Raw genomic sequence first — 143,239 nt, 5'->3', positions numbered from 1 at the left:
GCTGGAGTAGCTATACTCATATCAGATAAAATAGACTTTAAAATAAAGAATGTTACAAGAGACAAGGAAGGACACTACATAATGATCCAGGGATCAATCCAAGAAGAAGATATAACAATTATAAATATATATGCACCCAACATAGGAGCACCTCAATACATAAGGCAACTGCTAACAGCTATAAAAGAGGAAATCGACAGTAACACAATAATAGTGGGGGACTTTAACACTTCACTTACACCAATGGACAGATCATCCAAAATGAAAATAAATAAGGAAACAGAAGCTTTAAATGACACAATAGACCAGATAGATTTAATTGATATATATCGGACATTCAATCCAAAAACAGCAGATTACACGTTCTTCTCAAGTGCACACGGAACATTCTCCAAGATAGATCACATCTTGGGTCACAAATCAAGCCTCAGTAAATTTAAGAAAATTGAAATCATATCAAGCATCTTTTCTGACCACAACGCTATGAGATTAGAAATGAATTACAGGGAAAAAAACGTAAAAAGGACAAACACATGGAGGCTAAACAATACGTTACTAAATAACCAAGAGATCACTGAAGAAATCAAAGAGGAAATCAAAAAATACCTAGAGACAAATGACAATGAAAACACGACGACCCAAAACCTATGGGATGCAGCAAAAGCAGTTCTAAGAGGGAAGTTTATAGCTATACAAGCCTACCTAAAGAAACAAGAAAAAGCTCAAGTAAACAATCTAACCTTACACTTAAAGAAGCTAGAGAAAGAAGAACAAACAAAACCCAAAGTTAGCAGAAGGAAAGAAATCATAAAGATCAGAGCAGAAATAAATGAAATAGAAACAAAGAAAACAATAGCAAAGATCAATAAAACTAAAAGTTGGTTCTTTGAGAAGATAAACAAAATTGATAAGCCATTAGCCAGACTCATCAAGAAAAAGAGGGAGAGGACTCAAATCAATAAAATCAGAAATGAAAAAGGAGAAGTTACAACAGACACTGCAGAAATACAAAGCATCCTAAGAGACTACTACAAGCAACTTTACGCCAATAAAATGGACAACCTGGAAGAAATGGACAAATTCTTAGAAAGGTATAACCTTCCAAGACTGAACCAGGAAGAAATAGAAAATATGAACAGACCAATCACAAGTAATGAAATTGAAACTGTGATTAAAAATCTTCCAACAAACAAAAGTCCAGGACCAGACGGTTTCACAGGTGAATTCTATCAAACATTTAGAGAAGAGCTAACACCCATCCTTCTCAAACTCTTCCAAAAAATTGCAGAGGAAGGAACACTCCCAAACTCATTCTATGAGGCCACCATCACCCTGATACCAAAACCAGACAAAGACACTACAAAAAAAGAAAATTACAGACCAATATCACTGATGAATATAGATGCAAAAATCCTCAACAAAATACTAGCAAACAGAATCCAACAACACATTAAAAGGATCATACACCACGATCAAGTGGGATTTATCCCAGGGATGCAAGGATTCTTCAATATACGCAAATCAATCAATGTGATACACCATATTAACAAATTGAAGAATAAAAACCATATGATCATCTCAATAGATGCAGAAAAAGCTTTTGACAAAATTCAACACCCATTTCTGATAAAAACTCTCCAGAAAGTGGGCATAGAGGGAACCTACCTCAACATAATAAAGGCCATATATGACAAACCCACAGCAAACATCATTCTCAATGGTGAAAAACTGAAAGCATTTCCTCTAAGATCAGGAACGAGACAAGGATGTCCACTCTCACCACTATTATTCAACATAGTTCTGGAAGTCCTAGCCACGGCAATCAGAGAAGAAAAAGAAATAAAAGGAATCCAAATTGGAAAAGAAGAAGTAAAACTGTCACTGTTTGCGGATGACATGATACTATACATAGAGAATCCTAAAACTGCCACCAGAAAACTGCTAGAGCTAATTAATGAATATGGTAAAGTTGCAGGATACAAAATTAATGCACAGAAATCTCTTGCATTCCTATACACTAATGATGAAAAATCTGAAAGAGAAATTATGGAAACACTCCCATTTACCATTGCAACAAAAAGAATAAAATACCTAGGAATAAACCTACCTAGGGAGACAAAAGACCTGTATGCAGAAAACTATAAGACACTGATGAAAGAAATTAAAGATGATACCAACAGATGGAGAGATATACCATGTTCTTGGATTGGAAGAATCAACATTGTGAAAATGAGTATACTACCCAAAGCAATCTACAGATTCAATGCAATCCCTATCAAATTACCAATGGCATTTTTTACTGAGCTAGAACAAATCATCTTAAAATTTGTATGGAGACACAAAAGACCCCGAATAGGCAAAGCAGTCTTGAGGCAAAAAAATGGAGCTGGAGGAATCAGACTCCCTGACTTCAGACTATACTACAAAGCTACAGTAATCAAGACAATATGGTACTGGCACAAAAACAGAAACATAGATCAATGGAACAAGATAGAAAGCCCAGACATTAACCCACGCACCTATGGTCAACTAATCTATGACAAAGGAGGCAAAGATATACAATGGAGAAAAGACAGTCTCTTCAATAAGTGGTGCTGGGAAAACTGGACAGCTACATGTAAAAGAATGAAATTAGAATACTCCCTAACACCATACACAAAAATAAACTCAAAATGGATTAGAGACCTAAATATAAGACTGGACACTATAAAACTCTTAGAGGAAAACATAGGAAGAACACTCTTTGACATAAATCACAGCAAGATCTTTTTTGATCCACCTCCTAGAGTAATGGAAATAAAAACAAAAATAAACAAGTGGGACCTAATGAAACTTCAAAGCTTTTGCACAGCAAAGGAAACCATAAACAAGACGAAAAGACAACCCTCAGAATGGGAGAAAATATTTGCAAATGAATCAACGGACAAAGGATTAATCTCCAAAATATATAAACAGCTCATTCAGCTCAATATCAAAGAAACAAACACCCCAATCCAAAAATGGGCAGAAGACCTAAATAGACATTTCTCCAAAGAAGACATACAGATGGCCACGAAGCACATGAAAAGATGCTCAACATCACTAATTATTAGAGAAATGCAAATCAAAACTACAATGAGGTATCACCTCACTCCTGTTAGAATGGGCATCATCAGAAAATCTACAAACAACAAATGCTGGAGAGGGTGTGGTGAAAAGGGAACCCTCTTGCACTGTTGGTGGGAATGTAAATTGATACAGCCACTATGGAGAACAATATGGAGGTTCCTTAAAAAACTAAAAATAGAATTACCATATGACCCAGCAATCCCACTACTGGGCATATACCCAGAGAAAACCGTAATTCAAAAAGACACATGCACCCGAATGTTCATTGCAGCACTATTTACAATAGCCAGGTCATGGAAGCAACCTAAATGCCCATCAACAGACGAATGGATAAAGAAGATGTGGTACATATATACAATGGAATATTACTCAGCCATAAAAAGGAACGAAATTGAGTCATTTGTTGAGACGTGGATGGATCTAGAGACTGTCATACAGAGTGAAGTAAGTCAGAAAGAGAAAAACAAATATCGTATATTAATGCATGTATGCGGAACCTAGAAAAATGGTACAGATGAGCCAGTTTGCAGGGCAGAAGTTGAGACACAGATGTAGAGAATGGACATATGGACACCAAGGGGGGAAAACTGCGGTGGGGTGGGGATGGTGGTGTGCTGAATTGGGCGAATGGGATTGACATGTATACACTGATGTGTATAAAACTGATGCCTAATAAGAACCTGCAGTATAAAAAAACAAATAAAACAACTAATACTAAAAAAAAAAAAAAAAAAAAAAAAAAAAAAAAAAAAAAGACACTGATGAAAGAAATTCAAGATGATACCAACAGATGGAGAGATATACCATGTTCTTGGATTGGAAGAATCAATATTGCGAAAATGACTATACTACCCAAAGCAATCTACAGATTCAATGCAATCCCTATCAAATTACCAATGGCACTTTTTACAGAAGTAGAACAAAAAATCTTAAAATTTGTATGGGGACACAAAAGACCCTGAATAGCCAAAGCAGTCTTGAGGGAAAAAAACGGAGCTGGAGGAATCAAACTCCCTGACTTCAGACTATACTACAAAGCTACAGTAATCAAGACAATATGGTACTGGCACAAAAACAGAAATATAGATCATGGAACAGGATAGAAAGCCCAGAGATAAACCCACGCACCTATGGTCAACTAATCTATGACAAAGGAGGCAAGGATATACAATGGAGAAAAGACAGTCTCTTCAGTAAGTGGTGCTGCGAAAACTGGATAGCTAGCTACATGTAAAAGAATGAGATTAGAATACTCCTTAACACCATACACAAAAATAAACTCAAAATGGATTAGAGACCTAGATGTAAGACCGGACAGTATAAAACTCTAAGAGGAAAACATAGGAAGAACACTCTTTGACATAAATCACAGCAGGATCTTTTTTGATCCACCTCCTAGAGTAATAGAAATAAAAACAAAAATAAACAAATGGGATCTAATGATACTTAAAAGCTTTTGCAAAGGAAACGAAACTACAAACAAGACGAAAAGACAACCCTCAGAATGGGAGGAAATATTTGCCAACGAATCAACGGACAAAGGATTAATCTCCAAAATATATAAACAGCTCATGCAGCTCAATATTAAAAAAAACAAACAACCCAATCAAAAAATGGGCAGAAGACCTAAATAGACATTTCTCCAAAGAAGACATACAGGTGGCCAAGAAGCACATGAAAAGCTGCTCAACATCACTAATTATTAGAGAAATGCAAATCAAAACTACAATGAGGTATCACCTCACACCAGTTAGAATGGGCATCATAAGAACATCTACAAACAACAAATGCTGGAGAGGGTGTGGAGAAATGGAAACCCTCTTGCCCTGTTGGTGGGAATGTAAATTGATACAGCCACTACGGAGAACAGTATGGAGGTTCCTTAAAAAACTAAAAATAGAATTACCATATGATCCAGCAATCCCACTACTGGGCATATACCCAGAGAAAATCATAATTCAAAAAGACACATGCACCCCAATGTTCATTGCAGCACTATTTACAATAGCCAGGTCATGGAAGCAACCTAAATGCCCATCGACAGACGAATGGATAAAGAAGATGTGGTACATATATACAACGGAGTATTACTCAGCCATAAAAAGGAACTAAAGTGGGTCATTTGCAGAGACATGGATGGATCTAGAGACTGTCATACAAAGTGAAGTAAGTCAGAAAGAGAAAAACAAATATCGTATATTAACGCATGCATGTGGAGCCTAGAAAAATGGTACAGATGAACCTGTTTGCAGGGCAGAAATACAGACGCAGATGTAGAGAACAAATGTATGGACACCAAGGGGGGAAAGTCGTGGTGGGGTGTGGTGTGAGGAATTGGGAGATTGGGATTGACATATATACACTAATATGTATAAAATGGATAACTCATAAGAACCTGCTGCATAAAAAAATACAAAAAAAAAGACATCATAGGAAGTGTTGACAAAAAGGAGGAAAAACTGGAAACTTCATTCATTCTTGGTGCGAATATAAAATGTGCAGCTACTTTGGAAAACAGTTTGGCAGTTCCTCAAAGTGTCAAGCATAGAGTTACCACATACCCCAGCAATTTCACTCTTAGGTTTCAACGCAAGAGGAATGAAAATCTATGTCCACACAAAAACTTGTACAAAAATGTTCACAGCAGGACTATTCCTAACAGCTAAATGCAGAAATGACTCAGTGATCATCAACTGATGAATGGATAAATAAAATGTGGCAATTCACACAATGGAATATTATTCAGCAATAAAAAGGAATGAAATACTAATAAATGGTACAACGTGGATGAACCTTGAAGACATGCAGAGTGAAAGAAGCCAATCCCAAAAGATCACAGATGGTGCAGAGATCAATGAAGAGGTGAATGGAACCTTACCCTTATCAGGTTGAGAACTTGGTGGAGAAATTTGATCATATTCACCCATTAACTGCTTCAGTTTTTTAGCAACTTTCCCCAAATAGTGAGACTGTGCAACAACTGAGGAGCTAAAAACCATGATGCAGAGATTAAAAAATCTATTTTTGTCCAATACTCCACTCTCCCATTCTCCTGAAACCAAGCACAAGCTTGTTATAACAATTAAATAATTCAAAGTTTAGAATTACATCAACATAGATCAATCATCTGAAAACTCATAAAATGCATCTTCAATTTCTTATTTTGCTTCCTGTAAATCTGAAAGTAAAGCTAACTTTTTGAGTATGTGTTTTACCCTTGAAAAATAAATAATATTGTTTATTTTAGAGAAAGTGATCCAAAATTTACACCTCTGAATTTGAAGATAGCACTCATGAGTTTTAATATATTTAGTCTGAACTAACACTTTTAGAGTTTTGCTTGCTTTCAAGTCAAAGTATCAGCTTCAATATAAAAAATACTAACAATTTAGAAGCGCTTTATTTTCAACCTACCTCATAACGTGAAACCCACTGCAATTCAAATTATGGCACTATTCCTTATAAGCCTTTTACAAAAGGTATCTGTAAAAAGTTCAGTCTTTGCTCATTCAACGTGGTATCTATGAATAAAATAAAGGGAGGTAAGACATTTAGGGTAATATTTTCAATCTTCACCTGGATATCATTTTTTATACCATGTCAAATTTTAATTTCTTAAGTGCTTGCAAGGCTAAAGTACTGGCTTTTTGCTTATTAGAATGACAATTTTAGTATAAAAACATTTAGTAAGCCTCTGATATTTACTGTGGTAATATATTTTTTAGTCCAGAAAATACCATTCTGAAGGAGAAGTTATTAGGGCACCTGTAGAACTCTGGACTTTGTGGAGATGATCTGGGGCATCCAGCCTTAGTACTTCGTGTCTTATAGCAGACATGTTACTGACTTCTACTGACCTTTGTAATTGCTAAAATCCCAGAGGTAGCATCTCTCTCCCCACATTGGCTGTCTTCTCACATCTGGTACTTAATGTAAGTACCAGAGCGAGCGGGGGCTACTCTACCTTGCAGTGCACAGGCTTCTCTTGTTGCAGAGCATGGGCTCTAGGCACGCTGGTCCAGTAGTTGTGGCACGCGGGCTCTCTAGTTGTGGCTCGTGAGCTCTAGAGTGCAGGCTCAGTAGTTGTGGCGCAGGGGCTTAGTTGCTCCGCGGCATGTGGGATCTTCCCGGACCAGGGATCAAACCCGTGTCCCCGGCATTGGCAGGCGGATTCTTAACCACTGCGCCACCAGGGAAGCCCTTTGGCTTGTTTCTTGTCCGCAGAGGTCCATACTTTACGTTCCCGGAGGAGCCAGCTAAGTCACTGAGTGCACCTGCATCCATCGCTGGGGGGGGCGCCGGGATGGGGTGGCGGGCGGTGATAGTGGCAGGGAATAGCCTAGAGTGCACTCCCCCCCATCCCCAATGGCTAGTGCTGTGGCCTGGGGCATGCACCTGGTAGCTTGGCCTCTGCTGCCCCATCCTTCCAGTGCTTTCACAGCCTCCCTCTGGCATTCTAGATTTGAGGACTGCTTTCAAAGCACTAAAACTGTGTACCCCAGCCTGAGGACGGCCACCATTCCAGCCTGCAGAGGTTGGTTCTTTTTATTATTGAGTATTTATGCTGTGCCAGGAACTTCACATATATTTCCTCATTTAATCCTCAAAAGAGCCCTCCAAGGGTAATTGTTTTATCTCCACATCACAGGTGAAAAAACTGAGACTCAGATTAAGAAACTCACCTAAAGTCACGCAGTATATAGTTTTTGCTGCATTATAAACCACCACAAAACTTATGATTTAAAACAGCAAACATTTATTTCTCACAAGTTTGTGAGTTGGCTGGGCTGGCTCAGTGCGGGCTGGGTGGCCAAGGTGCCTTGTATCTGGTGAGGAGGAAGAGAGTTCAATGGCAGCTGGGTGGTGCAGACATAGCCACAAGTCTCTCATTATTCAGTAGGGCTTGTACGAGGTGGCTGGGTTCCAAAAGCGGCATGAGGGCAAACACAGGCACTTTCTAAATCCAGCTCGCATCTCATTTGCTGTTCTCCCATTGGCCAAAGCAGGTCACATGGCCAAGCCCAGCCTTATTGGATGGGAAACAAGGGGTGGCTACAGGGAGGGGAAATTATCGCTGACATTTTCCCCGACAAAGAATCTACCACGCACAGCTTGTGAGTGCACAACTGAAATTCAAAGCCAAAGTTGTCAGAGTTGAAAGTTCAACTGTCTTGGAGTCTGAGAATTCCGAACACCCCATGCATCGCCCAAAGTCAGCAGCCTATTGCCTGTGCACATGCAACTGTTTTGCAAATGTGTATACATATTGTTGTCATTAATAAACACAAATTATAGAGTTTTAAATGTTTGTGCTGCTTCATTGATTCTTCTTCTTTAGAGACTCCCAGTATATTTGGATCTCCTTTGCTCATCTTTTATCTTTACCACCTTCTTGCAAGGTGTAAATTTACTTTTGTTGGATTATCTTCATTACTCTTTCTTACCGTTTATTTCCCTGTTCTTTCTATGGTGTCTATACTCTCTTGTATTCCTTTTATTTCTGAAATGATTTTTTTTCTTTTACTAATTTTTTCCTGTGTCTGTCAAGGTCATTGTTTAGTAACCAAGTCTGGCTCAAATTTGATGCTCAATGAATATTTTTGACTAAAAAATACAATTACTTTTTCTTTACTGCATTATATTTTATTTTTCTTGGAATTATTTGTTGTCTTTTTCAGCTGCATAGTTGTCTGGCCATTTTCTTTCAGAGTTCTTTTTCCACTTTATGCGCTTTTCTTAAAGCTTTAATTGCTTTCTTGATCTCTTGCAGCCTTGTTTGAAGAGTCAGATTAGAGTTTTCATCTGTTTTGTGTCTGCATTTTTCTGGTGTCTTGTCCAAGTATTTTAGTCCAATTTTCTTTTGTAACACTTTGTGTGGCTAGATCATATTCTCCTCCTCCTTTCCAAAGTTTAAATGAAATGTGGTGACCTGAACTACTGTGAACGCATTTTTGTGGAGAGGGAATGGCCTAGGGTACCTTTCCCAGCATCATGGCTTGAGGGCTCCCTCTTGGTACAGTGAAGGGCTCAAAATATGGCTACTTCTCTGCCTTTCAGAGCTAAGCTCAGTTCAGAGAAGTGTTTCTGCTCTATTTCCTACAGGCCTACGGGTCTTGCTTGGCAAGGTGGTATTCTCACCTCAGATGTATTTTGCTGTTGCAGAATTTTCTGGGTTCTTCACCTGTGACCTTCCCCTGCTCTCTACTATTGGTACCTTCCCTTTCCCTTAGCCCTGGTGTTACTTCCCTGATCTATTAGGTTTCTTAGCCTAGCAGTTTTCTTTTCAGGTAAGGCTTTGTCTTTCTGGAAGGAAATATTTGCTGGATATTTCTGAAATCCTCAGTGCTAGATGACCATGATACTATTTGATCTCTCAGTACTCCTGTTGCTGGCTTTGCGCTCACCAGCTCAGAGCCTCTGATGACTTCTCCCAGTTTTCAGATTTTCTCAGACCTATTAGTCCTGTTTGGTACAAATAAAAGCAAAATAATACCAGAGATAAATGATGGTTTGGGTCAGGGTGGTGGCAATGAAGATGGGGAGAATTGGACAATAGGAGAGAGAATTTGGTGATATAACCAGGAGGAATCACTGATGGCTCTGATGTAGGAGAGAGTCAAGTGTGAGTTTAGTGATTTTTGGCTGGAACAATCAAGATGGTGTTGTTATTTGCAGAGACGAGGAAGACTGAGGGAAGAATGACTGGTGATGAGGGATGTAAGTGCCCTTTTGGTGTTCTAGGTGGAAATAACAACAAATGCAGTTGGTTATGAGTCTAGAACTCGGGGGGAAATTCTAGTCTAGAAATAGAAATTTAGAGGTCATCAACTGTCTTAGTCAGTTTGGGCTGCTGTAACACGTTACCATAGACTGGGTGGCTCAGCTAGCTCTCTGACCTCTTCTTATAAGGGCACTAAGCCCATTCATGAGGGCTCCACCCTCATGACCTAATTACTTCCCAAAGGTAGGGAGGTACCTGCTCCATATACCATTACACTGGGGGTTAGATGTCAACATATGAATCTGGGGGATGACACATTCAGTCCACAAATCAACATACAGGTAAATTTAAAGCCATGAGCCTGGATGAGATCACTTAGGATGTGCGATTAGAAAGAGTGGTGGTCTAGGATTGGCTCCTGATGCAATATACCTGATGCATTCAGAGGCGGGTGGAAGAGGAACCAGTACATGAGACCATAAGGAGCAGCAGCTATGGAGGTAGGGAAAATCAGGAGAATGTGGTGCTATGGAAGCTGAGAGAGGAATGTTTCAAGGAAGAGGGACTGATTAACCAAATGGAAGCTGCTGAGAGGCTGGATTTGACCACATGGAAGTCATTGGAGACTTTGATCAGAGCAGCCTCAGAGGAATGGTAGGAACAGAAACTAGAATAGGTGGAGGGGAGAATGAGAGGTGTGAGTATAGACAGCTGTTGTAGACAAGTTTGATGTGAAAGAGAAAGGAGATAGCTGAAAGAGGATGTGGGGTGTCAAGGGAGTTTTGCTTTTTTGTTTGTTTGCTTTGTTTTTTGAAGAGGGGAAACAGAAGCTTGTTTGCATATAAAGGAATAATCCAGTAGAGGAGAGATTCAAGGAGCAGGAGAGAGATGAAGTCCTTGAAAAGGTAAAAGGGTGTAGGATTCAGTGCATGAGGGGAGGGATTTGTCTTTATTAAGAGCAGGGACACTATTATTGTAGAGAAGACAGAGAACAGAATACTTGAGGGAAGCTTATAGATCCAGTGGTAGGACAATGAATAAGTCCCCCTCTGAAGGCTTCTGTTTTTCTCACTGGAGTGTGAGGTGAGGTCATCAGCTGAGAGAAAGGGGGCCCTGTATGGCAGGTACCAGGGAGGGGAAGGTTTGAGGAGAGAGGGGAGACTATAAGACATCTCTGAGGGTGGGAAATTTACTAGGGAAACCTGATGGGTTGGAGGTTTGTGGTCATTAGTTTAAAATAAAATGGGTCACCTACCCTCTCTCCCTCCTCCCCTTCCTTCCTTTTTTTTTAAAATGTATTTTATTTATTTATTTATTTATATTTATTTATTTATTGGCTGCATTGGGTCTTTGTTTTTGCGTGCAGGCTTTCTCTAATTGTGGCGAGAAGGGGCTACTCTTCGTTGTGGTGCGCGGGCTTCTCATTGCGGTGGCTTCTCTTGTTGCAGAGCACGGGCTCTAGGCGCACAGCCTTCAGTAGTTGTGGCTCATGGGCGTTAGAGCACAGGCTCAGTAGTTGCGGCGCACGGGTTTAGTTGCTCCATGGCATGTGGGATCTTCCCGGACCAGGGCTTGAATCCGTGTCCCCTGCATTGCCAGGCGGATTCTTAAGCACTGTGCCACCGGGGAAGCCCTCCTTCCTTTCTTCTTTGCTATTTGGGACCCACTGAGGTAGGAGGCGAGGCACGGTGGGGACCCAGAGAGGGGTCAGAGCTGAGTAAGGCAGCAGCTTAGCAAGGGTGGGGAGACTGGTTACATGCAGAGGGTTGAGTAGGGGAAGGGAATATATATAATTAACAGTAAATTAAGCAAAATAATTTTAAAGTTAATATTACAATAAACATGTAAGCATAACATTGTAGGATGCAAAGAGAGTTTTCATATCCCAGCATCTTTTTGTTATCCAAGGCATTTTAGAGGCCAGTCCTTCTAGGTATATTTGATAATGAGGAAAATAAAGTGAATTCCCCAAAGTCACATAACAACTTGATGGCATAGTTGAGTCTAGAATCCTGGGATTCAGATTCCCAGGTCACCACTCTTTCTACAACAAAATAGCAGTGCTCAAACACTTGATATGCTTGTCGTAAAAAAGGGGATTATCAGAATGAAAACACTGGTCAGGAAAGAATATTCCAATGGCTTTTATTTTTTTTTTTGCCACATCACGCACCATGGGGGATCTTAGTTCCCTGACCAGGGATGGAACCTGTGCCCCCTGCAGTGGAAGCTCGGATTCTTAACCATGAGACTGCCAGGGAAGTCCCTCTAATGGCATTTTCTTATAAATTCCCCAATTTCAACTATTTGGAAAAATTGTGGTCGTTCAGATTTCTGCCCTAAAAAGTGGGTTGATATATGCTCAGTTATTGCTCTTCCAGAAGAAAATCTTCATTGAATAGGAACACATCACTGTGTGTTCAGAAATGTAGAAATCAGAAAACAAGAAAAATTGTAGAAATTAGAACTTTATTATATTATAAACATTTCCAAAATGTAAACTGATTTTGTATCAAGACTTCTTGAAACGTTTAAAACTGTATGTAACTTAAGCTTATTATAATGTATGTCATTTTCCACTTTCCAATCTATAAAATATACTGCAAGTTAGATCTAACGAAGGAAAAAAATAATCAATCAAAACTGCTTCACAGAGAAAACTAATATAAAAACACCCACCCCAAACTAAAACCCAATCAAGAAATAGATTTTGTAAAGCCTATTAATCCTCCAATTTAAAATAAATGACCTCCCAAGGGAAAAATACTTCCACCATCATAGCAATTTGATGAATAAAAGCAAAGCCACCCTCATTAAGGGAAATTACATTATGTATAAGAAAAATGTAGTAATGATTTTAGAAGAGAGGAAAAGTAATTCCCATGTTGGAGAGCAAGTACACTAAATGTTTTCTGTGCACTTAACCTTTGTACCTGTTCACATGAAAAAAGCGATATGAACTTGGACATTGTAAAACCAAGCTCCTCAACTACTTTTTCAGTTTAACCTCAGGAGAACCAATGCAAGAGCTTCAAAATCCAAGGATAGACTGGTCCCAAAGCATCTCCTCTTCTGTCCTTTCTTTCCCTTGTTCCTTTTTCTCTTTTCTATGCTTACGTTCCTCTTTCTTAGAGGCTGTATCTCGGCTTTTCTTGCCCTTTCGGTTCTTAAGCTTTTCTGTACTGACTCTGACTGTTTCCACCTCTGTTTTGTTTCTTTGGATGCTCTTGTGTTTGTCTAAATCTATCTCCTCATAAGCTTTCTTCCTCTTATGCTTGGGCCGCTCCTCTTCTGGTTTTTCCCGGCCTTCCTCTGGGTGTCTTTTTCTCTTCTGGTGTATCTGTTTATAACTAGCTTGATGGGCACTGGTACTGTTTTCTAAGGAGAGGTGCCTGTAAACTCCAGATTCTACACTGTATGAGCTACAGCTATACTCTTGTTGACTAAAGTTCAGGGCTACTGGTTTTCCTGAGAAACAGTCCCTGGTGAATTGACAGTAGCTCAGGGAGTCTAGTCTCAGCCTGCTGTCATGAGTTGGTAGCCACTGAGGTAACCGCTTCTCCACTGCTTGTGAAATATTGCATGGTCTTCCGTAGGTCTGGATGGGCTTATAAGGGAGCCTTTGATCAAACATTCTACACCTGGGTCTAAAATTAACCTCTTCTTTGTATCCACAGGTTTCCAAATAATCCTCTCTCCTCTTTCTGAAACAAGTCTTTGGCTCTAAGCCTCTGGCTTTCTGCACTTTGATATAATCTTCAAGTTCATCTTGAAAAGAGTCAGATGTCTTCTTTGAATGCTTCATTAGGTTGACAAGGGATTCTCTGTAGAGAAGATGGGAGAAAATTCTTCTTACTACATTATTTTATGCTGAATATTTCCTTTACTCTTGAAAAGAGTCTCAAAAAACAAAATAAAGAAGCCCAAACAAATTAAAACCTATGTTGGCATGAAAGTTAAACATCATGACATTAAATGCCAAAAAGGAGCATCAGAAAGGTCAAATATTGCCTAGGCCACTCACAAATAATTTTATCTTTCTCAGAAGTGGGATGAAGAGGGTAGAAAGGAGCTGACATATAGAATTCTTTTGTAGGGCTAAAAACGTAAGGAATGTAGGGATACAATGACTTACACATCCATGGTGACTGGCGTGATCTGAATGTTCAAACAATTTCTAAAGTTCAGATTAGTCAATTTTTTTGTATACTGTTGTCTAAGAAAAGTAATAAACCATAGAGAAGTAATTTGATCTTTAAAATCTTCTGTTTACTCAAACAAAATAAAATGAACACATATACTCACCTGACTAGAGTATTGTAAGACTTAATAATAAAAGGATGTTTGTAAAATGGTTTGGGAATGCTGGAAATTAGAAATTCAGCTATGAGACAAAACTAATGGTAGGTATAGGGCATGAGGAAAGATGAGGGAAAAGAGTTGCGTATCTTCTGAACAGGGTCTTGGATTTCATTCCGTTACTTCTGATTAGTGAAAAAAGCATTCTAGAATGCCTTCTGGTTTGTTCTATATTAAAGCAATGGTGGGAGGGTTAAGGAAGGAAATGGAGGTGACAGCTGAGAGTGGCTAGGATTTATGTAGAGAAAAGTTTCAAAAGAAATTTAAAGCAGATAATGTTAGTCTTTTTTTGCTTGTTTAAATTTCTTTTGGGGGGTGGGGGCAGTACAACTACTATTCCTCTTTCACTCCCCCCACCTCAAATCCTGCGTTACAAATCTAGCAGAAAAGTTACTCACTATGAGATGATAATGTGCTAGATATTTTTGTGTTATACTTTATTTTAAAAAATTAGCAGGAAGCGTAACCCATGTAGAATCAAACATTTCTTTCCATTAACAGAACAAGTCTGAGAGCAATCTAGAGTCACTAATGATCACCTAGCTTTACTGGCAATTTGAGATTAAAAAGAAAGTCTAAATGAAGCCTAATTTGGTGAGTCAGAAAATTTAGCTTTTATTCAACTCAAACAGTACAAAAATTCTGACTAGAGCAAAATAATGTAACAAATAATTGATTAAATATGGGTAAAAAGATTTGAACAGACACTTCAGAAAAGAATATATACAAATGGACAATAAACAAATGAAAGATGCTCAATGTCATTTGTCATCAAGTAAATGTCAATTAAAACCACAAAAAGGTACTATCTCACCCTCAGTAGAATGACTGAAGTTAAAGAGACTGATGAGGATGTGGAACAATTGGAATTCTCATACATTGCTTGTAGGGATGTAAAATGATACAACTACTTGGAACAGTCTGGTAGTTTCTGAGGAAGTTAAACATACACCTAACATACGATCCAGTTATTCCACTCCTAGATATTTATCCAAAAGAAAAGGAAGTATATGTCCACATAAAGACTTATACATGAATGTTCACAGCAGTGTTATTTGTAATAGCCCTGGAAAGGAAAAAAAAAAAAACCCAAATATTGATCAACAGGTGAATGCATAAATCAAATAGTGGTATATCTATAGAATGGAATCAATGATAAAAAGGAATAGATTATTGATACGCTTGAAATAGATGAATCTCAAAATAATCATGTTGAATGAAAGAAGCCTGACAAAAGAGTACATATGACTCCATATATATAAAACTCTTGAAAATGCAAACTAAGCTGTAGTAACACAGTGGTTGCTTGGGGATGAGGCAGGAAAAAGTAGGAGGGAGCGATTATAAATGGCACTTTTGTGGGTATGGATATGTTTACTATCTTAATTGTGGTGATCATTTCATGGGTATATACACCCTTCCAGACCTATCAAATTGTATACCTGGAATACATACAATTTACTGTATGTCAACTATACCTCAATAAAACTGTAAAAAGTCACTAATAAGATTAAAAAGATGTTGATAATTGTTAAAACTGGATGGTGGGTACATGAGCGTTCATAATACTGTTTTCTCTCCTTATATGTTTAAATATGTTTTATAATAAAATGATTTCACTTCATAGCCACTAGGATGGCTATAATCAAAAAGACAGATAGGTGCCACTTGTTGAGACACAGATCAAGAAAAAGCCCCTGTAGCAATCATCTATCCTATAAGCTTATAGCCTCATCCACCATAGGGCAGACAGCAGAAGCAAGACAAACTACGATTCTGCAGCCTGTGGAAGGAAAACCACATTCACAGAAAGATAGACAAAATGAAAAGGCAGAGGACATTGTACCAGATGAAGGAACAAGGTAAAACCGCAGAAAAACAACTAAATGAAGTGGAGATAGGCAACCTTCCAGAAAAAGAATTCGGAATAATGATAGTGAAGATGATCCAGGACGTCAGAAAAAAATGGAGGCAAAGATCGAGGAGATGCAAGAAATGTTTAACAAAGACCTAGAAGAACTAAAGAACAAACATCTAGAAAAATTAAAGAACAAACAAACAGAGATGAAGAATACAATAACTGAAATGAAAAATACACTAGAAGGAATCAATATCAGAATAACTGAGGCAAAAGAACGGATAAGTGACCTGGAAGACAAAATGGTGGAATTCACTGCCACCAAACAGAATAAGGAAAATAGAATGTAAAGAAATGAAGACAGCCTAAGAGACCTCTGGGACAACATTAAATGCAACAACATTTGCATTCCAGGGGTCCCAGAAGGAGAAGAGAGGGAGAAAGGACCCGAGAAAATATTTGAAGAGATGGTAGTCAAAAACTTCCCTAACATGGGAAAGGAAATAGCCACCCAAGTCCAGGAAGCACAGAGAGTCCCAGGCAGGATAAAGCCAAGGAGAAACATGCTGAGACACACAGTAATCAAACTGACAAAAATTAAAGACAAAGAAAAATTATTGAAAGCAACAAGGGAAAAATGACAAATAACATACAAGGGAACTCCCATAAGGTTAACAGCTGATTTCTCAGCAGAAACTCTGCAATCCAGAAGGAAGTGGCATGATATACTGAAAGTGATGAAAGGGAAGAACTTACAACCAAGATTACTCTATCCAGCAAGGATCTCATTCAGATTTGATGGAGAAATCAAAAGCTTTACAGACAAACTAAAGCTAAGAGTATTCAGCACCACCAAACCAGCTCTACAACAAATGCTAGAGGAACTTCTCTAAGTGGGAAACACAAGAGAAGAAAAAGACCTACAAAAACCAACCCATAACAATTAAGAAAATGGTAATAGGAACACACATATCGATAATTACCTTAAATGTGAATGGATTAAATGCTCCAACAAAAAGACACAGGCTTGCTGAATGGATACAGAAACAAGACTCATATGTATGCTGTCTACAAGAGACCCACTTCAGACCTAGGGACACATACAGACTGAAAAGTGAGGGGATGGAAAAAGATATTCCATGCAAATGGAAATCAAAAGAAAGCTGGAGTAGCAATACTCATATCAGATAAAATATACTTTAAAATAAAGAATGTTACAAGAGACAAGGAAGGACACTACATAATGATCAAGGCATCAATCCAAGAAGAAGATATAACAATTATAAATATATATGCACCCAACATAGGAGCACCTCAATATATAAGGCAACTGCTAACAGCTATAAAAGAGGAAATCGACAGTAAAACAATAATAGTGGGGGACTTTAACACCTCACTTACACCAATGGACAGATCATCGAAACAGAAAATTAGTAAGGAAACAGAAGCTTTAAATGACACAATAGACCTGATAGATTTAATTGATATTTATAGGACATTCCAACCAAAAACAGCAGATTACACTTTCTTCTTAAGTGCGCACGGCTCATTCTCCAGGATAGATCACATCTTGGGTCACAAATCAAGCCTCAGTAAATTTAAGAAAATTGAAATCATATCAAGCATCTTTTCTGACCACAACACTATGAGATTAGAAATCAATGACAGGGGAAAAAAACGTAAAAAACACAAACACATGGAGGCTAAACAATACGTTACTAAATAACCAAGAGATCACTGAAGAAATCAAAGAGGAAATCAAAAACTACCTAGAGACAAATGACAATGAAAACATGACGATCCAAAACCTATGGGAGGCAGCAAAAGCAGTTCTAAGAGGGAAGTTTATAGCAATACAAGCCTACCTCAAGAAACAATAAAAATCTCAAATAAACAATCTAAACTTACACCTAAAGGAACTAGAGAAAGAAGAACAAACAAAACCCGAAGTTAGTAGAAGGAAAGAAATCATAAAGATCAGAGCAGAAATGAATGAAATAGAAACAAAGAAAACAATAGCAAAGATCAATAAAACGAAAAGCTGGTTCTTTCAGAAGATAAACAAAATTGATAAACCATTAGCCAGACTCATCAAGAAAAAGAGGGAGAGGACTCAAATCAATGAAATTAGAAATGAAAAAGGAGAAGGTACAACAGACACCACAGAAATACAAAGCATCCTAAGAGACTACTACAAACAACTCTATGCCAATAAAATGGACAATCTGGAAGAAATGGACACATTCTTAGAAAGGTATAACCTTCCAAAACTGAACCAGGAAGAAATAGAAAATATGAACAGACCAATCACAAGCACTGAAATTGAAACTGTGATTAAAAATCTTCCAACAAACAAAAGTCCAGGACCAGATGGCTTCACAGGTGAATTCTATCAAACATTTAGAGAAGAGCTAACACCCATCCTTCTCAAACTCTTCCAAAAAATTGCAGAGGAAGGAAAACTCCCAAATTCATTCTATGAGGCCACCATCACCCTGATACCAAAACCAGACAAAGATACTACAAAAAAAGAAAATTACAAACTAATATCACTGATGAATATAGGTGCAAAAATCCTCAACAAAATACTAGCAAACGGAATCCAACAACACATTAAAAGGATCATACACCATGATCAAGTGGGATTTATCCCAGGGATGCAAGGATTCTTCAATATACGCAAATCAATCAATGTGATACATCATATTAACAAATTGAAGAAGAAAAACCGTATGATCATGTCAATAGATCAGAAGAAGCTTTTAACAAAATTCAACACCCATTTATGATAAAAACTCTCCAGAGAGTGAGCATAGAGGGAACCTACCTCAACATAATAAAGGCCATATATGACAAACCCACAGCAACATCATTCTCAATGGTGAAAAACTAAAAGCATTTCCTCTAAGATCAGGAACAAGACAAGGATGTCCACTCTCGCCACTATTATTCAACATAGCTTTGCAAGTCCTAGCCACGGCAATCAGAGAAGAAAAAGAAATAAAAGGAATACAAATTGCAAAAGAGGAAATAAAACTGTCACTGCCTGCAGATGACATGACACTATACATAGAGCATCCTAAAGATGCCACCAAAAAACTACTAGAGCTAATCAATGAATTTGGTCAAGTTGCAGGACACAAAATGAATACACAGAAATCTCTTGCATTCCCATACACTAACAATGAAAGATCAGAAAGAGAAATTAAGGAAACACCCCCATTTACCACTGCAACAAAAAGAATAAAATATCTAGGAATAAACCTACCTAGGGAGACAAAAGACCTGTATGCAGAAAAGTATAAGACACTGATGAAAGAAATTCAAGATGATACCAACAGATGGAGAGATATACCATGTTCTTGGATTGGAAGAATCAATATTGCGAAAATGACTATACTACCCAAAGCAATCTACAGATTCAATGCAATCCCTATCAAATTACCAATGGCACTTTTTACAGAAGTAGAACAAAAAATCTTAAAATTTGTATGGGGACACAAAAGACCCTGAATAGCCAAAGCAGTCTTGAGGGAAAAAAACGGAGCTGGAGGAATCAAACTCCCTGACTTCAGACTATACTACAAAGCTACAGTAATCAAGACAATATGGTACTGGCACAAAAACAGAAATATAGATCATGGAACAGGATAGAAAGCCCAGAGATAAACCCACGCACCTATGGTCAACTAATCTATGACAAAGGAGGCAAGGATATACAATGGAGAAAAGACAGTCTCTTCAGTAAGTGGTGCTGCGAAAACTGGATAGCTAGCTACATGTAAAAGAATGAGATTAGAACACTCCCTAACACCATACACAAAAATAAACTCAAAATGGATTAGAGACCTAAATGTAAGAGCAGACAGTATAAAACTCTAAGAGGAAAACATAGGAAGAACACTCTTTGACATAAATCACAGCAGGATCTTTTTTGATCCACCTCCTAGAGTAATAGAAATAAAAACAATAATAAACAAATGGGACCTAATGAAACTTAAAAGCTTTTGCAAAGCAAACGAAACTACAAACAAGACGAAAAGACAACCCTCAGAATGGGAGGAAATATTTGCCAACGAATCAACGGACAAAGGATTAATCTCCAAAATATATAAACAGCTCATGCAGCTCAATATTAAAAAAAACAAACAACCCAATCAAAAAATGGGCAGAAGACCTAAATAGACATTTCTCCAAAGAAGACATACATGTGGCCAAGAAGCACATGAAAAGCTGCTCAACATCACTAATTATTAGAGAAATGCAAATCAAAACTACAATGAGGTATCACCTCACACCAGTTAGAATGGGCATCATAAGAACATCTACAAACAACAAATGCTGGAGAGGGTGTGGAGAAACGGAAACCCTCTTGCCCTGTTGGTGGGAATGTAAATTGATACAGCCACTATGGAGAACAGTATGGAGGTTCCTTAAAAAACTAAAAATAGAATTACCATATGATCCAGCAATCCCACTACTGGGCACATACCCAGAGAAAACCATAATTCAAAAAGACACATGCACCCCAATGTTCATTGCAGCACTATTTACAATAGCCAGGTCATGGAAGCAACCTAAATGCCCATCGACAGACGAATGGATAAAGAAGATGTGGTACATATATACAATGGAGCATTACTCAGCCATAATAAGGAACTAAATTGGGTCATTTGCAGAGACATGGATGGATCTAGAGACTGTCATACAGAGTGAAGTAAGTCAGAAAGAGAAAAACAAATATCATATATTAACGCATATATGTAGAACATAGAAAAATGGTACAGATGAACCTGTTTGCAGGGCAGAAATACAGACGCAGATGTAGAGAACAAACGTATGGACACCAAGGGGGGAAAGTGGTGGTGGGGTGTGGTGTGAGGAATTGGGAGATTGGGATTGACTTATATACACTAATATGTATAAAATGGATAACTCACAAGAACCTGCTGTATAAAAAAACACACACAAAAAAGACATAATAGTAAGTGTTGACAAAAAGGAGGAAAAACTGGAAACTTCATTCATTCTTGGTGCGAATATAAAATGTGCAGCTACTTTGGAAAACAGTTTGGCAGTTCCTCAAAGTGTCAAACGTAGAGTTACCACATACCCCAGCAATTTCACTCTTAGGTTTCAACGCAAGAGGAATGAAAATCTATGTCCACACAAAAACTTGTACAAAAATGTTCACAGCAGCACTATTCCTAACAGCTAAATGCAGAAATGACTCAGTGATCATCAACTGATGAATGGATAAATAAAATGTGGTAATTCACACAATGGAATATTATTCAGCAATAAAAAGGAATGAAATACTAATAAATGGTACAACGTGGATGAACCTTGAAGACATGCAGAGTGAAAGAAGCCAATCACAAAAGATCACAGATGGTGCAGAGATCAATGAAGAGGTGAATGGAACCTTACCCTTATCTGGTTGAGAACTTGGTGGAGAAATTTGATCATATTCACCCATTAATTGCTTCAGATTTTTAGCATGAACTTTCCCCAAATAGTGAGACTGTGCAACAACTGAGGAGCTAAAAACCATGATGCAGAGATTAAAAAATCTATTTTTGTCCAATACTCCACTCCCATTCACCTGAAACCAAGCACAAGCTTGTTATAACAATTAAATAATTCAAAGTTTAGAATTACATCAACATAGATCAATCATCTGAAAACTCATAAAATGCATCTTCAATTTCTTATTTTGCTTCCTGTAAATCTGAAAGTAAAGCTAACTTTTTGAGTATGTGTTTTACCCTTGAAAAATAAATAATATTGTTTATTTTAGAGAAAGTGATCCAAAATTTACACCTCTGAATTTGAAGATAGCACTCATGAGTTTTAATATATTTAGTCTGAACTAACACTTTTAGAGTTTTGCTTGCTTTCAAGTCAAAGTATCAGCTTCAATATAAAAAATACTAACAATTTAGAAGCCCTTTATTTTCAACCTACCTCATAACGTGAAATCCACTGCGATTCAAATTATGGCACTATTCCTTATAAGCCTTTTACAAAAGGTATCTGTAAAAAGTTCAGTCTTTGCTCATTCAACGTGGTATCTATGAATAAAATAAAGGGAGGTAAGACATTTAGGGTAATATTTTCAATCTTCACCTGGATATCATTTCATATACCATCTCAAATTTTAATTTCCTAAGTGCTTGCAAGGCTAAAGTACTGGCTTTTTGCTTATTAGAATGACAATTTTAGTATAAAAACATTTAGCAAGCCTCTGATATTTACTATGGTAATATATTTTTTAGTCCAGAAAATACCATTCTGAAGGAGAAGTTATTAGGGCACCAGTAGAACTCTGGACTTTGTGGAGATGATCTGGGGCATCCAGCCTTAGTACTTCGTGTCTTACAGCAGACATGTTACTGACTTCTACTGACCTTTGTAATTGCTAAAATCCCAGAGGTAGCATCTCTCTCCCCACATTGGCTGTCTTCTCCCATCTGGTACTTAATGTAATTGACTAATTTCTGTAAATGCAGGACTTTACACTTCATCTTGTAATGGGTTTAGGCCACCATTCCTACCTCTGACGATCTTTAAAATTCAAATTGTTTTAATCTTGACATTTGCTACTTTTCCCACACATAGTTTTTATATGCATTCAGTCTATGTGTTCATCCATGTTACTGGTGAAAACTTTAAGTAGGAAGACAGTAAGATAATACCTATGGCATGCTACAAAGAATTCACCCTTTTCCTTCATCTAGGATTGATCTATTCCTTCCCAATAAGAAAGACATTAAGAATTTCATAGAATCTGTGTTTATTCCAAAATTAAATTCAGCATCTTTATGTGAACACTCTATGCTTCTCCACTCTGCTCCCCACCATCTTCCTTCTTATGAGCCTGATTATTCAAATCTATTTGTACTATATAAATGTCTCATTTTTCCATTTTATTAATATTTGAAAAATAGATGACATGTCTTCCTAAACTGTAACTATTCTTTCTACAGCAATCGTTCTCAATCTCTATCATTTTGACCAAAGCATTCTATACAGTCAGACAAGTGAACTCTTATTGCCTGGAGGTCTAGGGAGTATACAGCCTAGAGATCAATCACAGAAAGATGTATTTCAAGTTTCATGATTAACCTTAAAAACTCGTGAACTTCTTGAATTCTAGCCTTAAAACATCCATTTTATGTAAAAGTTTTAATTTAATCTTTAAATAAAATGTGCCATTTAAACAAGTACGTCCTGGCACACTGCTGGATACCCCAAAATCTCACGGAAAACTGAGTGTCCTCACTGAAGAATATGATCCCACAACATTCCTCTGATCTACCAGATGGTTCACAAAAGAAAATAAGGCATGGCATCACTTGTACTTTTAGTAAACCTGAAATTGCCTTTTATGGTCACTTCAAAGTATTACATTTACAAGTCACCTATTAATAATTTGTTCTGTAACACTTACCCAGCATTGCCCTTACCATGTACCAGGTACTATTTCAGCACTTAAGAATAGTAACTAATTTTATCCTCCTAAGAAGCCTATGGGCTAAGTACTATTATTATTCATAGTTAATAGATGAGGAAACTGAGGCATAGAAAAGTTAAGGAACATGTCTGTGATTGCAGTTAATAAATGACAGGAGCAGTCTGGCTCCAGAATCTGTTATTAACTGATATGCTTGGCTGCCTTTTCAACTGATGTAAAACTTCTCCACGTTCTAGAATCCACTTCTCCGCTTTTACAAAACCTGAAATATTTTCTGATCTCCAGGGCTTTACACAGCTCTCCATTAAAAAAAATGAAAAGTTAGCCACAAAATGGTGGAACGCATTCTTATTTCATACATCAGACAAAGGACTTATATCTAGAATAAATAAAGAACTCTATGACTCAATAGTAAGACAAACTCAGTTAATAATGGGCAAACGATTTGAACAGACATTTCAGAAAAAAAATATAAACAGCCAAGTAAATGCGAATTAAAACCACGAGATAATACTACACCATCATCAGAATGACTAAATTAAAAGGACTGAAAATACCAAGTGTTGGTAAGGACGCTGAACAACTGGAACTCCCATACACTACTAGTTAGAATTTAAAATGGTACAACTTTACAATCTGACAATTTCTTTAAAAGTTAAATACCTACTATATGATCCAGTCATTTCACTCATATGTATTTGCCCAAGAGAACTGAAAACATATATCCATGCAAAGACCTGTACATGAATATTCACAGCAGCTTTATTTGTAATAGCCAAAAACTGAAACAACCCTAATGTCTATCAACAAGGGAATGGGTAAACAAAATGTGGTATATCCATACAACAGAATTATTCAGCTGTAAAAATGAACAAAATAGCAAGACATACAACATGGATGAATCACAAAATCATCATGTTGACACAAAGGAGTACCTACTATGAGTCCACTTATAAAAAGTTCTAGAAATGCAAACTAATCTATAGTGATAGAAAGCAGATTAGTGGTTGCCAGGGACAGGGGTGGAGGGAGGGATGGACTGTAAAGGGGCAGGAGGAAACTGTTGGGGTTGGTGGAAACATTTGGCATTTTGTTTATGAAGGTGGGAGTATACACCTGTCAAAAACTCATTGAACTGTACACTTTAAATAAGTGCCGTTTATTGTAAGTATACCTCAGTAAGGTGTACGAGAGGAGCTTAAAGATCTGTAATGAATGTTTTGAAAAAAAAATTCTACCTTAATTTGTTAAACTGGATTTTTAAGTGTTGGCTTTGTTTCTAGAAAGATCACCCACCTAACAAAGCTCAAGTCACCTATGCAGAACTACTGGTTGTCATACTATGTTAATTATCTCACTGCTTCTACGAGCCAGACATAGGGACTCTGGAGTCAGTTCTGGGATTTATTAGTTATATGAGCTTGGTCAAGTTTCTCAACCTCTAACATAGGCTATAACATACACCTCAGAGTCGTTGTGTGTCTTAAGGAATTAATAAATGTAAAGTGCTTAGAAAAGTGCATGGCACATACTGAGTGCTGTACAACTGAGCTGTTTTTATTGTTATTCAGAATTTCATCTACTTAACTGATAGAATGAAATGTTTTTCCAACCAATTATTCTAGTAACTACAGAAAGTAGAAAAGGTTATGGGTAAACAGGTCAGGAGTGCCTGACAGGAGTACCTATTCTTTGTATTTCAAGCTAACTCATGTTTCAGAAGGACTTTTTTTTTTTTTAATGAAAGCTGAAAGTTCAACTTGATCCTTATTATCTTTTCTGATTGCTCTGATTTTAAACCAACTCTTTGTAAAGATTTCAGTTTATGTCCTGTGTTAACGTCTGCTACATATAATGTCTAAAATAATATGGAATGTCAAGCAGAAACACGCAGGCTATTTACAAGCTGGTATTAGGTCTCAAGCAAGAAATAGTTTGTCTCTTCTGAAACTAATCTGGAGTATTTTTTCAGTTGTACCTTCTAAAATTTTTGGAAAAAATCTAGCAAAATTCTGAAAACTTGACATTCCTATTTGTACACCACAAGCCTAGTTATAGACCAACATTCACAATGCCATTTACTTCCAGGAAAGATATCATAGTGGAAACAGAAAGAAAATGGAATCTTTTATTTTGGAGAAATGAAACTATGCACGTTGTTATTCAATAGCTGTACAAGGTTTGGTCTTTTTTATTTCAGTATTAGTAGCTAAAGCCATTGCAAAAGCTAAAGTAATAAAAACACTGCACGTGAACTACTGAGTTAAATATGAAACACATGAATAGTATGAATTACTTGTAATTCAAAACTGTCTAAAAAATGCTTCATATCCTAATAAAATACTAAGAACCACTCCACTTTTCCTAATTCTAGACCTGTCAGAGAGAATTTGTTACATTCCAACCACCCTTTTAGAAACAGCAAAACCTGAACTTAACTTTTGCATTGTATGAAATATGTTTTTAATATGCCTCAATAGGTTTAATAGGTTGAACGAGTAAATCAACTCAATTTGAGTGAAAAATTTACTAAAATTTTTCACACCCACAGCACATTATTTGATTTGTGTTGTGACATGGTATTAAAACATAATACAGCATAAAGGTTTTAAAAATATTTATTAAATATCCTTAATCACTGAAGAAAAAAATGTTTGAGCAAAATTAGGAATGTTAATTTGCTAAGTTTTAGGTATAATTAGCTTCCCTTTAATAAATTCTTCCTCTTTAATAAATATACCAAATTAATGGCATGGTCCTATACTTTTAAATTTAGTTCACTAAGAAGCATTAAAAGACAATTTTCCCCACTATTTGCATCTTCTTTCTCTCAGCAATGTTATGTAGCATTCACTGTACTTTGTTAAAGTTATCCAAAAGTATTTTGTTTGATGCAATAGTAAATAGTATTTTTTTAAAAATCTCGATGTCTAATTGCTTGTTGCTAACATTTAGAAATACTATTGGATTTGTATATTGACCTTGTATTTCGTGTCCTTGATAAACTCACTTCTTATTCTAGTAGCATTTCCCAAAATTCCTTGGGGTTTTCTACATAGATGATCATAGCATCTGCAAATAAAGACAGTGTGATTTCTTCCTCTCCTATCTGTAAACCTTTTTTTTTTTTCTTCTTGTCTGACTATACTGGTTAGGGCCTCTAGTACAATACTGAAAAGAAGTGGTGAGGATGGATATCCTTCCCTTGTTCCTGGCTCTTGAGAACTACAATCTTTTAATACCATTATAATCTTAGAAAAGACTAAGTAGAACACAGCACTAAGTTTTAGGAGACTAGGTAACTGATTCTGTTATCTTGACCAAAGTATGCTGGGACTTCCCTGGTGGTCCAGTGGTTAGGACTCCGTGCTTCCACTGCAGGGGCCACAGGTTCGATCCCTGGTTGGGGAACTAATAAGATTCTGCACGCCGAGTGGTGCGGCCAAAAAAAAAAAAAAACACCCCAAAGAAACCATTAACCAAAGTATGCTGTTTTATTTCTTTTTGTTTTGACCTTGAAGGTCAAATCCCATTTAAGAAGTTTTGAGAGATGCAGTGTGTACCTGTTAGCATCATGAATATTCTTAACTGTGTTAGTTTTTTTTTTTTTTAAACTTTGGGTTTATTTATTTATTTATTTATGGCTGTGTTGGGTCTTCGTTTCTGGGCGAGGGCCCTCTCCAGTTGCGGCAAGTGGGGGCCACTCTTCATCGCGGTGCGCGGGCCTCTCACCATCACGGCCTCTCTCGTTGCGGAGCACAGGCTCCAGACGTGGGCTCAGTAATTGTGGCTCACGGGCCCAGTTGCTCCGAGGCATGTGGGATCCTCCCAGACCAGGGCTCGAACCCGTGTCCCCTGCATTGGCAGGCAGATTCTCAACCACTGCGCCACCAGGGAAGCCCTGTGTTAGTTATTAACCTTGCCTTTTCAGGAAATGAGATTAGTATGTGACCTATGAGCTTGCCAAGCTCTAGCTATTTTACACTAATACTACAACCATAAAAGTAACTGAGGATTTACTATGGCATATTTCCAATGACAAAATACAAAGAAATTAACAAAATCATTAATTGCGAGCACTAGTTACATACTAAACATAAAATATATGTCTTAACTTAAACTAAACCTTTGAACATCAATAATTATAAGTAATCTATGGCTAGCTAGCTCAAGGTTCTTGCTTGTGAAATTAGTTTTACTTGGACCCATGGCAGACATCCTATCTCAGAATGCCATCAAATACATGCCAGTCCTTCTAAAAGATCAGTAAACGTGAATGGGTCTGTGAATGCTCTTGTCCTAACACACAGTACCTGGTCCATAGTAGGAGTTGTTTTCTGAATAACTGTAGGAAGGGCTGTTAGCTAGATTTTCTGTCATTTGACTCGAATCTCTGCTTACCGTCAAGAAAACAAAGGAACATTTTTGGCAATTGCTATGTAAATGGATTTATGATTAAATAAGAATTCAGAAATGTTCTTCATTCTTAAAGTGAGTCTAATTTTTTTTCCTAAAAAGCAGACAAGCAAGAACTGTTTGCTGTGGTTTTGTTTTTACTGATTTCTTAGGAATATTATTACCCAGTAGACAAAAATATCTGAGAAACTTCATTGAATGAATTACAAAGTGTCCTGGAAAATCTTTCCCTTGACCATAAATGCAATGCATATTTCTTTTCATATAAGTCTGGTCATGTGGTATTTCTTTGGGTTTTTGTGATTGAGTTTAATTTCTCAATTTCCTATTTATAATCTTACACCGTCTATATATTCCCTGCTTGCTAATTTTTAATCCTTACTGACCTTTACTATCAAGCCCAATATAGAGGAGCTCCTTATAAGTGTTACAGCTATAGGTGAAAATGCATCAGCAGTTTTAATAGTATCAGGGTCTTGAAAGTGAGAGTGGAATTTTAATAACTGGAAGCATGACAACTCTTTGATACCTTTTGGAGGAATCTCCTAATAAAGTCTTTTAAGAAAAAAAAAAGATACTGGCCAAGTACTAAGCAAATTCTTTTTTTCTCTTCTTGTTCATGTACTATTATATTGGCAATTACGTTAGGCTTTTATAAATATCTAAACTAAAAATACATTGGGTCCTACTCCTACTAGTGTTTTAAATAGCATATCAAATATTTAGCATGTGTTAAGTAGCAGTTAACTGAAAAGTTAATTAAGGATATTTACTTAAAGAGACAAGAGGTAATTTTTAGGTAACAAGTTGTATTTTGTTTTTCAAATCCTAGTGAAGTCTCAACCGTAACTCAAAAGACTTCATTACTCTTTGAATGTCATTTGATGGCCATTAGAGGTCAAAGTTTCATGTTTTATGAATTGCTGTTCTAGTATACAGCCAAGCCATGGAAAGAATATCAGTATGGAACAGCAAAATCAGTTCACAATTTTAGAGCTGTCAAGGAGCTCAGTTTGGTTAGTGCAGACTTCCTCAACTTCGACACTACTGACGTTTTCAGTAGGATAATCCTTTGTTGTTTGTGTTGGTGGCCTGTGCATTTTAGGTTGTTTGTGGCATCTCTGGCCTATACCAACTAGATGCCAGTAGCACCTATAATCACCAAGCCCCTTCTTGTCCAGTGGCAAAAACCAAGGGAAAAAAAAAAAAAGGCTCCAAACACTGTTAAATGTCCTCTGAGGAGGGGGTGGGGCAAAAGCACCCCTGATTGAGAACCACTCAGTTGGGCTAGTCCAACTCCCCTCCCCACAGATGACAAAACTCAAGTCCAGGAAGTTTGGGACTTAGGGTCATACAGCTAGTTAAGAAATTAGCATTAGAACTTAACAGTCAAGACTCCTAGTCCAGTGTTCTCATACCACCTTGAAGCAGTACAGAAAGGTAACTGCTAGCATCGTGTGAACTGATTTAAAGTGTTTAGTAATTGCACATATTCAAAGTCATTGCAAAAAACCAAGTCTGGCAGAAAGCTGTTTTTTTTTTTTTTTTTTTTTTTTACCGTAAGAAGCTGTTTCCAAATCTTCCTGTGATGTGGCCATGGGAGCTAAAATGAATTGTAGTCTTGACACCTATAAACTGTTCAGGCTTGTTAGTGAAAGGCAGGAAATCTGGTACGAAAGCAGAAAATTCAAGAGATTTTATTTTTTAATATCCTAACAATCAGACTAACCCAGGTTGATTGAAGACACTAAATCTAGTCTTCCAAAGGTTGTCTTCACTAAGGGACTTAATGGAACATCATTTGGTTGCAATGAAATTCTAATTTCCATTTTTAGTGAATGGAATTTATATAAAGTTCTTACAAAATGTTTTAAGAAATTTATAATACTTTACTGTTTGCCATTCCTCCAAGTGAAAGGTATAAAACTTTATTGAATACCACACAAAAATAGAGTATACTGTGGAAGAGGGTGAAAATAAAAATTATTTTAATTAAGTTACTATATTTACTGCTGTCCCTCAGGAAAAAGGAAATTAAATTATCCAACAATGTTCTGGCTTCCACCATCCTTCTCTCTGGAGACAAAAAGCAACATAAGGCAACACTGCAAATACTAAAAATTAATTATGAAAATGAAGATGGCGGAATGTTTTACTAGATCTTCTGCAGTGGGATCAAGCTCCACCGTCTAAAATCCTTTCCAAAACTTCCTTAAAGCCTAAACTCAGGGTTTGGAACCAGCAGTTTGTTTGCAGGTATACAGTAATTGTAGAAACTCAAACATCTCTTAGATTGAGATGATCAAGAAATAGCTTTTTGTGTTAGGGAAAATGTGCTGGTGAAAACTCTAGGCAGATATACTCCTTCCAAACTTCTGCACAAAGACTTGACCAAACTTTAACTTGGCCTCCAGCAGCCTGTGGCTACGACCCGCGGATGAACCAGCCCCATTTTGAGCTCAGATCTGGAAAAACTTGGGGCTGTCAAAAGACATTTACTGTTTGTTCTAGCCAACACCTGATGACAGGTCCCTGGCCGCTCTTTAGTACTTACTAAAAAGGGTTTACTATTGTGAGCCCTTGCTCTGTCCCTCTGAGATGTATGTGTGTACCTCCTACAACCTAGGAGTGTCTTTGTCAAGGATCTGGAAGCCATTCCTTTGCAGTGTAATCATCAGGAAGGACAGGGCCCCTGTCTCCCAGTCCCTGTGGGAAAACAGAATCCTCACTTCCGTAACTGCCGGCAAACTGACACAGCTCGCCTACTGCAAGGACACTACCCAACCCTTTGTAATTCTGCACGTCCCTGCCTCTACTTGAGCTCCACCTTGCCCCATTTCTACATTTTCCCTTTAAAACCCCCAGACACCTCTGCGCAAATCGGAATAGAGCTCAGCTCTTTTCCTACTGTCAGTAGTTGCTGAATGAAAGCTGTTTTCGCCGCCCCATGTCCTGCTTTATTAGCTTTGACGCTGGCAGGTACATATAAAAACTCAGACCACTGTCAAGATAGGGCTGTAAATCTTGGAGGCTTGTTTTACACGGCGTTATCCTCAAAAACCCGGGCAAGCTCTACAAAGTGATCCCTCAAAAGCCTCACCCCCTTCTCTCCTCTAGGGCCCCGGCACCTTTAAGCTCGCGTGTTTACTTCCTACTCTCCCCGAACTCTGAACTCCACTTCTCCCCACGTGTGAGTGAGGGCGCTACTTTCCAGGATGTTGATTTCACCCTGCGCAGGTCTACGCCCTTCCACGTCTGGGGCCTTTTCTCTCCTCGTCTCTGTCCCCTCGATCTCCGAGTGTCCTCATCACCCCCCTTCCCTCTCCCTGACGCTTCAGATCCACGGCCTCGGCCTGGTCGCCTCGCTCCCGCTCCAACCTCAGCTTCCCCGGCAGCGGAGGTGTCCCTTCTCCCTCCACGATCCGCGTGGGGGCCCCGGCGCCCGTTTCCGGGGGTGGCGGGTGGAGAGGGGAGCGTACTCTCCAGGCCCGCCCGGCCTCTCCCGGGCCGCGGGGTCGAGGGGCTGAACGCCTGGGCCGCCCCCGCTGCCGGGGCGGGAACTCACCTTCTCTGAGGCAGGGGCGGCCGTCTACAACTACTGTCCCCCTCCCCGCCAACGCCGCCGGCCAGTGGGTAGGCCGAGGTGGAGGAGGCGGAGAGGAAGGGACAACCGCTGCCGCCACCGCTGCCTCCGCCGCCGAGCAAGCGGGGTGAGAGCAGGAGGCGGAGACCGGACTTCCTGAGGGGAAGTCGCCGGCGGCTGACTGGACAGCTCCGCCGCCATAGCGGCGAGGCGCGCTACTGCGCTTGCCCAGCAGCCCCGCTCCCAAAAAGCCCCGTTTAGCCCCGCCTCCCTGTTTACCCCGCCCCCTTCGTCCGCTACTTCCGGGGCTCTGTTCTAACCTGGCTCGCGGCCGCCGTTCTTCGGTTGCCCCTGGTCTCTCCGTTGGAAGGAAGGAAAAGCTCGTGGGGCCGCTCACCTTGGGAGAATGAATCTCAAACCACTAAGAAAAAAAGTCCGGAAATCTACGGATTCTACCTCCAAAATATCTGAAAAATACATGCTTTCCTGCCTTATCTGTTTTTCTTTTCTTTTCTTTGTTAGAACCTTTAATACACAGAGTAGACTGAGCAAAATCCTTGGTTATGATACGTTATCATCATTGCTCCGTAAGTGACGTTTTTCTCTCTCCTGGCTCCCTCAGTATATGCGTTTTTATTATATACACACACATTCATCCTTTCGTTCCCTGTCTCCCAAAGAAATCATTACCATAGTTTGTAGTCATCATTTCCTTTCATATGTATATACGTATCTTTAAAATATACATATTTATTTATTTTGGCTGCACCGGGTCTTAGTTGCAGCACGCGGGATCTTTTGTTGCGTCATGCATGCGGGCTCTAGTTCCTCCACCAGAAATCGAACCCGGGTCCCCTGCATTGGGAGCATGGAGTCTTACCCACTGGACCACCAGGGGAATCCGCATATGTATTTATCTTTATCATATATATGTGTGATGAAAAAAAAGTTTAGATTGTTTCTGAATCTCATAAGATTTATGTCTTTCCCTAGAAGTATTCTGGGACTTGTTTCACTAGACACTTTGAGGTTCATCCAAGCTGTTGCATATAGGTGTCATTTATTCATTTCATTACTGTACCAAATTCCACCCATTTTCCTGTTGATGGGCATGTCCCTGGGTGCACTATGCAAACGTTTCTCTTGGGTATGCTCTCCTTTCCTGTCACACTACTGTTGACCAATTTCAGGTTCTTATGATCTTTTGTTAGTGCCATGGCAATAGCTGCCTAACTTATCCTTCCTCTCATTTCACCCCTCCAATCTACTCTCCATACTGCCAAAGGGTTCCATCTGGAAGTCATACTGGCTCCCCGTATTCTGGTGGAGAAAGTCAAACATGACTGCTACTCCTGGGCCTCTGTGCACCTGCCTGATATCATTATCTTCCTGCTGTTCTTACCTCCCCACCCTGCATTCACTTGATGATTCAGCAACATTAAACCTTTATTGATTCCCCTAAATACCAAGCTACTGCATAACTCAGTTTATTGTATCTGCTACTTCTTCCTGAAACACCCTCTCCCTACTTCCTAAAGAACTCTTCCTCCCCTTAGGAGTAAATACTATCATGAATTCAGTATTTCTCATTCTCATGCCTTTTAAAAAAAATTTTTATTTATTTTTATTTATTTATTATTTTTGGCTGCGTTGGGTCTTCGTTGCTGCGCGCAGGCTTTCTCTAGTTGCGGTGAGCAGGGGCTACTCTTCGTTGCGGTGCGCGGGCTTCTCTTGCTGCGGAGCACGGGCTCTAGAGCACTGGGGCTTCAGTAGATGTGGTGCGTGGGCTCAGTAGTTGTGGCTTGTGGGCTCTAGAGCGCAGCCTCAGTAGTTGTGGCGCATGGGCTTAGTTGCTCCGCGGCATGTGGGATCTTCCCTGAGCAGGGCTTGAACCCGTGTCCCCTGCATTGGCAGGCAGATTCTTAACCACTGCGCCACCAGGGAAGCCCATGCCTTTCTTTATATGTATATTTTTGCTACATATGTATGTATCCCTAACTAACATGAAGTATTGCTTTACATGATTTAAAACTTTATATAAATGTTATTATGCCTGCTGTTTATTCCCCTACAGTTTGCTTTTTTCACTCACCATTATTTTTTGATGTTAACCTCTGCTGAAATGTGAGGTTCTAATTCATTTCCTTTTACACCTCTATAACATCCATTGAATGAATGCACATGAGCTATCCGTTCTCCTATCATAAGACTATGAGCTTATTTCCCATTTTTGCTTTTACAGACAGTGTTGCTTTAACCTTCTTGGGCAGTCTCCTTGTGCACACACCTGAGAGTTTCTCTGGGGTTTAGACTTAGGAGATGCTGCTGCTTTTTAACTAGGAGGGCTCAGTAATACCCACCTCAAAGGGTGCTGTGAAAACCTATGAGGTAGTGCAAATAAAGCACAATTTCAAGCATTCAAACATTAATTCTTGCTGTTAGACTATCTCTCAAATGTATATGAAAAGCTGGGACATAAAGGGTGATAGTCTGGTGCCAGAATGATAAAGAAGTATAATACATGTGCTTCTGTAGCTCCCAGAATACCTAGCCGATTGTAAGTTTCTGCCCATGTCATGCTGTTTCTTCACCTGCAAATCTCTGCTCATGCTGCTGTGTCCTTGGGCTTGAAATGGTCTCCTCCAGTTCTGGTTCTCCCCCTCCGCACTTATCCCTGTCTGCTACTTCTCTGAAGCCTTCCCTGATTCCTCAGGCTGCCTTGAGTACCCTTTCCCCTTTCCCTCCTACATCTCTCTCACCATCTTTATATGCTTTTCCATAATCCTCTCTAAATGGTCAATGTCTTAGATATAGGGCCTACATTTTAATCATCTTTGTATCGAGGCACTGAGTATAGTACCTGGTACATGTGCTGATAAATGCATGTGGAATGAGTGAATTTAGGAATTCTTGGGAGGAAAGCAATTAGCAGCTAAGGATTTCTAAGAGCCAAAGGAAGAACGATGGAAGCAACTGTGCTGCTTGAGTAAGAACACAGGGACCAGAGAGAGTGTAAAGTTTTGTCAGTGATGTAATTATACAGGATATAATGGACTGTTCAGGAGGGAACCTGCTCCTGTCATTCTGGAATGTGAGTGCTAGGTGTGCACAAGAACTTCTTTGATCCTGTGATTATGCAATGAATGACTAAATCAGCCAGTGAATACACTTGAAAGCAGTGAGCAAACCCTGGCTTATTTAACACTGCTAGGCATTAGCTGTTATTGGTCTAAAGCAGGATTGGCAAACATCTTCTGTAAAAGGCCAGACAGTAGATATTTTTGGCTTTGTGGGCCATATGGTCTTTGTTGCAAATATTCAACTCTGCTGTTGTAGTGTGAAAGCAGCCATAGAAAATATGTAAACAAGTGAGTATGGCTGTTTTCTTATACAATTTAATTTGTCATCATTGAAATTTGAACTTCATATAATTTTCATGTGTCACAAAATATTCTTTTGACTTTTCCCCCCAACCATTAAAGAAGGTACAAACCGTTCTTAGTTCACAGGCCCAAAGGAAACTTGTTGACCCCTGGCCTAAATGAATCTTAGCTCTGGGTACGAAGGAAGGTCGAATCCAATGATAAAGGGCTGTTCTTTTACTGAAAAAGGCCTTAGAAAAAGATTTAAAATCTTGCAGCTCCCTTGATTTGCCACCAGATGGTGGTCCCTGCAGATGTGTGACTCAGACAGTGAGTCTTTGAACAGAAGGGATGATTGGAGTTTTTCCAGGTTGTGGTAGATCAGCCAGTGTGGTATTAACACAGGCACACAAACTGTCTCAGTGATTCAAAATGGTTACTCTAGGTTTCATTTCTCCACCTTCACACTTATTTGTACATATTCCCTGAACTGCAGCATATCCAACTGAAGGGAACACAATCATTCTCTTAAGACCTCTGAGATTATTTGCTTGAAGATCCACGACAATAATACAAATACAGAATATGGTTAAAGATTTTAGGGCTGCAATGTGAAATCCGGGAACAGAGTCTACCCAAGATGAAAGTTAACCAATGGAGCTTATAGTAAGGGCTACTTGAAACCCATGTCTAGTCTTGTGATGTTACGCTAATAACTCTCTCCAAAACAGCCCCTAGTCCTGGCCTCTTCACAGCACCTCTTTCTACCCTTTTTTTTTTTTTTTTTTTGGCTGCACAGCGTGGCATGTGGGATCTTAGTTCCCCGACCAGGGATCGAACCTGTGCCCCTACAGTGGAAGCACAGATTCTTAACCACTGGACTGCCAGGGAAGTCTAACCTTCTACCCTTAAGGTGCACGACTGGGGATCCAGCATTACCCTTGCTTAGCACATGCTGCCAACAGTTGCCCCACACCTTCTTTAGGGTATGGAAGTACTCAGTAGCCATAGTAATGTCCTTGGCATGTGTGTGTGGCCTGAGTGGGGAGGGAAATTCAGCTAAAATAGAGGTAAATGGGACCATAGTGGTCATTCTCGTCACCCCTTGTCTGGAATCTCCCAGCTCAGACCACTCTCTTGGACCAGGGGTCCTTTGACTTGAACGGTCTCATTTTTCTTCTTTTCTCACCACCCTTCTTTATCCAGATACACCAAAGAAAGAGACTGGATGGTTGTTAAAATCATTAACAACGGAAAAAGTTTCCATCTCTTTGGAGCAGAAAAGGCTCAACAGAAACATGATTGTGAGGGTCTGTGAAGCTCAAGTTTACGATCTTAACTGCTAAACCACATTGCCATAGGGTTATGTCCACTCTGGCCTCCTAGTTTGCTCTCTCAGGAAATACAGAATGAATCTACTGCTTCTTCCATACTGTGATGAATGACGTTGAAGAAAGGTCTCATGTCCTTCCTGAATCTTTTCTTCTCTGGCTAAACAGCCCCAGTAGAGCAATAAGAAAGCCTTTCAAAACTCTAGATGTGCTTTTCCTGATGACGAAGACCAGCAATTCTTGATGGAGGCAGTTCCGCTAGTTAGGGGGCATCTGAGAAACGTGGGGGTAACTTTTGGTTGTCACGATGATTGAGGGGTGCTACTCACGTATTGTGGGCAGGGCTAGGGCCAGCAAGAAAGGTTTGGATCCCAGTGGGGGAAAAAAAGAACTGGAGGGGGGCAGATGAGCAAAAAACGTTTACATAGGATTTGTGTTGATACGTAATATAGCAGGGCCCTGTGCTCCCTTCCCTATCACCAGCCTGATAACTAGAGCCGACATCCCCTGTCTCACTGGTCCTGGCCAGAGGTGCTGGATGTCCTGGGAAGCAAGGGACAGCCCTGTATGTTAAAGTTTCTCTGCCCATCCTATACAACTTCAAATATCCAGATGTGTATTTCACTTATGTAAAATTGTTACCAAACTCAGGTTTGGTAAAAGCTAATAATTTGAGAGGCAAGTGTCAGTAGAAAGGAAGGATACTTTAATCAGAAAAGATGGCAATCTGGGGAGAAGCTGGACTCACGTCCAGAGGCCAACTTTAAAGATTCTGCTCAGCTGTGACAGTTTTTAAAGGGGAAAAAGGGGAAGAATCTCAGTGAATCATCGGGGCAGGAGGTTGGGTTCTGCATCATTCTCCATTAGGTAGACTGGCTGACTCTTTCTTCAGATGTGATGTTGCCTGCGTGATCTACCTGCAGGATTGCTTAAGCGGGCTGTTGGGGGTAGAGAGATAGTCATTTGTTAACTGTTTAATTCTTCATTTTTATATCTTTTTATCTAGGAAAAGAATCAACAGATTAGACAAAGCATGGTGTGCATTCAGGAGAACATAAGTCAGGAGTTACGTTAAATTGCCTAGTGATCTCATTCCTATAATTAGGTTCTTTCAAGGTTAGAGGGGAACAGAAATGGGCAAACAGGAAAGGGGCAAAAGAGCTGCTTTCAAAATCTTGTTTATAATTATCTGAGTCTAGAATTCTGTTTTATGTAATCTTAGAGCAGTTTTTGTAAAGTTTTACTCTACACTAAATTTTCCAGGAATGCAACTTCTTGTTAACTGAAGAAAGATTATACTTTCTTTCATTCAGAACTTGACTAGGAGCCATTCACCATTTCAGAAAATCATGTCACAGACAACAATGCCTTGTGTGGTATTTGTGTTCCCCAAATCAATCTACATCTTTTGCTCTCACTATCATAGTGATTCTACTTAGAGGTGCAAACATCTGACTACTTTATCATGTTTTCTAGTGTGGTTGTACTCAAGCATGTGTCTTGTGAGCACATTGACATATTTAATTTACAATGAATATATATAGTTTTATTATAATTTAACTTTCATTTTTATTTCTCCCTTATTAGTTTAGACCAGTGTCTTAGTCCATTTGAGCTGCAATAACAAAATAGCAAGACTGGGTAGTTTGTAAACAACAGAAATTTATTTCTCATGTTCCTGGAAGCTTGAAGTCTTAGATCAGGGTGGCAGCATGTTTGGCTGAAGGTTCCCTTCCAGGTCACAGGATTCTTCTTGTGGCCTCACATGGCAGAAGAGAAGGGCCTAGGGAATCTCTCTGGAGACTCTTCTATAAGGCACTACGTAATCTCATTCATGAGGGTTCCACCTTCATGATTTAAGTACCCCCCAAATGTTCCACCTATTAATACCATCACCTTTGGGGGTAAGGATTTCTACATATGAATTTGGTGGGGGACACAAACGTTCAGACTATATGAGTTAGTAATTTATGTTTTTTAAGTTTAAGAACTGATAAATTCTGTATGAATTTTATTTCAGATCAGCAAAAGGGATTTTATATAACACTATAATGAGAAACTAAGTATAATACTTTATGTGTTAGTTTCCTATTGCTGCTGTAACAAATTACTTAGTGGCATAAAATAACAAATTTACTATCTTAAAGTTTGCTGGTCAGAAGCCAGAAATGGGATTCACTGGACTTAAATCAAGGTGTCGTCAGGGCCATGCTTCCTTTGAGGGCTCTTGGGAGAGCAGCTGTACCCCTGCCTTTTCTAGTTTCTAGAGGGTGCCAGCATTTCTCTGCTCATAGCCCCTTCCTCCAATTTCAAAGCCAAGAGTATAGCATCTTCAACTGTCTCTCTGACTCTGACCCTCTTGCTTCCACTGTTACATCTCCACCTGACTCTGACCCCCCCTAACCTCCTCTTATAAGGATTCCTGTGATTCCATTGGGTCCTCTTGGACAATCCAGGGATAATCTCCCTCTCTCGAGATACTTAGTTTAATCACATTTGCAAAGTCCCTTTTGCTATGTAAAGTAACATATTCACAGGTCTAGGGAGTAGGACCTGGACCTCTTTGGGGAACCATTATTCTGTCTACCACACTTTAATAATATAATTCTTGTTGTTCTGATAATGTTGAGACTCAGTTGAAGCTAAAGCACTGGGTTTGATGCTCCCTCTCTCTTTCTGACTTGGGGCAGGTAGATTTCTTCCTTGACCTTGGCTTGGGCTGAACCTGTTCCAGGGGTATAAGTGTCTAGAAGAAGAACAACACCATCCCTACCAGGCTGAGCTGCTGGCTCCCAAGGGTGGACTCTGGCTGTTGCCAGGCAATGTGGATGCAGGCATTCATTTGAAACTAACCTGAAGAACTCCTTTTTTTTTTTTTTTTAAATAAATTTATTTATTTATTTATTTTGGCTGCATTGGGTCTTCGTTGCCGTGCGCGGGCTTTCTCTAGTTGTGGCGAGCAGGGGCTACTCTTCGTCGTGGTGCGTGGGCTTCTCATTGCTGTGGCTTCTCTTGTTGTGGAGCACGGGCTCTAGGCCCGCGGGCTCAGTAGTTGTGGCCCATGGGCTTAGTTGCTCCATGGCATGTGAGATCTTCCCGGACCAGGGCTTGAACCCGTGTCCCCTGCATTGGCAGGAGGGTTCTTAACTGCTGCGCCACCAGGGAAGCCCAGAACTCCTTTTTTTTTTTTTAATATTTATTTTATTTATTTATGGCTGTGTTGGGTCTTCGTTTCTGTGCGAGGGCTTTCTCTAGTTGCGGCAAGTGGGGGCCACTCTTCATCGCGGTGCGCGGGCCTCTCACTATCGCGGCCTCTCTTGTTGCGGAGCACAGGCTCCAGACGCGCAGGCTCAGTAGCTGTGGCTCACGGGCCTAGTTGCTCCGCGGCATGTGGGATCCTCCCAGACCAGGGCTCGAACCCGTGTCCCCTGCATTGGCAGGCAGACTCTCAACCACGGCGCCACCAGAGAAGCCCAGAACTCCTTTTTAATCATTTTTTTTCCCTGAGAGCATGTGATGTTTACTTTTGGGGGCACCCCGTTTTAAAGGTCTTAACGTGTTTTGCTCTTTCGGATACATCAGAAGTCACTGAGTTATTCTCTGGTTCCAGGGGCTATGTGTTATGACCTAAAAATTGGGATACATGGTCTGACAGAGGATTCTGCTCCTGTTTCCAAGAGTCAAAGAAGTTTCAGGAGATGCAATTTGGTTAAAGACACATTAGAATTTCTAGCATATCTTGATGTTTGGGGAAGATAACGTGACAGAATAAATAAAATCAATTTGCTATAATTTAATAAGTTCTGTACTAAGTACCAAGTGCTGTGCTATGTCCTTTGTATATATTATCTCGTTTACCAGTGAGGTAGAAATTATCACTCTTGTTTTACAGGTACTATCTCAAAGTTGTCCTAGTAGGCTCAGAAGTCAAACACAGATCTATCTGACTCAGAAGCCAGTGCTTGTAAACGACTACACTCACAGAAACCCGGAGCACAGAAATCTGTAAACAGATGCATCCCTGAAACTAAAAATATTACCTTGAAGATAAGCCATAGCTCCAGATCTGCAAATGTCTTTCTTTTCAACATCAGTGAGAGCTGCCTGGAGATCAAGATGAGTAGCATTTAGTTCAATAGAGATTTCAGAATAATCCTTCCAATGTCCTCATTCCTGGGAAAGAAGAAGGTATTGGTATTTTTCTGGCAGCAGACACCCATTTAAGAGAGATTTGATAGAATGATAGACACGAGGGTTTTCATGTTCAAGGCCTACCTCCTCTCATAATACAGCCTGAGTAATACATCATCAGGGAACGCTCAGACCTCCATGCCCCAGGTGGGGATGTTGTGGGAGCCCCAGGTAATACTGGAGAAGAGGGATGTCCCTTGGAGCCTAAATAGTACTGTTATATACATGGCAAAGGGGTCAGTTTAGCATCTGTTGCTTTCTGCCAACAATCTACCCGTGGGGGAGGGAGTAGGGAAACAAGGCGCCCATCTCACTTGAGAAAGTCCAAGCCTGACAGCTGAAGGGTCCCAGAGCAGCAAACATCACCTCGCCTCTTCTCTTGGACCATTTCAGCTGTCTGCTTTGGATTGACAGAGGCATCTGGCTGCTAAAAATACCCTACTGACCAAGTGCTGCCTATTCCAAATACAGCTGAGCATGACTGCAATCCAGGACTTAACTACTCCTTGCAAAGGAACTTTTCAAAAGTTTTCAGGCCCAATTTGAGAAGCACACCAGCCCATGGTCATTTTCTACTTTGTCAGCTTTGCTGGGCGGTGAATGGGACCCTTCCCAGGTCACCGTCCTCTGGCCTGGCCCATCCCCGTCTCCAGGAAAAGAGGCAGAGGGGGAGTGAGGGCCCAGTGGCTGAGAGGGGGTAGGGAAGGGGAGGTACCTGTCCATTTATAGTCTTGCTGTTGGGATGCTGAAGGTGCTGAAATAGCAGCGAGGACAAGGGACTTGGCTCAGTGTTAAATATCTGCTGAGCTGCCCGAAGGTTCTGAGATGACAATAGAGGGAATGGAGAACGTGGAGGTCTTCACTTCTGAGGGCAAAGGCAGGGGTCTGAAGGCCACTAAGGAGTTCTGGGCTGCTGACATCATCTTTGCCGAGCGGGCTTATTCCGCAGTGGTCTTTGACAGGTACGGAATGTGGGTTGTTGCCTTCTTTTCTCCCATTGGTTTGGCCGGTGCCACATTCTCGAATACTTTGCTCTCAAAATCAGCAGGGAAAGGGATACAATCCATGTGACCATTGATAACGCAGGGCACTCGGACAGCTAAGTGTTTGCTGGCATGACTGTTTCTGCAAGAGTCATGGCCAATGGGATTTGCTCTGGTGCCCAGGAGGGTTGCAAAGGTGAGCAAAGGCTTTGGGGCACGCTCTCAGAACACCAGTGAACTTGGCTGAGTGGGAGTGCCGTGTGTGGAGAGGGTGGAGGGACAGGGAGTGGAGAGGTGGGTGTGTTGCCCTAGGAAATGTTCTCGTATGGAAGGCTCCATGTTTTTAGCTTCTGAGGTGTAATAAATATATTAGAGGATTAAGTAATTGCTGAGACTTTAAAAAAAGTAATTGTAAATACACAAGTAACTCTGGAATCCACTTACCTTTAAAAACTAGAATATCTCCAATGAACTGGAATCCCCTTTCACCTTTCCCACCCCATGTCCCAGCCCCCTCTGTCTTTCCTCAGAGGTAACCCTTGTTATGATTTTAATGTGTTTCCTTCTAGAATGTTCTTGTACTATTACATATATCTCTCTATATCTATCTATCTATCTATCTATCTATCTATCTATGTACCTGCCTGCCTATGTATATCCGTACTTATCAAGAAGTATAGCTGTAGTTTGTCTGTTTTTTCTTTTTAACAGAAATGGTGTCATACTTCTTTTTTTTTTTCTTTTTCTGGCTGCGCCATGTAGCTTGGGGGACCTCAGGTCCCCGACCTGGGGTTGAACCCGGGCCATGGCAGTGAAAGCCTGGAATGTTAACCACTAGGCCATCAGAGAACTCCCAATGGTATCATACTTCAGATGTCATTCTGGAACTTTCTCTTTTCACTCAACAACATGTTTTGATATATATCCTTATGGGAATTATAAGTCTATAGCCACTTCTTTTAAATCCTCAAAGATCTGTGTCTTTCCTGCCCACATGTGGATCTATCCATGTTGACACATATGCTATACGGACTGCTGTGGATTTTAACTGCTGTGGATTTTCTACCCTATGAATATATGAACTTTTGAAAATCTATTCCCCTATTGAGAGACATTTGGTGGTTTCCAGTTTTTCATAAAAACAAACATTTCTGTGATCAAAATCCTTGACCATGTCCACTTGTATACATGTGTGATTATTCTCTAGGATAAATGGCTAGAAGAGGAATCACTGTGCCATAGGGTGTGCTGTTTTCCATTTTAATAGGATCTCCAAAGTGGCTCTATTAAATTACATCCCCATTTCCCCACAATCCTGTCCATACTTGACCACTAAACTTTTAAAGTAGTACTAAATCTTTCTTTATTAACAAAACAAAACAAAACCCTGCACTGTGATAAAATTATGACAGTATTCTCTGAGCCCCAGAACTTGGGTGACCTGCCTGACGTTGAAGTGGTCTGAATTAAGACGGCCTCTGATAATCTAGGCTTTGTGGTTGGCTCACTGTATGACCATCCTGAGACTAGGCACGGCTTTTCAGAGATAATTTGAGTAGCATTCAAATTCTCATTTCTTCCAGCTTACCAAGACCTTCAGGGAAAAGGCAGTGAACAGAGTATACAGCTAGCTACAGCTGAAGAATTTAGGGGGGCTGAGATGACAGTAATACCTCTTCAAGGAGCGTGTGTCTTTATTTACTTGTGTGTGTGTGTAGGGGGCAGTTGAGGAGTCAGTTGGATTCAGAATTCAGACATAAAAAGCTAGAAACACAGGAACTCTGAACAATGATCTTGTTACTATTGCTGAGTTGCCACCTTACCTTTTATGGAACACCTCTGTGGGTGTCTCCAATTCCCTAAAAGCCAATATAGCCAATCACGTTTCGTTTTCAAGAGCGTTTGGAATTGAGCAGGTTTTCCTTCCATTACAAGAGTAAAACTTAGGAAGAAAAAAAATGTATCTTCACATGAAGCTAACATTAACATTGTTGTCTATTTCCTTCCAGCTTATTTTAAAACATAGGTTTCATTTTTACTATTAGCTGGGATCTTATAAACTACCATGGCTTTTCATTTAATGATTTAAGTACCTTCTGTGTTACTATACTCTCTTCATAAACATAGTATTTAACGGCTGCATGCTTTTTGACCACTCCTTTATAACTGGACATTTAGGTTGTTTACCTGTTTTTCTTACTATAAAGAATTCATCATTCATTTGAAGTAATAACTATAAAAAACTTTAGTGTATGTTGTGGATAAAATGCTAATAAAATCTTATATTATTGTTACAACAGTAATAAAAATTAGGATGATTGGAGTAAGCAATCTTTAAAGTGATTAAAAACAATTTAAAAGACTATTTTAAAAAGTGATTTACCCAGCACACCTGAAATTAACACAACATTGTTAATCAACTATATTTCAATAAAAAAGAAAGAAATATAGAAATTCAAATTACTGTTTCACAATTTTAAAAGAAGGGATATACTCAAACTCATCACTGCACAGATGAGGGAACTGCTTGGGTGCACCTGAGACAGCCCAGAGGTGCATCAGAAGAAAGCTTTGCTCATCCTGTCTTCACTCCAATTTTGGGCTCCTGTTGAGCCTCAGCCACTGTAGAGGAGAAACCTGACTGAAGAGGTAGGACCAGGTGACCCACAAAAGTCGCTCTATAAAAGAGGCACCTTCTAATCCATGTTATTGCAAGCCAGGCTTTCTGCCTTACCCTCCAAACACAAACATGAAGAAAGATTTTATCTTTAGTTGAGTACTGCATTAAATGAAAATCTCTTCTTGCAAACGATACATGACATGTACATGTATGTATATATGTATGTTATGAAACATTACAACAAATGAACCCCTGTGAAACCACCATCCTACTTAACTAGAACATTCTAATACATGCATCTTTCCTATCTTTCCCTATCCTGTCTCATACTCGTTGCAAAGGTAACTACAGCAGTATCCTGAATTTTGTGTTATTTATTCCCCTGCCTTTTGAATGACAGTTTTATCACATATGTACATAGTCCTAAACAATATATACTTTAGTTTTTATAATTTATTTTTCATCTTTTCTATATAGCTTTTTTTTTTTTAAGATTTAATTTTATTGATTTTTGGCTGCGTTGGGTCTTCGTTGCTGCGTGCAGCCTTTCTCTAGTTGTGGCGAGCGGGGGCTACTCTTCGTTGCGGTGCGCGGGCTTCTCCTTGGAGTGGCTTCTCTTGTTGCGGAGCACGGGATCTAGGCACGCAGGCTTCAGTAGTTTGCATGCGGGCTCAGTAGTTGTGGCTTGCAGGCTCTAGAGCGCAGGCTCAGTAGTCATGGCGCACGGGTTTAGTTGCTCCGCGGCATGTGGGATCTTCCCTGACCAGGGACTGAACCCGTGTCCCCTGCATTGGCAGGCGGATTCCTATCCACTGTGCCACCAGGGAAGTCCCTATTTATCATCTTTTAAAACATGGTATAATGTTATATGTGGTTTTATGCCTCTTGCTTCTTTCACTCGAATGTAGTTCTATTATTCATCCATATGGTTTTGTGTTACTAATACAATGAATAAGCTCTGTGTGTGTAGGTACCACAATTTATTTTTCCATTCTCCTGCAAGTGGTTGCTATGGACATTTTTGTTTGTATCTTTTGGTGAACAGGTACATGAGGTGAGTATCCTAGGAGTGGAATTACTGGTTCATAGTATATGCGATATTCAGCTTTAAAATATAATGCTGCACTGTGTCACGCTGACTTGCAAGTTGAATTGCCTCTTTGCTAGAATCGACTGGGCTTAGCATTAAGAGCAACAATCCAGGCCTTTATAATATAGTTCTTAGTCTGGTTAGGATCTCTTTAATTTTGCTTGTTGGAAAAACAGCTGATCTGCTTAAACATAAAGGAGCAAGAATAAAACAGAGATAATCCTTTCAGACCTGGCAAATGTGTAGCACTTGGGCTACCATGATTCCTGGCAGACATGGCTAATCAATCAGGCAACTCCTTTCCCCTGAACTCCAACTTGGCCACAGAGTTCTTCCTAGCAGGGTACTCCAGGGAGCCACTGCTAATCAACCAAAACTGGTGTTTAAAAGGACGCCTATTTGCCATCCCTTTTAGGTATTTTGGGTTGGGTGCTGGAAAGGGATGAAGGCGAAGTAGGCGGGTAAGGTCGATTTACCAAGGAGTTGTTTTTCATGGATTTGGTCTTTCAAAATGGATGAGACCCCAGGGGTGGTGAAGGAGCTGTTCAAGGTTTCTCTCTGCCCTTCTAGCTCTGTACTTTGAGGGTTTCCAGTTCTAGGGAGGACAGAGAATAGGAGCTCCATGATTCCTTAGCCTGAGTGATCCTGCTTATTTCTGCATGAGGCGGGGCTAATCTGGAAATTCATTATGCTCTCTTGTATAGATTTTTTAAAAACTTATTTTAGAAAATATAGGAAAACCAAAGTAAGAAAATAAAAATTCTCTGCAACCTTAGCATTTACAGAAAACTACTGTTAACCTTCTGGTATATATCATTACAACTTTTTTTTTCTTTAAAAATTGAGGTATAATTGGCTTCTTACAATTCTTTTATGCAAATATGATACATATAAAATATTTTCTCGATCCCAGAGATTTGTAGGTGGATCGTGGTGGTGGGAGAAACACTGTATTAAATGTATACCTTGATCATAAAATGCTTCCCTAAATTCAAGATACTAAAATATTTGGGGGAGGTTATTTTACAATGAAAGGAATGTGACACAATATAGTATTTTATCAATTCTAGAATACATGTTTCATTTTAACATCTCTGAAATCATGATGTATCCTACAATCTATGGCTCATTATGATTTTATTGGGAACATTTTGATGCTGTTGTTTCTTAATGGTAAAAAAAGTAGCGCATTTAATAATTGACGATATCTTAGATTCAATGTAATTAACATATACAGTTTTTCTTTACACGAAAGTGGAAGTATTGTGCAACTTGTCTTCTTTACTTCACGATATATTGTGAGCAACTTTCCAAACCTTGATTATCCTTCCAAAGCATTTTTAGTGACTGTATAATATTCCTTTTGTTGACTGTTGTCCATCAATTTGACAAGTGTTATATTTTCGATATCAAGGTTGTTTCTTACTTTTCCTAGTAGATCTTTCCTTATGTCTCTAATTATTTATTAAAGATGAACTAGAAATATATATTTTGGATTCAAAAGACATTTTTAAGGCTCTTAATATAGATCTCCAAATCACCCCACCAAAGGGGATCAAACCAGTTTTCTCCATGAGCAGTAGAACATTTGCCTCCCCTTCTCACCCCTGGCCAACACAGAAAGCTATCTTTTACTTTTGTATTTTCCAACTTAACCTTTAAAACTTATTTTAGCATTATTTTGTTTTGAAATTTTTTATTATTATTAGGGAGATGAAAGGGCCTTAAAAATATGTTTATTGGGGAATTCCCTGGAGCCCCAGTGGTTAGGACTCCGAGTTTCCACTCCTGGGGGCCCAGGTTCAATCCCTGGTTGGGGAACTAAGATCCCGTAAGCTGCACAGTGTGGAAAAAAAAAAAAATTTATTGGTCGTTACATTTCTTCTTTTGTGATTTGTCTATTTTATATTGATGCCCTCATTTTAAAATTATGTGTAGCTCATTTGTTTATTACTTCTTAATGTTCAAGACTTCTAAATTTTCTGAATTCTTTTGCATCATTTTGGTTTCTTAGCTCATTGGATTTCTTTTTTTTTTTTTAATATTTATTTATTTGTTTGGCAGCACTGGGTCTTAGTAGCGGCAGGCGGTGTCTTTAGTTGCGACATTCAAACTCTTAGTTGTGTCATGTGGGATCTAGTTCCCTGACCAGGGATTGATCCCAGGCCCCCTGCATTGAGAGTGTGCAATCTTAGCCACTGCACCACCAGGGAAGTCCCCAGCTCATTGGATTTCAATTCTTTTATAGCTCTCAATTAGTTTTGACTTTCTTTAATTTTTCATGTCTTTTATATTTAAAACTATCCATTTTTCTCATTTTACATGTATCTTTTAAAATGATGTCTAAGCTTTAAGTTTCTTTTTCTTCTTTTACTTTACTTTTATTCTAGTTACTTATTGTCATTGCATCATTCATTTTCCTTTTTTAGCTTATTTAGTTCATTTCACATCAAATGGAATGAGAAGATAAATGGTTTTAGTCTTAAGTGTGACTCAGGCCTCAGCAAGGAGATTGGATCCTTATCTTTTCTCTGCTTGGTCTTGGAAGGACCCTTCCAACCCTCTGAAGTACAACCTCCATCTTTTCCAAACTGTAAAATCAATCAGTTGGTTAACCCAGTTGACCCACAGACTAAGGTCCATGGGGCACAATTTATTACAATATGAATAAAATCATATCATCACCATCACCTTCAAACAATACCCACAACCAAAAGATACATGGTCAACCTGGAATAGATTCCAAAGAATTCACCAGGGGCATGAATTTGAAGCATGTTTTACAGTAACATTGAAAAACTTCTAATAGCCATCTACCAATAACAAACTGTCATTTGCAAGAAAGAGGGTTCTGAACTTTTTCTTTTTTAATTGACAGAAGAGTAAGAAATGGGCACCTTGAGCAGAAGATACAGAGTCATATTTCAGGTCAAAATGCGAGAGATAAAAAGTCCTAGCCAGAGCTCAAGCTATTTAAGAAGGTCTTAGATATCCTTACCTTTAGAGACACCAACTCACAACATGTCAAAGTGTAGTTTTGCTTACCACTTCTGAATGGACTTTTATAACGCTGCTTTTGAAACTGTTATTAAATTCCAGTTTGCATTTTTGTTTTTGTTTTAAAAAAATTTGGAACTGTTAAAATTTGTTATCAGTCCCAATCCTTTTCCTGGGGTACCTGCAAGCTTTTAGGCCTTTGACACTGAGCTTCTATTGCCTGATAGGTAGAACAGGGCTGTTGGCACACTCTGGAGATGGAAAGGGCTATTTCCAAGGTTGTATATTTCCTGGTGACAACCTGGCAGAGATGATGTACACGAAGAGTCGGGCCATAGAGGGGAATTGAGTCATATGAGCCTGAGGATCTCTTCCAGCCTGAGATTTCTGGGTTGCACCATTTCTTCAGTACATGCAAAGGACTCCAGTGCAGGAAGAGAAGGGTGCTAAGCTAATATAGGAATAAAGCTTGTTCTGATTATTATTTTATTTTAGCATCAAATACAAGATATGGCATAGGAAATGTGCTTGTGGGCATCTCTAGAAGCCAAAAATACTATTTGATTATTCTTTTTTGAACAGTCCCAGATGTCTTGAATTTAGAGTATATCTAGCCTACTGGTCCCTAACCTGAGTCCACGGATCCTTAGCTAAGGAAACACCTATAATTGGGGGATCAAAGTTTATGTGGATGTGCATGCATGCTTTTTATTTCTGGGGAGAAAGTTATCTCTTACAAAATGATCCTCAACCCAGAAGAAGGTCGAGACCCATTGAATTCATACGATCCTCTCTTACAGATGAGGAAACTGAGGCTTAGTGAAGCTTTCCCCAGGTCACAGGAGTGAGTCATAGGGCAGGTATGAATCTCCCAGGATCTTGTCCGTCATCATTTCTCACTGCCCCCCATCCCCTGACACACAACTGGGCCCAGCACTGCCTAATTAATTTTCTTTTGTTCTTGTCAGTCCAATTAATATTATTTAGCCTTAATAAAAGAAAGAATACACACCCATAAATTTCAGAAGAATAAACATCTGGTTCTGGGGCTTGAGAATGGTTAGATCCAAAAACTCATAGGTAAGAAATAGAAATATATATGTGATTATACAGGGAAAAAAGTGCTTATAATAACAAACCAATGTATTAGTTTCCTACTGTTGGTGTAAAAATTACTACAAATTTAGTGGCTTAAACAACACAAACTTATTATTGTACAATTCTGGAGGTCAGAGATCTGAAATGGGTCCACAGGACTACGTTTCCTAGACTTTTCTAGCTTCTACAGAATGCCTGCACCCCTGGGTTTTATCTTCAAAGCAGCTACGTAGCATCTTCTCCTCCTCTGATCTCCTGCCTCCTTCTTATTAGGACCCGTGTGATTACGTTAGGCCACCCAGATGATTCAGGATTATCTCCCCATCTCAAGTTCCTTAGTCTTAATTATATCTGCAAAGTCCCTTTTGCCATGTAAGGTAATTCACAGTTTCCAGGATTAGGACATTGCCATTTTTGGGGGGCTATTTTTCAGCCTACCACAACCAATAATATGAATTTCCTATTAATCCAATTTATCACAAAAGATGTTAAGAAGTGGCAAGGATAGTGGATTTTTTTTTTTAAGTTCTTGACCAGCTCCTAAATGATTCTGTTTAAAGAGTTGAAAGTGCCCAAGAGAATATGCGAATATCTATCTATCTATCTATCTATCTATCCGAGTAGGGAAAAATAAAGATGAGAACATGAGAAAAAGAAAGGTATTTTTAAAAAAATTACTGTCAGCTGGGCTTTTTTGAAAATCAAACCAACTATGAGCTTCTTCGGGTCCCGTGGAGAGAGTTGGGCTTTCAGCCCATGTAATTCTATGTGGGCCCATGGGAACACCAGAATTAACCATGGCATATGCACAAACAGAAGTGTAGCCTTTAATCTGGTAACAGCTGGTGGGTAGGTGGTGAGGGATAAATGATGCTATAAATGGAAATAATTTAATAAAGGGATTAGAGAAATTCCTGAACAGATAGTTCAGAAAATGAGTAACTGTGAAAGTATTCAGGTTACAGACTTAAACATTGGCACTTGATTTTAAGGATAACCACAGTAGATTTAGAAATATGCTTTTAATTTGGTGCTTTAATTTAGCTGTGCAGGTCAGACGTGTTGAAATGTCATATGACCCGTTGTGAGCCGTGTTGCTAAATTTTGTTAACTAATCCTTAAATGCAGAAGTTTGGGGATAATAGCCTTTTAAGCATAGATTAGGTCAAATGCCATGTTGTCCCCGTAACAATGTCACCTTCACTCATTTGTCTCTGAAGATGTGTTCTGAGCCTGGGAAGAGGGGTTTGGTCTCAGGTAGAGTGTGGGAGGTGCATCCGGGTCTGAGTGGGGCGTGTGAGCCCTGTCCTGGGAGTCGGGGCAGAGAAAACCTTGAGAATTGCTATTTTAATGAAAGAGATGTTGAAAATAAATAGGTAATCCCTAGGTCTGACCTAGGGATGCAGTACCACCTAACTTCTTCTGCTAAGGTAAATAATCATGCAAATGTGAATCCAGTGATGCCCCTTAAGTGTTGACGTGGGCCATTTAAAAAGGACATTAGATAGATGCCATAGGGAAAAGCAAGTGAGTGTACCAACTCTGGCCGTGTTTCTCCTCTCTGCAGAAGCCTCCAGTGGCTCCCCTCTGCTGCAGAATAAGGACTTGCTACTGCGAGTTGCATTCCAGGTCCCTCACAGTCCGGTCATTTTTCCAACATCTTTTCCCCATACGGTGCATCCTATGATCTGGTCAAACAGCTCTTCCTCTCTCCTATATGTGTCTGCCCCGACTCCTCCCACCATGGAAGCCTTTGATTTGTGCCAGCGCCTCTCCATGGTGGAAGAACTTGACCTTCTGAGTACAACTCAACTCATCTTTAGAGGGTCAGAACAGTGCCTCCCCCCCTTCTCGGTGATCACCTTCCCAGATTCCTGCCTCCCTCACCTTGAACCCTGCAGCAGGTTCCCAGCACTCCTGGATGGCATGCCTCACCTTGCTTATATGTGTTTATGCCCCAGCCCAGCCTTGGGACTGCTTGAAGGCAAAGTTTGTATCTTCTTTATCTTTAAGGCCCTCTGTCACCTAGCTCAATGTACAGTACATAATAGAAGCTCAATAAATATTTTTTAATACACTTAAAATTTTTTAACTTACTTTTTAAAATTGAAGTATAGTTAAAAAAGAATATAAATAAAAACAAAAATTAAAAAAATTGAAGTATAGTTGATTTACTATATTAGTTTCAGGTGTACAACATATTGATTCAATATTTTTATAGATTATACTCCATTTAAAGTTATTACAAAATAATTTATATTTCCCTGTATTGTACCCTTATGGCTTATTTCTTTATAGCTTATTTATTTTATGCATAGTAGTTTGTACCTCTTAATCCCATACCCCTATCCTGCCCCTCCTACTTTCCCTCTCCCCACTGGTAACCACTAGCTTGTTCTCTATATCTGTGAATCTGTTTCTGTATTGTTATACTCATCCATCTATTTTATTTTATTTTATTTTATTTTATTTTTTATTTATTTATTTTTATAAATTTATTTATTTATTTATTTATTTATTTTTGGCTGTGTTGGGTCTTCGTTTCTGTGCGAGGGCTTTCTCTAGTTGTGGCAAGCGGGGGTCACTCTTCATTGCGGTGCGCGGGCCTCTCACTATCGCGGCCTCTCTTGTTGCGGAGCACAGGCTCCAGACGCGCAGGCTCAGTAGTTGTGGCTCACGGGCCTAGTTGCTCCGCGGCATGTGGGATCCTCCCAGACCAGGGCTCGAACCCGTGTCCCCCGCATTGGCAGGCGGACTCTCAACCACTGCACCACCAGGGAAGCCCCCATCTATTTTATTTTTTAGATTCCACATATAAGTGATAACAAACAGTATTTGTCTTTCTCTCTCTGACTTACTTCACTAAGCATAACACCCTCTAGGTCCATCCACATTGTCGCAAATGATGCCCAATAAATACTTGTGAAAGAAGAAAGAGGGGAAGGAACAAGGAAGAAACACGGAATTTTAAATATTGTAAAGTTCTCTGGGTACTTGAGGGATGTGATGTTCTTTAAGACATGTGCCCTCCACCTCGATTTTTGAGGGGAGACCACCTTGCAGGATGAGAGTTTTTAAGCAGCCCAGGAAGCCAGCACTGCTGGTCCAGTTCTCTCTGGTTGTGTTCTTGGAGGACTCATCCACCTTGCAGGCACCTTCTATTTGCATTTATCTGTCCAGTAACTGGTTATTTCCATACAAGGAGCTGAGCAGCAGCTGCCTTTCCATCCCACTTGACTCTGACAGATGACATAGCCCAGGGCTGCAGAGCAAAAAGTGAGCGGGGACCCGCTGGCTGGGGCAGGGCACACTCAGGGCTGCAGGCAAAGCAGGTAGGCTTGGTGGCTTCCTCTGCCTTCTGTGCTGGGAGCAGTGTCAGCCATCAGGGACCCCTATGAGAATAATATCCCTGTGAGGATAGTGATGACCTGTACTCTAAAGGGTTGCTGTGAAGGTTTAACACAAGAGAATTGCTACAAAAAACATCTCTTTCAATTGCAAAGCATTGTGTGAATGAGACTCTTATGGGGACTGGAAAAATGAGACTAAGTAGGAGAAATGAGGCTTGGTGAAGATCACCAGCTAAGCTGGCTGGAAGAAGCACTCTTTCTCCTGTAATCTAAAAAGTGGTTTTAAGTGAGGGAGGGATAAATTGGGAATTTAGGATTAACAGACACACACTACTATATATAAAACAGATGAACAACAAGGACCTACTATATAGCACAGGGAACTACATTCAATATCTTGTAATAACCTATAATGGTAAGGAATCTGAAAAAGAATATATATTATATATATGTATGTATAACTGAATCACTTTGCTGTATACGTGAAACGTTGTAAATCAACTATACTTCGATAAAATAAATAAATTAAAAAGTGGTCTTAGAACTTTATTTAATTGAGGTATAGTTGATGTATGATATTATATAAGTTACAGGTGTACAATATAATGAGTCACAATTTTTTAAGTTTATACTCCATTTTTAGTTATGATAAAATATTGGCTCTATTCCCTGGGTTGTACAATATATCCTTGTAGCTTATTTTATACCTAATAACTTGTATCTCTTACTCCCCCACCCTTATATTGCCCCTGCCCCCTTCCCTCTCCACATTGGCAACCACTAGTTTGTCCTCTATATCTGTGAATCTGCTTCCTTTTTATTATATTCACGAGTTGGTTGTGTTTTTTTAGATTCCACACATAAGTGATATCATATAGTATTTGCCTTTCTCTGTCTTATTTCACTTGTCACTTGCCCTCTAAGGCATCGCGTCTTTTAGATGCTCTCATGGCGGGGAAGTAAGGAAGGGGTGGTATTTCTACCACGGAAGTACCCTTGGCCCCCTACCTATAGGTTCTCTTCCAGTTGGGAGGTCCTCTTCTTTGGCGGCTGCCTGGGAATTAGTGGGTGCTGGGGGAGAGGAGGTGCTCAGAGATCACCTGGCCCAACCTCTGACACCTACTGAGGACTCGTTCTGTGCCAGGCTCTTAGCTGCTACTTTACACGTTGTTTGATTTAATCCTCAAATCACTCTGAGAGTGGGAGAATTTTGGAACTTCTTTGTAATTTTTTCTTCTTGCTTGAGTTTTTTAAGATACCAAGTACGTTTCATTAAAAAGTAATAGTGGGACTTCCCTGGTGGTGTAGTGGTTAAGAGTCCGCTGGCTAGTGCAGGGGACGCGGGTTCGATCCCTGGTCCGGGAAGATCCCACATGCGGCAGAGCAACTAAGCCCGTGAGCCACAACTACTGAGCCCGCGAGCCACAACTACTGAAGCCCACGTGCTTAGAGCCCGTGCTCTGCAACAAGAGAAGCCACCGCAGCGAGAAGCCCACACACCGCAACAAAGAGTAGCCCCCGCTCACCGCAACGAGAGAAAGCCCGGGTGCAGCGATGAAGACCCAACGCAGCCAAAAATAAATAAATAATTTTAAAAAATATTTTTTAAAAAGTATCAAGATCTAAGTGTTGCTATTCTCATTTTCACATAAGGAAATGAAGACTCAGAGAGGTTAGGGTACTTGCCTGAGGTCACACAGTCAGTAGATACTGGAATCAGGTGATGAACTCAACTCTGACCTACTCCAGGTCTGACTTTCTGTAATACCCATCCCACCACCAACAAAAAGAGGTGGAGACCAAAAAAACAAGCTTTTTTTTTTTTTAAACTTCCCCTTCCAGCTTACCTGACACTTCCATACATACCGCTCCCCTCCCGCCCCCCAAGAAAGGGTAGAATTTAGGTTTTCTCTCATATCTACATTCGTGCTACTTAAAGTTGCAACATCAGTATCACCTGGGAGCTTGTTAGAAATGCAGAATCTCAGGCCCCACCCCAGACCTGCTGAATTAGAACCACATGATCTCTGATGATGTGCACGTGCACTAAAATTTGAGGAACCCTTCTCTGCATCAGACCCACCCTCTTCCTTCTTCCTAGTTCCAGCCTCGTGGCTAAGCCTTAATGGCAGGTGGGGTGATGGAGAGAAAGGTCAGCCTCATCTCAAGGAGATCTAAATTAGGAGATAGCTCACAATACTTCCTGGATTTCACCAGCTTCTAAAAATTGACTCTAAGTCCTAGAAAAATTGTGGAATGAGATTTAAACAGGTGTGTGAGCCTGTAGAAAATAATTTGGTGGTTAACATTTGGAACCCACTATGTGTTCACTAGGAGAAAAATCATTTCAGATTGATCACGTTTTCTTTTCATGAAAGGTAATTAAACGTTTATTATAGCAAAGTGATTGTAAAGACTCTCATGAGACAATATGAAGGTGAGATATTATTGAACTGATAGTTGCATTGAGTCAAGGCCTGCTAAGGGATTATATGCATGATTGTAAAGGGCTCTCCATCACCCAGTCTGGGGTGAGGTCTATATTGTAGCATCTTGGGGCTCTGTCCCCAGCCTTCTCCTGGTCAAAGTAGCAGTAGTGGCATAGTTATGATGCGCTGCGGATTCTGTGCAACTGTAAGTATGCCAGCATAATTCTCTTCCTCTCTCGTTGGGAAAACTTAAGGGAATGCAAGGGAGTGAGGAAGACATTATTATGGGAATAACCTTGAATCTACCCTAACTTATAAATAAGCACTGACCTTTCATGCCCTTGAGTACTTCATGACTAGTAACAAATTACTAGCATCACACCTCACAGCAGATGAGGACACAGCAGTTTGTGGAGTTGGCCACCCATCACTTCCACTCTCTCTCTGAGCCAGGAGAATACATCAGATAACATCTGTGACATCAGTAACCTTGTTAATCTTACTCCTGCAAAACACGCAGAGCTATGACATACATCATAACGTGTAGACTTCATTTTGTGTAAAACAGGTCATGTTTCATGTCCCATCATATTGTAAGTAGTTACGATATTTTTATTCTTTGGGGAAAGGGACATTTCATTTCAACAATGAGAAGAATATGTCACACAGTATGCCCTCTCCTGGGCCACGGTGCCAATGACGTGTGACTTTTGGCAAGATGACTGTGAGGAATTTCCACCCACTGCCTTGGCTTAGAAGACTTCCTTGGTTCCTCCAGGATCTCCTCCGTTGTGATCCAGGAATACCCTGTGCCCCCCCCCCCCCCACCATTGTAGTGGTGCTCGTGCTTCATGGAGATCCCAAGTTCAAGTGTTCATCCAGCAACTTGTGGTATTCCGGTTGCCTAACACATAAAGGTTGTAAATCTACGACCTCTTGCTGAGTTAAATTGAAGGGCTTATATGAAGAGCGCAATAAAATTCCCTACATTGGTTCCACTGAAAAATATCTGCCAAAAGCATAGTTACAGCTAGAGGGGATCTTTGGAAATCCAAGCTCCTCATTTTGAAAAGTGAGAATCTGAAGCTTAGAAAGACAAGGACAGCCAGTACCCGAACCCCAGTCTCCCAAAAGCCAGTGTGGTGTCCCCCAATCCCAGGTTTTCTCCCTCCATTTCCAGCCTTGTGAATGTTGTGTGCCACACCTGCTTCAAGAGGCAGGAGAAGCTCCATCGCTGCGGGCAGTGCAAGTTTGCCCATTACTGTGACCGCACCTGCCAGAAGGATGCTTGGCTGAACCACAAGAACGAGTGTTCGGCCATCAAGAGATACGGGAAGGTGCCCAATGAGAACATCAGGTCAGAGCTGGGCCCCGGGGTGGGGACTGGGATTCCCAAATGTCAGGCGGGGGATGGCGGCAGGGACAGCATGCCCAGGTCCAAGCAAGCTGGGATGAGTGCAAATCAGGAAAGAGTCCCAAAGAGACAGGATATGGTCACTTCTTCCATGCTCTCCCTTGGTCTGGGAAGCCCATCTATGAGGGGATCTCCACTGGTGGAGCTGGTTGCAGACTTGTTCCGTGTGGCTCCCCAGTGTTTAATTTTTTAAAAAATTTTATTTATTTTATTTATTTATTTTTGGCCGTGTTGGGTCTTCATTGCTATGCGCGGGCTTTCTCTAGTTGCGGCGAGCGGGGGCTACTCTTGGCTGCGGTGCGCGGGCTTCTCATCGCGGTGGCTTCTCTTACTGCGGAGAGCAGGCTCTAGGCGTGTGGGCTTCAGTAGCTGTGGCGCGCAGGCTCAGTAGTTGTGGCTCGTGGGCTCTAGAGCGCAGGCTCAGTACTTGTGGCGCACGGGCTTCGTTGCTCCTCAGCATGTGGGATCTTCCTGTACCAGGGCTTGAACCCGTGTCCCCTGCATTGGCAGGCGGATTCTTAACCACTGCGCCACCAGGGAAGCTCCCCAATGTTTAATTTTTGAAAACTGATCTGCCTGTGTCAAAAAATTAATGAGTGGCAGAGAGTCGCCAAAGTGTCCCTTGGTCACAGGCTTTACCTTGTGGGCGTGGGCTGCCTAGTAGTCAACAAGTGGGCCTTCTCTGCCCTCAGAGTGAAGTAAGGCCCTCTGTCTCATACTCCAAGCTCTGTACTTTCTATGCTGCATAGCACAGGGAGATCAGCTTTGTGACGACCTAGAGGGGTGGAATGGGGAGGGTGGGAGGGCAGCCCAAGAGGGAGGGGATATAGGTATACACATAGCTGATTCACTTTGTTGTACAACAGAAACTAACACAACATTGTAAAGCAATTATAATCTAACAAAGATGTAAAAAAAAACAATAAAACCCCCCCCCAAAAAAACAAAAAACAAATTTCTGTGCTTTCTAGGGCCCTCCTCTTGTCCCACGTTAAGCCCCCCTTCTCCTCCAGAGCCCTCTGCTCCTTCCAGACCAGGCCTTCCTTGCCCCTGCTCCCTGCATATGCACGTTTGGGGCTGCCTCAGGGCCTTTGCTTATACTGTTTCCCCTCCTAGATTGTCTTCTCTGCCTTCTCTCTATCTAATCATTAAGAATGTGAATAGGGGCTTCCCTGGTGGTGCAGTGGTTGAGAATCCGCCTGCCAATGCAGGGGACACGGGTTCGAGCCCTGGTCTGGGAAGATCCCACATGCCGCGGAGCAGCTGGGCCCGTGAGCCACAACTACTGAGCCTGCGCGTCTGGAGCCTGTGCTCCGCAACAAGAGAGGCCGCGATAGTGAGAGGCCCGCGCACCGCGATGAAGAGTGGCCCCCGCTTGCCGCCACTAGAGAAAGCCCTCGCACAGAAACGAAGACCCAACACAGCCATAAATAAAAAATAATGAATAAAATTTAAAAGAGATAAGCAAAACATTCTCTCTATAAATTTGATCTTTAAAGAAAAAATCTAATTTGTTTAAAAAAAAAAAAAAAGAATGTGAATAAGTTCACACATGATGTGGACATCCACTACCTCACTTTGTCTCCTAAACACCTCTGTGTTGGAGGAGGTCATTGAGAGGACATGACTTCCGGTTGACCTGCAAGCTGCACCCAGGTAATCAGAGGCTCTTCATCCCCTCCCCTGTCCTTGGAATGTGCTCGCTTGCCTTCCCCGCCACCCAGAAGCTGCCCAAGAACGTGGCATTGAGATAGTAATGTGGTGTTGAAATCATCTGGAAGGTATGACTGAACCCAGTGAAGTCCTCTTTATAAACTCTAAGATTTGGCTGGCAGGGGCCAAGATCTTTTTATCTGTGGCCGCCCAAGACAAGCCTCCTAAGTAAGTCCCCTGCTGATTCAAACTGCCACCCACCAATCTGGAGTGGTCTGCCTCTCTTCCTGCCCTCTGTGGATGGGGGCCAGTTTGTGAACCAACACTCTGCAGGTTAGCATGGCAGGGGGTACATATTATCCTCACTTTACTTGCCACTGGAGAGGTTCAGGGAGGTCAAGTGACTTGCCCAGGGTCACACAGTAAGAAGTGGAGTCGTCAGACTGCTCCTCCAGTGCTCATCTTAGCCACACAGTCAAGAGAGACCCAGGCTGCCGCACCTCACTGGGTCCCCAGACCCCTTCCATGATTACCCAGACCCACGTGACCTGGCTTCTGCCCACCTCTCCACCTTTATGTGCTTTCCTCTCCTTGCTCCCGCGCTCCAGCATCTTGCTGTTTCTTTCTTTCTTTCTTTTTTTTTTTTAACAATCACTTTGTTATTTATTTATTTATTTATGGCTGTGTTGGGTCTTCGTTTCTGTGCGAGGGCTTTCTCTAGTTGCGGCAAGCGGGGGCCACTCTTCATCGCGGTGCGCGGGCCTCTCACTATCGCGGCCTCTCCTGTTGCGGAGCACAGGCTCCAGATGAGCAGGCTCAGTAATTGTGGCTCACGGGCCTAGTTGCTCCGCGGCCTGTGGGATCTTCCCAGACCAGGGCTCGAACCCGTGTCCCCTGCATTGGCAGGCAGATTCTCAACCACTGCGCCACCAGGGAAGCCCAACCTTGCTGTCTCTAATCATGCCAAGCTCTTTCTCTCTTCAGGGCCTTTGTACTCGCTGCTCTTTCCCCATCTGCACAGGGCGGGCGCATGTTCACTCCGCTGGCAGCCAGGGGGTGCCTTGTCAAGCCTCCCCCGATCACCTTGGTTTCCCCTTCCCCAGCCGCTCCCTATCAGGTCACCCTGTTTGATTTTGGGCACAGCACTTAACAGTAGTTTAGATTATCTTTTCGACTTAGGTCTCCCCCACTCTAAGAAGCTTCATGCTACAAGAAATTCCATCCGTCTGGTTCAAAACGGCCCAACACTGTGCCGGGCGTGCACTAGACACTCAGCAAGCGTTTGCTGAACGAATGACTGCAGCGAGGCCTCTCTAACCCCGCCCCTCCGCGCAGGCTGGCGGCGCGCGTCATGTGGCGGGTGGAGAGAGAGGACGGCGGGCTCACGGAGGGCTGCCTGGTCTCCGTGGACGACCTGCAGAGCCACGTGGAGCACTTCGGGGAGGAGGAGAAGCAGGAGCTGCGGGGGGACGTGGACGCTTTCCTGCAGTACTGGCCGCCCCAGAGCCAGCAGTTCAGCATGCACTACATCTCGCGGATCTTCGGCGTGGTAAGGTTTCTCCCAAAGCGGCCTTGCGGGTGGGGTGGCGCCTGGGATTGTCCGACGAAGGACCTTCCAGATGCTGCCAGGTCAGAGTGGAAGCGGAGGCCAAGAGAAGCGCTGGAGGGGCACAGAGACCTCACGTGACGAACTTTCACCCAGTTCTCTTGCTGGTCTGCCTTTACTCTGAGGTCATTCCTGCCGTGGCTGAAGTCAGCACCCCAAGCGTAAACTACTCATTAGCTCTGAGCGGTAGATTTTGATGCTGATTTACCTTCTCGTTCATCTGCACTTCCTATATTTTCTCTTCTCCACGTTGAAAACGAAGACCCAGTCACTATTCCTTCTTGCCCACCAGTCACTTTGGAAGTAAGACTCTTCCTTTTCCTGCATCTAATGTGCTGATCATGGGGAACCAGGGAGAGGAGAGTAGGGGCTTTCTGGAGGGCACTGCCTTGAGCAACCTCTCCAGGCCTCTTGAAGCCATGAGGGTCCGGGAGGAGGGGGTGGGAGCCCAGTGGACCTGCAGACTCAGGCCGTGGGCTATGGGGGCATGTCTCCCATCTGGCAGGCCCGGCCCCTTCTGGGGGGCTGGCGAGTGGGCTGAGGAAGGGGTTATTGTGATGACAGTAGCATGGTCACACTCAGCACCGCTCACCATGTGCCGGTGCTTCTGTAATAGTACGAGTTCTCCAGAGAAATAGAACCACAAGGATGTATTTTGTGTGTGTGTGTGTATGTGCATATATATATATATATATATATATATATATATATATATAGTATATTATACTCTATGCATTATCTTATGGATAGCATATATATATATATGGAGAGAGAGAGAGAGAGGGAAAGAGATTTATTTTAATGAACTGGCTCTTGTGATTGTGGGAACTGCTGGTAGGCCATCAGGCTGAAGACCCAAAGAAGAACTGCGGTTCAACTTCAAAGGCAGTCCACTGGCAGAATTCCTTCTTGCTCAGGGGCAGTCAGTCTCTGTTCTATGAAGGCCTTCAACTGATTGTATGAGGCCCACCTCCATTGTGCAGGGTAATCTGCTTTACTCAAAGTCTACCAGTTCAAATGTTTATCTCATCCAAAAAACACCTTCACAGAAACATACAGAATAATGTTTAACCAAATATCTGGTCGCCACAGCCCAGCCAAGTTGACAGAAAATTAACCATCATAGCCTTCCAGATATTATTTTATGCAGTCTTTCCAAAACAAGATGAAGTCCGTGGTTTTAACATTCCTATTTTATAGAACAGAAAGCCTAGGGCCAGAGAGGTTATAGGACTGCCAAAGGTCACACAGTGAGCTGGTGTCCAAGGAAGGTCTAGAAGCAATCTGTCTGATGCCAGAGTTTCTACTCTCACATGTGGAGTTTCTATGCTCCACAGCCTTGGTGTGAATGGGTGTCATAGACTATCTTGAGTATCTCTAAGGTGGTCTGGGGACTACAGCCAAGGATGGTGTAATCACCAAGGTGTAGAGCTGAAAGGACCCATAGAGATCATCTAGTCTAACTTATTCAACCTACAGATGGGAAAATAAGAACTCAGAGAAGAAAGAAATTTGCCCAAGGTAACACAGCTTATTAGTGGTACTGACGGGCTTAACTTCATGTACTTGCTGAATGACCAATGAGATTGATGGAGAAAGTGACTATCCTCCAGTATCAATAACAAATAGCTGTGTGCTATACAGATCAGTATATATCTATAAATGTATATTGTGTTATAAATATTATGGATAGCATGTATTTATATATATGATTTTTACATTTGGCAGAAATTTGTGTGCAGGTATTAATGTATCCTAGGTAATATTTATTCTTATACATTTTTTTATACTCTGAGAGCAGACATTTGGAATCCATTTCTATAAAAAATAACTTTTTTTAAGGAAAAGGAAAGAAATCAGGTGCCGTATAAGCGGTAACCAATTTGATTTGCCTGGCATTCAGAGGTAAATGTTGCACTCATCAGATTTTAAAATTGTGGACAGAGAGTACAAGGTATCCACCAGACACAAAATAATCAAAAACAGATGTTAATTTTATTTTATGAATAGTTGCAGGAGTTGAGAGTAGTCAAAGGTAGCAGGGGAGACACACACACACAAAGCAGAGAAGGGCACAGAGAGAGAAACCAAGAGAGACACTGGGGAAGACTCGTGAGACCCAGAAACAGGAAAAAGGAGAAACTTCTCAGACCCAACATTTCCATCTTGGGCCTTTTTTTAAAAATTTTTTAATTTTTATTTTATTTTATTTTTTGGCTGTGCCACGCGGCTTGTGGGACCTTAATTCCCCGAGCAGGGATTGAACCTGGGGCCCCGGCAGTGAGAGCACCGAGTCCTAACCACTGGACCACCAGGGAATTCCCATTTTGGGCCTTTTTGGAATACAGCTACCCAAAATTTTCAAGATGGTGGTGCATTTTAGCAAATATGAGACTCTCCCACGGTACTGATCTTGAGGGTCATTTGGAGTCACACAGAGAATAGGAGACTGACTGTTTTGTTTCCAGACTCTCTAAGCATTTCCAGGATGAGATCAGGTTTTCTATTTTTTAAAAAACTTTCAACAGCTGGAGGGTGTTCTGCGCCAAGTCTATGTCAGCTGACTCTCTTCTTTTCCCCTGGGTAGATTAACTGCAATGGTTTCACGCTCAGTGACCAGAGAGGCCTGCAGGCAGTGGGCGTGGGCATCTTCCCCAACCTGGGCCTGGTGAACCATGACTGCTGGCCCAACTGCACGGTCATATTTAACAACGGCAAGTGAGTATGTCTTCAACTTGGGTTGGTATGATGGGGATGGGAAGACCTTATTGTATTGTCTCTACACTTGATTTAAACCAAAAGTAACCTGTTGAACCTGAGCTAGCATGGATTTCAAATGGACAGAAAATAGAAATCTTATTCTAGAATAATTGTGAATAGGAGAAACATAATGAGGAAGATGGCAAAGAATTCCACATAAGTAATTTTGGAGTCTCTGTATGTTTCTTGAGGTTGCCTAGATATGTTAGATAAGCCTCTAACTACTACATAATTTAGAACTTGAAGCCTGGGATTTTCTATCTAGAGGTCATTGCAGAACATCATCCACTGAGAAGGCGCTTGGCAGAAGCAGTCAAGTTCCCAGCAGAAATCAGAAGGCACACTCAGGGGTTACCCTAAGAGAATTTAGTAAAAGGACAATTGACAGAAGTGTGGGTGGAGTCGAAGAAATTGACAAAGAATGGTGAAATGCCCAGGGTCTAGCGACAGAATGAAACCATTACCACCTTTTGACCTGGAGGGGCAATGGAAGAAGTATTGTTCTTGCAGCTGGTGAGAGCTGTAGCCAGGGGAGGGGGCCCTTTCTCCCCACCCCCCCCACCCCCGCTCCAACAGCTTGGCTGTACCTGTAGAGAAACCAGCCACTGCTAGAACCATGGCGAGGCAGAGGGAGAGCCAAGAGACTAAATACCCCAGCCTCTCTCTCCTCCCATCTTCTGATCTCCTCCCATTGGCCAAACCCCAACCAGAAGCCAGAGGGCCAAGGAACCTGGGTGATGAAGCCCTCAGAGGTCAGCCCTGCCCCCTTGGAAGGCACAGATCAGGGGACAGAAGGGCAGAGAATGGAATTTGGGGCGGGGTGCAAATGGAGAAGAGTCAGCAAACAGGATGAGCCCCTCGTTGTCTATGGCTCAGGCTGGGGGGCTTTGGGGGAATGAGGCCTAAACAATATTTCTTTTGCTCTTAGAGACGAGCTCTTATGACAGGTGCAAGTTGACTCTAAGCCATCAACAATGAGCAGCTTTCCCCTCAAAGATAATGGTTTCTGGTTCTCAGCCAAGAATCAAGCTTAAGCTCCAATAGAGCGAGGGCTCTGATTTCCCTTTTCCTTCCTATTTCTGGAAGCAAGGGCGTGCATGACAGTAGGCTTTTAAGCACTTGAGAAAGTCACTCAAGACAGGACAGTTCATTTTGGACCCAGATGATTATCTTTCCCCAGCATTTGTTTTTCCCTTTGTAAGCCTCTTGGGGTCACTGGCCTGGACCTCATGGAATCCTTCCCAGAGGAGCTGGTGTCTGGAGTTACCCTGGTTGGCAGAGAAGATCAAATGCACATGTGGGGCTGGTCTTTCTGGACACCACTCCCCGAAGTGGTGGTGACCCAGAGCTCTTCTTGTCACCACATGTAGCAGCCGCAGGAACCTGGAGCCCTTTCTTCAGATCATCACCAGTGCCCGCTCTGGCTTCCACACATCCACTAATTGCGAGCAGCCACATTGTACCCGAGCTTCTTGGATGTTGCGCAAGGGGTGACTGCAGTCACTGTCTAGCTGCCTGCCATAGCGGAAAGAACACTGGACGTGGTGTTAGGAGCCCAACTCTAACCCCAGTAATTTCTGCATACTACCTGGGTGATGGGTCTCCAGACACAGTTCAAACTGTTCCCAAAATAGACATTCAAAGAGGCCACCCTTATTTGTCCAAGATGCTTGTTAGTGGGATAATAATAGCCTCCCATGTGTTTTCTTAGCACTCTACTTTTATTTTATTTTTTTGGAAGAGAATGCCTCAAGGAAGGTTTATTTCAGTAGAAGAGAAAGCTGAGCCAGGGTTTGAATCATCCAAAGATCGCTTGATGCTGCTTCTTGGTGGCAACACAGCTGGGGACTTTAAGTTGAAGCCCTTATTGGTGTACCGCTCAGAAAACCCCAAGGCTCTGAAGGGGTACTCCAAGCCCGATTTGCCCATGATTTGGCGCTCAAACAGGACTGGGCAACCTGGAGCATCTTTCATGAATGGTTCACATTCATTTTTTGCCCTGCCATTGAAAAATACTGTAGCACTCTACTTTTAAGTGCATTGTCTCATGACGGTCTCATTACCAGGTTACAGATGAGAATACTGAGGCCCAGGGAAGTGAAGTAACTTGTCCAGGGCTGAGTCCCTTTGAACCCAGAACTTCTCATTCCAAATCCAGTGCACTTTCCACTATACCAGGCTGCGTCTTGTCAAGGGAGCCCAGCTAGGAGGGGCTGGGATAGCGGTGGTTGTGATGGCCGAAGCTTTGATGGCATAACCTGGAGTACTGTGCACCCTCACTAGCCATACGGGATAAGCCAATGGTAATGATTTCCATTTGGGTGTCTGTTTTGTTTTTCAGTCATGAGGCAGTGAAATCCATGTTTCACACCCAGATGAGGTGGGTCAGTCTTTGGAAACATCCCTGCTGCTCTGACCCATCTCCCTCACTTGCCTGGTTCGCTGGGGCTGCCCCTTCACGAGACTCCTTGGCTGCTGTCTGTCCATAATGTCTTTCTGCTCCCCAGAATCTTGTCTTTGCTGAATGCTGCGTGTTTAATGCGTTTATATTTATCATGTTGTTCCTCACCCACCCACTACCTGCTGTGCCTACGCTTCCCTCTCTTTTACGCCTCATTTCTCTCTCTCCTCCAACCTCAAAGCATGAAGGTCCTTTCCAGTCCACATCATCTTAGCAAAAACCCACACTGTCCCCTTAAACCCTGCTTATCATGAAATGAGGACTGTTGTCATTACTGACCTACTAAAGGACTAAAGGTTTGTTTATAACCTCCAACTTCTCACTCAGACTGGTTCTGAAAATGGTACCCATAACTGCGATGTTTTTGATAAATATTTATTCATAGTATTCTCTTTATTGCTTCTGGCCAACTATGAATTAGTGGTTTAGGTTAGATTTTACTTTGGACTTTTCTTAATGACAACTCCACAGCCCCAATGGGCCTTTTTCTCAAGGTGGGCTTGAAAGTACTTGAAATGATCTTTGGATTAACAACAAAATGCTGTGTGGAAGTTTGGGCTTTGGGAGGGCAGGGGTAGGAGTGGTCGGTACATCTGAGCCTGTGTGGATGTGCATTGCAAGGGACTTTGGATGATTCACATCATCTCCTGGGTGTTTGGTTCTACATTTGTAGAGCAAAGGTCAAGATGAGAGCATCTCTAGGGACCTTCCTAATTCTAAGTCTCTGTGGCCCTGGACTCTGCTCCTGACCTCTACAAGAAATACTTAAGTTGCCTACTTGTGGCTCAATTGGCTGAACTGTAGAACTGCAGAACATTAGAGATGGAAGAGGTCTGGGATCCGAAACAGAATGGTGGTCACTATTCCTCTCCTGATTCCCAGTTCCAAGTTAGGTAAAACGGGGCATATAAATGTGCATTTCTTATACCTAAGTGACTTTACATTAATTTGGTTTTGAAAACTCTCTAATATCATTGAAATAATTTGAGATACTCTGAGACCTTGTAAGAATTGGATTAACCTTGGTGCGAAGCAAAGCTACTGGCCAGCTCAACTGGCCACTGATTCACTGTTGAATGAGGACATGTCAGTATAGTGAGCTGCCTCCGTGAAAGGGCTAGTGGGGGCAGAATTGCTTACTTATCCCACCAGGACCAATGCCAGAGATCACATTCAACAGTGGCCCAGGAGTTGCTCCTATGCAACTATCTAGGACATCAGTAGAGTCCTAATCTCAAGGGTATTGGTGCGTCCCATTTCCTGTGCGTTGAAGACCCGGAAGGCAGACTGAAGACAATCAGGCAAGGCCAGTATGATGTGGTTAAGCTCTTGAGTTCTAATCTTGACCCTGGCGCCAAAGTGCTGTGGGACCTTGGGGACAGTTCACTTCTCTGGTGTCAGCATCCTCATTTGTGAAATGAGAAGGTCGGTCCCCTGTAGCTGGGACATATTAGGATTCTAAGCAGAGCTGTAAGCAGGATCATCTTGCCCTCCTCTCCTTCTTGCCTTTTATCCCTGCAGTAACAGCCAAAAATTGGGGTGGAGAAGAAAGGAAAGGAGGAACAAAAGATGAACAGGCACTCAGATTTTGCCAGGCTCTGTACAGTTGTTTTTATATATATTATCACATATATGGGGCATGGCAGTGTACCCCACTTTGAGAGGAGGTTCTATAACCTTAAGTGGTCACCTCAGGGGCCTGGACCTGCAAGTTACTGCTGTTCCTCGCTTGGCTGTCACCTCCGAGCACGTGGAAGGGGCTCCCTCTGACTGGGACCTTTCTCTGGTGCTGGAATCTTCTCCTGCCTTTCACGTGGCATCTGAATCAGCCTCTCTGGGAGGTAAAGGAAATGACCATGGACTTCTCTGTAGATGCTTTCCCCGCCCTCTGCATCCTGCCCCTCTCTCTCTGGGTGATGGGTTCCCTCTGGGCAGGGAGGCCCCCTGATGTTGGGAGGATACAGGAGCATAGCTTAGGATCCAGCTTGCCGGGCTCACCACTATTTCTGTAGTTTCTGGCCTCCTGGGTGGAAGATGCATGGCTGAGAGGCCCACAGGCTGGTCTCAGCTAGTTTGGCTTAGCTGGGTGTCAGTTGTGCAGTGGGATTTTGTCTTCAGTACATTCTGTATCTATTACATGGTGAGGTGTGTAGTGCTGTAGGTAATTGGAGGGTCAGGTCTAGGCTGGAAGGGGGTTGCAATATCATCTGCTTTCGCTAACCACCTTCAACCCCAAACCCATGTCCCCCAGTAAACACAAAAGTGAACAATGCAGTGGGCTAATAAAGAGCTAGACTTTATTTGCCTCAGAGGTCTCCAGGCATAAGTCTCCTCACATAAATTAGGTCTGAACCATTGGACCAAAGGTTAAGGTAAGAGGGGGCTTATAATTAGGCACTGAACGGGCCAAGCTTCTGGGTAACTGAATGTGCATGTTTCTGAGAGAAGCAGTCTCCAAACTAACCAGAAATGACTATCAAGTCTTCTCTTGTTTGGAGTTTTTGCCTTATTATTTCTCCATTCCTTTGTTACGGACAATCAGTAGCTAAATGCACTGGGAGAATTGCAGGCGTGGAAGCTTTGTATGCTTTTATGATGGAACCCAGACCTCTACTGGGAGTCTATTTGAGCTGATTCCAGAGCAATTAGCTGAATGGAGCAGATTTGATGGTTATAATGAGTAGAGCAGAACTATCCAGAAAACTGTCCTTTACATCACATCTCCCCCTTTGGTGGGGGGGAATGGAGTTTTCTCAGTGTTAGTGGAGGTCGTTATCTTTGAGACTCAACTTCTTGAAACCTTGAAGAGCATACATCCCACCCCGGATTTGATGGACTCTTCTGCTTTACCCTGCTCCAGAATTGAACTCCGGGCCCTGGGCAAGATCTCAGAAGGAGAGGAGTTGACCGTGTCCTATATCGACTTCCTTAACGTCAGCGAAGAACGCAAGAGGCAGCTGAAGAAGCAGTACTACTTTGACTGCACGTGTGAGCACTGCCAGAAAGGGCTGAAGGACGACCTCTTCCTGGGTGTGAAAGACGACCCGAAGGTACAGGCAGCCCCACTACTGGGGTGCTTCTGGGTATCTTCCCCAAGAGCCGGGCAAGGGCAGATTCCACAGCTAATCAAGGCACCACTGCCCTGGTGGACAGAGTGGGTGGTGGACAGAGCACGCAGGTGGGTCCCAGCTAGTGTCCTGGTACCACTGCTTGCCAGGTGTTTGAGTTCGGGGAAGTCACTCTGTTTTCTCATTTGTAAAATAGGAATGATGGCACCCACTACAAGGGGTTGTTATGAGGATTAAACAAGATGATATATGTAAAAGGAGTGGCATAGAGAGTAGACACTCAGTAAATTTAAGTTCCTCCTTGTTGCCCCTTTGCAGGTTAAGTGATGCTGCAAATTCCATATAGAGAGACCAGATGGGCAAAGAGATTTGTTGTCGGGTTATCACAAAGATATTCCTAGTCCCATGGAAATGGGCAATGGGGAGATTGGGCAATGTTTAGATTGCTTAATATGCGTAATTCCTGAGTAACTGTTGCCTAATTGATGGTGAGACCACTGAGCATTGGAAGTCTTACCAAAGGGGATGTCAGGGGCTCTACTGAGTTGGGAGAGAGCTAGGCTGCCAGGTGTCAAAGTAGCCGATTAAAGCAGCAAGACTTTAATCACTTCCGATGATGGTAAAGCAGGAGGCTGAGACTGGAGCGGGCGCTGACTCCCCCTGGTCCATTTTCCCCCCATGGGAAGGCACACAGGTGGAGAGTCAGATGGGTCAGCATAGATGTGAGGGTCGGCTCCCTGCTGAGGGACCCAGAACAAAAGGCTCCAGCAGTTTTAGGGACCCTGAGGAGTGGGTGTTGGGGAGGAAGGTGGGGGAAGGGTGAGGGGTGGAAAAGTACTGGGTACAGAGTCAGAGTGGGGAAAAGTGTCTTCAAATCTCCCCCAGCACCCCCTTCACAATAAGCAGGCCTTCGTAGAGGCTCCTGAAGAAGACCTCAAGACCTCAGATCATCAACTATACTTCAATTAAAAATAAAAGGAGAGAGAGAGACTTAGGAATGAAGGCACCTGGGCCAGGAATGCAAATATGCGAAGAGCGTGACCTGCTAGGGGGACCTGAGTCCTTGACTGCATCTCCCTTCACAGACTGCGGGGCACTGGCCCTGCACCAAGTCCCTTGTGGGGAGGGCAGCTTTCCCCCCACCCGTGAGGCCTGCCAGGTAGAGCCTTTGGAATTGCCTATGGTCAGGTCTGAAAAATCACACATAGGTTTTTAACCGGGAGCCGTTCTCCTCGGGGAACCTAACCCAGCACTTCTATATAATTCACAGTTCACCAGAGCATTTAAGATACAAATATACTTCTGAATCAACTCAACTTCTGCATCCTAAGTGTGGGCAGAAACTTGTCTCTGGTTAGAGCAAAGGCTACAAGCAAAACTGACTTCTAGGTTCAGATGGTGGGACCCCTCTCCATAACTTCATTACCCAGTGGTGTCAGTGTTACTGTCCAGATAACTCTATTCCCCCACTTGATTCACCTCTCTTTCATTTTCTGGCTATTCGAGGCTTCTTTTGCCACTAACTTGTTTTTATTCTTAATATATAATATTTTTTACCCTTTGGCCAAGCAGTTCTAAGAATTTACCCTGCAGATATACGTGCATATGTGCACAGAAATATATGTGTAAAGAGATAGTACATTATGGCATTGTTGGGAACAACAAAATATTGGAAAAAAGCTAAATAACCACCAATAGGGAAATATTTAAGTTAAGAAAATAAACTAATGAGGTAGATCTTTGTGTACAGACATGGAATGAGCTCTATTTCTTTTTTTTATCATTTATTATTTTTTAAAATTGAAGTATAGTTGATTTACAGTGTTGTGTTAGTTTCTGGTGTACAGCAAAGTGAGTCAGTTATACATACGTATATATATTCTTCTTCATATTCTTTTCCATGATGATTTATTACAGGATATTGAATATAGTTCCCTGTGCTATACAGTAGGACCTTGTTGTTTATCATTCTACATGTAATAATTTGCATCTGCTAGTCTCAAACTCCCAATACTTCCCTCTCCCATCCCCCTCCCCCTTGGCAGCCACAAGTCTCTACTCTATGTCTGTGAGTCTGTTTCTGTTTCATAGATAAGTTCATTTGTGTCACATTTTAGATTCCACATATAAGTGGTATCATATGGTATTTGTCTTTCTCTTTCTGACTTACTCTGCTTAGTGTGATAATCTCTAGGTCCATCCATGTAGCTGCAAATCTCATTATTTCATTCTTTTTTATGGCCGAGTAATATTCCATTGTATATATGTACCACATCTTCTTTATCCATTCATCTGTCGATGGACATTTAGGTTGTTTCCATGTCTTGGTAATTGTAAAAGTTGAGCTCTGTTTCTTAAGGGAAAAGAGTTAAGGGGCTGAACATTGACATATGAATTCGTTTCCTAGGGCTGCCATAACACAGTACCCCAAACTGGGTGGCTTACAATAGAAATGTATTGTTTCTCAGTTCTGGAGGCTAAAATCTGAAATCAAGGTCTTGGCAGGGCTGGTTCCTTTTGAGGGCTGTGAAAGAAGGATCTGTTCTAGGCCTCTTTCTTTGGCTTGTAGCTAGCCCTGGGCCTTTTCACATGGTCTTCTCCTCATGTGTCTCTTTCTCTTCACCTGGCACTGTTTTTTAAGAACACCAGTGCTGTCGGATTAAGGGCCCACCCTACTTGAGTATGACCTCATCTTAACAAATTACATCTGCAATGACCCTATTTCTAAATAAGGTCAGATTCTGAGGTACTGGGGGTTAAGACTGCAACATAGGAATTTAACTTTGGGGGGATGAAATTCAACCCATAACACTGTGTATGCTACCATCTATGAAAATTAAAATTAAATTTATTAAATTATTTAAATTAAAAGGGACACATGCGCTCACACAGATTCACTCACCCCACATGGGTGTGCAAGCAGAGTCAGTCTCTAAACAGACAGAAGTAGGAGGAGGAATCTGTAACCAATGGATCAACAATGCCTAGTGTGGAGAAGTTGAGAGTCATCCCTCCCAGGCAGGATACAAAACAGTCAGGAATGTGTTCCTTATAGGAACAACCCCATTTTCACAGAATCAAAGGTTCTGTTTTCCAGGAAATGTGTATTGACACGTATGTGTGGGTCACTGAACACAGTACCACAGGAGCTACAGAAAAGAATAAGCTACTGTGTCCACCCTCACCCTGACCTTCCAGAACCTGCAGGATAACATGTGTCTTATCAGCAAGCCAGCCAGCCTTCCCTCCTGGTGCCTGGCCCTGAGTATTTTTTTCATAACTTGCTTCCACCACTACCTAATTTTTTAAAGAGGCCAGACCCTCTTTTCTCCCTTCAGAAATTAAGTGAAACAACTGTGTAGTCATTTCTCTAAATTTTTCAATATTTACCTGGCAATTCCAATAGTTAAATAAGTGATGTGTGGCTGTTAGTTCTGTCCCTTCACTTTAGATACGCTTACCAGCTGGTGACTGTATGCCCACGTCTTTCAGTCTGAATTAGCAGAGCTGACATCTCTCTTGATATAAAACATTGATGATTTCTGCTTGAACCGACCTGGATTCAAAGCAAAAGCTGTCTATTTATATCACATTGGGTTTCTCTGTTAAAATAAATAATTCAAAATAAAAATGACTCAACCAAAACAAGTAAGCAGAATAAAAAATTGAGTATAACTTTCTAAAAGCAAATGCATCTGAAGGCATAATAAAAAGCCATTATATTGTAGTGGAAAGAATACTGAAGAATTAGGAGGCCTGTGTTCTAGTTCTGGCTGTGACCCTGAACGTCTGAGCTTGGGCAAGTCTCTTCCTTGTGGGTCTCAGTTTCCTCATCTGTAAAGTGGAGCATTGGACTAACTTATTAACAGTTCCTTCAAGCTTTTCTATCTATGATGTCATCACAGTTGCTTTTCTTTCTTTATTTAAATAATGCTTTATCCCAGCCTGATAAGCTCTTTTCTATACACCAGCCTTTGTGACTCATCTTCAAACCTTAAATTGGCATCAAAATTGTTTCTGACTCCTATGTATATATTATAAATAACTAAATAAATATAATAAAAACATACACATATAGACCTGCATAAAAATAAAAACCAAATATTTTAAAAATGAGAAAATAACACCAATTTCCCCCGATTGTAGCTTTGGACCCTCCTTGTTTAGGCTGTTTGGTTCTCTCTCTCTCTCTCTCTCTCTCTCTCCAGCCTTCAGCTATGGTTTTCACCATAGGAATGTTCCAGTTTTTCAAGGTTGGGGATCTAATGTCCCTCTTTCCCTCCCCTCCTCTGGCTTCTACCCCTTCTCCTCTGGCTCCTTTCTCTTCCTCCCTGTTTTCTATTAATTGCGGTGCTCCTGGAGAGTGGACCCTCTTTCTGTGGGGTTCCTTAAATCCTATCTGCAGATCAGGTTTTCCTGCCTTTACTCCGAAAAGGGAGCCAAGTGGAACAGCCCATTTCCCTTCTCGGAATAGCTTTATCACATGTTGCATGTGTCAGTTAACAACCTTTCAGCCAGGTTGTTTTGAGAACCTTGGCAGTTGCCTCCTTGAAAAAATTTAATTCCCTTCCAGAGCTTAAAGTAACGCTCTTCCTTACAACATCAAATTGAGCAAGGCTTTTATTAACACCTAACAGCTTGGTATTCCCTGAATTTACCCTGCAAGATATTGATTACTCCAGAAGATTCACTGAGAATTTTGAGTTTTAAAGACAATGGAACTTAACAGTAGATTGGAGACTAGATGTCTCCACAAACTAGATGTGAGTTTATGAGCCAACACTTGGGCAACAAACTACAGGTGAAACTAAAGATGTACGTTAGATGGATGGGTGACGCACCTCCGAACCACCAGTCACAGAACTCCACACAACCAGGCAAGATATGGACTCCTCTTACTAATGTGCTTGATTCAAACGGGCTAAGGAAAGCAGACACACACTGAAATGACTGGTCTTGGGACCAAGACATGGTCTGCTAACTAACAGAGTGCTGAGTAGCACTCGGGCGGGAAGCCAACGTTCGGGTCATCAGGCAGGAAGGCAGCCAGAAGCCAGAAATCTCCGCCAAATCAAAGGTCAAGGCGAAAGTTAAGACAGGAGTGAGACCTGCCAGAAGAAGTCAGAGCACTGATGGATGCATCAAATGTTGGAGTCAGGCTGTGAGACAATTACAGAAACAAATACAGAAGAATTGCAGGGAGGCCCAGATACAGAAGGATATGGAAATGAAGGTAGTCAGAATTTTAGGGATAATCAAGAACTCTGCAGAAGCCAAAGTAGGTGAGGTGAGGAGAAGAATAAATATAATCCCACTTCCTTAAGTGATCTTGACCCTGAAGCAAGCTGTCCTGGGTTCGGGTTCTCCTATTACAAGATGGACACTGTGGAACTGGCTCAAGATAGCTGGGAGCCTGAGGGAAGACCCTTGATCTCCATGCATTAGGGGGCTGTATTTTTAAGGGAACAGATGCCCATTCTCCTGTTACTTTTTGGTAGTTTAGTGACTGTGACCTCACAAAATAATGTGAGCAGCAGATATAAACACAGGTGTTGATCCCGATTCTTTGTGGTGAAAAAATTGGACGACCAGAGAACTGATTAAATTATTCTAGTTTTGTACAGTGGAAAACTCTAGTTATTAAAAAGGCAATAGAGGTATTTTTATATTTATATGGGAAAATATCCACAATCTACTGCATGAAAAAAAAACAGGCAATAGACAGAAATATGTTATTATGCCAGTTAGAAAAAGATTGATGCTATTGACATATGCACTCATGCATGTGTGTACATGCAGGACTGCAATTCAGCCAGAACACACTGATACTGTCATATACACATACTCTTTGTTGATGTGTCTGTGCCTTTGATTGGTCAGTGCCTTTCCTGTACCAGTTGTTAAATAGTTTAAATATTTTTCCTCTGTACTCATTGGAAAATACTCCTCAACGTACTGTGTCCATCTTTGTGTGGGTTCTGGGGATTTCTACTTTTTTCTCCATACTTTTTAATATGTTTTAATTTTTTACAGTTTGCATATGTTAATTTTACAGTCAGAATAAATAATAAAGGTATTTTTATTTTGGAAAAACGTTATATTAGATTTGCCCAAGCAAAAAAAAATCTTTTTTTCAGAAAAGAACTTCTCTTTCTTTAGTATTTTTTTTTTTTTTTTTTTTTTGCTGTTGAGTTTTTTTGGGTTTTTTTTGCCACGTGGTATGCGGGATCTTAGTTCCCTGACCAGGGACCGAACCTGTGACCCCCTGCAGTGGAAGCGAGGAGTCTTAACCACTGAACTGCCAGGAAAGTCCCCCCAGAAAAGAGCTTCTGATATGGATAAACATAGCAAGCAAACTTTTCCTTTGGTCGTTGAGAAATTTGGCACTTTTTCTTCAAAATTATTGTGCCTTCATGGGAACTGGCTTCTTAATTATGGTACCTCAAATATCAAAACCTCATTTTCTTTTTACAAGATCACTAGACTGCTTAGGCAAACATAGGGAGCCTGGTAGGTCTAGATTTCACAGCTGACAAGTTCTCTCATGATATCCTTTTGGTCTAGACAAGGAAATATAGACTGGATGCAGAGACACTTGGAAGGGTTGACAGCCCATAGCCACAGGGCCCTCTTTAATGAGCTCCAATGGCAAACTGGAGTATGATATTTTTTGGTCAAGTCCCCGGCCTCTGTCCTCAACCACTGGACCACCAGGGAAGTCCTGATCTATAGGGACCTTGAGCGGCATTTATATAACTGAAGCATTCAATGAAGAAGGCATTAATCTTGTACTACAGTGAATGTCAAAGGTGGCAGCTGTTCAAAGGTGCAGTGGGTTGCCTCACAAAGGGGTCTCCAACTCAATGTCCCTCCCTTTCCCAGCCCTCTCAGGAGGTGGTGAAGGAGATGATACAATTCTCCAAGGATACGCTGGAAAAAATTGACAAGGCTCGCTCCGAGGGTTTGTACCACAAGGTAAGAATTCATTTTTATAGGGGGTGGGGGTGGGGAGGAGGGCAGAAAGATTCTCTAGTAAAGGAGGGAAATGGTGGTGGTGGAGGGGTGAAGATGGAGAGGCTACGGAACAGGTTGTTTTTCTGGAAGATGTCCCTTGGCTGAGACCATGACTCTTCTTGCCCTTAAGCATTTAGCACCTTTTAGGGGTGTGTTCTCAGTGACCGTTCAGCTCACTGAAACTGGGTTTGAGGAGAGCACAGGCAGCCTGACAGACGTCCTGGGGCTGGGGATGTCTGTGATATCAGGGATGGAGGAACGGAAATGGCAGTGGGTGTCTTGCTTTCTCGTGTCCTGGCTACAATTTCCAGATCTACTAACTGTGCATTCAACCCTGGCTCTAGAAACACCAGGAGTTCTCAACCGGCTGTACACTAGAATCACTGAAAATATCCTGATGCTCAGGACAATTCCTCCAGAATCTCTAGGAGTGGGACCCAGACATCAAGATTTTTAAAGCTCCCAAGTGATTTCAACAACCACCTAAAGTTGAGACCCACTGCCAACACTGACCTGCAGAGCATGTGCTTGCACTGAATTCACTCAGGCAGCTTGTTGGAAATACAGATTCCCGTGTCTCACCCCCTAAGGTGTGATTCGTCTAGTCTGCAACAGAACACAGGGACCATGAATCAGTATTTTTTCCCCCAAGCTCTTTAAACAATTTGGTAGCTAGGTTTGGATGGCACTAGGGCATGGCAATGTGGGAGATGAATTTCTGTTCATTTCTATCTGCTTTTCTCTTATCTTCATTCGCCTCCTTTCCTCACTCATTCTTTGCCCATTTCTGAGCCCTTACTGGGGTGACCAACACACGACATGCTCCTTGCCTCCCAGGAGTTCTGTCGGGTTGCGGGGAGAGAGTCCCATGAACAAAGCGTTGCTGTACAGTATGGAAAATCTATGGCAGAGGCTCGAGGTAGGGGCTGGAGCGCCTGATTCCATTCCTCTGTCCTCTTCTTCGTTTGTCCTCTTCTCTGCTCAAGCTTGGGAGGGTCGGGTGCAGGGCTGGACGCTGCCCGTGGGCTTAACGAGGATTGTCTTCAGGACGGATTGTTTGCCAACTCACACTTTGTCACGCCCCTACCCAGCTGCCCCATGGGCCTCTGGGAGAGTCTCAGAGAAAATTGGTTTCCACGCATTTGAAATGGAAAGAATTGTGTGACATTTCTCCCATGAGGGTGGCAAGGGAAGGAGAGGAGAACTCTGAACCACTAAAATCTAGAGACCACCTGACTTTGTAGGGTGTAACTGAAGATATGTCTACACATGAATCAGTCGGAAAAGCCTGACTATAAAGCCGCTTGTGGTCGGGCCCATCTTCTTCCTCACCAGGACCTATGTGGCCTCCTCCTGATGGGTTGCCCGGCCTCTCTCTCTGCCAATCCATCCTGTACGCTTCGAGCAGGGCATGACTGTCCAACGTCACTGTGCATAAGGGCCACCCAGGGGCAGAGGTGAAGGATGTCAGGGTCCCTCCCCCGGATATTCAGTTTCAATTGGTCTGGGGTAGGACTCAGACATCGGGATTTAAAAAAGCTCTCCAGATGACTCCAAAGCACAGCCAGGATGCAGAATCATGGGAATGATGGTTAAGATAAAGCTCCACTGCTTGATTTGAATGCTTGCTCCATTGCTCACTTTCTGTGTAACTTTGGCAAAGCACTTGCCCCTCTGTGCTTCCGTTTTCTCGTCTGGGAGAATGGGAATATTAGTAGTGCCTATCTCATTGCGTTGTTGTGAGACGAAGTACGTATATATGTATGAACATGGCTTTCATAACTCCCTACTGGCTTCTATGATAACTCCTCATTCTGCCATGTCAGCTGTGTCTCCCACGGTTACCCTTGCCATCCCTACATCTTAAGCCACACAGGACCATTTTGCTAAAAGCGATGCTTTCCCTTCTCTGCCGGCAATTTCCTCAAGCTTCGAAGAGCGAGTGTCCAATGCCACCGTGATGCTCCCATATGTGAATTAAGCATGTGCTCTGGTGCAGGGATAACGGACAGGGCCTGTGTCTCCTAGGTTGTGAAATTATGCCGGGAGTGCCTGCAGAAGCAGGAGCCAGTGTTTGCTGACACCAACATCTACACGCTGCGGATGCTGAGTACCGTTTCCGAGGTCCTCTCCTACCTGCAGGCCTTTGAGGAGGCCTCACACTACGCCAGGAGGATGGTGGATGGCTATATGTAGGTGACGATCCTCCTGGAAATGTGTCTGTTCCAGGGATGGCAAAGGGATGGCGTACATCTTGCTACCTCTCCCTCCTGCGCCCACAGCAGGCATCAGTAACGGATCACTCTCCTCTTTATAACTGAGTCTTTTTATCATGGTGTTCTGAGCAATCATGTCCAAATAACCAGATCTGATACCTGAGATGAAATCTATGTGTCACCCCTGGTCTTTCCCAAATCCTCCAGCTTGTCTACCATGTGGGAGGCATCTTCTGCTTGTGGTTTCCTTAAGGCTAAATCTGGCTTGATTTTAAGTGCTTCGAAAGGTATTTTTTCCCCCCTAACAATCAAAAGAGGTAATCTTGTCAGCTTTAGATTTTATTTAAAAAAAAAAAAGAGGAACTTCCCTGGTGGTCCAGTGGTTGAGACTCCTCGCTTCCACTGCAGGGGGAGTGGGTTCAATCCCTGGTTTGGGAACTAAGATCCCACATGCTTCACAGCAAGGCGCAAAAAAAAAATAGAAGAGGTGTCAGCCATTCTTGCTTATAAATTGTAAAAGGCAACTCCTTTGCCTTCCCTCCGCTAATGTCCTCTCTTGCCTTATGTGTCCACATTGGCATGTGAATTTGTATTTCTGGCCAAATGAATACGTTGGCATAAGAAAGTTGCATTTTTTTTGAGTGGATGTTACTCATCAACAAAATCTGGGAAAACCGTACAACATGCAAAAAGGAAGTCCTGTTAAGAGAGTGCCAAGGAGGTGAAAATACAACTCTGTCCCAAGAAGGACATTCAAATTATTTTTTTTCCCCTGAACTTCCTAGCCCTTTCAAAGGAGATGGCTGGGGAGCCCCTGAAGGCTCCCAGCTCCTTGTACTCCAGTTCCAAGTACAATCCTGACCCCGTTTCCCCATTAGGACTCGGCTCAGTTGCCTAGGTCAGAGTCTCAGCTCTTGCAGCCTCACTGCGTGGGGTGTTTGGCATCTCACCGCATCTCTGTGTGCCTTAGTCTCCCTTGATGGCTGATGCCGCACAGCTCTGGTGGGAGAGTATATGGACTTAATCAGTGAGGTCACTTTATAAGTTGTCAAATGTTGTGCAGATAAAAGGTAGGTTGGGAATATGTGTTATCATTACTTGCTCTGCCCCTACAGGAAGCTGTATCACCCCAACAATGCCCAGCTGGGCATGGCCATCATGCGGACAGGGCTGACCAACTGGCATGCTGGCAACATTGAGGTGGGGCACAGCATGATCTGCAAAGCCTACGGCATTCTCCTGGTGACACACGGACCCTCCCACCCCATCACCAAGGACTTAGAGGCAAGTGGCTTCTTGGGGCAGGTCTGGGCTCTCTGAAGATGAAAGCTGAGTGCTAGACTCTGCTTTTGGAAAGACCCTAGATTGCCTGCTAGACCAGAAGGGAATTCAGAAATGCTTAGTCCACTCCCCTTGTTTTACATCTGAGAAAACTGAGGCCCAGAGAAGGGGAGTAACCTGTCCTTAGTCACAAAGCGAGTGGATGGCAAAATTGAGACTCGAACGCTGGGATGCTCCAAGCCTGGACTGAGAAAACCTAATGGTGTGCGTGTGTGTGTAGCACGTACATTCGAAAACGTGCCACATGGAGTAGAGTCCGGGAGTACAGACTCTGGGATCAGACTGCTGGGATCCAATTCCAGTTTCACCACTTTCCAGCTGTGTGGCTACAAATATTGAGTGTGTGGGCCTCAGTCTCGTCATCAGAAAAATGGAGAAAAAAGGGTGAGGTTGTGACAAAGGTTCAATGAATTGATATGTGAAAAGCACTCAGAACGGTGTCTGGTGAGTGACATGCTCTGCATAGCTGCTGGTTGGCTTTGTGCTTCGAGGGCTGATTTATATGAAAGTGACAGAGTTCGAAGGACTGTCCTCAGGCAGTAGTACAGGGAAAGAGGACAGACTTTGGTGTCATAGAATGTATGTCAGTACATTAAGCTTGTCAAATACAAGTGTTTGTCATTGTATTCACTGCTCTAACCTCAGCCCCTCAACGAAGCCTGGCCCTTGATGAATATTTCTTGAATTAACATATGGGAGAATGAGGGTTTTTCTATGTGTCACATGCTGTAATCTTCCCGGCCGTTGTAAAGTACAAGGGAATCTCACCCATTTCATGTATGAGGAAACTGAGGGCTGAAGGGATTAAGTCACTTGCCTGATGGCCCACAGTGTTGATGGGACTTAAGTGCAGGAACCAGGGCTCAAATCCAGGTCCCCACCTAGCAGTTCCTAAGAACAAACATTCTCTGCTGAAAGCATTCCCTCAAGCTACTCTCTCAGGGGTCTGACTCCCTCTTCCTAACAAATGGAGTCCACTGTCAGGACCTTAGACTCGCAGTGTGTGAGTGTGTGTGTGTGTCCTCTGAGGAGGTACAGCTGAATCTCAGTGGCTGGGAGCCGCTTACCCCATAGTCTGTCATTTCCAAAAGGGCCAAGGTAGGTCAGAAACCAACACATCCTGGGGGCTTGTCATCACTGTTTTCGGTGTATCCGCGTCCCACAGGCCATGCGGATGCAGACGGAGATGGAGCTGCGCATGTTCCAACAGAACGAGTTCATGTACCACAAGATGCGCAAGGCAGCCCTGAACAACCAGCCCATGCAGGTCATGGCTGAACCCAGCAAGGAGCCGGCGCCGGCTCTGTTCCACAAGAAGCAATGAGGACCTGCCTGGTGGGAGAGGGGCGCCGTGGCTGGGGAACTGGGGAGACATTCTGGAGGTGGTGGGTTTCTGGGGAGACCCTTGATGAGGAAATCAGCATAACGCTCAGCCTTGTTGCTGCGGGAATGTCCTACTCTTTTTTTCCCAGTGTCATTTCGGTTCGTTTCAACCCAGTTCAATTCAATTTAACTCTATCCCAGACCAGTCCAACTCCTCCTACAACTATTTATTGGGATAAATATTTATAGGGATAAAGAAGCTCCAAATGTAGCTGGAGAGGCAAAATGTAAACAATTAAAGCACAGTGTGATAATAAATGCAATGGTAAACTCTATGGAGAGAGGGGGTACAGTGGAGGGCATGTGTTTGGTGTGTGTGTGTAGTGGTGAGGGTGTCATGGAGGAGATGACAGCTGAGCTAAGGGTGGCAGGTACCTGGAGTCTCAGGTGGCCACTCACCTATCTGTGCAGGTGTCTCTGGAATATTCAGGATTTGCTGACTGGGATGGGTGATGTTCATTTTCCTCAGGCGAGTGTGGAGTTATGAAGAAGAGGCTGTCTTTGGGCCTTTTAGGTCCTACTCAGAGAACTGAAACTTCTTCAGAAGGGCACGTACGCAGAAGGAGGGCTTTGCCCAAACCACTTGAGGCCTCAGTTTAAAGTCTGGGTTCCCAGCATTATTTTGAAACTACTTTTGGAACACAGAGAGGGAGTGTTTCCTTTCCACACCCTCCCTGCCAAGCCTTGTGATTCCCGTGACGTGGGGCTACTTGGATAATAGCTGAGATTTTTCTGGCCATTGGCCTCCTAGGATTGAAGAAGTCTCTTCAGGGTGAAGCTGAGGGAGAAACTTGGAAACCCACATACCTGATGATCATGGGTCCAGTGGAATTGGCCTTTGGGTCTTTTATTTTGTCACATGTGCCTGGGTGGTCTTTACCAGCTTAGACTTCATCACTGGCCCCCAGTAAATCTCTATTTTTTAGTAATGAATAATTATGACTTCCCTTGCTTGATTTCTTTCATTGTCCATTCCCTGGGTCCTCTGCTTTTCTTACCAGAAGGAATGTCTAGTCTGGACTCTGCACACCTAGGTGAGGACCTCTTTGGGAGTGTGACCAACTTGCCCTCATCTCCTGGGAGACTGCTCTGGTTTCCACCCAAGAGTGTGGGTCTTGGGAATCAACCAATCTAGTTGTCCCATTGTCCTGTTATCTTCTGGGATCCCAAACTTCTCACAAATGTTTTGGGGAATCCTGGACAAAAGCCCCCCATTTGAGAGTGTCACCAAGTCTTCTACACTCTCTGGGGCCACCCTTGACCCCAGAGCTCTAGCTAACATCTTGAGGTCAGGTGATCCCATCAGGCCCCATATTTGTCATCTGTGCCTAAAGTGTCAGTTCCTCCATCCCCACCCTTTCATCCTCAGAATGATCCACTGCTTCCCTTGTAACCTGACCAACAGCTCTGTCAATGTGCCAAAAACTTTGTACAAAAACTCCGCAAAGGTGCCACCTCTTTGCAGAATACTGGTACCTGGCACTTGGCTCTTCATTGAGGACACCTGCTTCTTCAGAACTTTCACAGGGAGACTGACAGTTCTTCCAAGCTCATGTAAGGATGGCACCAGCCCTCTGCCGGGGACCTAACTGTGCCAGTTCAAATGGTCCCTCTTCTATCCTCATATGAAACCTTCCCCCAAACCTCTTCCCTTCTTTGTCACTGTCACCTGCCACACCGCTGGTCATTCCCCCACATTCATGGTCTTCTTTTCCATCCCCTCTTCCTCAAATTTGGTGTCTTCGAAGTCCGCTTTCACAAACCATCTAAACCACTTGTTTTACAGATTCTTTATTTACTCAATTCCAGGTGTCTTTCCATTTCCTCCATTAAAACCCTCTCTTAGTTACACTCTGGACACTGTCATCACCCATAATTTCTCCATGTTTTGGCCGCCCTCTGTGGCATGCGGGATCCTCGTTCCCCGACCAGGGATCGAACCTGTGCCCCCGCACAGTGGAAGGGCGGAGTCTTAACCACCGGACCGCCAGGGAATTCCCAATTTCTTCATTTTTGATGTCTAACTCTGGTCATGGCTTCCCATCTGTTCACTTCCCTTTTTCCTCCACCCCTGATAACTAGATGACATCGTATTTTCTCCAGTGTGTCACCCTCCTCCTGTCTTCACATCCTTCCGGATAACCAGGGCATCAGCCTCTTTTCCCTTTTGCCCATCCCCCATTCCTACTCGGCAGAGTCCAGGCCTGGATGAATCCAGCTGTCTTGTTTTTCCTCTGTTGCACCTGGAGGTCTGAGCACAGCCAGGAAAAGGGCACCTCTCAGCCCAGGCACCTCCATGGCCTCCTCTCCAACCTCAGCTGGCCTTGGGGTGCAGCCCAGGCGTGCTCCTGTGCTTCTCATTGGCTCTCCCTTTGCCCAGTGGTTATTTCAGGTCTTCACTTCTGTCCTCGAGCGAGTCCTCTGCTTTCAGCAGAACCCCATCTCCTGCTTCATGGAGAGGCCAGGAGATGGGATTCCTCAATTTCCTCTTCCCACGTTCACACATGTTGTGTCTGTGCTCATCCTTCCCGCTTCCTTCTCACACCCGTGGAATGGGAGCCCCTCTCCTCCAAAGCCAAACTCTCCACCTGTGCTTTGGACCCCATCCCGTCCTAGGTCCTTGGGGCCTTGCTTCCCGTTTATTCCTTCTCACCCTGGATTCTTCACATTTCTCTGTCTACTGGCTTCTTCAAAGCAGTTAATAGACGTGCTGGGGACACTTTGATCATAATCTTCAAGGCTGAGTATTTTTTAAAAAGGCTTTGTCTCCCACAGTTATTATCTGCCTTTCTTTACTTTCCATTTCTTCCTGAACCCACTGCAGCCTGGCTTCCTGAGTCCATGAACGTGGTTCTTCCCATGGTTGACTCTCGTGGGGACTTTTCAGCCCTCGTGTTATTTGGCTTCTCTGCCTCAGCTGGCATCACAGCCCTTGATTTCCAGGCACCATATCCTTGCGATGATCCTCTAATGAGGTTTCTCCCCTGGCCCCGTTTCTCTCCTGCCCCTGATAGGCTGGCATTTCCTGGAGCTGGTTTTGTTCATTCTGGTCACTCTCAGTTTGTCCTCATCTCTCTCTGCACACCCTCCCCCATGAACTCAGTCAGGCCCTTCGTTTAATCACTGCCTTGAGGCTGATGTCCTTAAATCTGTATCCCTTGACCTTGCTCTTGAGCACCAGCCCCGCCTACCCTCTTGAACGTTCTGCAGGCACATCAAACTTGGCGTGTCCAAAAGGAAGCTCTTTCTCATTCCTTTCTCTCCACCCCGACACCTGTTCCTCCTTAGCGCTGCCCTCTTTCCACCCCTGAGGAGAACATCTGACTTCTGTTCTAGTCACTGCCTGAGTATCTACCGCATCTGAGACGTTAGTCAGGTCCACTCAGTCACGGGTCCCCGGGTGACCCATGTTTTCCTGTGCCTCTCTGAGATTTGAAACATTCTCTCTAAAATACCCGAAACCTGCCAACTCAGATTCATCGTTCAACACCCACTTTGGAAATCACCCCTTCTGTGAAGTCTTCCTTGAAAGCCTTAGATTCAGCTGGCTGCCTGTCTGAGTCTGTCATATTATCCTTGAATCTCCCATCATCACACTCCCCTCATGGCCTTAGATTTGCCTTTTCACTTGTCTGCCTCCACCATCAGATTGTGAGCCTCTGGAGGGCAGGAGCTTTGTTCCTTTATTCATCTTTCTATCCCCAGAACCTAGCACAGGTCCTGGGACATAGTAGGTGGTCAGTTAATGTGTATTGAATGAATGAATGAATGAATAAGTGAATGAATTTGCTTAGATCAGAGCAGAAGAGACATGAAACTGTGTATCTCGAGTTTTTATGTTACCGCAGTCCACAGAGGCCATTAAATTTTCTGTATTTCCAAGCAAATGTGTGTGGCTTCTTTCTTTCTGACAGTCTATTCATAGAACCCTCTGTCATGATGGAAATGTGTTCTATCTGTGGCCAATACAGTAGCCACTAGCATCATGTGACAATGGAGAACTTGAAATGTGTCTAATATGAGTGAAAAACTGAACTTTTAATTATTTCATTTCAATTATAATAGCCAATGTGGTTAGTGGTTACTGTATTAGACGGTGCAGTTTTAGAGAATACTTCAGTGTAGTTCTCAAGATTATGGACACTGACACAAATTAAGTTCATATCAGCTCTCCTGATATTAGCTAGATGACCTTGGACTGGTTATCTCATCCATGCCTCAGTTTCCTTATTTCTACTTATCACATAGTGTTGCTATAAGAATTACATTTTTGGGCTTCCCTGGTGGTACAGTGGTTAAGAATCCACCTGCCAGTTCAGGCAACACGGGTTTGAGCCCTGGTCCGGGAAGATCCCACATGCCGCGGAGCAACTAAGCCCGTGTGCCACAACTACTGAGCCCGTGCTCTAGAGCCCACGAGCCACAACTACTGAGCCCACGTACCATAACTACTGAAGCCCGTGCGCCTAGAGCCCGTGCTCCGCAACAAGAGAAGCCACTGCAATGTGAAGCCCGTGCACCACAATGAAGAGTAGCCCCTGCTCGCCACAGCTAGAGAAAGCCCACGTGCAGCAACAAGAACCTAATGCAGCCAACAATAAAAAATAAATTAATTAATTAAAAAAAAAGAATTACATTTTTTAAATGTAAGGCTCTTAGAACAGTGCCTGGCCCATCATAAATGGTCCATGAGCATTCCAACCATGCTTCTATTAGGATGTCCCTTCTCCTACTAAGAAAGTGGAGGTGAAGGGTAGAGACAAGCCATGTCCAACTTGCCTCCTTTCTCTTCCTCATTCACCCAGCTTGAACCTATGATGGTGCAGCATTTCCCGACCCACAATGGTTTGCTGGTAAACATTCAGCAACAAAGTTGTGAAGAACCCTGATTGGTAACATTTGCTGATTTTTCTCAGTGTAAATATTCTCACCATGGCCAGTGTCAAGCTCCCAAGCTGTATGTTGAGTCAGGAGCTGGTCCTAGCTGCGTCCAGTACCCCATGCGACCCATGCCAGGCAGTTGGCCCCTTGCTGGGGCCCTTCTGAACTGGAGAAGGAATCCCTGCCCTTCTCTGGGAATAAAAGCTCTCGGTTTGTGACCCTAGAGATGCTGGTAGTCAGACTCACTGCTGCCTGGAAAGTTCTGGGAGAACATAGCTGGCATCGAGGGAGAAAAAGGAGTTGACAAGGAGAGTGAGAAGTATTGATGACATTCTTGTAAGGCTTTGGCTCCACTCCTGCTTGACAGTTACATGAGTCAGTGAACTACCCCCTCCCACCTTTAATTTTGGCCTAAGCCAGTTTAAGTGGGTTTCTTTTTCTTTTTTAAATTTTAATTAATTAATTTATTGGCTGCGTTGGGTCTTCGTTGCTGCACGCAGGCTTTCTCTACTTGTGGCGAGAGGGGGCTACTCTTCGTTGCGGTGCACGGGCTTCTCATTGTGGTGGCTTCTCTTGCTGCGGAGCTTGGCCTCTAGGTGCGTGGGCTTCAGTAGTTGTGGCACGTGGGCTCAGTAGTTGTGGCTCACAGGCTCTAGAGCGCAGGCTCAGCAGTTGTGGCGCACGGACTTAGTTGCTCCGTGGCATGTGGGATCTTCCCAGACCAGGGCTTGAACCTGTGTCCCCTGCCTTGGCAGATGGATTCTTAACCACTGCGCCACCAGGGAAGTCCTAAGTGGGCTCCTTTGATTCGCAACTAAAGGAATTCCCATTGTGCTAATTTTGTCTCCATCTTCCCTTCCCTACATTCCTTCTCCACCCTTCTCTGCCTGGCTCTGCGCCCAGAAGGGCTGACTTCTGCGTTCCTGTTCAGCCAGTGGGAGACACTGGCAGGAGATGGGATGGTAGAAGGAGAGAGAGGTGGGTGTTATTCCCCACCACGTTCCCTCTTCCCTGCCCCCTCCCTGCCTAACCAGCGCCTGTTGGGTGGTGCTCGAAGGGTCCCAGCTCTCACTGAGCTCCAGTAATGCTGTCCTCCAGGTTGCCGCTTCAGGCCCATGGGTGGTAATGGTTTTCTGTGGTTGCTGGTCCCTGGGTGCCTCACCTACCCCGTAGGCTCCCCTTATTCAAACCACACCTTTGTATATGGTGCTTTCATTAAATTCTCATCAAGAGAACCCTTTTGAGTGAGCCTTATTTCCTGCTGATACATCCCTGACATGTGTCTTTCTTTTTTAAAAAAATTCAAGTGTAGTCGATGTACAATATTATATAAGTTACAGGTGTACAATATAGGGATTCACTATATAGGGAGTAATTTTTAAAAGTTTTACTCCATTTATAGTAATTGCAAAATATTGACTGTATTCTCCATGTTGCACAGTATATCCTAGTAGCTTATTTTATACATAATAGTTTGTACCTTTTACTTCCCCACTCCTATATTTCTCTTCCCCACTGGTAACCACTAGTTTGTTCTCTCTGCGAGTCTGCTTCTTCTTTGTTATACTCACTAGCTTGTTGTGTTTTGTAGATTCCACATATAAGTGATGTCATACAGTATTTCCCTGACATATATCTTTCTAATTTACTTCTCACACCTAGTCACTAGATCCCATTGACTCTAATTCCTAAATGTTCGTGAACCTTTCCACTCTGTTCCATCCTCACAGGCACTACCTTGGTTCAGGTCCCCAACATCTCTTGCCTGGACCATCGCCACTGTCTCTTCATGGTCTCTCTGTATTCAGCCATGGCCCTCTCTTTGATCCTCGACACCATGGCCGGAATAATTTTGCTACAGTGCATTTAGTATCATGTTCCTCTTGCAGCTGAAAACCCTTCAATGATTCCCTATGGTCTCCAGGATCAAGTCTAAACTCCTTACCAGGATATTCATGACAGAGACTCTGTGTCCTTCTCAGCCTCATCTCTTGCCAAGCCTCCATTTATACCACACCTCCCTGCCAAGCAAACACACTCAGATGCTTTGAGAGTCGGCTGAAACGTCACTTCCACTGAGACATTTTCTGAGGCAGACAGGGTCTGGTGATTGTACACATCAGCATCACGGCACGGATCGTACTGTCGCCATGTGGATTATGGGTTGGTCTCCCTGCTAGACGTCAAGTCTCCCAGGAATTACTGTCTCCTCAGAGCTTAGCATTGCCCAGCCCTGATCTGGCTGAATGAGCCTAGGTTGTGGAGAAGATACATGTAATTCCACATCTCTGTGTTTTACTGGTAAGAAATACTAGAAAATCATAGGATGGTCAAGATGCCTCTAGTATATATAGAAAAAATGGTCTGAAGATTGAATATGAGCTATATTCAACCCCCCAACCACCCCCAAAAAAATCACTTTCTTTATTCTAATGACAATCAGTTGAAACAACAACAACAGAAATGTCTACTTTTGTATGGATATAGACACCAAAACTGACTCTTTACAAATCAATCCGCTGTCACAGGAAAAGAGCCCTCTCTGGTAGTGGGATGCCCACAAGACAGGCGGAGGGAAGAGGGAGGGGTCAGAAGAGACTAGGGGTCAAGTTAAAAATAGCTGGTACCATCAACAGCCATTTATTCAATTTATTTAAAGCAGGCTTCAGGCCCAGATTTCTCTAGGCACCTGTACGAAATCCAAATTCAGCATTTAAAATGAATTCTCCTTTTCAGGCAAACACATACAAGCAATCCCCTCCTAAATCCAGAGCTGTTCCCAGTTAGGAGGAGACTTTGGGAAGTTTGTCAGATCCCTAGAGGCTTTGCTGAGGAGAAGACCTTATTTCTACTACTTTCCGCCTCCTGTGGCTTAAGAGTCAAAGAACCTCAGTTCCACCATTTATCAGCTGGGTGGTCCTAAGCAAACCTTGTTTCCTCTCTGTGTTCCATCTGTTCACAGAGGTTAATTTTTCTGGGCAGTAACAGAGCTTCTGCTACTAAAAGTCTAAATGTCAAACCCAAGCGCAGTTTCCTAGGAATCCAAGTGGCAATGATGACATGTTTTATTTGCATGGTACTGGCATCATTTCATGGGCTCCTTACAAAAGCTACGAGAGAAGGTGTTGTATTGCCCATTTTACAGATGGGAAAACTGAGGTCCAAAATCATGGATTAGTTAACTAGAACCATGCCTTCAAGCCCACTATTTTTACTTGAAATCATCTGCTTTTTAAAAAGTCATTGCTCATTTTAAAAAAGTAGTTCCACAAAATTAGTTCCTTGTAAAAGATTCAAACAATATAAATAATGCAAAAAGCTCTCTTGACCTCCCACCCAATTCCTGTTCCTGCCACAGAAGTCATGGCTATTATCTGGTGTTCCGGCCATCCATGGTCATAGACATATCTGTATATCTATATAAATAGATAATTTGGTTTCATATTTTAATAAAATTTACATGATATTGTACTGTTGATATTGTTCTGAAACTTATTTTTTTTTTTTTAATGCTTGGTCTTAGAGATAGTCCTGTAACAGGACATATAGATCTACCTCGTCCATTTAATCTACCAAAGGTTATTTCAGAGTGTGGCCATAGCACAGTTTATCTAATCTTTTTTTTACTGATGGGCATTTGTTTCCAGTTTTTGGCTGTTGCATTTTTTATATGCTTCTTTGTGCATATGTTTAAACACATCTCTAGGGCGATGTACAACAGTGGCATTGCTAGGTGCTAGGAAATCCACATTGAAAATATTAACGGATACTGCTAAGTGGTGCTCCAAATGGGCTGTACAAGTTTACATCTCCACCAACTGATGGGAGAGCCATTCATCACATCCTTGCAAACACTGGATGTGGTCAATCTTTTTATGTTTTACTAGTTTGATTTGTAAAATGATATCTCATCTTACATCCCTCCTCTGTGATTACAGTGAGACTAAGCATATTTCATATTGTGAATTCCCTGTAAATGTCCTCAACCCACTTTTCCATTGACTTGTTGGTCTTCTTATTGATTTGGGGGAGGTTTTTATATTCTGTCTATTAACCTCTGTTATGTAAGCCACAAATATATTCTCCCACATTATTGCTTCTTCTTGGAAACTGTGTTTACAGTGTCTTTTTTTTCATATCAAATTTAAAATTTGTAAGGTGGTAAAATGAATTAATCTTTCCCTTCGTGGATGTTGCACCTTGTTTTAGAAGGTCTTCTATACTTCAAGTTATTTACCTATCATCATATCTATTTCTAATATTTCACATTTATTCATTTAGCCCTTTAGTTCATCTGGAATTCATTTTGTGAATGGCATATTGTAGTCTCCTATTAGTTGTATTTTTCCCTGTATCTTCCAACTCTGAGTTCTTACTGAAGCTCTGAAGCACTTTCCTTAAGTCTGTCCTAGTTCCTGAAATAATTGTCTCCCATTTTTTCCCCCAAGATCCTGCTCCACATGGAAGAAGGAGGGCTAACATATGGGGAAAACTGTAGAGCAAGGAAGGAAGAACTTCATCCAATAGACTGGTGCAGATAAAAAGCCAGAGAGAGGGAAAGAGTACTTTCAGCTGTGCAGTTTAGGAAGCCTTCTTGGAGGAGGTGGCACTTAAATTATGAGAGGAATGAGAGGTAGTTTAACTCTATTGGAGTGTATATTATAGGAAGGGTGTAAAGCTAGATAAGGTGGGACAGGACATAATGGAGCAAAGTTCGGCAACCTATGGTCCATGAGTCAGATCCAGCTGCCACATTTTTTTTTTTTGGCCGCGCAGCATGGCATGCAGGAATCTTAGTTCCCTGACCAGGGATTGAACCCGTGCCCCCTGCAGTGAAAGCGTGGAGTCTTAACCACTGGACCCCCAGGGAAGTCCCCACCTGTTTCTATACGGTGTGTGATCTAAGAGTGGTTTTCCATGTTTAAATGGTTGAAAAAAACCAAAAGAAGAACAATATTTTATGACATAGGCAAATGATATGAAATTTAAATTTCAGTGTTCATAAATAGAGTTTCATGGGAACACAGCCATGCCCACCTGTTTGGGTATTGTCTGTGGCTGCTTCAGTGCTACAACAGCAGAATTAGGGAGTTGTGGCAGAGCCTGGGTGGTCCACAAAACTGAAAATATTTACTTTCTGGCTTTTTACCGAAGAAGTTTACTGACCCCTGTTACAGAGCCTTGAATGCAGGTTGAGGAGTTTGACTCTTAAGTGTAAGGCAATGATCAGTGCTGTTTTTAGGGAAGATGACGGTTTGTGGGGTGGAGATTCGCAGGTGAGAGAGAGAGAGAGGCAGGGAGATGCCATAGTGGCCTGTGAAACAATGCAAGTAACAAGTAATGGGATTTCAACTCCAAAAGAGGGAAAAGAGAAGGTGGGAAAGGTGACAGATTCATTCATTCACTAAAGCATCTTTGTTGAGAGCTTTCTGTGGTCTGGACATGGTTCTGAGAGCTGAAAGATATAAGGTAGAAATGCCCAAGCTTGGTAGCTCTTTGGGTATGGGAAATGAGCTCTGTGTCCATTTGCTAAGGATGCCATAACCAAGTACAACAGACTGGGTGCCTCAAACAACAGACGTTTATTGTCTCAGAGTTTTGGAGGCCAGAAGTCTAAGATCAAGGTGACCAAAGCTACGCTCCTTCTGCAAGAGGTAGGGAAGGATCTGGTCCAGGTCTCTCTCCTAGCTTCTGCTAGTTCCTTGGCTTGTGGTTGCATAACTGGTCTCCACATGGCATACTCCCTGTGGGCATGTGTGTGTTCAAAAATTTCTCCTTTTTATAAGGACACCAACCATATGGGATTAGGGGCCCACCCTACTCCAGTATGAGCTCATTTTAACTTAACTAATTACATCTGCAATGACTATGTCTGAATAAGGTCACAGTCTGAGGTAGTGAGGGTTAGGACTTCGACATGTGAGTTTTGGAGAGATGCAACTCAACCCATAGCAGCTACCGGAGCCTGGTACAAGGTGCCGTTTGGAGAAATCCCTCTTCTCCCATATTCTGCTTCTGCCCGCAGCATGGAGGGAATTTCTCCCTGAGATTCCTCTGTCTGCTTCTGGCAGCTTCTCACTCAGCCCTCCTCTAGGAGGCAGAATTGTCCCTGGGTGGGTCAATGCCCGATCTTTTTGTTCATGTCCCCTGGTGGGTGGGGCTGCTGTGAGCATAGCTTCCCTTGGTCTGCCCAGTGTTCCTGTTCTCTCTGGCCCCATGAGAGTGACCCAGCACACAGCCCCTCTTGCTCCGGCTCCTTGCCATGTGGCTGACTGGGACAGGTCATTCCAGGGCTGCTCTACAGATCCAGCCACATCATGTGTCCCTTACAGGGTCACCTGAGTGGGCAGCCTGGGGTCTGCTTTCAGGGTGAGAATCAGACCTGACTCCGTAGGATGGAATGTGCAGATTATCAAGATTTATCAAAATGGAGGTGATCGGCGTTCCATAACCACATCAATGAAAAGCCATCAAAAGGAAAAGACTTTTTTATAAAACAAAGTTCACTTTATTACATTAATTGTATATAACTAAAAGAATATGAAGTGCAGACTTGTCTAAATTCTCTTGCTGATTATCTTGAAGGCAATGTCACCCAGTGTCATGGTCTGAAAGCCAGAAAAGACATCATGAAACATTCATCTGATGTTGAATTGTAAATGATAGTTAAGCCCCCAGTATGCTAACATATGTAGTCATTCAAAGACTCTTCTGTTTTCTATAGGACCAGAGGAAGGGTTGGCAATCTTTTCTAAAATCCCATGCTGAGTCTTTGTCACTTTACTTCCTCACGTGGAGAGTTGTCCTGCCTTTTACTGAATTCCTTTCTACATCAATGACTGTTAGAGCAAGACCATCCAAACCAGTCCAATCTGATCCAATTTCTCAAAGTTTCATTGAGCACCTACTATGGACCAAACACGTGTTGAGCACTGAGGACAAGTGTATGGGGAAACACCTGGGCATCCAGCCTGAAACTTAGTAGGTAGTGCATAATTTTCCTCCCAAAGCTGTGGAGCCAATTAAAACCTTAGATTCATTGGATCCGTAAGTTTTTGAGTTTTTGAGGGTTGCTCCTTTCTCCCCCGGCCCTTCCCTCCCTCCTGCTGATTCTCTTGAACAAGACTATGGCAATGATGTGGGGTGATATCATCAGGGTGAAAAGGGAGCCCTTTAGTTTCAACAGCAATGAAATGGAACGGAAAGATCTAAGTTTGAACCCTAGTTCTACAACTCATTAGCTGGATGACCTTGGACAGGTCAACCTGCCTATTAAGTCCCCCATCCTGCCTCCCTCACAGGAGATGAGAGGATTAGGGGTAATGGAGCATATCAAAGACATTGGCCAGGACTGAGTCCAGGACTGAGTCCAGGACAGCTTATCTCCCACTGCCCTGCAGGTGCCTCTGTCCTCTGCTGTGAATGTGCCGGGGACTGCAAATTTCATGGTTGACCCTCACTCTCTCCCTAGTTGAGGGATTTCTCCCCTTGAACAGGGTGATGACAGACCCCTTGCGCAGTGTTCTGCCTTCTGTTACTCCCCAAAATACAACCTGTGGGCAAGGAAGAGCCGGGGGGGGGGGACACTGTACTATAACTGCAGAAGAAACACTATACTATTCACTCCCATATGGGGGATAGGACGTGGCCGACAGCCAGGCACCAAGGGTGATGTGACACACACACACCGGAGTGCCAGATCCATAAGCTGCCATGAAATTGCCAAGAATATGGTTCTCCTTATAAATGCCAAAAGGGCAAAGGCATTTACTGAGTGCCCTGGGCTTGCAAGGCAGATGGAGGTCTCTGTGTTCATTGGTTAGTGATGCAGAAGGGAAGGGTTATGGCTAACAATTACTGCAACGTCATAAAATAGAAAAAGCAATGAAACAGCCCGACTTTCTGCCAAACCAAGCCTTCCTTGAGCGTGGGTGCTGCGTCCATGGAAAGGGTTGCTCCATGAATCAGAGGACCACAGGTGGGAATGAATGGATTTCTGTCCTCCAGCCTGTGAGCGAGACTTGTGTCTACATCCCAGCAGAGTCTAAGAAGTGTGACCTGTGCTGGTGGCTTTGCACGACCCTGTGTCTCCTACCAAGCTCCTCTCCTATCCCATCCTATTTGGGTGTTGGGGAAGGAAGGGGAGAGGAGACAGGGGATGGCAGTGAGGAAGGAAGGAAGTGGGGGAGGTAGGAGTGGTCCACCCTGACCAGGAAAGTGGTGGTGGAAGGACAGCCTGAAGGAACCGGGAGAGGCAGGGAAGCACCAGCTGGGGCCACCACCAGCACATGGGGGGCTTTTGGTGAATTAGAAAAGTGTGCCCCTTCCTTAAGACACCATACTTCTCTATTGGAAAACTGCCCTAATACACTGCACTGGTTTTATTAGAACAAGATGCCTTATTAGCATCCATTGCAAGCCGGTAAGAAATGTACAAAACTCCGCCGTCTACAATGGGAGTTGGCTTCTCCTAGGGTGGTACAGTGTATCACCGTGGACTGCTGCCCTGTGAGACAGCTCCAACTCAGAGGAACCCTAGCTCTGCCATTTCCTGGCTGTATGATTGCCTCAGTTTCCCCATTAAGAAAAGTCAGTGTTGGTGGGAAGATTCGAGATAACGTGTGAAAGCTGCCTGGGCACAGTGGATGTTCAGTAAGTGGTAGCAGAGATTGACTCCTGGCCCCAAGCACGAGGACCCACAAGCTCAGAGTGTCAACTTACACTGGTGGCTGTGTCACCGTTGAATTCAGTCACGGACTTGATGCCTTTGAAAGTTGTCACCAGTTTATTCTCACCTTCCAGCTGAACCACCGCCTGCATGGGACATAAGGAATGGCCTAGGAGGAAGGGTCTGGGAGGGAGTAAACCTCTCGCTAATGAGGTTGGCTCGCCTGCATAGGTCTCTGCTTGCAGCAACCAAACCCTGTTCTCTGGCTCTGAACAGAAGTGAGGTGCATGTAAGAACTAAAGAAAATGGCAGGGCTTCTTTTGTCAGACTTTTCATCTATGGGATGTGATCTAGGAGTCAGCATAAGACCCCTAAGCTGTCTCAAATCAAACACAAATAAAATTGATTCAAGTCGCAATTCTCCAAGCCAATGGAGGGAGGGAGGGAGTAGCAAAATTCAAAATCCTGGCCAATTGGAAGAACACATATTTTTGCTTTGTATTATTTTATATTATTCCTTCTAGCACCTTTATCTTTCCTCTTGTGGTCTCCTTTTCATGCATCCAGGAAGAGGTAACAGAAACCCAGCATGGAGCATAAGACACTGGCCAACGTTAAAATTTGCCTCCAAAACGGACAATTGTAAAAGGCCTGTGGTAAAACCCATGACAGCCTGCCCCTTACCGTGGGCCATATAAGAGAATTTCCCTCCTAAAATCTATCATAGATTTCCTGACCTGTACTGTTCTATCTAGAGAAGCAGAAATCAAAAGCCATCAGAAGAGGTAAAAAAAAGACCAACAGTTGTGCGGAGACCGATGCACAAAGTTGTCTGGGGTCAGGGGATGCTGGGGGAGAGGAGTGAAGATGGCCACTCAGCGGTACTGGTGATGCTGGGGTGTGTGGGGTTTTGGAGGGAGGAACAGAGGCCCTTTGTGGGGGGCGCCCCCCTGCCTGGATCTCCCTGCCACCGCCTGCCCACCACTCACACATCCCACACCCAGCTCTCATCGCACACCTTGGCCACAGCCCAGCGGAGGTGACACCGCCCTGCCCGCTGCCTTTGCTCTGGGAAGGGTGACTGTGCCCATTTCACAGATGAGGTAGCAAAGTCTAGGGGCTCATTGACCAACCCGCAAGGCTTGGTCTGAAGGCCTGCTTTGGTTCTTTGGTGTTGCAGGCACCTCCTTCAGGAAGTCTCTCCCCATGACCACTAGCTCTAGGCTCAGCAAAGCCATTTCCTTTGGCTCACGGATGACCTCAGGGCTCTGTTAGGGGTTTTGCACAGACTGCCACTTGCCCGTTGCTGGGCCTGGGTGATTCTGAGTCTTAGACTCCTGCTCTGGGCCTGGTTCCCCATACCCTCCATATGGGAGAGATCGGACCCTTGGGCCAGAGCTCCTCCAGAGGGTCGCAGGAAACTGGGAGCTTCCCTAAGAGCTTCTTCCTTAAGAGCTGTCTTTTCCTCTCTGCCTCTCACCCCGGCAGTGGGTTCAGAGATAGGGTATCAGCAGTGGGAATTGTGAGGTGGGAGCCTTGAGGGAGGAAGCCTGAGACCAGGTTCCAGGGAAAGTTCTGGAAGCAGAGGGTGGCTGGAGGGGGCACCTCCTACCTTGAACTTCTCCCCAGTCAGGAATTCCAGCTCACACTCCTCCCCCAAGGTGAACTCGTTCTGGATCACTTTGGAGTCAGTGATGATGGTGAACTTGAAGTGGTTCCCGTTATGCACGATTTCTGACACCGCCTTGATGTCCTTTCCCTTCTGGATGAGGTCATCAGGCATACCTGGTGGAAAGCACTGGAAGTTTAGAGGTGGGCAGAGGTGGGAGATGCAAGGTCACAAGAGAAACTCCGTGATGTGGAGGGGGAGGGGAGACGCCGTGTTTTCCCGGAGGCCTCAGCATTTTCTGCAGTCCTGTGAGCAATGTGGGTTTTGACCTCTGAAAGGGCAGGTCAGTGGCCTGACTTGGCCTGATCTCATGCACCTGCTATCTTGCCAGTTGGTTTATAAAAAAAACACACCCGTCTGCCCAGGGGAAGCTTTTCTCGGCTGAGCACCTGCTTCCTACTTGCTCTCCCTCCTCATTCCTCCTACTTTAAAGCCTTCAGACTTTGCTCTTTTGAGTGTAAAGCATTTTGTCCTCCACATTCAGGGGACCATCCAGCTTGTCTCCCAAGCCAGGTCCCCACTGAGGGTGGAAGGGGAGCTCTTAATAATTATGCCAGAACGGCAGGCACACACCAGGACTGTGCCTGGCAAACCTATGTTCCCCTATCGTTACCTCCACCTCTGCCATCGAGGCTCTTGAGGAAGATGGACCAGGAGTCCCTTGCCCGGGGACAGAGCTTTACGAATTTCAGAGCATGTCTATGTTGTTACATGAATTGAGGTTCATGAAAACCAGGTGCATTGACAGTGGTGGGGAGGGTCCTGTTGCCCAGGTGAGGGATGCAGGACACAGAGAGGTGGCGTGACGTGCCCTACAGGAGAAGGTCCTAGCTCTCAGCTTCCCCGAAGCTCCTCCTCTCTCTGCCTTTGCTGTCTTCCCCACCTTCTCCTCTCAGCATCCTTCCTTGTCCCCCTGCCCCTTTGCTCCCTCCCCCCTGGAGGACACTGCCCTCCCCCAGCCCCGCAGGGGACACCTGCTCACCTTCCAAGGCTCAGCCAAGGCTCGCCTTTGCTCCTCCCAAGCCTTCCCTTGATGCCCTCCCAGGACCACCACATCCTCTTGTAAGTGACCCGGTGGGCTGGGGGGAAGTGATTTAAAATGTGTCTCCGGGAACTAGTGCCGGCTTCAAATCCCAGCTCAGTTTGGGATTACTACCTGTGTGACCCTGGTTGGGATTACTTCACCTTTCAAGGCCTCAATTGCCTCAATTATAAAATGGGAAGAATAACAGTACCCAACTCAGAGTTTTCTGGTGAGGCGTTAACGGGATGTTGCCTGTCTAGGGCTTAGCATGGGGCCTGATGCTGAGTCAGCACTCAGGACACGTTAGAGCATGCTTGATTGCATTTATGTCTTCTCTTTTTCTCTAAATTGTGACCTTGGAAACGTGGCTCATTGTTATCTGTCTCCATGGTATCTGCCCAGCACAGCACTCATCTCAGTGTGGGGTTGGCCTTGAATCAAAGTTTGTTAGAAGAATGAATAAATGGGGCTTCCCTGGTGGTGCAGTGGTTAAGAATCTGTCTGCCAATGCAAGGGACACGGGTTTGAGCCCTGGTCCGGGAAGATCCCACATGCCGCAGAGCAACTAGGCCCGTGAGCCACAACTACTGAGCCTGCGCGTCTGGAGCCTGTGCTCCGCAACAAGAGAGGCCGCGACAGTGAGAGGTCCGTGCACCGCGATGAAGAGTGGCCCCCACTTGCCGCAACTGGAGAAAGCCCTCGCACAGAAACGAAGACCCAACACAGCCATAAATAAATAAATAATTAATTAAATAAAAAAATAAAAGAATGAATAAATGAATGAACGAGTAAATGAACAGGGTCACACAACGAGGTATCAGCAGAGGTGGCTTCAATCCAGATCAGACCCTAGTTCAGTGCTCTTTCCACTTGCCTAAGGCGTAGCGTTGTGCAGGGAGGAATAGCATGAGCTTCGAAAGTAACAGAACAGGACCCCTGGTCTGTGTAAAGCTTGGACCGCCGTTCCTCCCATCCAGACGTCAGGACCCCAAAGGGCCACCACGTGTAGGACCAGACCGTCATGGCCATGGCCCCCAGCCGTGGCCCAGCACTCACCGACTGCCTTCATGAAGACCTCTAAGTTTTCCTGGCTCTGCACTTGGTACTTGCCGGAGAAGTTCATGGTGGCGACGAAGCTCCCTTCACAGCTGAGCCAACAGCACTTCTGGCAGGGCTCCCAGCATGGGCTGATTTATAGGGGGCTCCTTCCCCTTCAAGTGGAGGCCATAGGTCAGCCGCTGTCGACTCCTTTATGGCCAGGTTCAAACATTAACTCCTGAGAGCAATGGTCAACGATTAAAAAAAAAACAGGTTGGGCACAGCAGTGGTTTGCTCCAATTCAGCACACCTTGATGAGTGCCAGTCAGGTGCAAAGCCCTATGGCCCTGCAGCCTTTAAGATGCTGCTCTCCCATGAAATGTGTGTCTGCGCATATGTGTACATACCTACACGCACATATATGTGTGTGTGTGCATGTGTATATGTATGTATACATATATACGTGGAGATGTGTATGTGTACGTGTGGATCTAGATTTAGACACTCAGAAAAATACCAAAGAATCCCTTGAATCTCAAAACCTCACCTTAGTTACCTTACGATCTCTTCTCATCTTTATCATCACACTAAGTTAATTTTTACCAAGTTGTCATCAGTCCCTAGAGCTGCTTTGTATTCTGGGAATTCCTCACAGGCTCCTCCACAGTCCAAATCAATCTCCTTTTCGGGACTTCCCTGGTGATGCAGTGGTTAAGAATCCGCCTGCCAATGCAGGGGACACGGGTTCAAGCCCTGGTCCGGGAAGATCCCATATGCCGCGGAGCAACTAAGCCCGGGCGCCACAACTACTGAGCCTGCACTCTAGAGCCTGTGAGCCACAACTACTGAGCCTGCAAGCCACAAATCTTGAGCCCGTGTGCCACAACTACTGAAGTCTGCGTGTCTAGAGCCTGTGTTCCGATACAAGAGAAGCTACTGCAATGAGAAGCCCGCTCGCCGCAACTAGAGAAAGCCCGCGTGCAGCAACGAAGACCCAGCACAGCCAAAAAAAAAAAAATCTCCTTTTGGAAGTGTGAAAGGGTACCTTTAAACCAGGTGTGTGGAGATTGAGATGCATTTAATTAGGCAGGGACAAGATAGGGGAAGGAAGAAGGTAGGACCTGTTGGACCCCCTGAACCTGTTGGGGGCGCTCATGTCTCTAGGCTGGCTTTCACGGGGCTCCCCCCTGCCCTTCTGTTCTTCTCCCCCTGGTAGCCTCCTCTATGAATCCTCTGGGCTCAGAGAACACTTTGCAAGTACCTATACTGTCATTCCTACCGGGTTTATTTCTCCCTGCCTTTTTTTCCACTGTACTTCTTCCTTGGTATTCCCAATACTGGCACGTAGCAATGTCCAATTAATGATTAGTCAGCAAATAAAAACTGTCAGCAGATAATGAGGCCATGGGGTTTCTCGTTAAACAAAAACGAGAGATACAGAATAGTCAGATAGGAATGCCCCCTCAAACCACTGAGTCACTAGGGCTGGGCAGCCAGGAGATTAGTGTGTGTGTGTGTGTGTGTGTGTGTGTATAAGAGAGAGAGAAAATGACAGGATAAGGGAAAGAGGGTGAGGGAGCCCGGAGTCTGTGTTCAGTGAGGTTGAGCTGCTGAGGCAGCAGGGGCTGTTCTGGGCAGGAGACTGAGAGAGAGAGACATCAGTTGCATCTTCCTTCTCCCTCCTGGATGATGGGGGAGGAGAGAGAACAGTGCAGCAGGCAGAAAGGAGAGGGTGTGGGGTGATCGAGTCACTAAGGCATCCCCAGCGGCAGGGAGGCAGGCAGGCTTCTAGGAAGGCTGGTGCCATCTAATCCCTGCTGGCATCTGGGTTACATAGGGTAACCCACTGGTTAATAGTTGACCTGTGTCTGCCTAATGACTGTGCACCGGTTGAGCCCCGGGCTAAATTCAAGTTATACCTGAGACACCCCCCAATCCCTCCCCGCCATCAAGTGCTCTATTTGGGAGGATTTACTGGCAGTACCCTGGACACACCACGCTCTCTCATGCAGCCGCCGCCTGCCCAACACCCCTCCTCAGGTAAAGGGATGCCTGGCATATAAATTCCACATCAAGACCCTCTCCCCTTGACCGTGGATGTCAAAGACACAGCCCACAGTGCCGCTCAGTGGGCTCTAAGGTGGATAGGGGGACAGAGCATGATAAAATTTCTCCATAGGGCAGGACAGCACCAATCCCAGAGGCCTCTCAGGAAGCCTGGACCCTTTTCTGGTGTCCGAGGAAGAGCAGCCCCTGTGAACCGACTCCCTGCAGACCCTTCCGCCTGACCTGCCCTTCCTGCCACTCCGTCCAGGCAGTGCCTGGCATGACCAACTCAGAGGCTGGTCAAGGGGCTGGCACAGCCGTTGGAGACCTGACAGCTCCCATGGCAAAGGGACAGCCTCCTATTGGCTAGATTGTGTGTGTGTGTGTGTGTGTGTGTGTGTGTGTGTGTGTGTGTGTGAGAGAGAGAGAGAGAGTCTTGAAGTCACAGAAATTAGTGGCCATTTCAAAATTTAACACTTGTAAGTACTTTTCCATAAAATTAAAAAAGGGTAGTGACATTTCCCGCCCACAAGCTAAGTAAACACAAGGAGAGATAAGCCTAATTGCAATGACAAAGTTCAAGTGGCTTTAAAGAAAAAAAGAATCCCACTTCATGGGCCCAGCTTCTGAGTTTTGTCCACTCGCAGCCTCCAGCCCCCTCTAAACCCCACCAGACATCCCCTCTCCTCACTTTCCCTACTCAGATGAGCAACGTGGAGGCGTGGGAGGGGTGACAGCCTCTTGGTAGCCAGGATATGACTGCCATTTATTTGAGGCCAGGCACCTCTGCACTTGGATCTGATCCCAGGATGTCTGCAGCGCCAGTTTCCCCATTTCCTGGGTGTTTCAGGAGATGCCAAGTACTTCACTAGAGGCAGGGCTGCAGGAGGGGAAGGACTTGAGTCTGGGTCCAGCTCTTCTCGCTAACAGACGTGTGACCCTGGACAAATCATTCATCCTCACTGGGCCTCCACTTCCTTATCTATTAAATGGTCCTGACATTCTCTGCCTAGTGAAAGCTCTGTGTCAACCCAAGTCCTTCAGGAAAGTGAAGTCAGAGGGGATCAGAGCACTTTGCATCTGCTTGGGCCAGGTGTCCAGAGGTATCTCCGGCCCAGGGCCAACTTTTATGTTTATCACCTGACCTGGGGACAAGCTTCCTTCCCATCTCCCTGGGCCAGTGGTAATGTCTCCAGATGCCCCAGCCTCAGCTCACTGCTTACTTCTCTGACTTACAATTCCTACGGTGCTCCTGGCATCTGGGGATTTTTCTTTCTTTCTTGAGACCTCAGCTGTACATCAGAAAAGCTGTTATGGTTCAAGCTGCACATTCGATGCGTCCTGAGGGAAGAGTTTGTATCAGCTTCGTTGGCCGTGTCATCAGTCCTGCAAGTCCTGTGTTTTTATCATGTGCTGTTTCAAATCTTTTTGGTGGGGGGACTTCCCTGGTGGCGCAGTGGATAAGACTCCACGCTCCCAATGCAGGGAGCCGGGGTTCAATCCCTGGACAGGGAACTAGATCCCACATGTATACTGCAACTAAGAGTTCGCATGCCACAACTAAGGAGGCCACATGCCGCGGCTAAGGAGCCCACGTGCTGCAACTAAGGAGCCGGCGAGCTGCAACTAAAGGAGCCCTGGAGCCGCAACTAAGGAGCCTGTGAGCTGTAACTAAGGAGCCCACTTGCTGCAACTAAGACCTGGTGCAACCAAATAAATAAATAAATATTAAAAAAAATCTTTTCGGTGGAATTTCAGAATGTACATCCTTTGACGAAACTTTTAAAAGACATTCTTAAGCCTTGCTTTTCATATGCTTATTCTTGTCTCTTCAATCATTGTAAATTCCTTCAAGAATCCCCCCTATAAAAACTGTCCGGTACCTAGAATGGGATCTGCCTTAAAACCCCTCAATGTCCTTGGCCTTTTAGAGGTCTGCCTGCTTGAAGTAGCCACAGGGGTACAAAAGGACAAATATGCCAAACAAGAATTGTGGGTTGTGGTTTGCCCTGTAAAGGGAATCACACTTACACAGATTATACTGAAAAACGTATTCAACAATATTTCCCTTTACACCATAACTTTTAGGAATATCCCTATTGTGTAACGTGAGACTTTCCTGTGATTTCCTTTGGGCCCCCCGGTGAGTTCTCCTTTACTGTGACACGGTAGAGTAGAAAATCCTGTGGATTATGTGGCAGGTAGTGGCACTAACTCGAGGGCTGATGTAATCAAGGAAGAACTCAAAGCTTACCTGCAAGGCTGGTTCATAAGGCTCCTGTGTTGGCTGTAAAAGCTAATAGTGTTTGCTTGTCCTGTGTCCATGTGTCCTTATGTCCCTTGCCCTCTGAGGGTTGGAGGCTTCCAGTTGGCTTCAAAGTCAGCCTGGCACTTCAAAGAGAAATCTCTCCTCAGCAACACTTGGCCAACTAGCCACCCCGACCCTGCAGCCCTGCATTCTCTCTGCCTTAGAGTCGTGAATCATCAGCCCTTTAGAGCCAGAATGGTCACTCCACTGACATCCCTCAAGGCTCAGCTCCACAGTCCCTCTCCATATAGCCCTCCTGGGGGTTCTGTTCCTCTAGATTGACATCCCCAATCATCACTTCTATTTGATTCCATGAATTCTATTACATTAAGAGTGATAAAATGCAGCTTCCACTAATTGACTACTAAGTAGGTGCTTTCTCTGAAAATTCTTACTGAATTCTCAAAGCAATACTCTAAGGTAAGCATTATTATCCCCATTTTTCAGGAGAGAAAACTAAGGTAAAAAGAGGTTAGTAATGGCTACCCAAATAGGAAGTTGCCAAATAGGAGCTTGAACCCCGTCTGCTGGACCCAAAACTTATGGTTTTGACTTTTGTTTTTTCCATATTATAATTTTTAAAGGTATATCTTGGTTATTCTGATGAAAATTCTTCTAAACCAGAGCTTAGTATTACACTTTCCATGGAGCACGGGTCTAGAAAATGTTGACAAGACAATAGTCCAGGTGCTATTGACCGCTTGAGTCATTGATGGTTGGGTTACTGTTGGTTTAGAAATGTCCTGTTACCCTAGGTCAACTAACTGGACAGTCAACGTGCATGAAGACTGATCTTGAAGAAATGAAAGGTCCTGAGGTGGCTGCTGAGCCCTTGTTCAGTAAAGGTGCCGTGCAAAGCATATTTTATTGAATTCTAATTCTTTAAAGCTAGTATCTGCTGTTCTTCCTGTATTGGATTTACTGGAATATCCAATTTGGGCCACTCTGTAAGCACTCACCTTGTGCTTCATGGTGATTGCCTGCATCATTCTGTTCCCTCCTCCAGGGTAGACTTTCCCCAGCCTCGGATCCCACCGAAGCCACAGGCATCAGATAATTCATCCTCTTCTTGACTATTCACTCAACAAGCAATACTCTGACCTACTGTGTGAAGTTCCGGCAGGGGTTATATTTTGAATCTACAAAGGAACTCTCTGTCTAGTAAGGAGCATGAAGAGAGTCAAAACTGCCCTTTGAATAGCATGAAGTTTAAATAATACTTCAAAATGTAGGGGATGATTGAATTAAGAGTAAGAAGTAATTTTTAAAAAATATTTATTTTATTTTTATTTGGTTGCGCCGGGTCTTAGTTACAGCAGGAGGGCTCCTTAGTTGTGGCATGCATGTGTGATCTCATTCCCTGACCAGGGATCGAACCCACGCCCCCTGTATTGGGAGCATGGCGTCTTAACCACTGCATCACCAGAGAAGTCCCAAGTAGGGATTTTCCGGACAGGGAAGGAATCAGGATAGTTTCATGAATAGAGAACAAAGCATGCAAAGGCGTGAAAAAATATACTGTTGCTGAAGAAAGGCATGTCATTTGGGGAGGAAGGATAGAGAGGAGGATGGAAGAGTCTGTGTAGGGGAACCGGAGATGGGAGCTGGAGAGGGAGGCCACAACCAGATAGTGACAGGGAGGCTGGACTGTATTCCCCAGCCTATAGTTTCCCAAAATGGGGTATATATCAGTACAAGAGATGATTTTAGATGGGATATAGATGGACAATTTACATATTAATAGTTTTGCACTTAGTCAAACACGTACTAGAAAAATATACATCAACTTATGACCTCATGAATATTATTGCCTTGGATAAGGTCAGGTTGTTTTTTTTAAGGAGTCACTTAGAGAAAAATACTACATAACTAATAGTACAGGAGTCCAGGGTGGAGAACAGATATTACCCTAGGTATTTCAAATGCAGGAATTGAATATGGGAGATTGGTTACCAAGGTGATGGAAGAGCTGGAAGAGCAAAAGGGAATTTGAAGCTGCTGATGCCTCTGGGCTGGAACCCAGAGATCTACACCTGCTTCTACAGTGTTGGAGGTTGCTGGTACCTTCAGTTCTGGATCCATCTTGACCAAGCTGCTGGAATCTAGAGCCACTGCACTCCTGCTGCCACAGCAGCAACCACGAGAACTTCAAGTAACTGCTGCAGAAGGAAGAGTGTTTCCTCCTGCTGATTTCCAGTTGCCCTCTGGTTGGGTGATTGGCATACCCTACATCCTAACAGAAAAGCAGCTGTATGGTGTCAGGGAGTGTTCTAATTTCATACTTTTACATGTACCTGTTCAGTTTTCCCACCACCACTTATTGAAGAGGCTGTCTTTTCTCCACTGTATATTCTTGCCTCCTTTATCAAAGATAAGGTGACCATATGTGTGTGGGTTTATCTCTGGGCTTTCTATCCTGTTCCATTGACCTATATTTCTGTTTTTGTGCCAGTACCATATTGTCTTGATTACTGTAGCTCTGTAGTACAGTCTGAAGTCTGGGAGCCTGATTCCTCCAGCTCCGTTTTTCTTTCTCAAGATTGCTTTGGTTATTCGAGGTCTTTTGTGTTTCCATATAAATTTTGCAATTTTTTGTTCTAGTTCTGTGAAAAATGCCATTTGTAGTTTGATAGGGATGGCATTGACTCTGTAGAGTGCTTTGGGTAGTATAATCATTTTCACAGTGTTGATTCTTCCAATCCAGGAACATGGTATATCCCTCCATCTGTTTGTATCATCTTGAATTTCTTTCATCAGTGTCTTAAAGTTTTCTGCATACAGGTCTTTTGTCTCCTTAGGTAGGTTTATTCCTAGGTATTTTATTCTTTTTGTTGCAGTGGTAAATGGGAGTGTTTCCTTAATTTCTCTTTCAGATTTTTCATCATTAGTGTAAAGGAATGCAGGAGATTTCTGTGCATTAATTTTGTATCCTGCTACTTCACCAAATTCACTGATTAGCTCTAGTAGATTTCTGATGACATCTTTACGATTCTCTATGTATAGTATCATGTCATCTGCAAACAGTGACAGCTTTACTTCTTCTTTTCTGATTTGGATTCCTTTTATTTCTTTTTCTTCTCTGACTGCTGAGGCTAAAACTTCCAAAACTATGTTGAATAATAGTGGTGAGAGTGGGCAACCTTGTCTTGTTCCTGATCTTAGTGGAAATGGTTTCAGTTTTTCACCACTGAGAAAGATGTTGGCTGTGGGTTTGTCATATATGGTCTTTATTATGTTGAGGTAAGTTCCCTCTATGCCTACTTTCTGGAGGATTTTTAACATAAATGGGTGTTGAATTTGGTCGAAAGCTTTTTTTGCATCTACTGAGATGATCATGTGGTTTTTTTCCTTCAATTTGTTAATATGGTTTATCACATTGATTGATTTGCATGTATTGAAGAATACTTGCATTCCCTGGATAAACCCCACTTGATCATGGTGTATGATCCTTTTAATGTGCTGTTGGATTCTGTTTGCTAGTATTTTGTTGAGGATTTTTGCATCTATGTTCATCAGTGATACTGGCCTGTAGTTTTCTTTTTCTGTGACATCGTTGTCTGGTTTTGGTATCAGGGTGATGGTGGCCTCATAGAATGAGTTTTCGAGTGTTCCTCCCTCTGCTCTATTTTGGAAGAGTTTGAGATGGATAGGTGTTAGCTCTTCTCTAAATGTTTGATAGAATTCACCTGTGAAGCCATCTGGGCCCGGCTGGTCCTTGTTGGAAGATTTTTTTTTTAAATTTTATTTATTTATTTATTTATTTATTTATGGCTGTGTTGGGTCTTCATTTCTGTGCGAGGGCTTTCTCTAGTTGTGGCAAGTGGGGGCCATTCTTCATCGCAGTGCGCAGGCCTCTCACTATCGCGGCCTCTCTTGTTGCGGAGCACAGGCTCCAGACGCGCAGGCTCAGTAGTTGTGGCTCACGGGCCCAGTCGCTCCGTGGCACGTGGGATCTTCCCAGACCAGGGCTCGAACCTGTGTCCCTTGCATTAGCAGGCGGATTCTCAACCACTGCGCCACCAGGGAAGACCCTGTTGGAAGATTTTTAATCACAGTTTCAATTTCAGTGCTTGTGATTGGTCTGTTTATATTTTCTATTTATTTGTGGTTCAATCTCAGAAGGTTGTGCTTTTCTAAGAATTTGTCCATTTCTTCCAGGTTGTCCATTTTATTGGCATATAGTTGCTTGTAATAATCTCTCATGATCCTTTGTATTTCTGCAGTATCAGTTGTTACTTCTCCTTTTTCATTTCTAATTCTATTGATTTGAGTCTTCTCCCTTTTTTTCTTGATAAGTCTGGCTAATGGTTCATCAATTTTGTTTATCTTCTCAAAGAACCAGCTTTTAGTTTTATTGATCTTTGCTATCATTTCCTTCATTTCTTTTTCATTTATTTCTGCTCTGATCTTTATGATTTCTTTCCTTCTGCTAACTTTGGGGTTTTTTGTTCTTCTTTCTTTAATTGCTTTAGGTGTATGTTTAGGTTGTTTATGTGAGATTTTTCTTGTTTCTTGAGGTGGGATTGTATTGCTATAAACTTCCCTCTTAGAACTGCTTTTGCTGCATCCTATAGGTTTTGGGTCATTGTGTTTTCATTGTCAATTGTCTCTAGGTATTTTTTGATTTCTTCTTTGATTTCTTCAGTGATCTCTTGGTTATTTCATAGTGTATTGTTTAGCCTCCATTTGTTTGTATTTTTTATAGACTTTGTCCTGTAATTGATATCTAGTCTCATAGCATTGTGGTCGGAAAGGATACTTGATACGATTTCAATTTTCTTAAATTTACCAAGACTTGATTTGTGACCCAAGATAGGATGTATCCTGGAGAGTGTTCCATGAGCACTTGAGAAGAAAGTGTATTCTGTTGTTTTTGGATGGAATGTCCTATAAATATGAATTAAGTACATCTTGGTTAATGTATCATTTAAGACTTGTGTTTCCTTATTTATTTTCATTTTGGATGATCTGTCCACTGGTGAAAGTGGGGTGTTAAAGTCCCCTACTATGATTGTGTTACAGTCGATTTCCCCTTTTATGGCTGTTAGCATTTGCCTTATGTATTGAGGTACTCCTAAGTTGGGTGCATACATATTTACAACTGTTATATCTTCTTCTTGGATTGATTCCTTGATCATTATGTAGCGTCCTTCTTTGTCTCTTGTAAGAGTCACTATTTTAAAGTCTATTTTGTCTGATATGAGAATTGCTACTCCATCTTTCTTTTGATTTCCATTTGCGTGGAACATCTTTTTCCAACCCCTCACTTTCAGTCTGTATGTGTCCCTAGGTCTGAAGTGGGTCTTTTGTAGACAGCATATGTATGGGTCTTGTTTTTGTATCCATTCAGCCAGTCTATGTCTTTTGGTTGGAGCATTTAATCCATTTACATTTAAGGTAATTATCGATATGTATGTTCCTATTACCATTTTCTTAATTGTTTTGGCTTTGTTATTGTAGGTCTTCCCCTTCTCTTGTGTTTCCTTCCTAGAGAAGTTCCTTTAGCATTTGTTGTAAAGCTGGTTTGGTGGTGCTGAATTCTCTTAGCTTTTGCTTGTCTGTAAAGGTTTTAATTTCTCTGTAGAATCTGAATGAGATCCTTGCTGGGTAGAGTAATCTTGGTTGTAGGTTTTTCCCTTTCATCACTTTAATTATGTCCTGCCACTCCCTTCTGGCTTGCAGAGTTTCTGCTGAAAGATCAGCTGTTAACCTTATGGGGATTCTCTTTTATGTTATTTGTTGCTTTTCCCTTGCTGCTTTTAATATTTTTTCTTTGATTTTAATTTTAGATAGTTTGATTAATATGTGTCTTGGCGTGTTTCTCCTTGGATTTATCCTGTATGGGACTCTCTGTGCTTCCTGGACTTGGTTGACTATTTCCTTTCCCATATTAGGGAAGTTTTCAACTACGATCTCTTCAACTATTTTCTCAGTCCCTTTCTTTTTCTCTTCTTCTTCTGGGACCCCTATAATTAGAATGTTAGTGTGTTTAATGTTGTTCCAGAGATCTCTGAGACTGTCCTCAATTCTTTTCATTCTTTTTTCTTTATTCTGCTCTGTGGTAGTTATTTCCACTATTTTTTCTTCCAGGTCACTTATCTGTTCTTCTGTCTCAGTTATCCTGCTATTGATTCCTTCTAGAGAATTTTAAATTTCATTTATTGTGTTGTTCATCAGTTTGTTTGCTCTTTAGTTCTTCTAGGTCCTTGTTAAAAGTTTCTTTTATTTTCTCCATTCTATTTCTAAGATTTTGGATCATCTTTACTATCATTACTCTGAATTCTTTTTCAGGTAGACCGCCTATCTCCTCTTTATTTATTTGGTCTAATGGGTTTTTGCTTGCTTCTTCATCTGCTGTGTATTTCTTTGTCTTCTCATTTTGTGTTTGGGGTCTCCTTTTCGCAGGCTGCAGGTTCGTAGTTCCCGTTGTTTTTGGTGTCTGCCTCCAGTGGCTAAGGTTGGTTCAGTGGGTTGTGTAGGCTTCCGGGTGGAGGGGACTGGTGCCTGTGTTTTGGTAGATGAGGCTGGATCTTGTCTTTCTGGTGGGCAGGACTGCGCCCAGTGGTGTGTTTTGGGGTGTCTGTGAACTTATTATGATTTTAGGCAGCCTCTCTGCTAATGGGTGGGGTTGTGTTCCTGTCTTACTAGTTGTTTGGCATGGGGTGTCCAGCACTGGAGTTTGCTGATTGTTGAGTGGAGCTGGGTCTTAGCGCTGAGATGGAGATCTCTGGGAGAGCTCTTGCCGATTGATACTAGGTGGGGCTGGGAGGTCTCCAATGGACCAATGCCCTGAACTTGGCTCTCCCAGCTCAGAGGCTCCGTCCTGACACCCAGTTGGAGCACCAGGACCCTGTCAGCCACACGGCCAGGTATGTGGGGAATTTCTTGCCTTTTGGGAAGTCTGAGGTCTTCTGCCAGCATTCAGTAGGTGTTCTGTAGGAGTTGTTCCACATGTAGATCTATTTATGATGTATTTGTGGGGAGGAAGGTGATCTCCACATCTTACTCCTCCGCCACCTGGAAGGTCCCCCTCTCATTCCTTTTTTAGCTTTAGATATTATCAATGACTCATTATCATGGAAGATTAGGATCATGAAGCTTATTTGGTGGTTTTCAGGTGTGCAGCTGGGCACACCTGTGTCGTCTTGCTGTCAGGAAATGCCCCAGACGTGCCCCATATCACCTGCCACAGAAAGTCCAACCTCTCCTCACTGGGTGGAGCGTGGGTGGGACACGCAAAAGTGATAGAAGGTGGTCCCAGCTGGAGATCATGAAAAGAATTTAAGTATAATATCACCAATCTGTACACCAGGTACCTGGCCAGGAGGTAGGGGGAACACAGTAAGAAAAGATAATTCTCATGGCAAAATTCTAGTTTTGCCAATTTTCTAGGAAAACATCAGGCAGTAATTTCCAGTCTACCATGGACACCAATATTCTAGTATTTGCTTGATTTTTTAATCCTTTAGGCGCATGGATATATATGTCATATACAGTTTTATGAATTAAAGTAAAAAAAAAAAAAGGAAAACCTTATTGCCATTCCCAGGACCCCTCCCCGTGCCCCCCTTCCCCGCATCAACCAAAATCGGAACTGGGGCTGACAGCAATAAGCCATGGCAGCCAGTACTCTTGACCGAATACTGCCATCTAGTGGCAACGAATGTAAACACCCTGGTTTATGCTGGAATCAGGAACCAGAGAGTTGGAACTCAGGTTGGCAGTACCAGGCGCGAGAGCAGGGAGCCACACGCTCTGTATCACTCAACTTCCTGCATGGCGTGAATGGGTAGAGAGAAGCCCACTTCTGTTCCACCTAAAGCTGTAAACCCGAGTCGCCCAGGCTAGACCAGGGGCCTCCTCCTCTGTGAAACCGTGACTGCACCTCCTGAGCCCCAGCTCTGTGTGCTGAGCCAGGCCTGTGCTTGCTTCCCCTGCAGCACTCCTCGGTTGGGCTGTGTGTGTCTTTCTGTCTGTCCCTGTCCCTCTGCCCTGCAGACTATGGGATCCTGAAGGGCAGAGCCTGGAGCCTGGCCCAGTGCCTGGTACTTTTTTAGGTGTCCAATATATATAAAATATCTTTAATCATACATCATATATATATATAATTTTATGGAATAAAAATGAGTGAATGGCAGAGTAAGTGTTCATCACTTTAATAATGTCCTCTCCAGAGAATGAGAGCTCTACTTCTCTTAAATCATTTTCTAAATGCGGAGGATACTGTGATGTTCTGCTCACATCCTCCTTCAGGAAGAAAAAGCTTCTTCCCCAGCGGCTGGGAACTGCTGGGAGAAGACCTTCAGCCCACAGCCTTCTTTGGAGATTGTATCAGCTGATGGTACAATTGTAGACAGCGATTGTATCAGCCTCGTCCAAGGTCATACCTCCCCCCGGGGTAGCCGTGTCCAATGACTGACCGATGTAGGAGTGATTTATAGAATCATATCTGATTCCTGAAGATGCTGTGATGTCTCTAAGGTCTGCCCCCAGGGACCTAGTGTGCCTCCTTCCCCAAGCCCTGGCTAACTTGCCCCATTTCTGCACCAGGGGAAACGGACCATTCTCCCCTCCCCTCTTACAGCTTGGGATACACCTCCAGCATTCCTACTCCTTCCTTTCAGGTAGCTCAGCTGAGTATCATAGGTTTTTAAAATATTTCCTGTGTTTTAAACTGTTCCCCTTCCCTCTGTGCCCCTGTGTGACTCGCGTTGCTTCCTGGCCCTGGTGCTTTCCTTCCTTCCCTTGGCAGGTGTTTTCCTGACTCTGCTTGTGGAGTCCTGTTGTGAGATAGATGGTCAACAAGTTCCGAGTCTCCCACAGAGTATTCAGACAAATACTTCCCACCTTCACTCTCTGCCTGTCATTCTACTTAGGAAGAAGCTGCTAGACCAGGGTGGACAAACGTTTTCTGTAAAGGGCCAGATAGTAAACATATTAGGCTTTGTGGGTGTGGATGAAAAATGTCACCTGTCGTATCAGTAAACAAAAGATGTTGGGACCATCAAGCCATTGGCCACTGCAGCCTCCATCGACTGTGCACCCTGAGGGGACTCAGGATGGAGAAAAGCAAGATACTGGCCCTAGACAGCTGCGGTGCACATCGAGGGAATGATTTCAACGAGCCCAGACTTTTACATCTTCCCATACATAGAAAAGCGCTCAGTTCATTCACTTGAGATGTCTGGTTTCCTTTCATTAATAGTAATCTCTTAATGTTCTGACCACCTGGTCTTTGCTGCAAAAACTCCTATATATCCTGGCTTCTCCCTTACCTCTTCAGAGCAGTCCCTCAGAGCTATCCAAGAGGCTGCCTCCCGGGCTTAAGTCTTCAGCCTGTCCACCGAATAAAACACAATTCTCAACTTTCGTGCATTTTTTTTTTTCAGTTGACACGGGCCATAGAGTCTGTGGTGCAGCTTCTCCACTCTGCTGTCTTAGTGCAAAAGCAGCCATAGGTGGTACTCGGATGAATGGGCACAGCTGGGTTCCAGTAAAACTGTATCCAGAAGAAGAGACAGTGGGCCAGATTTAGCCCGTGGGCTATAGTTTGCTGACCCCTGTCCTAGACAGTCAACATCTCCTCCCAGCCTGGGCTTGATCTATGACTGTCCTGCCTGACTCGTGTCCCATGTTGTCTCAGGCTTGTTCTCTGTGACCCTGACCTGTGTCATCCACATGCCGTGTACAATACCTGTGTCAACTTGATGGTCGCTTATCGTTTTGTAACTCACTTGAAGTAATAAATTATTTTATGTTGACCTTACTCTTTTGTCTTTCTAAAATTTGTTGAGAAAGACAAAATAGAGTAACCACACTCAGAGTAGCATTAGTTATTAAAAAGAGTTAACTGAGTGTTCTCATTCCCGGTCAGGGTGCTGGTAAGAACCTTGGGACCAGGAGGAAGGGAAGGTGTCAGGGTAGAGAGAGGGAAAATCATCTCCATTGCTGTAGTAATGTCTTCCTTCCTCCTTAAGCAAATACTTTATGGGGCATTTACTATACGACAGGCACTGTCTGAGCACAGGGGATAAATCAGAGAATGGAACAGAACTATTCCCTATTTTTCTGGGAGCTTCCATTATGGTGAGGAGAAACCAGTGACCCTCTGGAGTGTCTGGTGGTGATAAGTTTATGGAGAAGAGTAAAGCAGCGTAGAAGGATAACTAAGTACTGTTTTTAGACCAAGTGGTTATGGAAGCCCTTTCGAATCAGGAGACCTGGGAGCAAAAACCTGACTGCATCGAGAGGAAGATCATTCTGGGCAGAGGACAAAGCGGTTGCAAAGACCTGAAGTGGCGCCATGTTTGTCACGTGGAGGAAAAGGTGGGCACCGTTGTGGCCTGAGCAGAGAGAGCGAGGAGGAGAGTAGAGGGGATGAAGTTAAATGTTAATGCACTTGCGGGCTTCCCTGGTGGCGCAGTGGTTGAGAATCTGCCTGCTAATGCAGGGGACACGGGTTCGAGCCCTGGTCTGGGAAGGTCCCACATGCCGCGGAGCAGCTGGGCCTGTGAGCCACAATTACTGAGCCTGCGCGTCTGGAGCCTGTGCTCCGCAACAAGAGAGGCCGCGATGGTGAGAGGCCTGCGCACCGCAATGAAGAGTGGCCCCTGCTTGCCACAACTAGAGGAAGCCCTCCCACAGAAACGAAGACCCAACACAGCCAAATAAATAAAAATTAAAAAAAAATGTTAATGCTCTTGTATTTCTAATTGCCTCTAAAAAGGAGCTGTTGCTCCAATTATTTCCTGAAATATGAATCCAGGCTCATTGTCATGAAGGATGCCATGCTCTAAATTAAGAGCTCATGATTTCACTAACCCCTTCATGAACTTCTGTGTTGGACATTTTTAGGTGTCCAAACAAAGGCCATTTGGAAACACTGTATTGTGAGCATTAGACTGAGTCAATCTTCCTCACCACCCGTGAGAGAGTCCCCATAAAAAGCTTCCTCTCTATCCCCCCCAAACCCTTTTCCTATTTCCCTAGCTACCATTTTTACCTTTATTCAAGGTAGCTTGTTAGCCCATTGTTCTTCTTTTATTTATTTATTTATTTATTTATTTATTTATTTATTTATTTATTTATGGCTGTGTTGGGTCTTCGTTGTTGCGTGCGGGCTTGCTCTAGTTGTGGCGAGCGGGGGGTACTCTTCATTGTGGTGTGCGGGCTTCTCATTGTGGTGGCTTGTCTTGTCGTGGAGCATGGGCTCTAGGCACGCAGGCTTCAGTAGTTGCAGCACTTGGGCTCAGTAGTTGTGGCTCGCAGGCTCTAGAGCGCAGGCTCAGTAGTTGTGGCGCACGGGCTTAGTTGCTCCGCGGCATGTGGGATCTTCCCGGACAAGGGATCGAACCCGTGTCCCCTGCACTGGCAGGTGGATTCTTAACCACTGAGCCACCAGGAAAGCCCTCCTTGTTCTTCTTGAGGTGTTTTTTTATTACAACGGTCAAATGCAAAATTTCTCTAAATATGCTAACAGATCACTTGAATCAGAGTCACCTGGGGCACTTGTTAAAAATAAAGATTCCTGGGTCCCTGCCACTGACTTTCTTAATCAGAATCTTAGAGATGGCACCCAGGAATCTGCATTTAAAACAAACTTCTTAGGTACTTGCTACTCAAAGTGGGGTTCTCAGACCAGCAATATTGGTCTCACCTGAAAACTTGTTAAAAATGCAGAATCTCAGGCCCCACCCCGGATCTACTGAATTAAAATCCACATTTAACAAAATCCTCAGGTGAAGCTTTGGTATATTAAAGTTTGAGAAGCATAGGCCTAAATCATGTTTATACACCTTGGAGAGTGAGAACCACTGACCTAACACCATCAAAAGGTTCTTAGAATAGGGTCTACATTCGGGTTTGGGCCATGGAAAATGGTTGCTTGGCTCACCCAGAGGAATCAGAAAGTTACACAGCCTGCAGATTCCCTTTCTGCATTTAAGATCACTTCAGTCTATGCGGATTGTCTAATTCTCAATGTATGCAACTGCAAAAGTGCGTTTTCATGCTGAAGCTTGAAACCTTCTTGCTGACCATTGTTTTCCAAGGATGTTTAACATGGCCACCATTAGTGTGATGGAATTTCACACTAGTATCCAATCAACTTTTGTAAGCTGGCCTTTGCTAAATGAGTTACCAGTGACATCCAGATGGCTGATATTTTAAACAAGTCAATTTTGTTGTCTATGCATTTTATTCATTCATTCAGTAAGCATGTACTGAGTGTGGCCAGGAACTGTTCTAGGGGAGAGAGTGGTGGATACAACAACTAAGGTCCACGCTCTCATAGAGCTTCCATTAGAATAGAGAGGAGAGAAAAACAGCCAACAAGCACATGAGTCTGAGAGCAATAAATGCTATGAAGAAAATAAAAAAAGAGCAACACGAAGTAACATTAACTGCAGAACTGTTTGTACCCTTCTCAAATATATTCTACAAGTTTCTCAAAAGTTATTGAGTAAAACCAGTTATCAGAACATTAAAAGGCATCTCTGATTCTTATTAATTTGGCACAATTACTGCTATTCCAAATAAATTCAGAAATGGAGGAAGTTATTTAGTACGATAGAAAAGGGTGCATAACTAATACATATAAGAACCATACAGGGACTTCCCTGGTGGTCCAGTGGTTAAGACTCCGCCCTTCCAGTGCTGGGGAGGTGGGTTTGACCCCTGGTCGGGGAACTAAGATCCCACATACCCTGGCGTGGCCAAAAAAAAAAAAAAGAACCATACATATAAGAAGCGTCCAGCAATAGAAGATGCTTGGTTGGTTGTGAGCATTGTAACAAACTCTGCGGCATCTTATGGCATTTTTGCCATGGGTCTCAGTTTCTCTAGCCTTTGAGTTATTAAGTACACTTGATGCAGGGGATGGAAACTCTTTGCAGGTCCCTGCCTGACCTAGATTCCTCTCTGGGAATGGCCCCTCTGGCCGTTGTGTGAATTCCATGACAACAATCTATAAGCTGAGCAGTGACGAGTCAGACTTCCTCTTTCAGGAATTTGAGACCCACTCAGACTGGAGTCAGCCAACGGCAGGTGCGTAGACTTATATGGATGTGGACACCATGTGTGGGTCAAAGTTTGGAGGGCAGGTAACTTGAGTAAGCAGAGACCACAGGTTTAGGAGAATGTCATAAATAGAAGGAAGATAGCAGACGTAACAGCAACACCAGAGGGCAGCCATTCCCTCCATCCCCATGAGGTCCAGTGGGACCACCTACAGTGACCAAGCCCAGCCTAGAGGCAAGTCTAAACCTTATCCGGCATCTGTCACATCCAGTTCCACAAATTTTGCCATCTAAGTGGGTCGGGTCCCAGGAGCAGGGACGTGAATCCAAGGGCATTTGGCTATATCTGGAAGACATTCTTTTAACGTCTTGCTTTTTTTCTTTAAAATAAATTGGGGAGGCATTTTACCCTAGAATATATCTGTGCTTAATAAAAAGTGTTTTCCTACAATACGATGTCATGTATCCCTGTGGATTCTGAATTCCTGACTCACTAGCCCTAGTTTGAGAAACAGTTTGTCAGCCTTCCAGTTTTTGTAGGTGGGAAGCATGAAGCCCGGAGACGATAAGGGCCTTTCTTCTTTCCATCTTGCGCTCAGTTTTCTACCCTGAAACGTGCGACGATGCGGTGCTTCCGGGGCTGCAAGGAAGATTTAAGAGACTGTGAATAAAGCGCTTAGCAAAGTGTCAGAAAAGCATACTAAGTGAGGAATAAATGGTTTCCCTCTCGATCATTCCCTGCAGCTCCCTCCGCCACCTCTTCCCGCGCCGCTTTCTTCCGCCCTTAGCCTCGCTGCCGGGCGGCCCGGCTCATCCTCCGACCGGAAGCCTGGCCGCTGCCCCTGCGTCCCGCGCGCACGTCCGGAACCGGGCACTCCCGCCGCGCCCGATCCGCCTCCCGGGCCGCGCCCCGCCACTCCCAGAGCCTGGTGCCAGGTAAACGCGCCGCCCGGGCCCCGCAGCCCTCCCACCCTCCCGCCCAACCAGCCGATTCCGGGGCGGGAATTGGGATTCCGCCCCCACGCGAGCGGGCGCCCCAGCGGCCGAGCCTCCAGCACGCGCGCGCCGGCCCCGGGTCCCCTCTCCGGGTCCTCTTCCGGCGATCGCGGTGCCCTCTCCGGGGTAATCGGTAGCGAGACTTTTGAGCTCTGGAACTTTCGCTCAACCCGGATTTCAGCGTGGCTGGATCGGCCTCCCTAACCCCTTTCTTCAACCTCTAGTTCGGGCGCTGCGACTTGCAGGAACCTGGGAGGGTTGAGGGTTCACGATGCTTTGCCCCTTTGGCAGGATTTCTGCAATTCTTGGAGAGTCCCGACACTGAGAAGTCTGCGGGGTTTTCAGAGGCTGGGAGTGGAGCCTTATCCCGAAGACCTTATCAAAACCGTCTTGGCCCAAGACCAGGCCAGCTGGAGGACTGGTGCCCAGTGACCTTGGAGAGGCCGGCGCCTGCCGTGGGCCTGCCGGGGCCTCCACCCCAGGGGCCGCAGTCTGAGGTCAGCGATCGGCTGCCAAGGGTTCGGCCGCAGGGGTTTAAGTCTTCCCCATGGCCTCACCCCTGCTCAGAAATCTCTTCGCCTCCCGGAGGAGCCCTTCTTGAAACGTTTCCTTGTCTTGCGGCGCTCTCTTGTTTCCCTTGCTTTTCATCCAGATTATTGGTCAGTTTTTCTGACCTGTCTCCACTCTGGAATAGGGCCCAGCTGAGTCACAGGGGCAAATTATAAAATCATGTGTCAGAGGTCACTTAGTTCAGTCCCCGTCGGATGCTTGGAGCCCCCATACCGCAGTCCAACCAGAGTGCCTGATTTTTTTTCATCAGCTTCTCCACGTCCTGTGGCAGCGGCTTCTACTTCTGGGCTTCTCTATCCAGTTTACCTTACACTGAACCCAGTGGTGTATAGCGCATGTAGCTTTGCCGTGTTGGCCTCAGAAGGCTGCCCCTTGGGGTCTTTGGCTAGAACAGCGGCGGCGGCCCTTCCCGTGCGCTTATCAGTTCACTTCTTCGCACTGACATGTGCAGAGCCCGGCCTCAGGCCCTCTCCTTTGTTCCTGGGCCAGGTGGAGCCGGGAACAGAGACTGGCGCCCCAGGAAAGTGCATTCCGCAGATATTTTCTTTCGCGCTTCTCTGTAGCTCTGACTGCCCTCATGCTTGCCGCAGCTTCTTTGGCAGCCCACTTGTCTTCTTTCCTTTAATCTGACCCCGGGAAGTGGCCAGGCACGATCGCCCTCCCGTTACTCCAGGGTCTTGGGTAGTATGCATTGGCTTTTACCCTTGCCACAGAGTTACAGAAATTACTCTTTTGCTTGAAGGCACTGCTAGCCCTGTGCCCTCCCACCCTGTTCTGGTTTGTGAGACACTGGGCCTTCTTTGCTTACTCCCTGCAGTTGGCTTTTGGAGTTGCCTGATTTCATTTCTGTGCCGTGCACCCCTATACAAGGTGATATGTCCCAGTTTGCCTGAGACGGTTCTGGCTTACCCCATTGTCCCAGCATAATTATTAATAATGTCCACTTTCACTTTCAAAAGATTCATGATTTGGACAATTCAACTTGTCTCTGCCTCTCAAAGTTGGATGCATTCGTGTTTGTAGGCTTCGGAGTGGCACAGGGCAGCCCATGTAGGACTTGCTCTGGGCTCAGATGTGTCAGAGTCACAGTCTAGGGAACCAGAATTCCTCCAGGTCAATGCTAGCTCATTCCCTTTCTCAATAGGTGGAAGGCTTCAGGTGGCTTTGTCCCCAGAGGGCAGGGGTTCCCCTCTGGCCGTGGCACAGAAATAAGTCCAAGCTGGTACTGAGAGTTATGTCTAGTCAAATTCATCCCCAGAGGTATTGTGGGGATTTATAATCAGAATCCACAACCATGATCCAGAGAAAGGTGTTCAGAGCTCAAGCCCAGCTCCTTGACATGGTGCTTGGCTTCTGAGAACCTAACTGATGTGAAGTGTGACCAGAGTTAGGCCTGGGGTGCCCTTGGACCCTATCCCCTTCCATGCTAATCAGAGTTCTGCATGCAGACAGGACCAGTTAGCCGGGCCAGATGATAGTAAGAGTAGCATATCAGTACTTCTAACTATTTTCGGATCAGGCTGAGAGGTAGGGCACTGGCTTTCACCTGGGATGACTAACCGTACTAGTTTGCCTGGGACTGAGGGGTTTCCTGGGACTTGGGACTTTCAGTTTTAAAACTAGGAAAGTCCCGGGCAAACTGGGCTGGGTTGGCCACCCTATTCTTCATCCTTGCTGTATATTAGACCCACCCAAGGAGCCTCATGTAGAGATTTCAATTTAATTGATCCAGGTAGAGTCCCAAGTAGGGGTATTTTTTTAAACACTCCCAAGCTGATTGCAACAAACTACCAGAGTGGAGAACCATTAGGTTATAGGCAGCATTACTAAAAATCCATTGAAGGTGATTATTTTTTTAGCAGAAGTAGATACAGCTCTCAAAAGGGCATATAATCAAGTGTGTCATCCTCTCCTTATCAAGAGGGGTATCAAAATATCACTTGCCTTATTATTGTTATTGCTTTTCCCCACCCCAAGGACTTCTTCCTCATCAGTGAGGACCAGGTGTTCTCCTTTCCCAGCATGCTCCAGCACCCCCTCTCCCGTGGTAGTAGGTCAGTAGAATCACCTCATTTTGATTGGAGAGGTCAGGATTTGCGCAGTCTCAGGTGAAGCTGGCCTGAGATTTCACAGAGCTCCAGCCTCCCAGTCTGGATGATGGCCCAGGGGCCAGCCAAAGGGGCTGGGTGTACTTCAGCATCGTCCCATGGGGTACTGAGCTTGGAGATCAAGTGTCTCTGGGACTGTTCCCTCTGCAGGCCTCCAGGATCATGTGGTACGTCAGTACTCGGGGGATGGCCCCACGGGTTGACTTTGAAGGGGCCCTTTTCTCTGGCTATGCTCCGGATGGGGGCCTCTACATGCCCGAGGAGCTCCCTCAGCTGGACAGAGAGACCCTGCGTCAGTGGAGTGTGGTCTCCTACCCCAGCCTGGTGAAGGAGCTGTGTAGCCTCTTCATTGGGCCCGAGCTCATTCCAAGAGATGACTTAAATGGTGAGCAGACCCTGCCTTTCTACTCTCCCATCTCACACTTCTGCCAGCCCAGCCCACCATGGAGTTACAAATCCATCATTTAACCCCTAGGAGGTCCCTAGCCACATTTCTGAAACTTTGGAGTTTTTTCCAGACTCTGGAATCCCAGAATTGGAAATATCCCCAAAGGGTTAATTCATTCCAGCTCCCACCTCCAGTGAGATGAATGCCAAAGTGATCTGCGGAGAATTTTTTTTTTTTTTTAATTCAAACAGAAAGTCACAAAAATTATAATCATCCTCATCAGTTCACTCAGTCCCATGAGAATTTTTTTTTTTTTGGCTTATTTTTTAAAAACCCTTTCAAGGTATTTCGCTATTACCCTGAGATGCTTGAATGTAGGGTATTTCCTTCCTGCGTATAAAACACCCAGACCCTCAGATTGCTGTTTTATCTCCTTTAATGGTAATTCCAGAAGGGACTTTGAGAGTGTTCTGGACCAGCTCATTTCAGACTGTTATGTGCCTACAGATTCTCTGGGGGAGTATCTTTAAAATGCAGATTCTGATTCAGTAGGTCTAGGGTGGGCCTGAGAATTCTACATTCCTATCAAATGTCCAGATGGTACTAGCGCTGCTGGTCTGTGGACCACATGTAATGGTGAGAGTTTGGGCCTGAGAAGAAGAGGACTCAAAATGTAGTTCGATGACCAGCACTGATGGTGTTGCCTGGGTACATATTAGAATTCTCAGACTTCTCGGACCTACCGATCCAAAACCTGCATTTTAAGATCCCAGGTGATTGGTTTGCTAATTAAAGTTTGAGAAACACTACTCTAGATGACCTTAGCCTTAGGTAGGATTCTAAGTAAACCATCTCAAGATTCTGGCATCACAGGTGTGAGATTAAGTAATGCAAAAACAAACAAATAAGTCTGTCTTTAGGAAGGAAAATTAGAAGAGATGAGACATTTGATTTGTTTCTTACACAGCTGTTTAATTGAATCTCATTGGCATACATGCACACAAGAAATCCAAATAATGAAGAAATTTATAAAGTAAAAAATGAAAGTCTTCCAGCACCAGTTCTGGTCTCTGGGGCCATCACAATGAGGAATCCATGAACAGTTTAGTTCATGCCTTTTCAGACATTTTTCCTAGGATTAAACAATTATATTCATACACAGTATCCTTTATGATAAAAACTTCTGGTCTTTTTATCTGGTAGCAAGAGATAGAAACTTCAAATGTAAAAGTGTAAAGAGACTGAGAGTGAACTTGAGGGACAAGAGAATAGCCTTTAATCACCGTCCAACCTCCCCTCTCTCCCCTCGCAGATCTGATCGACCGAGCCTTCAGCAGATTCCGACACAAAGAGGTGGTCCATCTATCCAGGTTGAGGAATGGGCTGAACGTGCTGGAGCTGTGGCATGGGGTCACCTATGCGTTTAAGGACCTGTCCCTGTGCTGTGCTGCACGGTTCCTGCAGTACTTCCTGGAGAAGAGGAAGAAGCACATCACCGTGGTTGTAGGTGTGCATCGTGGGCGTGCGCCCTGGAGCCCTGCAGTGCCCCAGCTTGCCAGTGTCCACCCACAGGATGCCCTCCACTGATGTCTCTTGGGGACTGTGTTACCGGTTCTTCTAGAGCAGGGTTCTTTTTCTTTTTTTTTGTAAATTGAAGTACGGTTGATTTACACTACCGTGTGTGTGTGTGTGTGTGTGTGTGTGTACAGCACAGTGATTCAGTTATACATTATCTATCTATCTATCTATCTATCTATCTATTCTTTTTCAGATTCTTTTCCCTTATAGTTTATTACAAAATACTGAGTACAGTTCCCTGTGCTCTACAGTAGGTCCTTATTGGTTATCTATTTTATGTATAATAATGTGTATGTGATAATCCCAACCTCCTAATTTATAGAGCACGGTTCTTAAACTTTTCTTGTGCCACAGACCCTTTTGACAGTCTGGTGGAGGCTGTGGAACCTTCTTAGAATAATATTTTAAATACATAAAACACACAGAGGGCTTCCCTGGTGGCTCAGTGGTTGAGAATCTGCCTGCCAATGCAGGGCACACGGGTTCGAGCCCTGGTGTGGGAAGATCCCACATGCCGCGGAGCAACTGGGCCCGTGAGCCACAACTACTGAGCCTGCGCGTCTGGAGCCTGTGCTCCACAACAAGAGAGGCCGCGATAGTGAGAGGCCCGCGCACCGTGATGAAGAGTGGCCCCCGCTTGCCGCAACTAGAGAAAGCCCTCGCACAGAAACGAAGACCCAACACAGCCAAAAATAAATAAATAAATAATTAATTTAATTAAAAAACAAACAAACAAACAAACAAAAAAAACACACAGAAGCTATGGCGCCAAGCTCACAGATGCCCTGATTTCTATCCGTGGATCCCTTGGAGGTTCAAGGACCCCAGGTTAAGTACTGGGTTCCTACCCTCCAGGATATTGCCTCACTTGGCGACAGTGCTTTAGGGGCCATTTCTTTCCTTTTCCATCTCCCTCGTCCTAAAGAGGAGGGTTCCTCCTTCTTCCCATCCAGGAACTTCTGGGGACACAGGGAGTGCTGCCATCGAGAGTGTTCAGGGGGCAGAGAACGTGGACCTCATTGTTCTGCTGCCCAAAGGTCGCTGCACAAAGATTCAGGAGCTCCAGATGACGACAGTGCTGAGAGAGAATGTCCACGTGTTTGGAGGTGAGTGTTGGGACAGAGGCTCCGGGGACAGCATGGCTTTGCCTCGAGTGGTCTGTTTTGGGAGATGGGCTGGAACAAAACTAGGCAATTGACTAGCTGACCATCCTTCCTCCTCCCCTTTCTCTCTCCTTCCCTTCCTTCATCAGTCATGTTTAGAGGTTGGTGTATGCCTTGGCTTAGCTCTGAGCAGGCTCGTGGCTACACAGTCTCAGAAAGTACTGGAGGTGACAGGTGCATAAACCAATACTGACAGTACAACCGAGGAAGCGCAGGTTTAAAACCATACCCCAAAGAATGCCACTTCCCTGCACGTTCACCCTGCTGGTGCCATATCTACAGGCAGCTACCCAGAGTCATAGCCTGAGCCAAGTGACTTGGGTTCTGTCCCAGGGCCCTGAAGTTCAGATGGCAAAAACACGTTTAATAATTATTTTAAGAGAATGTGCCGTTGCATGTTGGCAGCTCATGCCCTCCCTTGCAGTGTTGAATCAACTAAGCTATGCACTTGGTTAGCAGGTCTAAGTATTTAAAATAAGAAGCTACTCAGTGGGACCCATCGCTAGTGACCCCTCTTCCTGAGCCACATCATGAATCGTAGCGTTTTGTGTTTGCAGAAAGGCAAAAAGCCATCTCCTTAATGTCTGGCCATCTATTCTGAGTGCATTTAATCATTACGGAGCTCAAGAGTGTAGGAAGGCGGGATGAGTTTGAGTGGAGCCATACTTTTTGTTTTTTATTTCTACCTCTGACACCCTACTACACCCCAGGTAGCCCCCAGGAAGGGGTTGGAATATGAGCAATAGGGGTCTTGCTGAGGTTTTGTGCACTGTGGCCTTGGGCAAGCTGTCCAGGTGGCCTGGCTTGGTTTGGTCACTCACCTGGCAGGACAGCAGATGTGGTGACAGAAGACCTTCCTTCTATAACTGGCCTGGCCTCCTGTTATAATCCCATAGATGATGTTTTTGTGTGACACCAATTTTGTCAAGGACCAAAAGAACAGTGAAAACGAACCTTACCCATGGGAGTAACATGAATATTCTTTGTCCATTTGTTCAAGAGCAAACAAAAAGCCCCTTCTACTCTTTTCTTTAGCAAGCACATACGCATTCCACTGAAAAGTTTATGGTTTAGCTAAGGTGGGTGTTGGCAAAAATCTTACACATTAGCCTTGGTAATGAATTACCCATATCTGGCTGCATTTTCCTGCAGTCATGGCAAGATTTTAATGTACAATATTCAGGTTCCTGAGTGTCCCTGTTACACCCTAAGCACCAAAATTGCTATTTATGAATCTAGGACTGTCTTTGCCTAGAATCAAAGCAGAGAATAGCTTTTTGTACCTCTATTCTGCACCTACGCCCTTCTCTCCTTGTACACAGATATTGGAAGGCTTTGACCTAAGGGCATGTATAGAAGCACCATTCCTGACCATGGGGTGGAGAATGGTGCACCTTTGAAAAATAGTGGCGGGGACTTCCCTGGTGGTCCAGTGGTTAAGACTCCACGCTTCCAGCACAGGTGGCATGGGTTCGACCCTTGTTGGGGAACTAAGATCCTGCATGCTCTGTGGCATGGCCAAAAAATTTTAAAAAGAAGAAAGAAAGAAAAGAAAAATAGTGGCAGACATGTGGATGGTGATGAATGCAGTATGTCATAAATGTGCTATTGCCTGAGCCAAAGGGCATTTCTGTTTCATACACGTTCTGAGCTTCAAGAAAATAAGGCAGGAACCTTTAAAGGAATTAGTTTTTGTTTCTAAAACAGGACTGTTCAAATTCTTCCTTTCCTTTCTGGAATCTTCTGATTTGGTTTCCAGGAGGACGTGTGTTAGTTCGGGAGCTAACGGTGGGTGTTTTCCGTTTGGCTGTTGAGCTCAGGGAGTAGAGATGGGCCACCTGGATTGTTGTGTGTTGGACGCTGATATTTTCTAAAGTCATGAATTTCCATATACATTGTATACTTGGTTCTTCTTAAGCACAGGATAATCAGCAAGTGCCAGTTATATATTATTTGGGATGTTTTTGGTTGGAAGTAACAGAAAATCTAACTCAGACTGGCTTGAACAGGGATATTTTTCAGCTCATGTACCTGGAAGTCTAGAGGCGGGATAGGCTCCCGATTGGCTGGTTCACTGCCTTCAGGGAGCCAGGTTCTCTGCTCCATCTTCCCTTCAGCCTCATTCCTCTTGTGGCGTATGATGGTTACTGAAGGTAACCAAGTCTCTCTTCCTGTGGCTCTCTCTTAAAAACAGTGAATCTTTTCCTAGCACCCCAGCAAATATCCCCCTTGTACATGGGTCTGGAGTCAGTCCTGCAGCCTCATTACTGCTACACGATGAAGGGTGGAATGAATAGTAACCTCAGTGCCGGGCTTCCCTGGTGGCGCAGTGGTTAAGAATCCGCCTGCCAGTGCAGGGAACACGGGTTCAAGCCCTGGTCCCGGAAGATACCACATGCTGTAGAGCAACTAAGCCCGTGCACCACAACCACTGAGCCTGCGCTCTAGAGCCTGCAAGCCACAACTACTGAGCCCACATGCCACAATGACTGAAGCCCGAGCACCTAGAGCCCGTGCTCCACAGCAAGAGAAGCCACCATAATGAGAAGCCTGCACGCCGCAACGAAGAGTAGCCCCCTACTCGCCGCAGCTAGAGAAAGCCCGCGCACAGCAACAAAGACCCAACTCAGCCATAAATAAATAAATAAATAAATAACCTCAGTGCCTACTCTGGCATTTCCCCTGATAATCTTCCCCTGCTGTCCTCCCAGTTTGGACCCAGTGGAGAAACAGACCCAGGTTTCAGATAAGAGAACAATATCGGCTCGATTGCTGGTTGGGCTGGGTTGACGAGTACAACTTGGAGTAGGAACCCACGTGGGAAGAGCGACTCTTTCCCTCCAGCCCCTGATGGAGGACGGTGAAGTAAAGCTCAGCCTCTCACCATCTCACAACATGATAAACCATCCTCCTTGTTCCCAGAGACTGGGGAAGTGGGCATGGAATACAGAGAGGAATTCTTCCCCCAATATCCCAGAAAGCTGACATTTTATATCTAGTTTTAGATAATGGTAGAAACATTGGAAATGTGACAACAAGGATATGAGACATGGTTTGAGGGAAGGTCCCAGCAGGATGGGCTCAGCCTAGGAGCACGTGCTGACCTTATGGGCACATGCTGGACCCCTGGGGGTTCTTCGTGCTCCCGATAACTCCCTCTCCTCTCTCCTCTGACAGTGGAGGGGAACAGCGATGAGCTGGACGAGCCCATCAAGGCCGTGTTTGCCGATGTGGCCTTTGTCAAGGAGCACAACCTGATGAGTCTGAATTCAATCAACTGGTCCCGCGTCCTCGTGCAAATGGCCCACCACTTCTTCGCTTATTTCCGGTGTGCACCAGCCTTAGACTTGCACCCACTGCCCCCCGTGGAGGTGGTTGTACCATCGGGGGCTGCCGCTAACCTCGCAGGTAAGGAGACCCCTGTGCTTTCCAGAAAAATGCCTGTGGTCCCCGTCCTCCCAGCTGCACTTTGGTGTAACCATGAGGAGAAAGGTTGGGTCCTAAGTGATGGGAAACTACACACAAGAAGCTTCCAGAAAACTTCCCCCAACTCCCTGGGGGGACATCCTGGCCTCTTGCCGCAGGGGAAGAATGATGGGTTAAGCCTGAGGTGCTCCGGCTGCCTGATCTGATGTGTTTGCTCAGCAGAGTGTGGGGAGACTGGGTCAAGGTTCAGCCGCTGGCCCGGCTGGCAGTGCCCTCTGCCAGGAACGTGGACTTTCCTCCCAGCTCCTGCCAGCTGCCCGCTCTGAAGATAAGGGCTCGCCTGGCACAGCGTGTTTTCCCTGGAGACCGTGTGATGAGTCCTGGACTTAGGCTTCTGGGCCCAGTTCTGTCCTTTACCAGATAAACGTCTTGTCCCTTAGACTCAGCAACTCAACTATCAAAGGGAGATTGGAATACTTATCATATCTCTCAGGATGACCACGAGGCGCAAATAAGATTCTTTATGCGTGTATGTGAACTTTGTGAGGGTCAAGAGCTATAGAGCTACATGGCATTAAAATCATTTTCTATAATAATACTTAACATTTATCAAGCACTGACTATGCATCGGGCACTGCTCTAAATGCTTCTCTCGTATTAACTCCTTAAATCCTCACAACGCGCCTATGAGGGGGACGAGACTATTATTTCCATTTTATAACGAGGAAGCTGAGGCACAGAGAAGTCGGTCAGCCTGCCCCTGGTTACACAGCAGTCAGTCCCAGAGCCTGCATCCTCACAAGCATGCAAGGCTGCCTCCTGATTGGCATGACTTTTTTTCTGATGGTTCTGTTAGTGGCATCGCTTCTGATGGGCGTCCAGGATGGCTGGAGGTGAGACCATGAAAGTATCTTAGCGGTCAGGAGTCTTCCTGACTTCAGCTAACACAGGGATGGAAAGAATGGCAAGCTGGCTGTTAGACAAGGATGGCTCAGCCTTCTTCCCCATCCATGGGGTGAAGCCCACCACACTGCCCATTTCCATCACCCTCCAGGGAGTGATGCCACCTGCACATGTCCCAGTGTCTGCCACAGTGCCTGGCACAAAAGCAGTGTTTGCAGAGGGAACTCCGATCTAGCCCTGCTCCATCAGGAACTAGCTGCTTGACCTTAAGCCCCTGGACCTCTTCAGCCTCCGTTGCTCCTCTGTCATACAAGGATATCATGATGCTTACTGAGGACCACGTGAAATAAGACTGTGAATGTGCTTTGCAAAATTAAGAGTGATATTGGGTGGTGCGGTTATCCTTAACTCCTTTTACCTACTCATCAGAGATAAACCATTCATGGCAGTAGGAACCTTCCCAAAAACTACGTTGCCTTTCTGGGCTTTCCATCTTTCAGGGTGAGGAATTCCTTGTTTGTTCCATGCAAACAGACACTGCTATTAGGGTAGACTGAGGCTGCTACTCTGTCCCCCCTCAGTCCCTTTGCAGGGGATGCAGTCTGAGGGCGCTGGTTCTAGGAGACTGAGTCACGGGACTCAGCATGTGCTCTAGACTTAGACAGACCTAGTTCAAGTCCTTAGTCTGCCACTTAGCAGGCTTTGGATGGGTCATTTCAGCTTCTCAGAATCTCCATTTTCTCTTCTGCAAATGGTGGCAAGTACGTGTCAGTACCTGCTTGGGGGCAGGGTTTGGCACGGGAACAGTGTCAGGGCGCAGTAAACTTCTCCTCCTACTCTTTCCTTCTTTTTTTCGTAACAGCTTCATTGCTCTATGATTCCCATATCATACACTTCACCCACTTAAAGTATACAACTTAATAGTTTTTAGTGTACACAGATTTGTGCAGCCATCACCATAATCAGTTTTAGAACATTTTCATCACCCTAAAAGGAAGTCCTTTTCCTTTAGCAGTCATTCCCCATTTCCCCTCATCCCTCCCAGCTTTAGGCAGCCACTAATCTATTTCGTCTCTATAGATTTTCCTATTCTGGACATTTTATATAAATAGAATCATCCAATATGCGGCCTTCTTTCACTTAGTGTAATGTTTTCAAGGCTCATCTGTGTTGTAGCATATATCAGTACTTTATTCCTTTTTATGGCTGAATACTATTCTATTGTATAGATATACCACATTTTGTTTATCCATTTATCAGTTAATGCACATTTGGATTGTTTCGGTTTTTTAGTTGTTATGAATAATGCTGCTATGAACATTCGTGCGTAGGTTTTTGTGTGGACCTGCTCTCAGTTATCTTGAGTATATGTAAACTAGGAGTGGATTTCTGGGTCATACTGGAACTCTGTGCTTAACTCTTTGAGAAACTGCTGGACTGTTTTCTGAAGTGGCTGTACCATTTTACATTCCAACCAACAGTGTATGGGGGGATTCCAGTTTCTCCACATCCTGACCAAGACTTGTTATTATCTATCATTTTGATTCTAGCCATCCTAGTGGGTATGAAGTGGTATGTCATTGTGATTTTGGTTTGTGTTTTCCTGATGACTAATGATGTTGAGTATCTTTTCATGTGTTCATTGGCTATTTGTATATCTTCTTTGGAGAAATATGTACTCAAGTCCTTTGCCTATTTTTTAATTGGGTTATTTGTATTTTTATTGTTGAGCTGGAAGAAATCTTTATATATTCTGGCTTCAAGTCCTATATCAGACATATGATTTGCAAATAGTTTTTCGTATTCTGTGGGTTGTCTTTTCATTTTCTTGATAGTCTCCTTTGAAGCACAAAAGCTTCAAAAAGCACAAAATCTTCTTAATTTTGATGAAGTCCAATTCATCTACTTTTTTTTCTTTTGTTGTTTGTGCTTTTGGGGTTGTGTCTAAGAAACCATTGTTCTCCTCTCTTAAGCTGGGTTCATCGCTCAGAAGATGGGCCTGCCCATCCACCTGGTCGTGGCAGTGAACTACAATGACATCATCCACAGGACCGTCCAGCGGGGAGACTTCTCTCTGTCTGAGGCCGTCAAACCAACCTTGGCATCAGCTATGGACATTCAGGTGGGGCCTGTGAGGAGACATGCAGTTCTGACCCAGGTGTTGGTTGGGTGGAGGTGGACAAGGGCTGAGGTCAGCGTGACCCTCGGGACCCTGCCTTTCTGGCCAGGTGCCGTACAACATGGAGAGGATCTTCTGGCTGTTAGCTGGCTCTGACAGCCAGGTGACAAGAGCCCTCATGGAGCAGTTTGAAAGGACTGGAAGTGTGAGTCTACCCAAGGAATTGCACAGCAAGGTCAGTTACCACCCACACACCATGGAGAAAGGAAAGGGTGCAGCCACAAGACCAGACTTGGGGTTTGAAAATCTGTTCAAGGAAAGGGGATGCTTGTTTCTTGAGTACCTACTATGAGCCTGGCACTTCTGCAGTCACTTCATGTGGATTTCTTTGTTGAATGAGGAGAGGCAGTAGAGGTTATTGCTTTAGAGTCAGGTGGGGCTTAACTCCAAGCCAGCTGTGAGACCTTGGACCAGTTTCTTAAATTCCGTGCTTCAATTTCCTCATCTATAAAATGGGGATAAAGAGAATGCCTGCCTCATAGCATTGTTGAATTTTAAGTCAAATAATACCCATGAAGCCCTTTGTATACTGCCTGGCAATATAGGGCTTAATATATTAGCTGTTGTTTTTATTTATTATTGTTGATTTCCAATAATAACTGGAAGCCACTTTTCCCATCCAGTATGAGCAGAGACTATTGTTCTATTAGCTTTTTTTTTTTTTAAAAAGGAAGGAGAAATTTTATCTCCACAGATGGGTAGGAGTCTAGGGAGGGATTGCTTTTATTTTAAGGTAACCTGGTGATGAAAACTTATTTAATATAAAAAAAGAATTTCATATGTTGAATTTGCTTTTAATTTTCTCTGCTGCATTCCCACCAAATCGTCATCCAGACTGTGTATATCTCCAGTGCCTAGGACCTCACTACCTCACATCAGCTCTAATCATTATGAAGTTCTTTATGTCAAGCTAGAACCTGTTACTTCTTAGCTTGTGCACTGGTGAGCCATCTGATTCCCATACTTGTAGAGAATCTTCATTTACCTGCTAAGCCTTCCTGGTTCCTTTGGCTGTCCCTTACATGACGTAATTTTGAGTGGTCAATGTGCATCTTAAAGGGTTGTCTCCAGAACTAGATACACCCACACAGACTGGAGTGGAATTTCTGTCTTCTGGAATCTATGCTTCTTTTGATGAAACCTGTCTTAATTAGTTTGGACTGCTATAACAAAGTACCACAGACTGGTGGCTTAGAAACAACACAAATGTACTTCTCACAGTTCTGGAGACCGGAGGACTGAGGTCAGGGTGCCATGGTTGAGTTCTGGTGAGGGCCCTCTTCTGGGTTGTAGTTGGTTGCCTTCTCATATGTGGAAGGAGATTTAGCTAGCCCACTGGCCTTTTCTTATAAAGACACTAATCCCATTCATGAGGGCTCCACCCTCATGACCTAATTACCTCCCAAAGGCCCCACCTCCAAATACCATCATATTGGGATTAGGGCTTCAACATATAAATTTGGGAGGGACACAAACATTCAGACCGTAACACAACCGAAGTTCAACTTATTTAATGGTTTGTATTGACATCCACAATCCTTCTCCTCATGTAGATGAGGTGCTCCATGAAGACAGACACCATATCCCCCAATTCTTCATTCTCTCCCCCACTGTACACGTAGAAGATACTCCAACTGCTGGGACAGCATTCATTCGTATTACATATTGACCATGAGTCAGGAGCTATGCTTGGTGCTGGAGATACAAAGATAAATAAAACACATGCATTGTCTTCTGTGAACCCTAATGGGTCAGGAAGGTATCTAAACAATTTATAATACCCTGTGGTCTCTATTGGTCACAGTTGAGTATATGCAGGGTTTCTGGCACATTGTAAGCATGCAGTGCATTTTCAGAGAATGATCAAATAAACCATCTACACCAAGGGAGCACTGAGAAGGGAGTCTTCCTCTGTCTGAAGGTAGTGGGGAGTTTTCCTAAAGGAGGTGCCACAAGAGCTGGGTCGGAACTGACGGGAAGCTATTCTCACATCCACAGGAAGGGGGCGTGCCAACAACAAAGCAGCAGGAATGCTTGAGTGCCCTTACCCTGTGTTCTGTCCCATTGTTGAACAAGACTATACACTAATTTGCTGATTCATGAGCCAAATTCTAACTAAATGTGTTGACCTGAAACTCAAAGGTATCCTTCCCCTAACTTGAGGGAATCCATTTAAAACTGGGAAACGTGGGAAACCAGATTTTTCTCTGAGCTGAATCTGAGCCATTCAATCTGAACGTTTCATTCGAGTTTCTCGTGTGTATCTGGCTATGTTACGTGGTGGGAATTTTCTCCCCTTTTCCCCACTTCCCCTCAGCCCTGATTCCCACCCCTCTGGCCCTGAAACCTGTCAGCTTTCAGAGGCAGTAACGTCTCAGTCAGTGTCAGACGAGGCCATCATCCAGACCATGGGCCGCTGCTGGGAAGAGAACCAGTACTTGCTGTGCCCTCACTCGGCCGTGGCCGTGAGCTACCATTACCAGCAGGCGGACAGGCGGCAGCCCAGGTACAGGTGGTGGGCGCCTGTGTGTCGGGCGGACCCCTTGGCTTTCAGGGGTCCTCCTCTTCCCCAAGCAGGGGACAGAGGAATGGGAACAAATGGCCTTTTTTTTTTTTTTGGCTGCCCCTTGCTGCATGCGGGATCTTAGTTCCCTGACCAGGGGTGGAACCCAGGCCCCCCTGCAGTGGAAGCGCAGAGTCTTAACCACTGGACCGCCAGGGAAGTCCCACAAATGGCTTTCATGAGCACGATGGGTGCTGCGTGGAACTGTGTCCTGAGACTGTGATCCTGGAAGAGGGAGCTGGGCCTCCAACAAGGAGGAGCAATTTGCTTGCAGAGTCATTGCAGAGATAAGTTCAAGGGACCAAACATGTCTTTTTCTCCCTCTCTTTCTCTCCACCCTACCTCTAACCTTCCCCTGTTCCTTCTTCTCCCTCCTGGCCTTCGTGCCGCCCCTGTCCCTCTGTCTTCTGTCTTCCGCCCCCTGTTCCCACCTGCCCTGCCTCCGCAGCCCTCCCCGCTCTTGTCTGGCTCCCGCCTCTGCAGCCAAGTTCCCGGAGGCCGTGCTGGCTGCCGGGCTGACCCCGGAGACTCCCGCGGAGATCCTCGCCCTGGAGCACAAGGAGGCGCGCTGTACCCCGATGCGGAAGGGTGACGACTGGACGCGGATGCTTCGGGGCCTGATTGAGGACCTGAGCCGGCAGCGGCAGGGGCGCTTCCGGAAAGCGCCGGCGTAGCCAGGCTGGAGCTGGCTTCCTTTAGGCTTCGGACCCTGGGAGGTGTCCCCTCTGAGCTGCCTTGCGCACCTTCTCTCCATGCTTCGGACCCTGGGAGGTGTCCCCTCTGAGCTGCCTTGCGCACCTTCTCTCCATGCAGGTGCCTTGCGCACCTTCTCTCCATGCTTCGGACCCTGGGAGGTGTCCCCTCTGAGCTGCCTTGCGCACCTTCTCTCCATGCAGGTGCCTTGCGCACCTTCTCTCCATGCTTCGGACCCTGGGAGGTGTCCCCTCTGAGCTGCCTTGTGCACCTTCTCTCCATGCAGGTGCCTTGTGCACCTTCTCTCCATGCTTCGGACCCTGGGAGGTGTCCCCTCTGAGCTGCCTTGTGCACCTTCTCTCCATGCAGGTGCCTTGCGCACCTTCTCTTCATGCTTCGGACCCTGGGAGGTGTCCCCTCTGAGCTGCCTTGCGCACCTTCTCTCCATGCTTCGGACCCTGGGAGGTGTCCCCTCTGAGCTGCCTTGCGCACCTTCTCTCCATGCAGGTGCCTTGCGCACCTTCTCTCCATGCTTCGGACCCTGGGAGGTGTCCCCTCTGAGCTGCCTTGCGCACCTTCTCTCCATGCAGGTGCCTTGCACACCTTCTCTCCATGCTTCGGACCCTGGGAGGTGTCCCCTCTGAGCTGCCTTGTGCACCTTCTCTCCATGCAGGTGCCTTGTGCACCTTCTCTCCATGCTTCGGACCCTGGGAGGTGTCCCCTCTGAGCTGCCTTGTGCACCTTCTCTCCATGCAGGTGCCTTGCGCACCTTCTCTTCATGCTTCGGACCCTGGGAGGTGTCCCCTCTGAGCTGCCTTGCGCACCTTCTCTCCATGCTTCGGACCCTGGGAGGTGTCCCCTCTGAGCTGCCTTGCGCACCTTCTCTCCATGCAGGTGCCTTGCACACCTTCTCTCCATGCTTCGGACCCTGGGAGGTGTCCCCTCTGAGCTGCCTTGTGCACCTTCTCTCCATGCAGGTGCCTTGCGCACCTTCTCTCCATGCTTCGGACCCTGGGAGGTGTCCCCTCTGAGCTGCCTTGTGCACCTTCTCTCCATGCAGGTGCCTTGCGCACCTTCTCTTCATGCTTCGGACCCTGGGAGGTGTCCCCTCTGAGCTGCCTTGCGCACCTTCTCTCCATGCAGGTGCCTTGCGCACCTTCTCTCCATGCTTCGGACCCTGGGAGGTGTCCCCTCTGAGCTGCCTTGTGCACCTTCTCTCCATGCTTCGGACCCTGGGAAGTGTCCCCTCTGAGCTGCCTTGTGCACCTTCTCTCCATGCAGGTGCCTTGCGCACCTTCTCTCCATGCTTCGGACCCTGGGAGGTGTCCCCTCTGAGCTGCCTTGTGCACCTTCTCTCCATGCAGGTGCCTTGCACACCTTCTCTCCATGCTTCGGACCCTGGGAGGTGTCCCCTCTGAGCTGCCTTGTGCACCTTCTCTCCATGCAGGTGCCTTGCGCACCTTCTCTCCATGCTTCGGACCCTGGGAGGTGTCCCCTCTGAGCTGCCTTGTGCACCTTCTCTCCATGCAGGTGCCTTGTGCACCTTCTCTCCATGCAGGTGCCTTGCGCACCTTCTCTCCATGCTTCGGACCCTGGGAGGTGTCCCCTCTGAGCTGCCTTGTGCACCTTCTCTCCATGCAGATGCCTTGTGCACCTTCTCTCCATGCTTCGGACCCTGGGAGGTGTCCCCTCTGAGCTGCCTTGTGCACCTTCTCTCCATGCAGGTGCAGGAGTTTCTCAGGGTCTGGAGCCAGCGGGCTGTGCTGTTCCCTGGCTGCTCGGTGCTCTCACCGTGGCTGGCTGGCCGTGCTGGGCCTGGTCACCGGGGGGGCGGGGAGGGAGTCGGGGATGATTGCTGGGGGTGCACCCCCAGGGCCAGAAAGTGCAGGAACATCACTGCTTCCTGTGAAACTCTCAGGGCCTGCAAATGAAAAGTCTGGGGCTCAGGGGCAACATTGGCTCCAAGATTTTGGACCCCCAGATCCTAAAACCTGTGCAGGTGGGGCCCGCTCCCTCCATTACCACAGGTCTGGCTCTGAGCCTTAGTTTATCTGGTCCCCAGGTCAGATCCAGAGGTCTTGGCCACAGGGCTTCCACCCTGTCAAACGTTGGGCATCCCTGGAATAAAAGTGCAGGTTCAGGGTGATGGTGACTCTGCGTGCCCTGTGGGCAGAGCCCGGTGCCTGTCAGGTGGTGATGGTGGTGCCATGGTGTCCCGCATCCATCTGCTGCCCCAGGTTGGCAGGGGGGCAGGTGGCACAGGAGTTGGGGTTCAGGATCACCAGATCCAGGCCATGTAGGAAAGCAGGGGCCTCAAACTAGGTCAAGTTGCCCTGTTGCTCATGTACCAGGTTCACCATTCTTATTAAACCAAGTCATGGTCATAACAGCGAGAAGCAATGATCCCTCTTTAAACACTAAATAAAGTCCAAATGCCTACATTTCCATAGGTACCTCCATAATCACGCTGCTCCAGAGAAGTCAAGTTGTTCTTTCCACTGAAGACACGACTCACGCTCTCCCCTCTCCATGCCTTTGACCCTGCACTTGCCTCTGGGAGACTGTCCTTCTTTGATGAACCCACAAGTCCCATCTCACAGGCTATTTGTCTTGGTTCCTGGTACTTGTTTACTGTGTCTTTTTACTCATCAGCCCAGCTGGAAGTAAGGACTCCTGTTTCCAAACTCTGGCAGAACTCCAACTGTAGCTTTCTTAAAGTGTGTATTCCCTTCTGCCCTGTTTTATGGTTATCCGCTTGAGACATTATCTCTCTGTCTCTAAGCTCCTTGAAGATAGGAACAATTGTTTAATGCAAGGGCTAAAACTTTTTGGATTTGCCCCTATTGATTAAAAAACTTTTAATATGTTCTCCCAACATATGTGTACTAAATTATGTATAAACTACACAAACCGTGTGCTAAAATAGACATGAAGGAATAATAACAACACCTATATTTATCTTTTCTCCCCATTCTCCGATGGATTGCCTGTGGGCCTGTCTTTGGCAGTCCTGGTTGAACACAGTGCCTGGTACATTCCAGAACTAGCAGGAACCAGGGGCATAGCTCCCCTGTGATTGCACATCTGCCAGATACTGTGCGATAACTCTCAAAGTGTGGTCCTTCGGTTTATCCAAAATACACTCTCCTGGCCCCTACCCCAGACCTTCAGAGACAAATCTGTGGGCATGGGTGCGCCATCTTCAGTCCTTACAAATGCCCCAAGTAAGTTTCTGTCCTCTCATTCGGGAAACCTTGGCCAGAGACTTTAAGTTTATAAATAATTTTCTTCCACAGGGAGATAGACTTTGTTTTCACAAGGGCATGCTTTCTTCCTGCTGCTATTTTCATGATCTAGCCTGCATTGTCCAGTTCAGGAGCCACTAACCATATATGACTGTTGAGCCCTTGCAATGTGAATAGTCTGACTAAGGAACTGAATTTTAAATTTTATTTAAGTTTAACTTACATTTAAATTTCAAAACTATTACTTGATTCAGTCATTGGAAAGCTTTTAGGTATGATTGGAAAAATGCAGGTATGTGAATCTACTTTTTCAGCTGTGAAATTTATGAAGTACATAAAATACAGATAAGTATTTCCAATGAAAATTCAATGTTCTGATTGACATGTGTCACAAATGTAAACTACATATTGGATTTCAAAGACTTCCAATGAAAAAAATCTAAAATATCTCATTAATAATTTTATACGGATGACCTGTTGAAAGGATGATATTTTGATGTATTGAGTTAAATAAAACATGTTATCAAAATTAATTCCATCTTTTTCCTTTTCCTTTTCCAGGGACATTTAAAGTTATATATGTGGTTCGCCTTTGTCTCACATTGTATTTCTACGGACAGCAGTGATCTAGGCTTTGGGTACACATGAACACACGGCAGATAGTTGTGGATTTAGTTATATTACTTGGTTCAAATCTCATGTAGATTGAGGGAAGGGGTTAGACAAACACAAACATGTGGACGTCAACACAAGCCTGAGGCTCTGGTCTCTGGGGGCCCCTCTGGAAGGCAGGTGAGGCAGGCACAGCGTGAAGGTATTTTTGGCCACTAGAGGGCACTGTTACTACCACTCTGAGGGCCGCTGTGAAAGGAGCCAGTGGGCATCTGGCCTCCAAACCTGCCTTTCCCGGCCCCCGAAGTCTAAAGGAGCTTCTGGGTCACCCAGCTTGATCTCTGCCTGCTACCTCCACAACAGAACCACTAGCCCCGCATCTATTAGGTGCCTAGGGGCTGAAAGGAGAGGCCGGAGGGCATCCTCTTACTGGAAAACTTGACATTGAAGCATGGCATTCAGCACGTAGAGAGAGGGCAGGAATGCTTTATGCACAGGAGGATGGGCGAGCACTCCTAAGGGAATGACCATGACCCTTACAGCCATCAGCACCTGACAGCTTCCGAGACACTTTAATATCCACAAGAGCGTACCTGGTGGAACCCCCAGGACCCATTTATCCATTAGGCAAGACCAGCCTGATACTTCGGGGTCATGAGATATTTAGAGGCCCATGAAAATATTTTTATTTCTATTAAAAGAAAAAATGAATACAATCCGGCTTGGATTATATTCATCTTTGTGCCAACAGAGTTGTAAAAAAGATCTTTAAATATTTTTTGTAGAAGAACCCCTTGAAAGCAAAAGTGCCTGGAGCCCACGGAAGTCATAATGCGGCCCTCATAGGACCTGCTCTACGCCAGGTAATACTTCACCAGAATCAACTAGTTTAATCCTGACAGCAAGCCGTGAAATAGGTGTTACTACCGTCTATGTTTTAGAGATGAGGTAACCTGTCAGGGTGGTACCACGAGGGAGAAGAGGGGCTGGGACTTGAACCCAGGCATGTGGCTTCAAGTCTGACGTGTATTTTCATCTTATCATGTTGTATGGAGCTGGTCCATTCTGCTGTGGTCCGCCGCTCTCCATCCTGTCCCAGGCCGTGGCCCTTCCGCGGGGTCCTCCTCCACCCTCCCTTTCATGGGTGGACTTGGGGGCGTGGCCACGCTGCTCCAGGAGGCCCACCAGGGGCTGCTGCAGACCTGCTTCCCAGGTCTCTGCATGGGTCCTGGCACCCAGGACCTGCTGCCTGCGGCCAGAGCCAGTGGTTCCTTATTCTTTGCTGCCGCATTTCTGAGGGTCTCAGGGCAGTGCTGGGGGTTACGGGGGTCACAAAACTCTTCACCTTCTGGATGCTTCAGAGTGATATCCAACTCTGAGAGGCCACTGCACCTGTGAGAGGACACCCAGAATAAAGCCACTGGACATGGCACAAACAGACATGAAACATCAACTACAGGATATTCTGGCCACAGGGAATCTTAGGGCCGAATGGAGGAGAGGACAAGAGTGAGGTGAAGTCTGAAGAAACAGCCACCCCTGTGAACATATACACAGGCACACAAACACAGACAGACAGACAGACACACACATACATATACGTACCTACATACACACTCATCCCCCTCAATGGGAAAAGCAAGGATCCTGGTACCAATTGAAATTAGAATCAGGTTGAAGTTGTCCTTCTGAGTTGTCCGCTAACTGGTGGTGTGACCACACACAAGCCATTTCATCTCTGTGAGCCTCAGTTTCCTCATCTGCTAATTATAACACTTACCTCGCTAGTTTATTTTGAGGATTGAGAGCATGTATTTCCAATTCCTCGGTAAATGCTAAAATGCCATACAAGTGCTTCTTATTAGCATAATTTAGTCTGCAGTGAACAGTCTAGTACTTTTAAGCTATCTTGTGTTTTTTACTAATTGCTTCCTGAATTCGTCTTATCTTGCCTCTCCCTGAAGGATAAAGTTCCTTCGCGGCCCTGCGGTGCTGGGACAGCTCTGGGTGCAGGGTTGGTTGCCCTGGCCTGCTCAGTGCACCCAGCGACAAGCTCTGTGGGGGTCATTTGGGGGTTGAATGTCATGGATTAGTCAGTAGGGGCTCTGCTGGGCAGTTAACAAGCCTCATTAATTTGCAGTGATGAGGATGGTGGGATGATTCCCTTTCCTGAGCACTCATGATGGGCTGAGCCCTTCGTAAAGCACGTTCCAGACACTGGCTCCTTCAGTCCTCACAAGGACTGTATGAGAAAGTACCATTAGGGGCTCCATTCTAGAGATGAGGAAATGAAGCTCAGAGAGGTTAAGTAATTTGTCCAAGGCCACCCAGCCAGTGAGTCCTGGAGGAAGGATGGGAGGCTGAGTTAACCTCAGAGCTAGACTAGGAGAGGAGCTTTGGGCCCGATGGCTTCCAAGTTTTCTTCAATCAGAGTCTGCGAGCTAGATGGGGAGAGGGTTGTGTCTGAGGGTGGAGGAGAAGAGAAGAGGGCCCATCACTAGGAGAAGGGCCATCTGGGGAGAGGGGCACAGAGCCAGTGCCTTTGCAGGGAGCTCTCCTCTGGCTCAGGCTCCCGCTTGGAGCTGGGTTCCTCTCGGGGATGCTGGGTTCCTCTCGGGGATGCAGTCGGGGAGGCTTTGTTGGGTTTTCTGTGTCCCCAAATAAATAAAGGGTGAGCACCACAGGAAAGGCTGGGCGATTAGCCTCCTGGAAAGAGGAGAGGGCCAACTTCTCTGTCCCGCTCACTGCCTTTGTCCAAAAAAGCATCTCCCCAGAACTCCCTTTCAGGCCCAACCCATCAGTTTATCCATTCCACAACCTGGGCATCTCCCAGGTGCCAGCTGGGCAAATGCTGAGGGCCACTGTGCTGACTTCCTACCAAGTGCTGGGGAGAGAGAAAAAGTAGGAAAAGATGGGGCTGGGGTTGACTTAGGCAGAAGGATAAAAGTTTATGGCAGCACCCAGGGGCCTGTCCCAAGGCTGTGAGGGACTGGTTATTGGTTCTCCAGGGCAGGAGTCCAGGCAGTCCCCCTGCGGCCTCCTCTTCCCCCTCCCCCTCCTGCACTGACCCTCAGCTTTGCAGTGATTGGTTTAGAGCCTGCTTCCCCGCTACTTAAACAGTCCTTAAAGGCTGCTGTCAAATACCCCATAAGCCAGGACCTGGCGTCCACACCTAGCCTTCACTGAGTACAGCCTCAGTGAATGGTGGATGGAACAGAACAGGCAGGAGATGCTACAGGGCCCAGAGGAGGAAAGATAACTGGGCAGGAGAGGGTGGGGCTGGAGTGAAGAAGGCTGGGCTGGGTCTCCAAGGGTCTGCTAGGTACCAAGGGGATGCTTCTCGATTCAGGACTGTTCCCTTCTCCTCCTCAATGCTTTAGCCATCACAAAGATCTATTATAAGAAGACAAGGGGGGCTTCCCTGGTGGCACAGTGGTTGAGAATCTGCCTGCCAATGCAGGGGACACGGGTTCGAGCCCTGGTCTGGGAAGATCCCACATGCCACAGAGCAACTGGGCCCGTGAGCCACAATTACTGAGCCTGTGCGTCTGGAGCCTGTGCTCCGCAACAAGAGAGGCCGCGATGGTGAGAGGCCCACGCACCGCGATGAAGAGTGGTCCCCACTTGCCGCAACTAGAGAAAGCCCTCGCGCAGAAATGAAGACCCAACACAGCCATAAATAAATAAATAAAAAAATAAAAGAACGTGAATTTCTTTAAAAAAAAAAAAAAAAAAGAAGGCAAGGGACCTCCTGTTGCAGCAGAAGTGTCTGTGCACTTGCTCCTTGGGGAGGGGTCCTTTTCTCTGAATGAATGCGCCAGGCCTAAGTCACCAAGGCCGAGGTCCTGTAACAGGTGCAGAGCCAAGAACTGAGGCAGGGCTCTGCATGGGTCAGGCCAGGGTGAAGCCCCTGGAGCCTCCCCTTGGTTTGGCTGCTAGGGGGACCTATTGAGTGTCACCTCTCCAGCCTCCCCTTGGTCTCCTAAGTCGCTGGAATCACTGGCTTCCACCATCCCTGATCCAGGCCTCATCCCCAAGCAGGGACAGCGCTTGTTTGTAAAACGGATGCCATTTAGGTCTTGAGGGTTCAGAACGGTCAGGGCGCAGCTCTGGGCAACGCTCCTGCAAATGAACTTCCCTTCGAGCTGCGTTCTTGACCTCTCTCCCCGCCCCCCTCAACCTCTGGACAAAAGCACCCTCCGAATTCTTCTTCAAGCCCGGAATGGCCAGCAGAGGGCAGCAGAACACACCCAAAGTCCCTCTCCCTCCAAAGGTGACTGACCGCACCCCACAGGCATGCAGGTCTGACCTTGTTCTCTAGGAATTAGAGCCCCTGAAGGTCAGAAAGGGGGGTGGGCCCCAGAGATTTTTCTTTTTTCTTAGCTCATTGTTTCTCAAATTTAATATTGGGAACTCCCTCCTTTAAAGCTTAAAAAAGAAAAAGGTATATATATATATATATATATATATATACTTACATATATATGTATAAGTATATATATATATACTCACAAAGTATATATCACATATAATTCCAGTGTTGTCTTAAACAGTTTTTGCTTTGTAATAATGCTACTCCGACATGTACAAACATAAAACTACCTATGAACCCCTTATATTGATATCTCCCAAACAAGGAGAAACAAACATTCAAATTAAATGAGAACAAATCTACAAACAAATTCAGCAAAATTCAAAGTAATCTCATTAATGTGTATAATCCGTCGTGCACTGCACTCAAATTTCTGGTGCCCTATGACAGTAGCACTGCACTCCTCAGACAGGATTTTCGTTGTTGTTGCTTGTTTAGCGTATTTACTTTACTTTTGTGGTGGAATAACTTCGCTCCTTCATCACTTTTCATACATTAACCACCGGGAAACATCCCAAGCACAGCAGGTTGTGATGTCATATAACCTTTACATGGCACCAGCTCATCATATATTTGTCACATCTGTCTGCCTCTCCTTACTGGCTTGTGACACTTGAGATGGTATTGTTGCTTGCAATTGTAAATACAGGTACAAATGCAGACATTGAAATTATGTGATGACTTACTTTTAAGGTGGCTGGCAGATGATGCAGAAAATGTCTTAAAAAAATTATCAAATGAAATCACACACGTAGATATACCATTGATTAAGAATTCTTAAACAGCAAGAGTACTTACTGTATGACAGTACTTATATGTGGAATCTAAAAACTAATACAAACTAATGAATATGCAAAACAGAAACAGACTCACAGACATAGAGAACAAACTTGTGGTTACCGAAGGGGAGAGGGAAGGGGGGAGGAGGAAGTTAGGGGTATGGGATTAAGAGATACAAACTACTATGTATAAAATAGATGCATGATAAGGATAAATTGTATAGCACAGGGAATTATGGTCATTATCTTATAATAACTTTTAATGGAGTATAATCTGTAAAAATACTGAATCACTATGCTGTGTACTTAAAACTAATATAATATTGGTAAATCAACTATATGTCAATTAAAAAAAGAATACATGTCTGGAGCCCTGTTTGACAAACATCATCTCCCCCAACCCTTGCTTTTTACAGATGAATGAACAGGCTCAGAGAGGAGAGTTGACTTAGCCAAGGTCACACAGCTAATCAGATGGGGCAGCTTGAGGACTCTGAGACTCTCTCATTTTGCACAGTAATACTTCCCATTACAGGCTTGACCCAAGGAAAGGAGTTTTAGGGATTCTCTTAGGAATTAACCATTGCAGTCTGGGTAATTTCCTGTACATTTCAAGCAGCCATCTTTCCAAGCTTGGAACAGGAAAGAAATTAGATATACACAGCCACTGCCACAGACAGGAAGAACTTGTCTAAAGCCCTTCCAGACTCCAGGGTCTGAAAAGAAAGCCCAGTCTGCACTTTTCTGTATGTTCTCATTTTCTGATATATATACATGTATATATGTATGTGTGTATATATATATATATATATATATATATATATATATATATATATACACACATATATATATATGTATGAAAGTTTATAGAGAGAACAACATATATACTTATTAAGTCTTTAAGATATTGAGGCCTTATTGGATACTACTTTTATGGCTTGGGGAAAATAGACTATCTCTTCCCCAACTCCAGGGGCAGGTTTTTAATTTGAGGTCTATTAACTCCCAAAGGGTCCATGGATAGAATTCTGGGGGTTTGAGAACCAGATGGGAAAAAACTGCATCTTTATTTTCCCTAGCCTGTACCCGAAATTTAGTACTTCTTTAAAATATAAATGTTGGCAACAAACCAATTAACACTAATAGCACCTGGGACTTTGTGGAAGATAAAAATCACAGACATTTTCACGTGGCGTTATAGTAGCAGTTGTAGGTGTCTTGAAATATCATTAACACTCATCACTACTTTAAAATAATATTAGATCTGACACTATATTATGTTATTTAATTATTATTAAAGAGTGTATATTTCTATATTACATATATTTAAAAGTATTTTGGTAACTGTCTTTCAATCTAATTAGTTTCCTTTCTTATCCCATGTATTTTATTTTGTGCATTTGAAAATATTCCTCCAGGCTACTGAAGAACACACAAGAAAAGTACTCTTCATTTGGGGAAAACAAATCTGTAAAGTTACCATTTCTTGTGCATCAATTATAAATTGCGCACATCCTGGGTTCTATATGGTACATTATCGCTAAATCTTATAACACTGAGCTGGACATGATTATCCCCTTTTATACATGAGGAAACCGAGGCTCAGAGAGGTGCCTAATATCACACACTCCACAAAACATAATAAATATGTCCAGTACTGTAATAGAAATAGGGACAAAATGAGGGTAACAGTGTCTGTTTTTGTTCACTACTGTATCCCCCATGCCTGGCACTTCTAAGATGCTCAGTAGATGTTTGTCGAGTGACTAGATGAGAAGACATCATGTAGCCCTGCCAGAGGTAGGATGGGAAATATTTCAAAGGAAAAGGAGAGTTGGGATGAGCCTTGGGACTTGGGGAAATACAAGCTGATATAAAGCAATCATGGTACTCCATTCCCCATGCCAGTTTCAGAAAGGGTTGGTCACCTGGCTTTGGCCCATGAGATGCAAGGGAAAGCTCATCCAGGACGGGCTCTACCTCTTGACATTAGAATGGGAGGTGGGGACATGTGGAGCTGCTGCAGCCACTTTGCCCCCATGAGGATGATGGAACAGAGATCAGGGCAAGGCCCTCAGCCCTCAGGGATGCTGCAAACCTCTGAGCTGAGCAGCTCTCCAGCCTCCCACCTCTGGACTTCTAGTTAGAGGAGATAACAAGGCTGGTTATATTTAAATCCATTTTAGTTGAGTTTTCTGTACTTTGTGGCTAAAGACATCCTAGTAAAAGGGTGTGTATGAAGAGAGAGGTGGGGCCATATTAAGAAAGACTTGCATGCTCTTCTAAGAAGTTTGTGGTTTATCCTCAGAGGTGATGATGGGGGTGGGTGGTGAAGGATTATGTGATTGGAGGAAGGGACTGAAATGGTGTGATTTATGCTCTAGAAAGCATACTTTGGAGGCAGTGTGGAGGATGGGATTGTGCAAAATGGTTAATAAAATGGTAGAATAGTGCAAAGATGGTAAATAAGCAAACTGGGGTGGGACCTTGTTCTGCTCTCAGCTCGAGGAAAAAAAGAAATAAAGTAAACATGTTGAAATTGGAAATTTACTGTAGAACTCAACTTCCAGGCGACCCACCATGGAGTGGATCCAATCTCACAGACGTCAGAGAGGACAGGCTGCTGAGAGGATGCTCCGAACAGTGACCTGAGATCCTGCCAGCACCAGGGCCGTCATCAAATAAAGGGTCACTCTGGGAATTCCCTGGAGGTCAGGTGGTAAGAACTCCACGCTTTCACTGCCGTGGCCCATGTTCAGTCCCTGGTCAAGGAACTAAGATCCCACAAGCTGCGCCCCACGGCCAAAAAAAAATAGAAAGGGTAGGTCTGCCCGGTGCCATTTAGTACCACGAATCTTCCCTTCTAGTCTTTACAATCCTTTGAAAACTGATAATTTTTCTATGATTTAAGTGGTTACTCTCAATGAGCCAGAATACTCCCCTGCCCCGCCTTTTTTTCTAGGTAAAAGAAAGCTTGCTATGTTTGGGTGTGTGGATCTGTGTGTGATCAGCTCAGGGGGCTGGGGCAGAGCGTTCTAGTCATCTAGACCTGTCTTGGGGACAGAGGTGGAGCTTGTGGTGGACAGGGGAGTGGCTTGGGAGTCAGGAGAACCAACTCCTGCTTC

At 44.1% G+C, this 143,239-nt stretch overlaps 5 protein-coding genes and 1 long non-coding RNA gene across 12 annotated transcripts in view; 2 read left to right on the top strand and 4 right to left on the bottom strand.

Annotated features, from left to right (window-relative positions):
- Positions 1-6,066, bottom strand: part of LOC132376818 (lysine-rich coiled-coil protein 1-like) — a 14,717-nt gene extending 8,651 nt beyond the window's left edge. Inside the window, exon 1 of the mRNA XM_059942676.1 lies at positions 5,987-6,066. The gene's annotated coding sequence lies outside the window, so the exon portion shown is untranslated. The remainder of the gene's footprint in view (positions 1-5,986) is intronic.
- Positions 6,067-11,957: 5,891 nt separating this feature from the next.
- Positions 11,958-31,730, bottom strand: KRCC1 (lysine rich coiled-coil 1). Of its 3 annotated transcripts, none has more exons than XM_059942674.1 (4): positions 31,505-31,730; positions 29,498-29,606; positions 22,014-22,120; positions 11,958-13,653 (listed from the first exon to the last, which is right to left on the bottom strand). In XM_059942674.1, the coding sequence occupies exons 3-4, from the start codon at positions 22,016-22,018 to the stop codon at positions 12,861-12,863; spliced, it is 798 nt and encodes a 265-aa protein (XP_059798657.1). In that variant the 5' UTR covers positions 22,019-22,120; positions 29,498-29,606; positions 31,505-31,730; the 3' UTR covers positions 11,958-12,860. The 3 variants fall into 3 exon arrangements, with proteins under 3 accessions (XP_059798657.1, XP_059798658.1, XP_059798656.1); XM_059942675.1 differs by lacking the exon at positions 29,498-29,606 and adding an exon at positions 21,477-21,651; XM_059942673.1 differs by lacking the exon at positions 29,498-29,606.
- Positions 31,731-36,952: 5,222 nt separating this feature from the next.
- On the bottom strand, positions 36,953-40,615 carry LOC132377253 (uncharacterized). Its single transcript, XR_009506590.1, has 3 exons — positions 40,491-40,615; positions 40,256-40,388; positions 36,953-37,153 (listed from the first exon to the last, which is right to left on the bottom strand). It is a non-coding gene; the product is annotated as an uncharacterized LOC132377253 (long non-coding RNA).
- Positions 40,616-41,155: 540 nt separating this feature from the next.
- SMYD1 (SET and MYND domain containing 1) lies at positions 41,156-83,776 on the top strand. 2 transcript variants are annotated; one of them, XM_059942552.1, is made up of 10 exons: positions 41,156-41,368; positions 56,154-56,330; positions 59,376-59,589; positions 62,234-62,364; positions 64,748-64,786; positions 67,728-67,917; positions 74,818-74,910; positions 76,978-77,141; positions 78,281-78,449; positions 79,672-83,776. In XM_059942552.1, the coding sequence occupies exons 1-10, from the start codon at positions 41,232-41,234 to the stop codon at positions 79,828-79,830; spliced, it is 1,473 nt and encodes a 490-aa protein (XP_059798535.1). In that variant the 5' UTR covers positions 41,156-41,231; the 3' UTR covers positions 79,831-83,776. The 2 variants fall into 2 exon arrangements, with proteins under 2 accessions (XP_059798535.1, XP_059798536.1); XM_059942553.1 differs by lacking the exon at positions 64,748-64,786 and having other exon boundaries at positions 41,157-41,368.
- Positions 83,777-91,255: 7,479 nt separating this feature from the next.
- On the bottom strand, positions 91,256-97,366 carry FABP1 (fatty acid binding protein 1). Its single transcript, XM_059942667.1, has 4 exons — positions 97,188-97,366; positions 95,051-95,223; positions 93,492-93,584; positions 91,256-91,378 (listed from the first exon to the last, which is right to left on the bottom strand). Exons 1-4 carry the CDS (start codon positions 97,252-97,254, stop codon positions 91,328-91,330), a joined length of 384 nt encoding a protein of 127 aa, XP_059798650.1. The 5' UTR covers positions 97,255-97,366; the 3' UTR covers positions 91,256-91,327.
- A 17,997-nt stretch (positions 97,367-115,363) lies between these two features.
- THNSL2 (threonine synthase like 2) lies at positions 115,364-134,833 on the top strand. 4 transcript variants are annotated; one of them, XR_009506437.1, is made up of 11 exons: positions 115,401-115,475; positions 115,827-116,032; positions 118,364-118,598; positions 119,914-120,108; positions 121,133-121,285; positions 124,520-124,750; positions 127,645-127,793; positions 127,900-128,025; positions 130,205-130,356; positions 130,862-131,654; positions 131,738-134,833. XR_009506437.1 is itself a non-coding variant. In XM_059942687.1 (10 exons), exons 3-10 carry the CDS (start codon positions 118,376-118,378, stop codon positions 131,085-131,087), a joined length of 1,455 nt encoding a protein of 484 aa, XP_059798670.1. In that variant the 5' UTR covers positions 115,364-115,475; positions 115,827-116,032; positions 118,364-118,375; the 3' UTR covers positions 131,088-134,833. The 4 variants fall into 4 exon arrangements, 3 of the variants coding, with proteins under 3 accessions (XP_059798670.1, XP_059798669.1, XP_059798668.1); XM_059942687.1 differs by having other exon boundaries at positions 115,364-115,475; positions 130,862-134,833; XM_059942686.1 differs by lacking the exons at positions 130,205-130,356; positions 131,738-134,833 and having other exon boundaries at positions 130,862-131,095.
- Positions 134,834-143,239: the final 8,406 nt, after the last annotated feature.

Source organism: Balaenoptera ricei, chromosome 13 (assembly GCF_028023285.1).
Source record: "Balaenoptera ricei isolate mBalRic1 chromosome 13, mBalRic1.hap2, whole genome shotgun sequence".
Lineage (NCBI taxonomy): Eukaryota > Metazoa > Chordata > Mammalia > Artiodactyla > Balaenopteridae > Balaenoptera > Balaenoptera ricei.
The sequence above is the reverse complement of the archived record's forward strand: the minus strand, read 5'-3'. Positions and strand labels throughout refer to the sequence as shown.

Bases quoted from the DNA above. Each gene is read 5' to 3' on its own strand.
- FABP1 (XM_059942667.1), bottom strand. From the start codon at position 97,254: ATGAACTTCTCCGGCAAGTACCAAGTGCAGAGCCAGGAAAACTTAGAG. The intron at 95,224-97,187 runs GTGAGTGCTGGG...GCTTTCCACCAG, and splicing joins GGTCTTCATGAAGGCAGTCG to GTATGCCTGATGACCTCATC. The intron at 91,379-93,491 runs GTAAGTTGACAC...TCTGGCTTTCAG, and splicing joins ACGGTGACACAGCCACCAGT to ACCATGACACTGGGTGACAT.
- SMYD1 (XM_059942552.1), top strand. From the start codon at position 41,232: ATGACAATAGAGGGAATGGAGAACGTGGAGGTCTTCACTTCTGAGGGC. The intron at 59,590-62,233 runs GTAAGGTTTCTC...TCCCCTGGGTAG, and splicing joins TCTCGCGGATCTTCGGCGTG to ATTAACTGCAATGGTTTCAC. The intron at 77,142-78,280 runs GTAGGTGACGAT...CTGCCCCTACAG, and splicing joins AGGATGGTGGATGGCTATAT to GAAGCTGTATCACCCCAACA.
- THNSL2 (XM_059942687.1), top strand. From the start codon at position 118,376: ATGTGGTACGTCAGTACTCGGGGGATGGCCCCACGGGTTGACTTTGAA. The intron at 121,286-124,519 runs GTGAGTGTTGGG...CTCCTCTGACAG, and splicing joins GAATGTCCACGTGTTTGGAG to TGGAGGGGAACAGCGATGAG. The intron at 128,026-130,204 runs GTCAGTTACCAC...GAAACCTGTCAG, and splicing joins CCAAGGAATTGCACAGCAAG to CTTTCAGAGGCAGTAACGTC.